At 38.6% G+C, this 144179-nt stretch overlaps 1 long non-coding RNA gene across 1 annotated transcript; it reads left to right on the forward strand.

Moving 5' to 3' along the window:
* The first annotated feature begins 27525 nt into the window (after positions 1-27525).
* Positions 27526-79091, forward strand: LOC145990248 (uncharacterized). The gene is made up of 3 exons (XR_014441953.1): positions 27526-28042; positions 49416-49489; positions 79017-79091. It is a non-coding gene; the product is annotated as an uncharacterized LOC145990248 (long non-coding RNA).
* Positions 79092-144179: the final 65088 nt, after the last annotated feature.

A 144179-nucleotide genomic window follows, 5' to 3' on the forward strand; every position in this document is an offset into this window, starting at 1 on the left:
CGTTGACGCATGGAAAATTAAATTTGAAATTAGGAGTGCTACTAGACGTTATTTGAGGACTTTTTTCGTCGAAATCTGCCAAATCATAAATACTTTATTTTTTGTTTCGCATCCTGAGAGGCATGAAAAAAATTGCAATTATCTTAATAGACTGGTCTCGTTTTGACATCATCTGATAGGAGTGAATTATTAAATAATTCATCTCTCTCTCTCTCTCTCTCACACACACTTTTGTACGAGATTTGCATTTTTCTAGATTGATGCATGTTTAGGTGAGTGGTTGGATGTACCAACATTAACAACAACAATATTCGATTCAAACAAAGTAATTGCAAAAAAGCGTCATGCTCTGTACTTTTTTATATTAAAAATCTGTTTGTATTGCTGGGGTTCAATGTAATAAAGTAAAATTGCATGAATTGCTATCAGTCGACTAATAGCACACACATATGCAACGTTAATCGATTTGAATGTGTAAGTAATGTAACTCATGCCACATAATGACAAAAAAATCGTATAGAAATGCAGAAGTAACATAATATTCACATAGCGTTATGATTATGAGAGACAAACATATTGTGATAAACTATTTCTTTACTTATTTACTTCAAACTATTAGCATAATAGTTATTACAGTTCAAGTTACACACAAATTCATATGTGTACAGATATGTTATGTGATCACACATAGAAAATCAAGATGATCTGAAATTTTTTGTTATTTTTCTTGCTTTACGTCATTTTGTGCAGCTTCTTCGGCTGATTGCAAGTATAAACATGAATAATGATTAGCTTAAATTAACGAAGAGACATTCTCAAGTCTCAAACCGGGGACCTTCGATGTGATGGAAAAATAATGAGTCAACCACTCAATGTGTTTGGACACCGAGACGGCTAAAATTTGGAGGTTTATGAAACAAATAATAAATGAATGAGAAACTATTGATTTCAATGTGAATTATTTGATTACCTTTCAATGTGAATAATTTGATTACCGTGTGTGTGTGCAACTATATCACCGTTTTGTTTATGCGTGTATGTTGTTTTGAAATAGCAACCATCTTGTCATACAAAGATCTGGAACGAACAAGGACGTGTTGATTATATTTCTTGCGATTAAAAGAATATTGACCCAATAATTAATTGTGAAATAAGAACTTCCCAGACCAAAAACACTATTCAGTGTTAGATAATAAAAAATAACCCGTGGCTCGACAGCCCATGAAGGGTCTGAACCGATCTCCCAACTGTCAGTTTCCCTCCCACAATTCTACTTACAGGTGTGGAGATCTTCAACCGGTAATGGGGTGACGTGGGGTCAGCACGTCGAACCCCCAGCCGTTATAGTAGATTTCGGAGACCGGGTTACGCCACTCACTCGTAGCTCCCCAATTTCCTCGTGATGGTGGATGGCCACCGGTCTTATACACAGGCCAAAAACCCCAGAGACTGAACCCAGGAGGACTCGAACCCATACCGTCCAGCAATCGGAGCCCAAAGCACGGCCACAGAGGAGGGCATTCAGTGTTAGACGCTATTTTAATCATTTGCACCAAGTACAAGATGTGAGAACAGGTGCGAACTGAGAGGGGGAGGAGCTTGGTAAAGGGCTACAGCTCCGGGCTCACCACTTGGGGGACAGTAACTTTGAAAAAGGGCCACGAAATGGGAGAAAATCCTATAATATGTGGTAAAAGTATAAAATATTTCCAACTATCCTACAAAACGTGGCCTTAAATGTAATATGTGAAACTGTACAGAGGGGAACCTCCACATATTTAAATTCGGGCTTGTGCGAGAAAGCAGCTTTACACACACACACACACACTATATATATATAGGGTAAGTCCGAGAGAGATGGACCCCCTATTTAAGAATCGCTATAATTTTATTTATGACAATACTGGTGAGAAAATTTAACCATGGTATTTTGGCGACATATTCTAACGATAAATAATGTTATAAATGTGAAAGGAACAGACACATACATATATTTTTTTTAAAAAAAATAAAGAAAATATATGCCATATCACACTGGGTTGGATGCTATACAGGAGTGGTGGACCTTAGAAAGTGAGAGCAGGATTGGAACAATACATTAGTATTAAACACTATTTTATCATCTATAGTATATTTGAGATATCTCTTAAAGTAGACCTTTGTGACAAATTAAAATATCTGATCACAATTTTCTTTAAATTTTAATTATTTTAGTTTGTAGGTTTTAGATTCCTTCTTTCCACATAAGTTGCATTTCTGAACATATTGTTTTGCAGTTCTCATGTAGCCAATAAGAAGAAACTTGTTCTATTCCTTCCAACACAAGTCACATTAATTTTCAAACTTTGTGCAGTTATCATGTAGCCAACTAAAACACATAGCAAATCAAATCCAGTCTTCATCGCTAGTAGTTGTGTAAATACACACACATTATACACAAAGACAGACACACAACACACGCACTTTATGCACAGAGAGACAAATACACACGCACGCGTACGTGCACGGGCATCTTACATAAACATATTACAGTACTCTTAATAAAAAAAAAAAAACACGCTTTAGATTGATTGGATTACCGAAGTACCATTTATAAAAATACCCAATTATCAATAATTTACCGGAAACTGACATATTACACATGTACCAAATGAATCCATCTCTCCCGTGACGACGTGGTCCAACTATCCAAATGCCCGGGAGAAATGGACCAGGCAGCCATACCGTTGGTGCCAGCACCACTACGACACAGAACAACGATAACTTATATAATTTTCCCCTTGTATGAGACGTTGGTTCAACGTGCATAATACCATTCCATGTAAATAGTGAAAAACTTTGACCCACCTGATTTCAATTTAGACGGTATATTGGATAAAATAATTGCTCAATGAACATAAAAACAATACAGTGTGTCAACAATTCCCGCCATTACCAGTCAACATTGCATTCTAGCAGCTAGTTTCAGAAATAAGTCCCGGAATTACCCTCTATATATGGGTCTGACACCTTTTTGATTTTCTTTCTTCTTTTTTGACAGTTTTAATCCTAATAACTTTAATGAACAACCTGCTAAAAATCTAAGATATTTTATTTGTATTTGCCTGTAGGCTGTAGTGAAAATTTACACATGGATATTTAATTAGTAGAGGAAGTACAATAGGATAAATGCTTAGGAGAAAATTATTATAATATTCACCGTTATGGAAATAGGGCTAGATGAAAGTTCAAGTAGGTAATATTTTACTGGGTATCGTTTTTTACAATATTTCTCTACTAGTTTTTGTACTTATTCGAACCACACATAAGCAAGAAGTGACTGGGCACTCTACATCGAGAGATCTTTTCTTTATAAATGCGAAGTGTTTCCTAGGTTATCCTTGTTGGGGATACTAGAAAATGCCCCTTTCTCTCCTCTGAAATGATCCTGAAGAAGTATTTTCGTTGCTTCTTGCAGACTAAATGGAGCACATTTCATGAACTTTGCTAATTGCTTTGCTGCATGCTTTTCACAAGATTCAAGTTGAGTTTGATTTATCACCTCTCTTTGATACGCATACGAAAAACATTAATAATTAGTAGCAAATACTGACAAATACACGTGACGGGAACAAAAATATTATTAGATGGATTTCATAATGATAAACGGCAAATGAGAGTGACGTGTGTAATAGCAAATTTCGAATGCCATTAATATATATATATATAAAGCAGATTTTTTTTTTGCCCACCTATTTTTTTATCAGATTCCACATTTAAGAACAAATTTCCTTCAATCGACGAACCATATCTTATTGTTAATTATTGATCATTGTTGCAGAAATATTTAGAACAGATAGACATTACTTTAAAAGTAATAAAAATAACAGCAAACTTCATTCAGGGAATTCATGTTACTGTTACATTCCTAAACCTGTACCATCTCGTCTAATGTAAAAGAATCTAAAGTTTAGAATAGAAATTATTTATTGCTCTACCACTTAACCTGCAAAATGTACAGGCTACAATCAATCAAAAAATAGCTAGTACTTCTATGATAGATACAAGTAGTTTTCAATTACTACTACTACTAAATATTTCAGTAAAGATAGAAACGCAGCAACATATACTCACATTTCCATCTTATTTGTAGTTAGCAAAATAGCCTTTCTCTAATGCCAGAATGAATAGAAATAGGTTAACAAAAAGGTTGTTGGTGCTAGCAGACGCTAGCATTATCATCATCATTATTATTATGCATAAATTTTCATACACACTGCCACCACAAAACTGGTTCATCCCAATTGAATACTATGTTTAAATATGGAAATTGCAAAATAACCCGCATACATGTATTTTGCTTCAGTAATATTAATACTTTGCAACTGTATCGTGGGGGGGGGGGGGGTACTCTAAACGCGTCCTCGTCCTAACTAAATTTTGCTTCTTAGCACCAGCATGTCACATACTAAGGGAAAAAGACTGTAAAATCACATATTTCATACAAAACGTTGTCCCTTACGCCAGCGTCCTCCTGTGCAAGGAGCATGCAGAATGCTATGACAAGGGTACTAATCTTGTACCTTTGGAAAGTTATTTCTTCAACACAAAAGGTGCAACATAGTGTATTTGTAAATAGACGACTGAGAAGAAGTTTTAGGCAATCACTCCAGAATTATGAATACAAATTTCCTACTTTGTGGAGACACTTCCTAATTTAGCGTGTACTCTAAACATGTTGTTACATTACTTGCATTCTCGACGTTTCTGAGATGACAACATGAAATTTGCGACAAAATTCAGAACAGCATGGTTTCATTTATGCTTTTTATTAGCGCAGTATGTTCTTAAATAAAAACAACTATTTGTACTGCCATTTTTGCAGTCTGTGAATTAGACTGGGGTAGGAATAAAATCCAGTTGTTCAAGGCTCCGTTCGTTCCGTGCTCACTTCAACTAGTTGTAAGGAATCTTGCGAGAGGGCAGCAGTAGCACCTGGGCAGATCTTCGAAAAGGGTGCAAAGAGGTGACCCCTAATGAAGTGTACCTCAAACGCCTTCCTCACAGTACACTGCTTGTACGTAGGCTAATCTCAGGTATTTTCAGTTCTTTGGCGTATACTTTTATCTCAGAATTGTGCATATTCTTTCGGTGTCGTTCGATATTTTAGTGTACTTGAAAAATATACCTACATATTTTTACTTCTTCAGATACCAAGCGGACACTCTTTTCTCAAGCGGTGGAACAACCCTAAGAAAGACATTTTTAAGAATTTACAAATTTTAAAATATCTATTTTTTATCTTTAGCCAGACGCTAAACTGCAATATTAATGCTTGAGCATAAATTGGCATTCAAAATCATTGAAGCGGTATTAGAACGTTTGTCATTACACAACATTTGGGGCAACTGATTTTTTCCAGGCTTGCCCCCGCTGGATACGTCCATAAGCGGATATCTACCTGCTTATTTGTAGATAAGTCACATGTTTTGTTGAAGGGATCGCAAAATCAGTGACAAATTGTAAGCATGTGTTGCATGATTGCATATATACAGGATAACATTCCGTTTTGTGAGGGTTCTTGGCAACAAAACGAAACACGATGTCAAGACATCCTGTTGGACTCTGAGAATATTTCTTAATATTCACTTTTTTTTCTGGAAAAATAAAATAAAAAAAAACTCATGGACGCGAGGAGCTTATTAACATATAGTACAACTCTTCAGTCTACGAAGATTGGATTAGAAATTCCGATCTTCTTTTAAATCAATAAATATAATATGTATGTTAATATGGTTTCGTTACGACAGTACGGTCTTTTTATGTTATGAAAGTAATATGTTATGAATGATAGATTTTTAAATTTTAGGCTTTTCAAATTATTCACACAATAGCCTATCAAAAGTTGATGTCTATAATAATAATTATTAGTTTATTACTTGCAGTGTGATCATATTGAAAGCCATAATTTCGTCGTTTACATATCTACATAATGTTATGGTCATTGGGTTGAAGCAGTGTGACTTTTATTTTTTTTCCCCCAGATTCTTAGTGCCCCTTTTAGATGCAATTTTTTTCTTCCACAGAAATTCGGACTCTAATGATAATACTTACATATGTTTCGTGATAGCTGTATCGGTACAGTTACAGCTAAATTTCCAAGGTTTGTGGACAAAATCAACCTAGAATCCACGTTCAATTCCAACTGACCAAAATTCCGGAATTAAAGGAATTCCCGGTCACCCTGAAAAATTACACACATAAACCAGACATCTTTCATGAAACTGTAGTGTAGGCAGTCGTCAGACATCATACAAATGATACTATTTAACAAAGACTGTTTCTGTAGTGGCCGAACTTCTTTATTTGCACCAAACATGCATATTTATTTCTAGATCTAAAAACATAATGAAATCAGTTGTCAGTTGCGCAAAAAAGAAAGAAAGAAATAGAAACCAAGTGAACAATTCGGAAGATATTAAAGGAGCACACGATTGACACATATTACCAACTGGTATACGTGATCATGCTCTGAAGAAGGTCGTTGAGAGGGATGGCAGAAAAAGGGATATCAAAGAATCAACTTTCTGGAAACATTACAAAAAATTATAAATGCTAACCATAATTGAACCCGGTCTTTAAGAAATTCGAAACTAACAAAAGAAGGGAAGGATTTTCGATGAGATTGATTGATTGATTTTACTTCGATTTTCTGCCACTTCTGGCTCATCGTGAAGATATGAAACGAATATACAAAGAACACCCATGCCCAGGCTGGGATTCGAACCCGGGATCCTTTGGATTTTCAATATGATTTTAACCTGCAGTATCACATACATGATATAAGGGTTATATGTGATATTCTTACAATATAAATAAATTGACGCAAATGTAACAGTTTTTCTAATTGTTACAATGCTGTTTCCCATGACCTTTAATAATTTACAATAGATTTCATAGAGTTCGTAGCTCTTAAGGAAGATGCATGTGGAGTGCATCGAAAGGTCAAGCAAATACAAAAGTTTAACCACAGCAGAGGCTATTCAGGTCCCCAAAGAATACAGGCAATTCCATATAATAAAATGTCTAATTGTAATATGTGTGGAATAAAATAATGTCACTGGTAAAAGTCTGTCTTATCACTCTTAGGTTAACAACAAACATTACTAATTAAAAAAAATAAAACAATGTAGGAAAAATATAAAGGGCTTTAATTCAAATCAGTGTATGTGCAATTTACATGTGGTGCAAGATTTAAATACACATGCGGTTTCGTTTGCAATGCTTTCGTTACGCAGAATATTTATTTACGAACAATACCGTTCCTGTTTATTTTAATATAGAGTGGCCATAAACTCTGGAACAAATGGCGGTATTGTTTTCTGATCACAGGACGACCCTGAATGCTGGAGTGGGAGAATGGGCCCAGCGGAATGGTCACCACGGTCACCTGACTTCAACCTCACGGACTTTTCAACGTGGGTAAATTTGAAATCTCAGGTGTATGCTGTGAAAATATTGGATTTGGATAATCTCCTGAAAAAGCTGCTGTGGATCCTCACATTTCGAAGAGAATTCAAGGAAATATGTTAAAACATTCGAGGAAGTGTGTTGAGACTGGTGGCGGACATGTGGGGTACGTTTTGCATTCGACTTTGTGATCATCCTGCATAGAAACAATCGTATAGCACTGAATTAGTTGTAACTGACATTGTATTGCATTCTTCATGTTACTGTTGAAATGACATGTGAAATTCTGTCCAAAAGTTGAAAGATAAAAAAAAAAAAAATCGGTCACTAAAAGTAAACAAGTATAATGTTAGTGCTGCTATTAATATAACAAGACGGCCAATGTGCAGCTTTGGTTTCTTCGGATATTCGCCTTGGTATCATGGTAAATATACACTTTATTGATTGAGTTGGTGCCTTAAGTTCACTTTATGCACTGTAACGCTAATCGGGTCTGGACCTACGTTACCACTGCACCATCGGGGAGGTCCAACTACGCGTATAAACTTTAATCTGGCCGAACAGTACGAGAGTATTGTGCGTATAATCTAATATAACACAATTTTCCTAAATAACAGATTTACACAAACACTACATAATATATCTTACACCTTCAAAGGTTATTGTTAATAGATGCTAACCATAATGTAGGCATTGATTTAGGCTACATAATAGGTGTTACATTAAAATTTTTAATAATTGCGAATTATAACAATAGCAAATATTAGTTTCTTGAAAAAATTGGTAAGCGTATGTAAAAAATGTCAGGAAGTACAAATGTCTTTCCTAAACCAATACTTCAGTATTACTAAGAGCAAGCACGTGCTCAAAACCGTGGGTTGAACCAAAATGCAGCTGATATGTAGCCAACAATAATTTAATCTTGATTATCTAAGAGTAGGGACATTGAATTTTCGCGATACGCGAAATCACGAAATGTGAAAAAAGATGCAATTTTGAACATTCTGCACGTAACTACACCCCCAATGATGAAATATGCATGAGTTTTATTTGCGAAGTAATGCGAAATGTGTGCTTTTACACGAAATGAACGCTTTTTCGCGAAATAACCGTGAAATATCATCAAATTGAGTAGAAAACAAGCAAAAACCGGCAATCGAGGTTGTGCGCGCAAACTGTCGATTTGTAACAATATGTTTGCCTAAAGTTTCCTACCACTTGCAGCTGAATAACGTTTTATCTTCGATCACATCAGGAAGACGCTGCAAATTTGGATTTCCCATGCACATATCTCAGTTCAAAAACTTCGCTCCCTGCAAGCTGAATTCCTTTCTTCCCCCGAATGTCTACTCAACTTCCAGTTTTATTGAACTTGCTAGCTGTAGCAGCGATAAGATTAGTCTGTTCCCACACATCAAGGGAAACAATGGTGTCACTTGTGTTCAATCACGAATGAATTTTGTTTATCATCATGTGATTTTCAACATGTGTTTGTGTATGTGCAGTAGTGATTATTTTATTTGTTGGACAGCAAGGATATCCTTTAAATACATACAATGAATAAATCGCTTGAGAAATGCAATTTAGAAATGAAGTGATTTTGTGTTGATGTTTTCTTTTTTGTACTAAGTACTTGTATATGTGTACAGTATATAAAAATGAAGTAGTTTATCAATTTATAGCTCTTTTGTATGTTGTTTTCTCTCATAATGAAAAAGTGTGTTCCAATTATTATTTTTTTCCACCGCTGGTATATATCGCTGATCTAACATTTTATTTACCGCTCTCCTCAGTTTTTATTTACCATAAATTTGTCTCCCTATCTAAGAGTAACAAGCAGTAGCGTGAACCAAGATGGTGAAGGCCACCGGCCCCCTCCTCTGGCACAGTATTCCTAAAAAATAATAAAGTCAAAGGCAGAAAAATAGGGCAAAATGAGAACGGACACTACTAAAAAATTATGTGTAAGCTCCCCCAATTTAAAAAAAAATCCTCGGCACGCCACTGGTAACAGCGATTTATCTTCAGTATGGAAGCAGTTATTTAAAATATAACATTTCTGAATGCCCAATAAACAACGAAATCGCATTTGTAACAGAATAGCAAACTACAAACAGTCGTGGTACTGAATTAGTCATCTGAATTGGCACGTGTCATTCTTGTACAGATTCACACACACATAAGCGACGACGCATTTATTGTCATATGCTAACCTATTGAAAAGATTACGTGCACAATATGGCGATGTCTGTAACTCCCCCTTTCAGAAGAGGAAAAATATATATAATTAAAATTCTCTAAATATGGTTTCTGAAATTACTCTTGTCCAGAAAATTGCAGGAGACAGGGATACGGTGCGTGGAATAATAACTCGCATGCTGAAAACCATCAATCTGCATCGTTTACAGACGACAGGGTCCAATATAATAACGGCCAGAGCTACTACCTTATTATTAGAGTTGATTCCTATCGAATTCTGAACCACGTCATTTTCTTCCCTTAGGCAGAAGGTGAACTTAAAAGCATAAACATCAGTCAGAATTGACGTTACGAGAAGTTGCTTTATTTTCTGCGCTCTCTGACAAACTATAGATCCATGGTCGTATATATAGAGAAATAAAGAGAGGGGTTCAACTTTGAGCAACCCAAAGGTAGTAACATTTTAATAGTTATAGACTGTTAATAATAATAGTAATAACTATTGATCATAACTATAAAATTTTATTAATTATTATTATTTTCATCATTAAACAGTTTACAATTGATCAATAATACCTATGTTTCCATTTAAATAATCTCATTGTACATATCAATGTGAACCTATTAGCAACATTATCATTCTTCATTGTGTTTACTGTAGGAGTGCATTCATAGTCTTATTTTAAACTTTGAAAAATCTATCAAAATATATATTTGAATATTTTTTTCAGGCTATAAGCAAGTAATTATTGCCAATGACGGTATATTTTTCCATAATAAATTCTGAAACATGCTTAGGTTATCAATAAAGTAAATTACTGTACTTGAAGAGACATAAATATTTTTTTAAAAAAAATATTCCAAGTATGTCATGAAATGATTAATTTTTTATTTGATTATGTAATTCATACAAAATGTTTATTAAACCAATGAGAGTGGTTTGGACTCTGAAACCCTCCCTTATATACGAACATGTAGAGATCTAACAATCAGCATACACTGGATAACAGCTGTTAGAACATTTCCAGGCTTGCGCTCCATGATGTAAATAGATGGACCAACAGCTACAGCTGAACCAGAATTCATGTAAAACTATAGCTCAAATCTGTGAAACTTCCCTTCTTCTCCAATGAGACAAATAACTGAACCAGAAATAAACAAACGAATATCAAGACTGTAGCCCGGTAATCAAAGGGTTCCCCGACTGCATGCCCGGTTGAGGCGCATTGCACAGTGGTTCGGGTCCCATTTTAAACTGTAGGTCCAGTCCCAATTATCCTATCTGAGCATAAAGTTGACTTAATTTATTTTTTAAAAAAATTATTATTCTAAACACAAAGAAAGCCTAGAACCCATCTTCAAAATAAGTAAGGAAAATAGTTAATATAATTATATGAATCATATTTTTAATTAACTGGTGGGAAACAATGCCACTGAAAGCAAGAAGTACCAGTGACCGTACATAGATTAGACCTGTTCAGGTATTTCTGTATCGTATATCATCTATAAATTGATATTATGCTAAAAGTTGTTCAATACGAAGCCGGTATTTAATTTGTTACCGCATTACATGCATACACATATATATGAGCGTATATTCTAGCTATATTCGAAGTCTGAAGCCCACAGACTAAAACACACGAAGAAAACCGATTCGAAATTGTGAATAAAAAGTTTAATTTCAAAAAGATGATGATGGTAATGGTGATTCCAGAGTTAGCAACCTGATTTCTAACGGTCATTCCATGCCAAATCAGGCAAAAGTTGACCCTCATTGCCACCGATTTTGATGACATTTGGTACACAGCTTTGTTTTGCTCCAAAACTGACACCTGTGAAAGGATTTTGCTGAAATATGATAATTACGTATTATATGAAGGTTGTTCAAAAACTCATTTTTCTTCGAAACAGTCAATTTTCAATTAGCTTACGTATATCTCGGGACCAAATAAAGATACAGAAGCGTTCTTGAGCTCGTTGTAAAGAGGAAAGACGGTAGCATATTATGAAATGATCAAATGATGAAACTCAGTAAAATTTGAAAACTCTGTTCAAATGTTCGAATTTCAAGTTTGAACAGATCAAAACACACCCTATCGACATTTCTCATTTTTGGATTTTTTTAACTACCATCCTTCCTCTTTCGACCGACAAAGAAACAAAGCATATATAAGAAACTACTTTTTTTAACTATTAATTACTTTTCACATCGCAAATTATTGTATAATATGTAAATATGTAAAAGAGTTATTTGAAACTGCTGAAACAAATTGTAAAAAAGCGTCTACAGAGAGAACAATCGAATGAAAATACATAGCTACTTTTGTATTTTTTGTACACATTGTGTAACTCGCTATGTACAGAAAAGTGGCTTTCTTGTCCACCAATGCCAAGTTTCTAGGTGCTTTGCCTAAACCTAAAAGCGAAACAAAAATATGTAACGGGGGGGGGGGGGGAAAGAAACTCCAGCATCTTTCGATAAATAACAGTTCCAGTTGTTTTTATTATTATTATTATTATTTTGGTCTTCATCCTGTCTTTCGGCTTGGAAGTCATTTTTAGGTGACCGTAAGCACCAAGCATCTCATTGGTTAGAAAATATGACATCACATGAGCTACAAATTTCCTTCATGTTTCAGAGATCAAAAATATAGGAAAAAGGATAAAGATAAGAAAAGTGTACCGGAATATATTGTTTTATGTAAAGTAAATTAGCAACAATAGGTAACATAAAGCTTATGCAAAATCACGTCAGTTATATAATTCGTTGACATTTTCCTCTTCAAAGTATGTATCTAGAAAGGAATAGAATATGTAATTACATACAAATCCGGGCTCTAGTTATTATATTAACGAACAAGGATAGAAATTTAGCAGAACTGCTGTTATTCAGAAGTAAGTAATAGAGAAAAAAAAAGTTATTTTACTTTACGGAAACATATTTCCACATTTTCCAATTCTATTATTTCAATCTTGGCCCTCGCATCCATCCACCCGCGGTCAACAAAAAGCAGAGAGTATGACAAACGATACGAAACTATTTCAGAGTTATACATTATATTTTAATGGATGAATAGCACAGCTAGAATTCTGAGAAGAAGCGTGGACATTATAGACGTTTGCAGTTGTTTGAAATTAGAACAACCGTTATGTTTATTTGAAAACAAACCACCATTATGTTATAGCTACATCACTTTTATATTCAGTTATATTCAACATTACCCTCACTTCTATTCGATTATGAAAATCATATTATCATCAATTATCATATATATATATATATATATATATATATATATATATATATATATATATATATATATATTTAAGCTCCGATTATTAATGTAGAGATATGAAGATTATTAAACCGAGAAAACCTCGTCATGGTAATATTCACGCTTGTTTATTTCCTGGAATTGTCCGACCAGCGGGTGATCCCAAGAATGCGCTAACTTGTAACTTCCGTTAAACAAGGAACTGAAAGGCAAACGCGTGGATCAAAACAAGATCTACCGCGTTCGAAAGGTTTAACAACCTTTCGAAGCCTAAGATTATAAAAGCAAGCTCACTCCCGGAGCTCGCTCTCTTTTGGATTTTGACTCTAATCGACGCTCACATGGATAATTAGTCTCTGATTACTTTACAACACATTAACACTACTGAACTACGAGACGGAATACGGAGTTACGGCTGCCTAGCATGCTACAAGGCGCAAGGGATTGCTCGGTTTGGTGAGGTAAGGGTCGAAGGATAGAACCTTGGCACCTGTCACAATTCGGTCTGCAAGAAGCATCAGGACAAGAACATCACACACCTACCAGGTATGAACAAGCGTAAATAACCTTTACATCAACTTTCCATATCTCTACCCTCCTAATCGGAGCAGGTTCAGTCAACAGATACAATTAAGCTCTACCTAAATGTATAATTGAAACTTCCCTGTGACCTCAGATCCCAGGTAAAACGGGATTACAACATATATATATATATATATATATATATATATATATATATATATATATATATGTATGTGTGTGTGTGTGTGTGTGTGTGTGTGTGTGTGAAATAGACCAAACTTCAGAAACATTTAGTTAGTTCTTAATATAATGTTTAATGTTCTGTCAAACACATTGCAGGATTTTACTCAATCCTGGGCTGCGGATATAAGGAATGCATGGGGATTTATAGATCCAAGGGTTACACTCACCAGTTCTTAACAATTGCGTGCGTGTATAAGAGCACGCAAAAAAAAAAAAAAAATACTAGTCAGTAATGATATACCAATTCTGCTTCTTCAGTTGTTTACAAAAATAACACGCCATGTATAATGATATTACGTAACATGATGTCGCAATGTATTTATTATTATTATTTGAATGTAGGAAGAATGTGAAGCAAACAAACCCGCACACAAGAAATTAAAACGCTACAATATTCAGAACTCAAATGAGAAATGCACTATGATCAAATATGAATCGCAGTATAGATTACCACAAAGCGTAACACGCAAAAATAATGCGAAGATAAAATTTTTGTTTTCAAATTTGTTGTAAAACGAGAGAATATACTGGTAGGCTATGTAATAACTTTTGAGTTTAGATTGTATGGAACAAGAGATTTCACGCAACTATTCACCAATTGCACAGCAAAAATATGAATTCTTGACATGTCCATATTATTTATAGATTTCTTATTCATTTATTTTTATATAAATTAGTTGGGTAGTTTTATTGACTAGTATAAGCAAACGGTTTTACAGTTACAATATCAACAGATTTTCTAACCGAAGCAAATCCAGAAATTCTATGTACTACAACTACTTTATTTTCTATATTTACTGTTCTGAAAGTTCATTTAAAAGATACAACGCAAGAACATGTCCGCACTGCAAATTGTCGCGCTTCTTCAGAATTAATGAACGCCAGAGAAATGTGTGTATTAGCTTCACCTGGAATCTGTTCAATATACTGTATAATAATAAAATCAACAAACTCAGTTACTTGTCAACGATAATAATAAAAGCTTATAATTGAATTTTTACGGATCATGCTAATGTAGAAAATATTTTGAGTTTTATTGAAACGCATTCATTGTTTAATGTGTATGTACATGCGCGTGTGTGTGTAAGGTAGTATATTTATAAAATTGGAACTTAAATCAAATGTCATGCATTACAAAATGGACGATTCTCGTTTTTTGATTGGTTGGAGTTATTCGAATGTGTGTTCATTTTATGTTCAGTGCAACAACATGTTTGTGTGTAGGTGCAGGTGCCCAAGGGCGACAATGAAAACAACTGATAAGTGCAATAAAATTCCCAGTGTTTATACCCAAAACTACTCTGATAAATTCAAGAGGTTTAGTTTTATCAGTTCAAAGCACCGTTGTCCCATATACTTATAAATAATTTATATTTACGAGCAAGCCTGGTAATTACATATTTGATGTGGAATACTAAACACATTTTGCACATTTTTTTCCCCGGGAATGAAATTATCAAACTAAGAACGAGCTGCGGGAACTTCGAAATTATTACTTCCATATTAGTTTCGTGACACTATATGTACTTAGTTACAAAATTAATATCAAATTTTGTGACAGTGGTCGTTTCTAATAAAATTCTACCACTATTTCTTTCATAATTCCCATGCACCTTTTTGATACTGAAATGCAATTACTGTCTCATGCATATCAATTGAATGTACATATCATAAGATCATTACAAATCAAAGAATAATAATGCTTACTATTTTATTTACTATTGAAATAATTTGAACGAGTCTTTATGGCGCACTACTTTGCTTCGACATAGGTTATCATTTCTATTCTGCATTTCTTAAAACGTATCTTCTCTTTTGAATTATCACAAACCTCTACTATCAATTGGGTTATAAATAAGCTTTCTATGTTTTTGGATATGAATGTTCTGGTGCGGAGGGTGGGGAGGGTGGGGTTCATTCATGCACCAAGCCTGGAGAGTGCCTTCTTCCTCAAAGGTATTTTCTTTTAAAAATTTACATTTTATTTGTTTAACGATTCTCACAATTTTGGTGCAACCATTTAATATAAATTTATACCTTTTCGAAATATTTTCCCATAGCCTTCAAATAGTAAATATTAACTATTATTTTGTGTCAATACCGATACCATTTATAAATAAGAAACGACACATCGATCCGAGAATACAAAAACAACCTGAAATTATTGAAGTGTGTTGGAACCATGGGAATCGCGAGGGGAAAGGGGGGGGGGGGTGTAAATTGTCATTGTTAATTTAAAATGATATTGCAAAAAAAAATAGTATCATCGTGATAATGAAAGAAATAAAGCTTAGTTGATTAGTATTGCAGCAGAATAACCAAAGGCAAAAAGAAAATAAAATTAGCTAGCTCAAAAAACATTTGCAAGAAATAAATGGTTCCTTGAGTTTCCAGAATCTCAAAAATGAGATTTTTTATGTGAGATGTCGCGGAACGTTAACTTCATGACTATAATATTTTCACCTAAGATTCAAAGATTATTCATGAACGCGGTAACAGTTTGTAAAAGTAGAATAACTACTTCAGTATATTAACAGTAAAAAATGTTAAAACAATGAAAAACGCTTGTGCCGGATATCCATTCGATTACAAATATCTCTCAAGTAAACAATAATACTGTCAATATTATTATAATAATTGCTTTACTACTATTATTATTTACAATCTTCAATTTTTATATCAACGGTCTGACCCTCCTACGAAAATTTCTGGATATGTCTACCGTTCCAACGCTACAGTACTCGATAAAACGACAAAGAATAGACGAAATAAATAAAAATACCCAATCACTATCCGAATTCGAAGCATTATGCACTGATAATAATCTACGAAGGAAAGAAAACAAACTACTCGAATGATGCAATATAGCCTGTTGTTATGACGGTAGAGTTTTCTACAATGAATAGTGCCAAGTAAAAGAATTGTGCATGCACTACAAGAGTAGTACTTTTTACGAAACTATGTCTCTATACTTACCTCTAAAAATAATCACTTGAACAGACAACCGAAAATTGTTAAATTTAGACATTAAAAAAAGTAGGGGGAAATTACTTTCTGTGAAAAGATAGTTAATTTGCAAACGATGTAGAATGCGTGGAAAAGTTAAGGCAAACCAAACTCTATCCTCAAAGAAAAGCAAATCGTGAGAATGAAATCACGTGATTGCCTAGCGTAGAGCAAAGTCTACGCTGCAACCACTGGGGCTGCATGGCTCGGCTATGAAACCAGAAGGAAAGGAAATCGATTTATTTAACCTACTTCTTCTTTCAACGGTCACCTAAAAATCAGATGAACGTCTGGGCGAGTGTAGCCAACTGCAAATGCAGAAATGAACCAAGGGACGAATATCGAGCACTAAAGTAAAACTGACAGACCGACCACCTGCATGATGTAAACAAATATACACTTCAGCAGACGTACATTTTACAGACAGGTTTAGGATAAAAACAAATAATTTTTCCTTATTTGTTTGATATATCTGAATGAAAACAGATGTGATCATGGGCGTCGGGAGGAGGTTGGGCCGGTTCGTCGAACTCCCCTTGGAAATGAGGATTGTTCAGATTACAAAAGAAGAAAAAAAACATAAAGCTTGTTATTTTTATTGCTAATAATCGAAATAAAGTTCAGTTTGTTCGAATACAAACTCGTAAAAACTGCGTCAGATCGAAAAAAATGTGTAAAATATAGGAACCGGGTTTATGTTTCCACATTGGCCCCATCGTAAAAAAAAAAAGTCATATGTGGGAGGTCACGCAACATAAACTTTATGACTAGAGCTAGGATTTTTATGACCTAAAAATCACCAAAATATGCAAAATAAAATATGCTTTTATGACCTAAAATTGTACAAAATATACACTATAATTTGAAAAATATGCCCTTATAACTGGACTGTTTTAAACATCAATATCTAAATGCTGAGATATTTTCACATACGTACTATTTTTAGTTTACTTTATGGGTCCTGAGTTACAATCGACAATGAATACCTTCTGTAAATTTTCAAATGAAAAATGATTTTGCTGCAGTTAAAAAAAAAGGTGAACCTTGGAGTATGAACGAATCTACTTCGAAAATGACTGTATATTTCTTGAAAAAAGCGAAAATATGCTGAATATGACCGAAAATCTATCAAAATATGCTCTATCACGCAGAAATGGCTAAATATGCCAAAATATGCCCTTAAGAAGCACCCTAATTTAATTACTTTCTTCATAATATGAATTCCTACATATTTAAGGATCACATCACCCTTACCAAAATAAATATACTATGTCATGAAAATCCTAGCCCTATATATGACTAAAATCTTTGTGTGTAAATAGAATAACTATGCATTTCAGCATACTAAATGTATTTGGAAACGTATAAAACGTCGTGCTGGATATTCAGTTATCTGTTGGATCGAGACGAAGAATTTTCGTAATGATATAATAATAATAATAATAAAATTTGGAATAAAATTGGTTTATTTCTACTAGTTTATAGTAGTTATTATTGTATAATAACAATCATAAACATAATAGTTTTAATTATTATTATTATTAATATTATTTCTACTATTCGCAGTTTTTATCAATGGCCTAACACCACTACAAGTATTTCTGGCGACGACCAAGGATGTGGTACTTTTTCATCAAATTTAGAACAGGTTTTTAGTGATGTTGTGTTTGGCATAAGTAGCTACGAATTTATTTCATTAATTATAAACGTCGTTATTCAAGCAAAAAGTAGAAAAAACGACGGTAAAATAGCTGTAGTACGATGCGATACATGAAATTATTTAGACAAGACCTTCCGGTGACAGTGTACTGATTAATACAAACATATCCAAGATTCTGAACACCACACTAATTTTCCCACAAAACACATTAAAATAAGTTTTAAACATCAAATTCACCATAATTTGAGAGAAATTTTATTTTTACACGTCCCTAAAAATTTCCTCACGCCGTTCGAAAATGCTTAAGTATACCGTGTCTGGAAGATAATTTTATTGCCTTCGCCACAACGTTATGAATAACAGCCTAATAAGATTGGAAAATATGACTTACGTTCGTAATGCCATTTTGAAGATCATTTTATTTTTAAATTTAACTTTTTACTTATTTTTGGTAAATATAATTAGCAGTTGTATATCCAAAATGAGACTTTTTAAGCATCGACGTGAGGATAATTGATTTTCACTCTATATAAAATTATATGGGCTTAATGCATTCTACCCGTATACGGGTCTAAAAAAAATTATAGAGCCTAAATATGAGGTCATGAAAGAATTTGCGTTACAGCCAGGGGCATGCCCAGTCAAAATTGTGATAAACTTGATAAATATACAGTATCAATGGTGTGCCCAGGATTTTTGAAAGAATGGAATACAGTTTTCAGTAGTCAGTCCTCATTTTGCCATCTCTTCCTGGATTTGACGTTATTTTCGTTAAAATACTGGGTTGAAGGGGGGGGGAGGGCTATGACCCCCACAAACTCCACTTGGGCACGCCACTGTAAGTATGCACTTCATTTGAATATATATGGAAGCACACAGCACAAGGTAGCAACTAACAAAATTGACTTATCTGTAAGCATCCGTTTGGTATTTCAGAAGCCGTCTATTACAATAAATTTCGTTTAAGTATTTTTTTTTATCAAAACAGTATTTTTATTTTTTTATATTTTTTTTGCATGCTGCTACCATTGTCAGTTAGAATCAGGACCAGGCACCAGTGTCCTAAACGAATGCTTGAACAAGACTTTGCACAGTTAAGTGGTGTTTAGCCAAGGTACATGGAATGGAGCTATTTGAACTCAAGCAAACAAGGAGAGTAGCTTCACTTACTATTATTGTATTAGACCATTCGCCCTACACCTTCTTCGTACACCGAACAGAAATTCATACATATTTTTAAATCAAATATTAATAACATACTTGTTATTATTTCAATCAAAACTTCTCTAACGTAAACTCTTTCCAAATAAAATGTCGTACCAAATATGAACTTAAAAAGCTAATTCATTCGACCTAGACCTGTGGTCCGCAGACTCCAGGGGGAACCGTGAAGGCTTGTAGTACTGTATCTTTATTTTATTTAAATCCCATGAGAATTAAAACCGTGTGGTTAACACACTTTTCCCAACACACCTGGCTTCGAAGTTCAACAATTTAACTTTGGAATGATCTTACGTAGGTCCTCACTGAAAAATGTGTTTATTTCAAACTAACTGGCCTGTCAAAAAATAGTTCCACACAAGGAACATTTTGTAAAATTCTACGTATTTTCGAGAGAAATGTGTATATTCTACATGCACAATGAATTTTGTTCGTTAAACTTAGAAGAAATTCAAAACTCTATATTCACGCATATAGATTAAATCAATGAAACGAACACATGTAAATATTATGAAACACAGTTTTTTTTAGAACATAACACTATTTTCGAATATCGGACATCGGTGTCCGGTGTAGTGAACTTTCCGTGTACAACTTTTGGAAAGAATGTTACTAAAAAAACTCCACAACAAATTCATTACAACACTTATGTACGACCAAAAAAAATAATTATTACAAGGTTCTGTTATTCCGTTATTTATATAGTTAATATTTCAAATTTATCTTACTCAGGCGGTGGCGATGAGAAAGACGGGTCAGGGTCCGAGTCCCCCCACCCCCACCTAATGTCTCTCCAAGTTTTTCTTCTCTTTTTAATATTTTCATTTTCAACATATAATGGCATTTTTATTACCATCTTAAATATTTTGTATTAACTTACGATAAACAAATGTGAACAAGACAAAGACAATGGTTATGGGCAGGAGTAGAAAAATTCAGTTCAATTTTTATTTTTTTGTTAATATATCCAGTTCGCTTACGGAATTTTCTATTACCTTTTCTTTAAAATAATAAACATGTCACTATACGAGGTGCGGCAATTAAATAACGAGACTGTGCACCTCCTGTCGCGTAGGATAGTGGGGGGGAGGTAGCTATTGATGTGTTGTTGATATTGAACCTTCATGCGCACCCACTGTTTGTTTCATGATTCTGAAAGCTTTTCTTTTCTTTGCAGGCTTGCTTGAAGAGGACAGTGTTCTGTAGTAGTGCCGGAATCATGGTGGACAATAAAGTTGAGCAGCGAATTAACATCAAATTTCTGGTGAAATTAAAAAAAACACCGACGGAATGTTGTGCAATGTTAAAAGAGGTGTATGGTGATACTGCTATGTCACGTGCGGGAGTGTTCGAATGGCACAAACTATTTTCAGAAGGGAGGGAGGAGGTTGAAGATGATGAACGTCCCGGCCGCCCTGTGAGTTTAAGAAAGGACGACAATGTTCAAAAAATTCATGAACTTGTGCGGAAAGACACGACGTCTGAGCATTCGGATGCTCGCAGGCATGATGAACATTAACAAAGATACAGTAAGACAAATTTTGCATGAGAATTTAAACATGACAAAAGTGTGGGCAAAAATTGTTCCAAAAAACCTCTCTCAGGACCAAAAAGACAATCGAAAGACCATTTGCTGTGACATCATGGAACGACTCAAAGCAGACCCAAAATTGCTAACACGTGTCATCACATGTGATGAAACATGGATTTTCCAATATGATCCCGAGACCAAGCGTCAATCCATGCACTGGAAGGCTCCCACATCGCCAAGAATGAAAAAAGCACGAATGAGCAAGTCGAAACTGAAGGCAATGCTCATCGTTTTTTTCGATATCAGGGGTATCATCATGACTGAATGGGTGCCTCAGGGTCAAACGGTGAATCAGACCTACTACAAAGAAGTCCTAAGCAAACTGAGGGAAAGAATAAGGAAGAAGAGACCAGATTTGTGGAAGAACGATGCATGGATCCTCCACCAGAACAATGCGCCTGCCCATAATGCCCTTTCTGTGAAGCAGTTTTTAGCCGCCAAGCGCATTCCTGTGCTCGACCATCCTCCGTATTCCCCAGACCTAGCCCCCTGTGACTTTTATCTCTTCCCAAAAGTGAAAAGTGCATTGAAGGGAACACATTTTCACTCCGTGGAAGAGGTGAAACAAAAAACGGCAGAGTTGTTGAACAGTGTGACATCTGATGACCTACAGCATTGCTTTGAACAATGGAAGACACGTATGCAGCGGTGTATTGATAGGGGAGGGGAGTATATTGAAGGGGATACCAGTCAATTGTAACTTTCTTGCAATACATCACAGTTATGACACTAGTCTCGTTATTTAATTGCCACACCTCGTATATATTTTTTTTGCACTGTTACTAGTTGAATTTTAAAATCTGTAGTGATATGGTAGAGGCGGCCATATATTAGAATGTATTGCTTAGTTATTCATGCTGTTACAAGTTGAGTCATCTTCAGAAAGCCCACTCCAGTGGAAGAATTAATTGTTTTTGAAATAATCTTGTATTAATTATTGAATTAAATGTTTTAATATCATAGTTTTAAGATCTTTGTTGGATTTATTCCTTTCTTAGACCATATTTGCCAAAAAAAAAAGGATGGCGCATGAATTAGTTTTAGTTTAGTTCCTAACCCTGGTTTCAACTAGTCGCAAATTGTTGTTTATGAAAGACACTCTTCCATTTCAATATTGATAAAATCTTGGTTTCTATTAAAGACATGAAGTAGCCAGAAAAAAAAATTGCGAAGGATTCACTCATAATTGATCCCATGGGCGTCACCAGAAATTTTAATAATAAAAATAATAACAATAATAATTATTATGTAATAATAATTAAAATGTCATGATAATAGAACACTTGATACCAAAATTTATTATTTATCACTGTTATTATATCCTTGAGGAGACTTTTCTACTTGATCCATCAGATCAGTGAAAATGCAGCACAACTTTTTTTTTTTTAATTTTCGTGAAGTGTGTACTGAAATGCATAGTTATTATGTTTTGTCATTACATTTTAGATACCTTCAAGAAAAAGCTTTAAAAGTTAGAGAGAAATTATAGTCATAGAGTTTATGTTGTTTGACCTGTCACATAAAACTGATTTTTTTTTAAAAAATTTTGAAAATTGTGGAACCAGTTGTTCTTGGGATTGAATAGCAGAATATTAAAAAAGAAAAAAAACATAACCTGGTGCTTGTACTATAGCCTCAGTTTTTCGATCTTGACGCAGTTTTTATATGATTATTCTGTTTTAATACCAACTAGATGAACCTTATTTCTGTTATTAACAATAAAAAATAACAAACGTTCTGTTACTTAGTAACTTGCAATAAACAATGCCAGTTCCAGGGATGGGGGGGGGAGGGTTTACTGGTTTTCGCTCAAGTTTCAGGAATTCCAAATGTCGGCAAATTCTAACTCGATCCTGCTAGCATTGTCTCCCTGATTTTTGTGAAGCTTCGAATAAATTTTTGAAAAGGAGTTACAAATTCTGGTTTCTGAACTTCCATTAATCCAACATACCAAAAATTTCGGGGGGAGGGGCTTTGAACCCTCATCTCTCTAAATACGGGCATGATTAAAGAGGAGAATTGTTCTGGATAATTAATTTGCACGTCATCATCCTCCGTGGTCAAACGGTTAGTGCATCGTCCTTCGAATTCAGGAATCATGGGTTCGATTGGTCTTTAGCTAATGAAGATAGAACTAAACAAAAATACAAAATTACAATACTTAATATTCATGGAAGGCCTGTGTTGCTGCAGCCATGAACCTTCGGGTTTAAGAAGGCTAGAGAGTTAGTTAGTTAGTTAATATTCATCAACACCTTACTTCCGAAATCAAAACCAGTTCGTTCTTTCCAAATGACACATCACAAGTTGTAAGAAAGTTTGATTCTTATCCCGAACCGCTACACAATCTTTATTCATATCAAGTCGTTGAAGACTTTATCTTTTCGGCCACCGTTTTCAGATGATCAGCCAATATGTATCTTTATTTGCAATGGATTCACCGGCCAATATGAGTGGGCAGGCTATGTATCATGTGTGCCTCCGTTGCTGGTTCATGGTGTTATCCATCATTTCCTGATATATCCTAAAAGAGCGCCTGAAGGCGTCACAAATCCGTCTTCACGAAAATCATCTGTATACTAACACGAATTTAGTCGTTTCTGTATTTTGACAATATTGCTTCGCTTTCGCTTCACATCTCCAAATTAATAGTGATGACAAACATATTTTATTCGCAAATGCTTATATTTCCGACATGTGGTTTCTTTTCGACACATATGATTTGCTCTTCGAAGAACAATAGTTTTCTGCATTTCTTAGAAACATTTTGCACTCTTTCATTCTTCACCCATTTTACTGGAAATGAATTTCTTAAGTGACCGTTGATAATTCAAACTTGAAGAATATTCATACTTGGTTTCCCAAGTAAACAACACTGCGTTTGTATTGGTGTTATTAATATAATAATATCGAATTTTATTCCACGAGTATTAACTGAAAGACGCATATTCAAAGCTACAGATTGCACAAAAATTGAAGTTTTACCAGCACCCGTTGAAAAACATCTGGCACCCTAAAACAAAGTTCTCTATTCACAAATTATCACAAGTAATCGAAAAAAAGGCCAAGACGAAGATGGAGGGATAATGTTGAGATCAACCTAAAGGCAATTGAGAAGAATGGAAAAGATTGGATTGATCTTGCCCAGGATAGGCGCACATGGAAGGCTTGTGTTGCTGCAGACATAAAACTTCGGGTTTAAGAATGCTAGATAGTTAGTTAGTTAATCGAAAACAAAGTGATATCAAATTCTATGTAAAAGCTAACATAATTTGAGGAAAAATCTGATTATTAAAGGAATGTTGTCCATTGTTATCAATTCCAACATTTTTAGGAGATGTCCCAGTGGTGGCAACAGGCTATCCGGTTCGGGTGGGACACAGCATGACTGTAAAAGTTTTGGGTAGGCCACATCTGTAAGTAAAAATACATTTGGATAATCACACGCTTACTGCGTGATCCAAACAATGATTTGCTCTGCAATAATAGGAAGTTGAAATATTTTAGTAGGCCTACACATAAATTATAGAAAATCGAATGTTGCATTGAAAATGTGTTAGATATCAGATTCACACTTTCATGATTCAATTCAATTCAATGGTCTTTATTCTTGGGCGAGGTTCAGCAAATGCTGATCTACCAGCAGTTAGTAGAGTGTGCCTTGAAATCTGAGGTCCTGGATTCAAATCGTGTAAGTTTCCCATCATACTCACACTATCATTTTATTTTCTATCACGAAATTTGCCAATTCCATTTTGACAGGGTGAGTCATGGCCCCTCTCTGACCCTCCCTTGGTTCTGCCCTGATGCCCATGCGTTTTCTTAGCTTTCGATTCAGGAAGTATTATTCTCATTCTGCCAGAGACAAATGTTTTCTTTACATATAACAACAAAAGAATCACTGAACCTCTCTTCATATGAAATAGAAGAAAAAAATCACCAAAGAAATTAGATGGAGTTGTTATATTAAAAAAAAAGTCTTGAAATGTAATCCAAATTTAGGAAAATATTTTCCACTTTGTAACATCTCACAATTTTAGCACTAGCTCATGTATCCAAATATGATATGCACTCATCTGTCTTCAAAATCGACGATAAATACATATATATTTATAGGTGAAAACTTGTAATGGAATTAAGATAATGGCCATACATATATTGATTTTTATCGATAGTCAACAAGTAGTAATATGCGGGAAAATTTTGTGCATGACTTCAGTGAACAACGGGTGAAGGAAGACTAATTTATTTGCTTCTTGTTTTGCGCCCCTCAGAAATCCAAAACTTTAGGCCTTGATACTGACTGTATTTTACCATTCTGCGGCACTACAAGCAAAAATGTTATGGTAAACATTAGTGTTGCCCACGAGACGAGACTTTGGCCTGTCTCGTGGAAATGCTGTGAAATGTTGTCTCGTCTCGAAAATATTCGTTTGTCTCGGGACACATGATCAATCTCGTCTCGTCTCGAATTTTTAAGCCCGACCCTGTGGCCGAGTGGTGTCGACCTCCGTGGCGAAGTGGTTAGCAGAGCGCGCTACAACGCCAGGGGTTCCGGGTTCGAGTCCCGGGTAAGGCATGGGTATTTGTGATTGTCTGTCCTGAAAAAGTCCTGAAATAGAAATGTGAATGAAATGATATGAGTGAATGAAGTGTGATGGGGGAGGTTTCCGCTTAGGGGGCTTTCCTTTAAAAAATTAAAAAATAAAAAGTGGTTAGCACATTGCGCTGCGACGCCAAGAGTCCCGGGTTCGAATCCCGGTCGGGCTTGGTTGTTTGTGAATGTCCATTCATCAATTTCATCATTTCATCACTCATCCCTATCTTCGCAAATTAGCCTAGAGGCACAAAACGCGAAGTAAAATAAACTAAATCAATCAATCAAATCAATCTATTTTTTGAAAGCCTGTCCCGTCTCGTCCATTGGGCAACACTAGTAAACATCCCACGTTCATTGTCAATAATGCTACTGCCACTCTGATTTCATACGATTTTTCTCAGGCAAAACTAAGATTTAGGCAGGGGCAACATCATCTGGACAAAGAAGTAAATGAATATATCTTTTTGGCGGTGCGAGATTACTTACTGACTCAACAAATACCATTACAAGAGTAAACTCCTGAGAAGTCAAACAATACACTCAATTCAATCATATACTGATTCTGAACGAAAAAGAGGACCTTGATTCCGTCACTTTTGGTGTATGACAAAGTTGAATCTGTATGTTGCCAAAATAATTTAGTTTAAAACAAAGATTCACGAGAAAATTTGGACCTCAAAAGTAAGGAAACAGACGAAGGGGGGAGAGCAAGATTTTATGAACTTTGCAGATTTGCACAGTTTGTTAAAAAATAGGACTATTATAATTTCACTCTATGCGATTCAACTTCGACAAGTATCAACTTTATGGCAGGAGAAAAGTGGGAGCAGAGCGATAATAGTTTTCAGGATTTGAAAGACAACGTTCGGTTGCTGCAAAATGAAGGATATGGAAGCCGAAAATGAAGGTTCTGAACACGGTTTGAGACCTGGTCCAGCCTCTGGTCATGTTCTTCACTCCATCTTCACTCTCGCCCAACACAGGTCCGTCCGTGTAGTAGCTGTGCTCTGCGGTAGAGAGGGATCAAACCGAACGAAATAAAGTCTTTTCAGTTCAATTAAATCACAGGTACAAAACGAAATCAAATAAATGTGCTGATAATCACGACAAACATGAGAAAGAGGAATAGAACAAGAATCTTATCTACTGTTAACGCCATACCTTGCTCGCGCGTGAGAAAATGCGTTCGGAACGTAGCTAAGAAAGATCACTTCTTTTAATCGCATTTCTGCCGTATTTTCCAAACACCTTGACCAGAATTAGGACTCTAAAGAAGTGGGGTGCAACACTGATGTCGGTGAAGGAAACCAAACTGTGCGACAAAAAAAAACATAAAGGGGGAGAGAACGATGTGGTTTCCCCCTTCAGACCTCCCCTTCCCCCAATCTAGGGACAAAAATAAAGCACTACAAGTCCAGACGAGGACCAGATGACTGGGAGGCCCCGTACGGAGCTTCCCAAAAGGAAAGTGCAGGACATCCTCATATCCCTACTTTATTATCTTCCTGCAGACCGTATCCCTATTGCGGGGCTGCCAATGTTTGAGAGGGGTGAATGTCTGGCTGGAGAGAAAAGGAACAAGATCCGAGAGAGGGGGAGATATGTAAGACATGTCTGCAGCGTTGCCAAACCTTTAGTCCCCAGACTAAACAGAATAGGATCCGAAGTAGAGGGGCGATAAGAAGCAGATCGCATCTGACCCGTTTCTTTGTCACGACGACGTCTGCGCTCCAATATTCTTTTTCGCTCATGTCGTTCCTCCAGACGGTTGTGGCGAACACGGTCAGGGGAAGGAGGGGGGAGGGGAGAGAAAGCTGGCAACGCAGAAAACCGAAGCCAGCGTCTGCATGTATAAATCAGACGAAAGATAAGAGGACCGAGGTGACCATCATACCATCGTGACTAAGGAAGACGCCGGCTAAAGACGACGTCCTTGGCGACCTTTTTGGACGCTCCGTCACTCCAGTGACAACGCACTCCTTCTGCATCGGGGGCATTGTTTTGCTTCGAGTACATCATTACCCCCCCCCCCAGTCTTTTCTTTCTCGCTTTTTTCCCCCTCGTCGCCTCCTCAGGAGATCCGAAGCCATCATCCATCACAGCTGACTTCGCGTGGTGCTGTCTGTGCGCGGGAGTGCATGCGTGCGCATTTTTTTGATTGTGCTGTTTCAAGGTGACGGTGCTCTGGGACGAAGAATACGTAGCGTTTTTCCCCCCTCTCCGGCGGGGCGATAATAACAGTAAACACAGTCTTTAAGTTCGACATACATAATCATGTAAGTACGTTGCCAATTTTCTTTTGGACACTAGTAATTATTGTACGTGTTTTTCTTTACATATACTCCTTTACTATTTTTTTTCTGCCCGTTGCCGGTAAGCATACCGTATCTCCCATCTCCGTAAGACACGTAAAAGCTTCATGTTGTATGGGGGGATGCAGGCTTAGCATGGCATGGACTGCGCACACTCACGGGGCCGCCATTTTGCTAATTCGGCATGCGAATCGATAGCCTTGCTCTGGTAGGTAAATTGGTTAAGTGAGTAATTTAGTACGATACAGCTTCCAATGTACGCCTCCAGATGTATATAAATTGATGTATTTCCTCGCAAATCCACTACTGACAACTCTAGTTCATGAATGCAGTCATTTCAGGAGGCGGGCACAATAGCCGACAAATATGTCTCGGTTAGCATATTAAATATAAATTCATGGTGATTGTCAGGCGTAATGCATATCGTGTTGCATCACCGTTATCTATCGTATCCATAGAGTAGGTTTAAAATAAATAAAATGAAATAACATTATGTGTTAAGACGAGTTTTAAAATGCTATTCCGCTCATAAGACCATTAAGACAGTGCCTAACTTAAAAGTCAAAATCAATGTGTTACGCAAACACACCTCAAATTATCTTGATTATGTTGTGCACTGTGTCCGTAGGCCATGGGAAATATGTGCGTCATTACGTGAACAAACACGTTTGGAACTTGCAATACAACCAGCGCCACCTGTATTAGAAAAACAAACTAACACTCATTCGTAGTTTTCGGGGCAAATATCAATTTCCAAGACTTGACACTTATTTAAACAACGGTCTATTGCTTCAAGATTACACTTTTAATTTTAATATTACATGAAACACGTACGAACGTGAAGTATTTCTACGTCGCAGGGTATGGCCGGGCATCTTCGAGCAGCTTCCTCGGCCAGGCCAGCGTCGATTCAACGGCAAGTTCCCGACCCGAGTACGGTGCAGGGAGCTGACCAAGCAGATACTGAACCTTCATGCGATTTTAAAAGATATAAACAATACATTACACAAGTCAAGTTAATTTTTCATTCATAACATGAGTAAATGCTTACCCTATCGCTGAAACGGAAGATGTGGAATTTTCCATGTACGCAACACTGCATCTCATTACACGAAATTGTAAAGTTGCCCGTTAATTTCTTCTTAGAACATTGACATATATACGAGTACATTTTCCACTGCATAAACAGGCAATAATCACTAATTTATTGATTGGACTACAACACAGATTTACACACACACTATAAAATTTTCAAACCTTACTCCACCAAACAAAAGAAGATCGTAAAACTGACATCGACTGTAATCCTCATTTTTACTCATTCTTGTCGGATAGTTGGTTGCAACTTTTTTTTTGTTGATTAGCTCTAGTGGCATGTTTCTGTAAGTTTTCGTTCAAATATTGTCTTTGTTTTTCTGGTTATTCAACCGCTAGAAGTTAATCCCAACAATCGTTTTTATTATAATTTAAGCGTCATTTATCTTCACAGTAACTTACCAGCGACAAACTGACGGACAGGGGGGGATGCATGCCCTAATAATACAGAAAAAAACACATGGTATTTGTATATGAAAATAATTTAATGTCATCATGCACTGTGTACTCCAGTAATTCACAGAGTACCACGCATACCGTGGCAATACTTAATGCAATAAAGTGAAAAAGGCAACAACATGTTTATTATGTGAAAATATAAAACAATCATGGAATAATTACGGATGGTTTATAATAAATCTTGTTTATAATATATATATATATATATATATATATATATATATATATATATATATATATATATACAGTTTGGATTACATGTAGCATTGTTGAGGCACTACTGAAATGACGCTGAAATTCCTACCCTTTATTATACCTTTCTATGGCATATTACACTGATTTTACTATTATTTTGATTCGTTATAACTTATAGCACATGTTTAATTATTCTATAACAACGACAATTTTTTTTCTGAATGTGAAAATGCAGTAATGGCAAAATGATCCAAATATAAATATCAGAATATCTTTCAAGAAAACCTCTCCTATGAAATTAACAATTTTAGTTGTTTCGATTGAGTTTAGAATATTAAAAATAATAAACTTTATTTTAGTATGTTAGGTCTTGTACTGCAAATGGTTTAGTTGTTTAGTGTAATCTTTGGTACGTACACCATGAAGCAATGTCAAGAAACATATATATATATATATATATTTTTATTATTTCACAATTTGCAATAGTAAGTAAGCAGCCAAACAAAATGCGCAACAAGCTGCTTTGTGAATTGTCATTTTTGTTTCTTACGAGATATTAAATGTATGCTGCCAAAATAACAAGTCTCTAAGTATAAGATATGCACTACTGCTATTAATTTGATGTAATTTTACTGTCATGGCTTGAATTGAAAGATGTAAAGACTTCTTGTGAATATACTTCAGCAGATATATTTATAAAAAAATAAAATAAAAGTTTTCTAGCATTATTTGTTGGTAAAGCAGGAACATAACTTTCAATAATCAGGAAATCGCAAATACATTTACCTTAAAAAACATTTTAAACACATTCTTTATATTTAAAATAACTCATTTAATGAGAGCTTGTGAAAAATTCAAGTATATTTTTGTATAATGAACATAAATTTATATTTCCTTGTATCATTATATTTAATATATATATTTTTAAAACCGATTGAAAGAAGAAAAAGAACATCATTTTTATATAAAACAATCATGGAATGATTACAAAAGGGTTTATGATAAATCCTATTTCTAATAATTATATGTACAGTTTAGATACATTTAGCAATGTTCAGACACTACTGAAATGCATGCATAGAAATTTCTACAATTTATTAAAACCTTCAAGGAAAGATAGCCTTGCATGCCATAGTATTGCACTTCGATTTTATCGTTAATGTGGTTGGTAAAAATTATAGCACATGTTTCCATTTTGACTGTGTATCTGGGGTAATGGCAAAATTATCCAAAAATAAATATCAAGACGTTGTTTGAATTTCCGTACTTTTTCTTTTCATGTGGATATTATTCAAAAGAATAATACTTTCTTTCTGTACCAATTATAATTTTATAATTATACACAAGTGATATGTGAATATAAAAACGTAACTTTCACATTGATGTATATAATGTCGTATGCAGCGTTCTTGACATCCGTAATTATTTTAGGAGTTTGAAACAACTGAATTTTCTATGAATAGAATGGTATAATAAACTATTGATGTAATATCGAGATTAAATATGACAGTAATCATAAATTACATTTTGTGATACTTTACAAAAATGTAAGCACTGTTGACAAAATATCAAAAGCAATATATTATAAAACACAAAAAGTTAATGAAATCATTAACAGGAAAAAATAAAATACCCATTAGTAAGATATTGTAATTTCGTTGTATGGGTATCATATATTTTTCAGAGTTGTTTGTTTGTTTAAAAATTTGTTGTGTTCTCTCTCTCCAAAATTATTTTCGGATTGTTTTTAAGTACCTTTGATCTTTCAACGAATTTATAATATTATGAAGTAAAATGCCTACCTAATGTATAGTTAGTGTTTTTCGGTCTTACTGTTGGAGTGTCAAAACCTCGTTGATATATTTTTTAATATCAACATGTATAAAATTACATAATTTAAAATCAAAATTAGTTTATGTTTAGTTTCTTTTGTAACCTCTATTTCTCTTTTTCATTAAAAAACTAATGTGAAAAAAGTTGAGCCGATGTACCACAAAATAGAATTCTGTATCATAATAATCTGAAATACAAACTATTCCTTAGCATTCTCATCAAATAACCAAAGAAGTCTAAAAAAAAAAAACAGAATTGTTTCCTGGATTATTTTTTGAATCATAGTAGTACACTGTAAAAAATATTTAAACTTGTTTCTTTACTGTTGAAGGATTTTAATTTTTTGTTTCTGTTAATTATTCATTAGAAACTATGAATTATTCTAATAATAAATGCAATAAGATAGCGTCAGAAGTTTTTGATTAGTATATTGAGTAGGTAATCATTATTTGGGAAAAAAGAAGAAATAGGATAGTATAGAACTTGAAACCCCATAAAAGCAGAGACTACGACCACTATGGAAGGAAAATAAAAAAAAAAAAAAAGTTTTAAACTAATTGTCGCTGTCTTATTGTAAAGAATTCTTGACATATTTTTGAACATGATGGGCAAATTACTAACACACACTAACAATTATTAATTACAGTTGTATTTTTGTACCAATGAAAAATAGCTGAAGTTTGTAAAGAAGAAATAAACATTACATTTCGCTTACCACAAAGATAAATCTTATTTTTTTGTCTACTGTACATATATATTACTAGTACCAAACTACATGAGTGTCTCGTATTGCATATTGCACAGCTCTATCTAATACAAGTGCTGATTAAAGCAAGCTCCTAATACAGTTGTAAACCTTTTATAGAATTGATTTACAAATATATATATATATATATATATATATCAAAATTGTAGAATATATTCTAATGTTTTATATTTAGAAATTCTGTAATATTGTATCTCTCTATTTCGACATAGTGTTGCACTTTAATAATTATTATGGATTCAATGGTTTATTCGATCAATTGCCGCTATTGTTTGAGTTAACAGTGAAATATGACGTTTGTTTAGTTCTCCAGAAGTATTGGCTTCTCGCAAAATATCATTTTGAATCTCGGATGATAACTTTTTATGTACATATTACTTTCTTTTGTCCCATTTCTTCCACCGTTTGTAATTAAGAAAAATGAACCATGCATTTGAAACACTTACTCTGACTTGTTATGCGCAATATGCCTATGAATAATAATAATAAACTTCTTCGCAGCAGCCTGCGTGATGTGGTTGGTGTGAAACGCATAGGAACGGGAAATTATGGATGCAACTTGGTTATTCATTTCTTCATGTTACTCTCTCGCCCCATCGACATGTTCACATACTCGTAGTTAATGTTCAGAAGTAAAACTGCGACGTAAAAAAACAATACAAAATAATTTCTGCTAGTATTTTTTATTATCGTCCCTTGCTTTTTTGTCTGATTAAGTTACTCGCGACTATGGGAATGTTGATGATAAGATGAAACTTATGACGGGACACTTGAAAACAAGGGCGGCTTAAGGGCCGGGCACCGCCATCGGAGGGGTCCAAACCGGAATGACCCCGTGAGTAACGCCGAAAACCTTTGCTATTTGTTTTAAAAAGAGTTGGATTTTTCTAGACAAGAATTAATTGAAGTTATTGCTGCATAACATAATACACATATTGCAAAATCATGTAGCAATTTAAGCCAAGAGATTACGTTATTTTGATGTCATGTAGGTATTAAATAAACACATAGTATTTACATAGTATTTTTAACAGTATCCACTTAAAGTATTTAAGAAAACAAAAATTAAAACCATAAATATATAACATGGTTATGTTTTAATTGGAGGAAGGTGAATTTTGGGGCGCCAAAATACACCTCGCCCGGGTGAAATTTTATTCTGAGCAGCTTCGGTTCCCAAAGAAACAGCCATGCCCAAGCTGGACATAGAAAACGGAAATCATTATTACTGTTTTCCAATACTGGTGGAAGCAGATACCTGATGCAAGAAATATTTTCCCCTCATACCTATTAATACAATAGAATCGGCTCAAAGATGTGTTCCCAGGGCCTGGCACAACAGATATATTTATTGTTGATTAATTCATACGGTTTATTATGGCAATTAATATGAACTGATGCTACAGAAAGAGACCAAGATTTCAATTTTTTCTTCAGACACGTTGAATGATTTCAAATGAATTTTGGTTGTCTTAAGCGGTTCTTCCTATCAATGCCCTACATTCCCAATAATATTTAAGCCCATAGGATAAAACGGGGAAATTTGGATACGTTAACAAAAAAAAATTGAAATGAACGAAAAAGTTGATGTTGTACATCATTCAAATGAGCACATAAATAGTAAACAGTGAATGATAGTTCTGACAACGAAATAAGTTATCTGATTCGCCAGCCAAACTGTAAAGGAAGAAATTCTGTAGGGTTATTTGGATACTACTGCAAGGCTATATTCATAGCAAGCAATAAATACAGTGGTTCTTTTTACAAATTCAAACGAATATAGCCTACGTGCTTATCATGGAGAGAAAACTCAGTAGGTTACCCAGCCTCTTGGTTGACACCAGCTGCTATGTCTCAGGCGTCCTCAGACCATTTTGTATGCAAACAGCAAAACCCTAGATACCAGTCTTTCCCACCCATTCTATACTTTGTCCAACAATACCCCCCTCCCCCCTGAAAGACTTGCCAAGTCCAAAATTAAATAAGCAAAATACTTTTCTACTGTTGTATACTATGAAATTGATTTATTTCCGCAGAACTTACATAAAGATAAGGATTAGATTGTGATTACACAGCTGACCGTGCCGCATAAAAATGATCAGCAGGAAATAACATCTCTTTTGGTATTAAATAACTAATCCATTACATTTCTTTACATTAATTTCTCTGCAATGACAGTTGCTTTTATACAAATTTTAATGACCTTAATTAGACACATGTCTACATAATGCATAAATGCCGTCTCTGTTCTTGTATCATCTTTTTACCTGTTCATCTAATAATTATTATAATAGTTTATTTATTTAAAGTACTGAGAACAGTTACAAAAACCTCATACAGCACTATGTCACAAAGAGTAATATAAAATGATTAACTCATAATGGTTTTTACATAAAATCACATGCTCTACCTAAAAATAATATTTTAAGGGAAGTCATAATCAAAATCATCGATTAATATTTTTATAAATTCACCACCATTTTTGAATTTTACTGATAATAATGGATTTTTTTTCTTGTTTTAAATTGTGGAACGTTATAAACTATTGCATTTCACTATCAGTCCTATTTGACAAGATGTTTTGTATAAATACTTTGATTTTATATTTCCTTCTTAAGCTCAAGGTTGTTAAATTAAAAATTTCCAACCACTCCATATATTTTAGTGACATGTAACTTTTCTTCATTTTCATACAAAGTAACCTAATGAATAATTTCTGAATTGATTCAATCTTTCTCGGTGTGACTATTTGCTGCTATGTTTCATAATTCATTTCCATATTCCAATAATGGACGAACCAAAACTATAAATAGAAATTTAAAAGTTTCCATTTTATTAAAAGAAGTCCAATTAAAAAATACAAAACCTAAAACCTTTTTAGCTTTTTACAAACTTTAATTATATGTATGTTCCTCAAATGTTCCTCAAATGCCTTATTGGATGTTCTTTGACCTATTTTTACTGTAAACATTCTATTCATTAAATAACTCTGAAACCATTTCTAAAATCTTGGTGAAATACCCAACACATCAAGTTTATGCAGTATCAATTTATGATTAACAGAATCAAAAGCTTTAGCCAGGTCAATAAATACAATATCAGTTTGAGATTTTTTTTAAAAAAAAGAGTTATTTTTATAGAGACAATTAATACTGAAAGGTTTGTAACGGTAGATCTATCTTTTATGAACCCATGTTGATTTACGTATATATTGTTTGAGCGAAAATCCAATATAGTCGGCCATTATGTGTTCAAAAATTTTAGCTATTGCATTTAGAATGGTTATTGGTCTATAATTATCAATATCACTTACATCTCCATCTTTGTTTTTAATGACTGGAACTACATAAACATCTTTCCAAATTTCAGGGAAATTTATTTATTATAAAAGATTGAGAGTAATGGTACCAAAACTTCATGATTACCCTTCAAAATAAAATTAAGAATTCTATCAGGACCAATTGCAGATCTACTTGATTACAGATTACCTTTCAGGTATCTTCATTAGAGATGAATAGTATATCAATATAATTAACATAATTATTGATCATAACACTACTCAAATCTGTTTGAGTTACTTTTGTAAAAGCTTTATGAAAAACTTCTTTAAAAGCATTTGCTATGTCATATTCTTTATGAAGTAACGTATCCAAATACAGTATTTTTGTGATTTTATTCTTACTCTTTTTCTTATTAAACTGTGACCAATTTTTTTTTTTATTTGTTTGAATACTCTCTTCTAAAGATAGAAAATATTGTTTCTTTTGATTCATAAACTGATTTTTTACCTCTCTTCTTAATAATAATAGTAATAATAATAATTATGTTAGACACTTAGTTCGGACCCCTCCCGAAATATAGTTCTAGTAGAGCGTGTCTGTTCATAGCAATTTCACATTTTGTATATATTGTAATTAAGGTGTTAATGTTGAGAAGCTTCCTTACTTTGTTTACTTATTATGGTTTATTGTGCATTGTAACATACCACAAAGACGCACATGGATTGTGGAAATAGAATCCCACACACTGAGTCCAAGTCTCTACATTGTATATAACGATATTACAATTTACATAAACATTATTTATAGTGATGTGTTAGTGTGGCACTCATCGGTTTGAATTGTAAGTATGTACAAATCCTATAACGGGAGAATGGATTTATATGTAAATACATATCTTCATATTATACAACAATCAGTGTTATTATATTATATTTGTGAATATGCGCTATGTAAGCTCCAAAAATGGTTATTTTTAATTTCCATATTTTACATATATCAGCTTTTAGCACACATTTTAGTTATTTACACATATAATTTTCATATTTACAAACATTTTCTGACATATATTCCATATTCATTCTACTATTATGTTCTCCATCTTGCTTTCGCAGTGAAATCTATTGCATACTTTAAATATACTCCCATTAGTTCATGAGATATTGAACCCAGTTTCAGTCAATATAAATCTGACTTTAGGGGCAAGAGGAAGAGATTCACGTTGCAACGATTAAAAGGAAGTTTGAAATCCATTATTCTGGTATCAAAAGTTAAAGCGCGTTTTGTATTTGAATTTTGCATTACAGTTTTGCTCATAATCATGTAAACCTAATGCATTTTATTTATTTATTTTGGAAATTGCCATATTTCACAATTTGAAGTCCATATTTAATTCCATAGTTTGATTAGAATGACTAAATATATATTTACATATCTTAACACTTTTTGTACATATAAATCCATTCTTTCACCATAACCGAGATTGAGTTCGACATGACAATAGTTTCAATTACAATTTTCCACTCCAGCCCGCACGAGGGAATAAATCTAAAAGTTTCACAGGAACCTTGACAGTGCAAATTTCGCAAGAATTTACCACATTCATATGTGGCAACTCAGAACTATAACCATTTGAACCATGGGAACACGCATGGCTCCTTCCTGCTTCTTTATCTTATCTCCAAGTGTATTCCATAACTGCAGCACAATAAACTTATCAAGATTACTTGAACGAGTTGACTTTGACGATCGAAGTTTAATAACAATAATAAGAAAAAAAGTTCCTCCTTACATCCATGGGCATCGCTAGGGTGAGGGGGTCGAACCAATCAGTCGATCGCTCTGGAAATTGGCATCGTTAAAGAGGGGGGGGGGGGGGCGCTTACATTATTTTGGCACTCGATAACAGAAATAATCAGTATTCCGGCAGAATAACCAAATGAAAAAGTGGGTTAGCTCAAAAACCTGTCAAAACCTTTCTACACTTAATTCGAAGAATAAATGGTTCACAAGAGTTTCTTAAAATTAAAAGTCGCGCAACGTAAACTTCATGAACAAAACTTTATCTTAATTTTCAAAGGTTTTTCTCGAACAAGGTGTGTAAAAGTTAACAACAAAATAGAGTAACCATGCAGTGAAGTATTAAGTATTGAAAAATATAAGGAAAACAAATGTTCTCTTATGCCTCTCAAGAATAAAGTAACAAATTGGGAATGGAATAATATCTACTGTTCCATAGGCGCCTACTTAGAGGGTCAACGCACTATCAGCCCTATAAAATTACCCAAGAGTAGCAGATATAAAATATTTACGTTAATCTTGCCCTTGTACTTTGTACTTTTTACGGCCAGACACCCACTGAGAAACTTTATGGTGGCGCAGATACTCATAGTTTGGAGAAACAACGCTCTAAGACCCGTCAGATTTATTTCCACTACCATAAAATCAAAATAAGCAGCACAGTTCTTAAAGTACTAACGACTATTACCTCATGGTTATTTTAAATTTTTATCTATTTTTATACACGATAAAATATTCAGATTTAAATTTTAGGTTTTTTTTCCCATTGTATGTTTCAGTTTTGAACTATAGACCCCATAAATACATGTAATATACAAGTTGTATATGAGTGTTTAATATTCGAAACCGTTACGAACGGCATGCTCACTTCTCTTTCTAGACACAGCGTAGAGAGTTGACTTCATTGCGCCAGCTCTCACGAAACAGTTAGGTCTTTTTATTGTAAACAGTTGAATATTCTAAATGTTACTATAACTTCTAACAATAATGTAAAATATCCTGAGCTCACAACTTCAACGTAAACTGACGAAATGAAACGTCAAGCTAGTGCTAGGTCATGAAGCCATTGCTTGTATTAATAATGAACTAAATGAAATATTGTACGGCTTAAAAGTAACCCTATTAAGATAATAAATAATAATAAAGATATGCTTGCTATTGCTATTTGAAGTCCCAAATTATATACTCTCACATACGATGTACATGATGAATCATTAGACCATCACTGTAAACACCAATATAATAACGGTACCAGTTTCGTTCACCTGCATTATATTTTGCACACGATAGTTTATATACGATGTCCAATATTTCTCCTCCACTATATATATGACTATATCTTTATTTTGCAACAACGGATATGGTGTGGGAAACTACAATTAATGTTCCTCTAATATGTAACCAAGGTATATTTTATGTTCTTTCAAAGGATTAAAAACCATCTGTTGATCTAGTGAGGCAGTGCTTTTCTTTCTGGAAATAAAGTTTCCAGTACTTTGTTCATTATACGAATTACTCAAAATATTGTGCTATATGCAATATATATAAATGATTGTGCATTTATGTACGTAGTTACACATGTTTCTTTCGTTACAATAAAATATAATTAATTTTATTTTCGCCTAAAAAAAGGTGTCGGTAGGGCGTACCGTTGCGAACCGCCAGGATAAAAAACACTGGTTACAAACATCTTTATAATTTTGCCCTCTTTTTTTTTTAAATTATCTTGTAACTTTTACAAAAAAAATCGCTTCATATGTTAACATTAAAAAAAAAACTCGCTAAGTGCTTCTGGAAAAGTGACGATTTGTCTAGAAAGGGAAAAAATGATTTCCACACTGGTAGCTTTAACACGCAAGGAAAGAGACAAGAAAACGTCCTTGGCCTTCATGCAAGTTGTCATTCCAGCATTCGCTTGAGGTGGAGAGAAAACTTTCAAGTTTGGCGACACGACAACAGGATTTGAATCTGTGCCCTCTTGAATTCAAGCCCATCCACCATCTAATTCGTTCACCTAAACACGTTCTGTTAATTTCTAAACCTTATAATAAGTCTATGCAAGGGCCCTGTGTATACGGTGGCTTTGCAAGTTTGAAAGAACTGCCGTCGAAATAATAATAATAATAATAATGAAACACGAATAATTAGATTTATTACCCTGTCAATACGGCGTCCTAAGAATGTCCTAAGAAATTTTCATATCGACAATGCCTGTTGAAAACTTACCTTGGAAAACGGTTCATACCACCGCTCTCCGAGCACCGTGTATTGGACTGGCCGAAAATGGCAGAAAGGCATCGCCAAATAAGAAAACATGCCTCGTATAAAACAGCGATAGACAGCAATGCACAAACACGTGAGCAATGATGATGATTAAAAAAGTTCGCAACTTACCACGGACTGAGCAAGGAAACGGCAACAGTACATACCTGTGAAAGAAGAGAAAAAGCAGTGAGATTATATATTTTATCGGTTGATAAGTATGAGTACATCCAACAAATGTTATGGTGGATGGTTGAACTATAGAGCATTCCCTGACATTCGCTACGAGAATCGCCGGCAAGCGGCCCGGCATCAGCGCTTGTGTTTCCCGGTGAACGGGTCCGCGACAGTCGCTAGAGTCAGCTATTAAAATTACAGTTTTCATATTGTGTACTAGCCTTGGCTACAGAAGATGTTGAAAATGCTGTCCCTCTGCTGCAACACATTCCTGGCATCTCCGAAGGAAATTGGCATTTACACGTGCAAGTTCGTCTACTGTAATTCTCCCGATTTCTCGTACAATACTCTCTTTTCAACTCACGGATGGTGTGCGGATTGTCTTTGTATACTTTATTTTTTAGATTTCCCCATTTTTCTTTCCACTTTTATTCAGAACTGACCCTGTTACTCTAAACTTTTTTACGAGGTTTAATATAGTGGTCCTATGTGGAACGGGACCACCAGGAAATTTCTTTGCAAAATGTCGTCGCACTTCTCCACAATTCCTCTTTCCGAAGTAACACTCGACAAGATAAATCCTTTGTTGTAATGCTTTTGTGATGCCATATTAAGCCACAATCTTCAACACACTGACACGACGCAACACAACTTCCGAGGGAGGATTATACTGGAATCAGTCTGCAACGTCAACAGAAAGGGAAAGAGAGCGAAGGCAGGGAGAGCGAAAAAAACAAAAACAGACTGTAGCGTGCGACTGGCGCGGACCCGTTCACCGGTAAAGACAATCGCTGACGCCGGGCCACTTGCCGTCGAGTCTCCTAGCGAATGTCAGGGAATGCTCAAATGAGAGTATTCTTATACATTAATAATGGTGCTGAAAAGGCCCTCTATTTTATTCTACGCCATTGAATGTGTGCGTGTGTGCCAATATTATTGCTTTTTATTGGAATACAGATATAATTTAATTCCAAAATTGGGCTAAGTCCAATGTTCTTAATACTGCAATACCACACCCGTAAGCATTTCCTTTGAAGTGGTATGTGTATTAAGTAATTTAAATCTTTTCTTTTTGTACGTTTCAATAAGTGCGACGTGTCTAACACCATATATTTTAAATCCATTTCTTTCTGTCGAGAGCAGATAGCGTCTTCGAACACTCCGAATCCGACCACACCAGATAATGGCGTTGAATAGTAGAAAAATAATAAGTATGATTACTACGGTTATAAATGTTATTATGCAATAATAAATATTATAAACTAATAAAATAAATTTTATTATGTAAATGTGGAGACTCGATCCACCAAACGAATGAATACCAGCACAACTATTTTCCATTATTTCTTTTGCATTTTATGCCGTTAGTATCTGAAATGCATTTTGATATTAACTTTTGCAGGTCTCGTTCAAGAAAAAGCTCTAAAAATGTTTGGGGGATTTTTTTCATAAAGTTTGTTGTGCGACCTCTCACCTATAACTGTAATTATTTGAATTTTGAAAACTGTGGAACCATTTCTTCTTTGGATGAAATGGTAGATTATAACATTGTTTCTGCCTTTTTCACTCAATGTTTTCGATTCAATGCATTTTTACTTAGATTGTTCTGTTCGAATACTAACTAATTGAACTTTATTTCTGTTCTTAACAATAAGATTTGATTTGATTTGATTTAGTTTATTTTACTTCGCGTTTTGTGCCTCTTGGCTAATTTGCGAAGATGGGTATGAGTGATGAAATGATGAAATTGATGAATGGACATTCACAAACAACCAAGCCCGACCGGGATTCGAACCCGGGACCTTTGGCGTCGCAGCGCGATGTGCTAACCACTTGGCCACAGGGTCGGGCTTAACAATAAGAGTAACAAGTTTTCGGTTTTCTTGTATCTTTAAATGAACGATGGCAATTTCCAGGGTCGTTCGACCCCTCCCGACGCCCATGCACCAGATGAATTCTGAAGAAAGACCTGATTCAGTAGCTTGCTTGTAGAAGATGGTTAATGAACGCCCCCCCACACCCTAATCGCCGCCACTGATAGCAACTCTTTCTGGCTTGAAATGGCTATATTTTACTTGTTATAAAACTACACTGACAGAAAATGAAACTCAGGAATTCTATTATTGTAACATAAATATAGAGTCATAGTTATGTAGGGTATTATGTGTAATTTTGACGACTGCTATATATTTGTATAAATATTAACATTATAATAAGTGTACTATATTTACTAACGATAAAGAAGATACTAACTAACATGCCCTGCCCTGGTTGAGATTAAAATGCGAGGCCCCCATCCGTCCTTTAAATTTGAAACTCAATTTCAATCGATAGAAAATCTTCAAGGATACGTCAGCAAATTATCATATTTAAATATTGATAGTAATAATAAATTACTGACGAAAATGATATTTAATAATATGCCACAGAGAAATTTACACTTGGCAGAGGTACGTACATTCTTGTAAAACACTAATGGAATTTGCTTTAACCAAAGTAGTAGTAATAGGATGTTCTTCAGGCACTAAGACATAACTGAAGTATCTTTAAGTATGCTATACTTTTTTTAAAAAAGAAATCAGAAATGCAAACTACAAATCCTTAAATATAACCTATATTATTTTCAATGAGTTTCCCTTCGTTTCCTCATTTCAAAATTTGTAGGATGTAAATATTACAAACCATGGCATAAGAAGAAAATATCGAAAGACGCACATAAATTTTGTGCGTAAATATTTCGCATGAGAAATACGACAATAATTTTTACTTTTTTCGGGCCCCCTTAGGATTAGGGCCCAAGACTGCCTGTATGTTACGCCTCTGATTTGACGTTTTCATTCAAATTATAACGTTAAACTAGAATTTAAAGCCAGATAAAAAACAATGTTTTAATTTTATTTCTCGCTTTTTCCATCTATTTTTCTCACTTGTATTATTACATTTTCGTATCAACTCCATGGGACGCGAGGGAACTTCGCCCACTCCATGCTACGTCACGCTCTTACCCATTGTAACAAAAAGTAAAGTGCTCTCCTCTGCTTTACTCACGCCATGATGGAGTATAGGGTGTGTGGTGTTAGGGCCCCACCACTTTCTTGATCACGGCCGATGGAGAGGGTGATGTGATCAGCACCACGCCCCTGGCTGTCTTTACCCCCCAGAGTGGTTCGAACAGGTGGACAATTAATTGCGAAGACCCTTATGGTAAAAACTGAACCTTATGGTGAAAACTGATCCTGATAGTGAAAACTGATCCTTATGGTGAAAACTGATCCTGCGTCAGTAAGGGGTGTCCTTCCACATTTTGGCTATTTTTTGACAATTTCAAAATGTTGTGTAGACCATATTTGTTAGTTTACAAAACAAAACTCATAGAGAACCACGGGCACAACAATTTGGCATCAATTTTGTGACCAGAATAACTGCTGTAAATTTGGGTGAAATAGTTTCTGCAGCTAGATAGAGATAAATGGAATAATTCAAATCCTATTGTAGAAGATGTACACCAATGAACCTCGGGGTTTTTACAATGACTGAACGCCTAAAAGCGTTTGGATAATTTTATTATGGAGATCAATTCGATTTTATCTATTTTATTTCTTTGGTGTCACAATTGCTCTTTCTTGTTTATTTTGTTCCAATTTCAATTTGTCGTTGTATTTTTCGTATTTCTCTTTGGTTTATTATTTCACTTGTCCGATGAACAGACGTCTACATTAAAATAAGAACATACTGGGTGATGTGTATCAAATAATCGTAATACTAAATCATCGAGAAACATATAGGCCTAATTAAGGTAAACCACATGTCTACATGTAAAAATGCAATGAATTTTGCAAATTTGATTTTACTTTTTAATCTGTAATAACACCATGCTTATTCAACTGCTAGCAAACAATTCCATACTGAAATTTTGTAGTCAAGTTTAAAATAAACTGTAAAATCTCTTAACTCAAGTCTCGCAACTGAATGTTCCATTCCCTGTAAAAATGTGAGCATATATAGCTGTTATTTTAGTAATATTCTTTCCAGAAAATTCAAGGTTATTCGGTTTTCGGTTGTTCAGCAGTTAACGAACTCAGGACTTACTAAATAATGAACAGTGGTTTAGTGGATGGGTGGGGAGATGGGTAAGGCTTCGACCTCGATCTACAGAGGCGAAAATGGCTTTGAAAAGGGCCACACAGTGAGATAATGAGACCATATATGAGAAAGAACCACTTAAACTACAAAACTGACGATTGTAAATATATACATGATACATTTGAGCATCATATTTCTTGTACAAGAGAAAACGTGCAAATTGCACATCTTTGTATATCTGTCATAGTGCCCATATACTACACAGTGATTGATAGATTCAATTTACTTATCTTTTCTGCCACTTTCGGCTAATCGCAAAGATGAGGTTGAATGGTGATAAGATGAAATAGATCACAAATCACAAACACATATGAACTACACAGTGAGCGCAAGAGTGAGGTTGCATGTATCAACATATATATATTTAATTCACTGAGAAAATAACGATTTTTAGTCATCTGGTGTTCCTAACAATCCTGTTTTTATTCATCTTCGAAATGTCAAAGGGTCTGTTGAAATTCTGTAGGCGACAATGAGTTTTTTTTTGTACCATTGTGATGTTATCTGAGCCCAGTTTTAATTGTTTGTGGCTATCTGCCGTCCGGTTTATTTAGCACCCTCAATCATCTGTCTTTTCTACTTGTTAAAAAAAATTACAAATGTTTTGATGTTATTATCTGATATGCGCCATTACTAATTGAGTTTATCTGGTTTGTTTGATTCTGTAGATATATATCTGATTGATGTGCAAGGACTACTTTAGGTAACTTCGAAAAAAATTTGGACGCTTACACTCCTATATGTTACATGTTGTATGCTGTCTGGAATAAGATTGTGAATTGTTACTATGTTGTATTCAAAGACTAAATCGCAGTACAATGCCACACCGTACACATTGTAGCCATGAAATTTGAATTTGAAACAAAATGTTACTAGTAATAAATAAAACACATTCTTTGAATGCACCAAGCATCAATTCACTCTCTTGGTTACAACATACAAAATACACCATGTAACATATGCGAGTGTAAGCTTTTATACAGTTCCCAAGTTACCTAAAGTCGTCATTGCACATCAAAATGAAAAATTCAGATGGTTTTCTTAACGTTATTTGTGTAATTTCTTGGTGTTTTTTTTAACGTTATTTGTGTAATTTCTTGGTACACTTCCATTGTTTACCTTGCTGTCTTTACCTTGCTGTCTTTCGTATGACCTCGTTAATGTGCTATATTTACTAATTCAAGGGCTCGGGTGTAAAACATGGTGACATTTTGGTCATTTCTGAGTTCATTAAGAAAAATGGTTATTAGAAGCTACACTGTACATAAAATGTTTTTGTGTTGTGTTTACCAACTTCAGAAGGCATCACTGAATCCAATGCAAATTGTATGACATGGCAATTTCATTCGAAAATTGAAGGATGGCACATTTTACTTTGTAACTCAAAAATGACCAAAATGTCACTTATATGTTTAACAACCGAGCCCTTCAATTGTAACATTTTTGTTCAGAACCAATTATGGCAACAGGTATCTCTGAACCTCAAGAATGAATAAATTATTTACGCAAATAACTTTTGGAAAATACAGGTATTTTTCAAATTTCCAGGCTAAAATGTGTACGATATATACAAAAGTTGTTCTTTACACTGAGATATTTTTTCTATACAAAAGTTTTTTTATATATTTCGGCCAGTAACGTGTAAGGCCCATTAACCTTTTTTTCTTATCCATTAGCCTAAGCAAATTGATAAAATATCTCAGTGTAAAGATCAACTTTTGTATAGAAAAAATATCTCAGTGTAAAGATCAACTTTTGTATAGAAAAAATATCTTAGTGTAAAGAACAACTTTTGTACAGAAAAAATATCTCAGTGTAAAGAACAACTTTTGTATAGAAAAAATATATCAGTGTAAAGAAATATATTTTTTCTATACAAAAGTTGATCTTTACACAGATTTTTTTTCTATACAAAAGTTGTTCTTTACACTGAGATATTTTTTCTCAGTTACATTTGTTATCCGACAGGCCTCAAGTATCAGAAAATACCGTATTTCTACAAAGATGTAAGCATTTTGCAGATGTACTTATATCAATTTGCTTAATGGATAAGAAAAAAAGGTTAATGGGCCTTACATGTTACTGGCCGAAATATATAAGAAAATCCTTTGATTCAAAATGCAGTTCTATGCACGGTAATAACAACTTCAATCCGATATCTGAGACTAATTACATCTCCATGATTGGGACTATGTTTTAGAGAACTGCTGCTGCTTCATTCAATCATTTCAAATTCCTTGAATCGTGAGACAAAATTAGAATCCAATGAAACATGTACCCACTATCAGAATAAGCACTCTATGGCGTTGTAATTTGTTAATAACAAAAATGGAAAATGATGTAGAAACTCAAAAGCAAAATCAGTGGGTAATGAAAACGCCAGTTTGAATCAAGCCGAACTTTTACTTTACTTCCTTCAAGTTGTTGAGAGATTTATATATATATATATATATATATATATATATATATATATATATATATATATATATATATATATATATATTGGTAATGTCTCTCAAACACGTATGATCCAGATTTCTTGCCTTCCAATAAGTTCGGTCGAAATAAATAACCATCAATTATAAACAAATGCTAAAAACAAAATAAATATATTAATTTTTGGAACTTGGGTAAGTCTTTCAGGGAGTCCGGACCACCCTGGACCCTTCAAATCCGTCCTTGTTCCTCTCTGATATATTGCTGTACGATGCAACAATAGAAGGGAGTGAAATTAATGATGGACAGTGCGTTTGTTGCATTTTGTCGTTTTTTTTACATGTACATAACATGTTAATTGTGGATCGTTATTTGTACATAATTGAGGAAGTCATTGTACATAATTATTATTCACAGTTTTTCGCCCTCTGAAAGATTTTTACATTATTTAGTTCTATTTGTACCTTCATAAAGAAACGCACATTTTTTCATGATCGTTAATTGCGTGTTGTCATTTTTCTTTCATGTCATTATTTGTAAGAAATTCAGCTGCAAACAAGAGTTACAGTTGTCAAGTAGTTAATTAATTCCTAGCTATGAGGGCCAGAAGTACATCTGGATAATAATATTTTAAATTCCCCGCATGTTATTGTTTGTAATTATGACCTCAAGGTATCGCAACAAAGTACCATGTTTCCATAAAATGCGGAGGGAGGGGGCAACAAGCCATTTAACCTCTGCCGCAATAAACCCGCATGGTAACCAGTGTTAAAACAGCTTGAACCTATTTGTTTTTCATTGTTGTTAAAACCTTACCTATTCCGTAAGGAGAGTCGAGAGAGAGAGTTATGGGGGCTACAGAATATAAATGTGTCTGCTGTATGTTTCTGTTTTCGTTTCACGTCCACTTTAAACGCAGATAGGCTAATGGACTGGACCTACAGTTCAAAGCGGGATCCGAACCACTATGTGCCTCCTACTTGGTATTGAACACGGGACTCCTTGATTACAAGCCGATGACGTTACCACTACGCCATCGGAGAGACCCCATCAAGACACATTGCGAATTCTCTAAAATTATTAAAAATAAAATATACATCCTCAAAATCAACACCATCAATCTGTATTGTCCAGTCTAAGGTGTTACCCCCCCCCCCCCCCCGCGTGAAAGAATTTCCAATTTACTAAAATTCAATAACCTCCTTTTGTTTAATGATATTAAAATGGACGTTTGAGCACTAAAATTAATGAAGCACAATGTTTGAATGGTGGGTAATGTTGTGTAATTTATTTTCGACGAATCAGGATTCCATAAGGATGAATACGTCTTGAATTGAGTATTATACATAAGAAAAAATGCACAATAATAATAATACTTTCAATAACAATAATCAAGAATTTTTCATTTCTTATCAGCTAAAATTACCTTTTTGTTGTCTTATAAATCCTGCTTTTTTGTATTTATTTTGACATTTTTCCTTCATAGAATAACCTTTTTAATACAAATTTTAGTGATCCTAACTAGGTATGTACAGTCATCGGCAATAAATATGGGATACCTAGATCCTGAAATATTCGCTTCCCTGCAAGGCGTTATGTGTGTTGCCTACCTCTACGGCGACAAGTGGATTTTAATAGCAAAATTTCAATGGCAAGTTCTAGCACCGCCGTGGAGTTAGACAACTCACGTAACTCTTTGCAGGGAAGCGAATATTTCAGGATCTAGGTGTCTCATTTTTATTGCTGGTGACTGTACATATTTAGTTAGGACCACTAAAATTTGTATTAAAAAAGTTAGTTATTCTACGAAGGAAAATGTCAAAATAAATGCAAAAAATGGATAGTTTATTATATTATGTTTTGAATAACACATCATTTAAGTGTCCACGTCGATTTCGTTCACACGAGTGAATTCGATGAACCCAATTTTCGATGACTTTGTGCAACAACTCGGGCCTAATGTCACGAATGCAGCGTTCGATGTTCATTCTTAAGGCATCAAGGGTTCGTGGTCTGTTTGCATAGACTATAGATTTCAAATAACTCCACAAAAAGCAATCTAAAGGAGTTAAATCACAACTTCTTGGAGGCTAACTAACAGTTGCATTTCTTGAAATTATCCTTTCACCAAACTGTTCTTGCAATACGTCGATAGTGGCATTAGCAGTGTGACATGTGGCACCGTCTTGTTGGAACCACATGTCCTCCAAATCAATTTCATCTAAATTTGGCCTCAAAAAATCTGTTAACATCAATCGGTACTGCTCACCAATCACTGTAACTGCATCTCTTACCTCGTTTTGGAAAAATAATGGTCCGATGATGCCACCATACAGTGACCTTTTGCGGGTGCAAGGGCTTCTCGTGAATCTCTTGTGGATTGTTTTCACACCAAAAACGACAATTTTGTTTGTAAACATCCACTTAACCAGAAATGCCCAAAATTCAAAAGAACGTCTATTTTCATAATTTTTTTGGATAATAACCAAACGTTCTTGAAGCGTGTATTTAGCCATGATGAATTGTTACAGTACGTATACTAAACACAAATGACAACTAGTGACAGTTCATTTCAAAATCATATCATTCTTATTGGAAAACCCTTTGTAATACTCAATTCAAAACGTATTCATTTTCAGGATCTAGGTTTCAAATTTTTTATTTCCTGTGACTGTACATAATGATTATATGTTGTTATATCTCAATTTATAAGCCATTTTTTTAAAAGTTTTATGGTATTAATAATAGTGGTAATAATGCCCATTATTTTTAACAATTTATTGTTTTTCTAGGTATTACACGTTAGACACTTGGTTTCCTGCATATGTTCAATCTATTGTGAAACGCAAAAATCACCATGTGTTACGATAATGCAATCTGATATTTTTTTCAGATTCCACCCGATGCTTATGATGATGACAGTCGAGATGAAATGATTTCTCCCAGAAGCGTCCTCTAATCCTTAAGGTTGATAGTAAATCTTATTAGAAATTGCTGTTTAATTTTATTTTCCCTGTCCTTTACGTTATTACAAGTCAATTTCGTAACCCGTTGTTGGATATTTTTTTTGCATGAAGTTTTTCTCGTATAGTATAATCATAGAATAGTTAATCACTGGTGCAGGAACATGGCACTTTCAGCTCTAAAATTTTTATGAGGGGGGGTACAGTATCCCTACATCCTTCTATCTATTATTATACCTTCAAATAATTTGAGAAACACAAGAGGCTACCGTTGAAATGCTCATTGTAGCAAGGAAAAAAAAATATTTTCTCTCCATTATATTCCTATTCACACAAACTTACTTAGAGTACTTACTATACATTGTGGTGTTGGATAGCTTACTTGATCAGTGTTCTTGTTAAAATGAAATAGTTGAAATGGGGAAAAAATATTGAAAACGAGTGAAAGACAAGGTTTTAGATCGGGAGGTACAAATCTCTAAACTTTATTTTGTAACTTTGGTGTTTTTCATTGTAGGTTCAAAGATTTTGTAATTTAGTTAAAAACCAGGGTGTATGCTTAAGGTGAAATTTGTACTTCCCTCCAAATCAGTTCCTGCGTCACTGAGCTTAGTAGTGTATGTATGTATGTATGTATGTATGGTGTGTATGTGTATGTAGGGGAGGGGGAACTTTGGCAAGTCAATTAATTTGCGATTTATAAATGTGAGTGCCAGGCTGTATTAAAATGCTTCAAGAAACTGGTCATTAAAGAATAAAACCGGAAAATTATTCATGGATAATTATAGTTGAAAAGGCTGGTAACAAACTAAAAGAAAACTAATTATAATTCAAGTTTTCATTTGAGGAATGGTGATCAATTACTTGAAAATGTTCGAGAGTCAGATTTTATTATTGTGTAAACACGGCGACAAATGAAGTTTGTTCTACGCATAGTATCTCCCATGTGTGCAATTTAATGTGCAATTTTAAAAATTAATTTGTTAACGAGATTTATAATAAAAAGTACCTGAGAAAGGTTCACGTAGCTCTCAAAAGAGCTGTGAAATGTTTTACAAGATAATCATCTTATTGCCTGAAAAATAATGTAAATTACGAGATAGAATACTTTTCCGTCATAGTACAAAGTAATCAAATGCTATTTTTATTTTATTTTAAGAAAGCATACTTCCCGCGAAAACCTTTCTTTAATCGCAGAAAACTGTTATGACCATTCAATATCTTTACTCGAAAGCATAAATGTAAACCATTGTCAGCCTTTACCAAAATGGTGGGAAAAAAATTCTAGACCCTGTAACGATTGTGAGTGCATTTTGTTCCAAAGATACATGTATTATAAAAGGGCTTTTTTTAATATTAGCTTTTCCGCTTGAATTAGGTTCTACGAGTTTGTGTCGATGTGTGCTGGTGGTGAATAAATACTTTGTGTTCAAGAAATTGAATTGCAGCTATACAAAACATATGATACATCTAAATATTTTCTCGTTCCCAGTGCAAATATTTTAAAGTGAATCACATTAATTGAAATTAAATTAACAAAATTAATATGTGAGGTACCGAGTATGTGCAGGAGCGTTTTGAAGGTCAAACACTGTCACAATTGTAAAATGTGTTTTGGTGCTTGAATGAAAATATACATTACAACTGTATTAAGATACATCAAAATGCGCTCGGTAATGATTAATGTCAGTTATAAAATAATACTTTGTCTTAGTGTTCTGTACAATGTTTAAAGCAGATGTGCATGATTTTTACAATGTCGTGTAATATTAGCAGTACTTGTATTAACGATTCTTTATGTATTGTAATAATTCTACTCAATTTACTGGGTGTAGTAACGCAAATTACCCAACAGAACATAGAAGCAAACATTGCCACAAAATGCGCATTTCAAATCTTTTGTCAAAGATATTTTTGCTAAAATAACATTTGTTTCGAGCAAAGAGGCGGTGGAGGGAACCCTGTGCACAGAAATCTCTGATTTGGTAACATTAAGGAATTACACAAAACATCAGAGGGTAATTGAAGAACATCGAGAACCATAGATATGTAAATTATTATTATTACTTTGAATGGTGCAAAAAAAAAAAAAAACATTCATAAGGTACGCTTGAAGCTAAGGGATGCTATTAGAGAGGTAGTACATAATCAGATTATCACCTCTTCATTTGATATAAGATTTATTTTGTAAATACAGTCAGTTGAACTGTGCCGAATGTTCAGGTATTATGGTGCAATTTATAACATATCTGTGTTATTTGAGTGTGTAGTCTGCATGTGTGTGTGTATGTGTGTGCCCAATAATAATATAGATATTTCAGAGAGCAGAAGCATGGGGATGGGTTGTAGCCTTTCCGTGTCTCTGTGCACAAGCTCCCATAATCCCTTCTCTGCAAGGCGTTGTGTGTTGCCTAACCCTACGGCGATAGGTGGATTTTAATAGCAAATTTTCAATGGCAACTTCTACCACCGGCGTCGAGTAAGGTAACATAACATACATAACCCCTTACAGGAAAGCGAGTATTTCAGGACCTAGGTGCCCCATTTTAATTGCCGGTGACCGTACAATGTTAAGAAATGCTTATCCCTTGGGCCTTAAATGCCAGCAGCCCCGTAGGGAAATATTTTTTGCAACGACTGTACATCTTCTCTTGTTGCAGCGTTTCTTTTTGTAAGATGGAAATGGATAATTAGAAGCTGCCGAACTCCGTAGCGGAGTTATTAGCACACCACGCTACGCCGTCGTGAGTTTCGGGTTCGAATCTCGGCCTGGGCATATGTATGTGTTCTTTGTGAGTGTTCCTTCATTATATCATCACTCATCATCGTCGACATTAGCCAAAAACTGGCAGAAAAGCGACGCTAAATAACAAATCAAACAAATATAATTAGAAGCTAAGACGTGTAGATATGTGATTTTTGAAGTCGCTGCCCCTTTCCTCTTCTACAGCAACCACTGTTCCAAAAACGTAGTTTAGGCTAATGGTCTGGGTACATGAATGTCTAAGATAGCACGTGAACAACTTTGAACAACTCTTATAACACAGGTTAGTACTCGTTATGCAATATAAATATAATTGTCTACATGCTAAAGATATGTGCGTAAATAAGCGAGACATTACGGGACAAAAATGCCGGCATCTGCGCCATGTCACGCGCTATCTCGGCCAAGAGCCAAAACGAACGCACGGTGTTTACAATTGAAACAACTAAAATATCCTCCCATACGTGCACTGTATACGTTATAAAGTATGTATTTAAACAGCGCCTGTATTATTAGCTATATGGATGCGAAACTTGGTCCTTTACATTGAAAGAGGAACATAAATTTAGAGTATTTGAAAATAAGATCCTTAGGAAAAAATTTGGACCTAAAAGGGATGAGGAGACAGGTGAGTGGAGAAGGTTACATAATTTAGAAGTACATAACTTGTATTCATGTCCAGATATTAATAGAATGATTAAATGAAGAAGAGTTAGGTGGGCAGGCCACGTAGTACGAATGGGAGAGGAAAGAAGAGTTTGCAGGATTGTTGTTGGGAAATCTGATGGTAAGAGACCTGTAGGAAGGCCAAGACGAATTTGATTTGATTTGAATTTAAAATTTTGGGTGCGTCAGCACTAAGGTTATTTTGCACCCGTCACATTATACGTTGTCCAGCCCCTTATCGTTACACATAACAACTCTAACGTTGCAGAACTAAAATCATAAAATATTAAAATCTTCTGACTTTCTTTAAAAGCTGAGGCTGTAAAGGAGCACTCAGCACAAATAAGGACAAAACACAGGACAACACAAACATGGGGCCAGTCGCCAGAGCCTCGTTAGGCCAAGACGAAGATGGAGGGATAACGTTGAGATGGACCTAAAGGAAATCGGTAGGGATGGAAAATAGTGTATAGATCTTGCTCAGGATAGGGACAGATGGAAGGCCTGTGTTGCTGCAGCCATGAACCTTCGGGTTTAAGAAGGCTAGAGAGTTAGTTTTGTACCTAATAACGTTATTCCTCTCAGTTGAATAGTTATCGTATTTTAAAAATTTGACGTGATACACTTCTGATTGGTTATGCTTAGGGCCGATCCTATCCTTGAAGATTTTTACTTTACACGGTAGCATTTTGGTCATGGCGTACCTAAATGTTAAGGAATATGCTAAATAGTGCTAACAGGAACTCAAATATGATGAAGTGAAGTGATTTTTAAGTGTTCGCGATACTATTTAGATTTAAGTACAACATTTGTTGCAGTGGACATTCCACTGAAGAAAATAAACCGGTTCTGAAAAACTTTCTGTCGAAATACATACAATTTGATGAATCTACGTTACGTAAACACTACTTCTCACGGTGTTACGAAAAGCTGGGTAAAGTATTAGATCTGTGTGTAAACATGAAAAACTGTGAGTCAGTCAGCGTAAGAGGTGCTTCCACGTAGTGCACCCACTAGTCAACCCCACTTCCACGTAGTACACCCTGGACTGCAGACTAACGAGGCTCTGGCGACTGGCCCCATGGCCAGTATAATTTTGTTTGTGTTGTCCTGTGTTTTGTCCTTATTAGTGCTGAGTTCTCCTTTACAGACTCAGCTTTTAACGAAAGTCAGATTTTATGATTTTAGTTATGCAACGTTATAGTTGTTATGTGTAACGATAAGGGGCTGGACCCCGTATAATGTGACGGGTGAAAAATAGCCTTAGTGCTGACGCACACAAAATTTTAAATTCAAATTCAAATTCAAACTGAGTCAGTCCTTCATTTTGAATGGAAATATTTTGGACTTTTAGTGGCATGCTTCCGCTTGTTTTAGAATATTAAAAAATAATATATTTTCAAGTTTTTTATCACCTTAAAATCCGCCAGGAGGTACAGTTTCAGTGAAAAGTCCCTAAAACGCTCCTCCCCCACCGAACATTCTCCGCGAGAAGCTGGAGAGATAGGTTTGTGCGCTGGTTGGTTGTAGGAGGAAGAGAAAATTTAGTATTATGCTTTTGGGAGTATTATTGTACTTGTTCTCTTGGAAATATTAAACTTCCGATGGCGTAGAAAAACACTTGAACGGAAAGAGGACACGTTGAAGATTTTATTTGTCGTCGGAAAAGTCGAAGACTTCCATTTGATTAGCCGTAACTTGAAGTTGAAGTTGCTGCTTTTCTTTTCTCCACAAGGAATTTATGGGAGTCTGAAAATACTTATTCATCATATTTTTCAAACATCGCGTCTAGCTTGGCCTAATAATCAACTTGAAAAACCGCAACATGGGGAGAAATGCATACTCTCTTGTATAGTCGGGGTTATTTTTAGTAGCAGTGCTAATTCCGACAATATTGAAATAAATACACATCTGTCACTCGTAAGAGAGTAGAAAAACAACGTCTTTAATGGTGCATAACAGCGTTTCCCTAGTCAGGGCAAATTTGAAATTCACGAGCCGACATGGAGTATAACGAAGACAATTGAGTGAGTTCTTCACCCGTAAAATCTTTATTTTCATCTTCCAAGTCGCATCGTTGGACAAGCTCCTTCGTTAATGTCTGTTAGCTCTGCCGGTATCAAAGAAGTCTCGGAATCGAAATGGATTTAAGAGCCCTTGCCTCGGAACGAAGTATCTTGTCATGAACGGTTTTCTTTGTTGAAGCCAAGACGCAATTCTTTCGTGATGGCGGAATTTCGGATACTGATTAAAATCCATTGATCACTGCAGCGTTGTCAGTCATTCCCAAACTTCAGACTCAGTGTGATACAGAGAGAGCAAAAATGGACCCCCTCCCAAAACCCCTTGCTTTCAGTTTTAAGAAAACTCCAAAATAAATTTCCTTGCTTCGTATCTAAACGAAGGTAGCACAAAGTTGGATGGAAATTCGATAACGCTTATCCTTTTTGTTATTTCTTGGAAGGGAAATTCGGCAGACTCAGGAGCGTCATCTTTGTGAGGAAGACACAAGAATTATCTTGGCTGAGTGAGACATTATCAATAACATGCATACATACCCACATCAACATGCACACTTACAAATACAGTGTGTATGTAGGGAACATTCGGCTAGAGTGAACCCAGGGTTAGAATTCTTAGTAGGAGGAGGGGGGGAGACGAAAGAAAATCCTACCGGGGGTAAGTTTTTAACACAAGGTGTAGCTGATAGTTACAGTAGTGTTCCAAGAAAGTCTACACTTATATCGAATTCAGAGTGGCCACTCTAGAACCATGATAAAATTCAAGTATAATTTCCGGTTTCCAAGGCAAATTTTCCAAAAATTCAAGCGTACAAGCTGATGTTTTCATTATTTCAACCTTACATACAAATTACCACCTCTCACCCCCTTCCCCTCCAACAGACACAAATATATTAACAATATAAAATATATGTGGGATTCCAATGTAACCAAAAATTCTAATTCAATTCACTTAAACGGTATTATCTAAAATGTTTAATTTAAGGTGCGGTGTTTACATTTGCCATTTCACATATCCACACTCGAAATACATCTACAAATACAAATCACAAATGTAATCTACGAAAAATTGTTAATTATATAAGAATTTGAAACTCAAATTTACCTAATTAACTTCAAGATATCTTGCAATAATCTTCCGTCTGGCAGGTAGATTGTTCTGCAAAGGACACTAGCAAAGTAAACGGATTGAGAGAATTATGTTTCATTTTCCACGCAGCTTTCTTCTCCTTCCTCGATAAAAATAAAAGATAAACTGAGAGAAACTTGCCTCAGGGCATTTATAAATATGTTTAAATTCATTGGGATTTGGATTAATAAAAGTTGCAATTTTTCACGTCTATGGAGAGAAATTCATGCAGAATGCACGCATAATTCCTGCAGCCTACCAATTCAGGCAGAATTCCCGGAATTCAAGGAATTGCCAGGTGAGTAGCCACCCGGGAACTGTATCACTCACTGAGTGAAATGTATTGACAATTTTTACCATTAATTATATTTATCTTTTGACAGATGATAGCGAACTATTTATTATTTCATTACAATGTATAGTGAGGCACTTGTTATATGCAGTAACGACTTGTGCAGGAAATGTATGTGAATGGACTGCCATGGAGTGACTTTATTTCATATTTTCAACCGCTAGCGTACCCAAAATACCTGTATTCAAGGGTCGGGGTTCCATATGTGCTTGTGTGTGTGTGTGCGGGCGCAGGGTAAAATCCTAGAGAGAAAAGCGACCTCTATGAGAATTGTTGTATTTTCGTTATTTTCAGCAACAATGATCATGACATATACTAACGGTGTGAAAAATAAAGGAACAATTTCCTTACTAATGGAAGAAAACAATACAAGAGTGGTCCATCTCTACCGAACGGCTTCCGGTGAGACCGACAATGCTATACAGTAAGGAAAAGCCTGCGTTAGAGCCTTGTTCACTGAGATGCATCCTGACTTTCGTAGTGACAAGGATTCCGAGCTAAGAAAGATGTTAGTCAATTAAAACTTGCCTCTTTTTATTTCATTCAAAACTATGTTTTATGTGTTCATCTAGTTGAAAAGGCATCGATCGAACACAATTTCATAATGAAATAAAGCCATAATTTTTTTTATCACAACTGAATACTCTGAAAACCATATAAGTGCTTAAGACATAGTAGAATTGAATTATGCGATGCCAATCCTGACCCCCTCCCCCTCCCAGCAATTGCAGAATCGGCAAAGTAGGTTTACAAGTCTCACACAAAGTACAGATTTGTTCTTGTTACAAGTCTAAAATTTCATACATTTAGAGTTGACCTATGTGGCGGAGTGATTTGCACAGCGCGATACGACTTCATAGGTCCCGGATTCGAATCCCGGCCTGGGCATGGGTGTTCTTTGTGAGCGTCCCATCATCAGTTTCATCACTCATCCTCATCTTCGCGATGAAGATGCTAAGTAAGATAAACCAAATCAACCAATTAATCATGCATTTAGAAAGTTAAGAAGAAAAAAAAATTCATGGAGTGTTTGGAAGACGGCACAGCAAGCTGGGATTATCACAGATATATTTCCATATCACCATACCCATATTTGATCTTTTTAACTGGGAGGAAAAATGATAACTATAGCAAGAGCAGTTGACACGGGAGAAAGTCAAGTTGCCTCAGGCAATACTCCCTATCCTTCAGGGATCATTGGCCTCCTCTTACAATGCTTTCCCAGTGATTTTTTTTTTCTATTAATGCTATTGCGAATAAAATTATCTGCAAAAGAACCAGAACCGGTTTACTGAGGTGTTATGTTCCGTTTCGAAGCTCGCCGGTGACAGGTGTGTCTGCTTGTGATATGTGTTATGTATACGGATGCAACAGCGCCTTCTTCCTGCATGAGAATGAATGATTTTGCTCTCTGAACGTCTGGACATCTGCTTCGTGTAATCTGCATTGCAACTAAGATAATGTCCGATCGTTTCACTCGGTAGCTGATAAACATGTGTCCCGGAACAACTCAAAAATTAAATGTGTCACAATTCCGGTTACTTTTGCTGATAAAGTAACTGAATTACATTTAATGTAAAGTAACTTTTTGTTACGTTACAGTGACGATTATTTTGTTCACTAAGTAGTAATAGTAGGGAAAATACTTAAGAGCTGACAATAGACCCTTTAACTGACATTAATGGTTTTCCATTAGTGCACAAAAGATACTGAATTAAAAACCCATTAATGTCAATTAAAGGGTCTATTGTCAGCTCTTAAGTATTTTCCCTACTACTCTAAGTAACTGTAATACAGTAACGGTCACTTTCCTCTTTACACAATTTTTGAAAAAATTAAAGGTAAGGTTTTAGACAGGGCTGTTAAAGGTCCAGGAATTGTAAAATCAATTCAATTCTGGTCAAGGAGAGAAAATCAGCAATCGTAAATGGGGTTTGGACCGTAAAAAACTTCTTTATGATAGTAATTCTATTCGGTCTATTCCTCATGAATTTAAAGACGGTCCCGGAACCTTTATTTCAGGATCAATTTAAATACCGTCCAGGATTTTTTTTCAATGAAACAATAACATGGACCGAATTTAAATTGTGCGAGAAAAAAGGTTCCTGTCCTGTTGGGGAACCCATTAGAATTCATGTGTTCCTGGACCTCTAACAACCCTGGTTTTATATGAGAGGAATTTTCCTCGCACACTTATAAGGCTCAAAATGGTCATGTGGGCCTACGCACAATTATTTTTAACTCATGCATGTATTAATTCACTTTGTTCATAAAATAACTACCACTTGGCACAAAACGTAACTTTTACTACAGTTGCGGTCATTGCCCAAAAAGTAACTGTTACCGTGGAAATCACTATGTTCAGAAAGCAATTGTCATACAGTGAAGGTCACCGTGATCACTGTGTTAGGAAGAACTCACACTGAAGCGACTGTCGCCTGAGGATTTCACCAATCAAATGCAGGCTTGTGCGGCCTGTCGTGCTGTGTGAAACGTTGTTGCTGACTGGCTCGTTACCAAGCGGCACGTGTCGCGTGTAGGAAGATTTCGCACCAAAGCAACAAGCTAAACGCCATTAATCAATTGAACCTTTCGAACCGAAGCGACACTACAGGATGCAAGACGCTTGGACTGGGCCGTTTTCTCAATACCGTGCAACGGGTCGCTTCAGTTTGTTGTGAATGCTTCACCCCCCAACGAGCTATATTTATACTCTAGAAGAGAACCCAACCGACGGCCTTACAATATTTTTGAACCTCTAATTTGTTGATATTATAAAATATCAATATTTTAATGTTTCAAGATTTAAACACAACGTTCTTTTGGCTTTTTCAAGATTGTTTTTTGCATTATCGGCTGTAATATGCCTTCACATCATGTAAAGAGCCTGTGTTTTGGCCATTTAGTACGTAACTGCTTTGGTTGAAACTGCCAGCGCATGGATGCACGTTAGTCCAAACTGGACCAGTTACCGTGGCAAGGTATCGTACTCTAGTGCAATGTTTCTCAACAGCCGATCCGCGGCCCGGTACCGGACACTTGTATCAACTATACTGGGCTGCGAAAGCTTCTGCTGAAAGTTGTTTGCAAATAACATAATCCTAATTTGAAATTTGAGTTGTGAGTTTTTGTTTTTAAGCCAATTTTATGATAGACTAATCAAGACTGGATATACAGTTTAAAGTTTGAAGTAAGGGCGTATGCCCAGTTTCAATAACATGCACAAATTTTACATGATTTACACGGTAGCCGGACAATTCGATGACGGACAATTGCGATGAACACAGTCAGAAGTGAAAGGACGGGTGGACAATTGCGATGACATTTTAAATCTTCTATCAAATTGAAGGGTGAATTAACACCCAGTACAATACCTCTCACAAGAGAATTATGTGAAATATTGATATTTTCGTCTGGAAATTTGGTTCAATCAAGTTTTTGAACATGGGCTAGAGCCAACAGACACCTTTGGAAGTGACCTGTTTCCTCATATGTGCAAACACACTTTCCAACTCTCTCGTCGATTTTAATGTCACACTCTCTCGTCGATTTTAATGTCACGCTTCTTTATTTTTGGTCTTCTAGATTAAGTCCCATCCGCATGTACTTGATGTTGGTGTCTTCTGCTTGGCTCTTGAAGCAGGACAGAACATATGACTTTTTGGATGCGGTCTTCCAAGCCACCTATTTCTCTTGTTGTTCCAACCTTCTACAGCATTATTAGTTCTGTGGCGCCTTTGGTTAGGTTAGGTTAGGTCCTAATCATGGCAATCGTCTTACCATTAATTTGTAAAATGACCTTCACCGTCAAAATCATCACAATTGTCCGTGATTTTGGCTTCATCGCAATTGTCCGTCATAGCAATTGTCCTAGATTCGATTTACACATAGCAATGTCTCCTTTTACGTTTCTCTAGAGTGACTAATAAACTAATTAGTGCAATTATATAGGTATCATCATGCGAACAGAGCAGATAAAAAAAGTGTCGCTACCCAAAAAGTAACTGCGTTACACAGTTATGAGTGTGCAAGGAAGATAACAATTCTCGGTTGTAGGTAAATATTGTGCTACTCAAAATAGCGACGCTAAATAATCATAACAGAACTCGAGTATGATTTCCTGGTAGACAAAATAAAAACAAATATTAAAAAGGCGTGCATAAATAGCCTGTTGAATGCATATGATTTTCTCACGTTCAAGAGCTTCCAGCGCATCCTCTAGAAACGCCAAAGGGTATTCCCACCAGGGATGGCACCACTGGGCAAATCTTTCAACAGCATGATGTAATTAATATTTGCAATGGTGCATTTGGCAATCATAAAGTTATCCAAATATAGGTAATTTTTTGCAGTTGTAATATAGAGGAGTGCAATAGCGACATTCTCCAAAGACTGAACTTTTCATCATCGTTACACTCTGAAAACGGCATTGGTGCAGGGCTGAAGCGGTGGCGAATTAACGCACTCTGCGTTCGGGCGAATGATTGTCTTTATCTGTGTGTCGATGGTAGAATGGAATTTTAGCGTTAGACTCACGTCTCTGAGGGTGATCGCTTAGTTTTAGACGTCAAGGGTCGGCCGATCGCCCGTTTAGACTTTCCGGAGAAGAGGACGGCTTAGTTTCAGACAAGGGGCCTTTGTCATGTAATTTGACACTCTGGTAAAGCTGTAGCCTTCAAATAAACGAGTCCCGGGTTCGATCCCCGGTGAAGTCACATTTTACATTGGTTCGGATCCCACTTTAAACTGTAGGTTCAACCCCAGAGCAGACAGAATTGACTAAAAACAAACACGTTTCCATTAGTTAAAGTTCTAAACAATGTTTAGCAAAATTAATGTGCAAATACAGTCACCTATTGCGAATGCGAATAATACTATCCGCCAATCTCATTCAGATTTTCCCGATCTCCAGGGCAGAGTGGTTAGACAGCGGACTAAATCGACTTGGGTATGTGCGTTCTTTATGAATGTCCTTTCATCATATCATCACTTATCCTCATCGTCGCGATTAACCAAAAGAGGGGGTTAAAGTTTTGCTTTAGACTGAACGGGCCCGTGTCGCTTGCCGCTTCCGTGTTAAATCCTAAGGCGAATTTTCGAAAAGCATTTGGAATTGCAGTGAAAAACTTTCCCAATGATCAGAGAAATATCAATGAAAGAACTACCCAGTCCGACTCTCAAGTAATGAGACTGATTATATGTTGTCCCACGTGTGCATTCTATCTGTATAGTAACGTGTTCATGGTGTAGTTGGTTCATAATCTACAACCTGGCAATGCGTCATTAACTTGCGATAGGTACGTTGGGAATTGTGTCGCCATATCGTAATGGAGGTGTAAGGGTGTCGTCACGTATAAGCTATGAAGATTAGAATGAACATCAAAGACATTTCATGAAAGACATTCTGAAAACTGCAGTAATAAACGTTTCTTGAATTCCATTGCTGAGGAGGACGAAACAGAGATTTTCGTTACGGTCCTACTAAGAAACGACAAATCGCAAAATGGTTGATTGATTGATTTGCTTTATTTTACTTCGCTTTTTGTGCCACTTTTGGCTAATTTGTGAAGATGGAGATGACTGATGATATGATGAAACTAATGAATCAACACTCACAAACATCCATGCCCATGCCAGGATTCGAATCCGGGACCCTTGGCGTCGTAGCGCGATGTGCTAACCACTCCGCCACGGAGGCCGGCAAATCGCAGAATGGAGGCCTCTCAATGCAGCTCCAAAAATCAAAGGTGAAGACAATGTTTTTTCCTTTGTTTTTTATTTCGACAGCAAAGGCATTTATTGATCATGTATTTGTTCAAGAGGATGAAACTGTAATTGGTTGTGATGCTATCGTAGTGCTCTGAATGATTATGAAAGAGAACTGACTGTGTCCGACCTCAGTATCCTGCTCCACGATAATGCACGGTCCCACAGAACAGTGGTTGTCTATGTATTCCTAATCCAAAAACAAGTGAGCGTGTTCAATCATCCTCTCTACTCGCCAGATGTATTCCCTTGTGATTATTTCCTGTTCCCGAAAACGACGTTGCTGCTGAAATTACGCACTTTTGATGAACACAGGAACATCCAACAGGTTGTGACATCCAATCTTCAAGTTATAATACGACATGCAGACTTGCAGATGGCTAACGGTGCCAATTGTTTAATTGATGCAACATGCCTTTTAATTTGATAACAACTGTTCCATTACTTAATTCTCGGACTCTGTATATACAGTGTCGTCTTGTATACCATACGTACTCATTGATCAAGAAAATATGTTTGAATTATGTTTTTAAATTCTGTTCGGGGCATCGTACGGAATCATACCGGGACCCCTTTTTACTTTTGGACCGTTCACCCATTTATGATAAAGCCATACAAGTTGAATTCCCGAGTTCAGTTTAACAAAATCTACAGTGAAAATTATATACTTTGCTTGCTTCAGTGATTTTAAAATTATGGGCACGTCAGCATGTAGGCTATTTGTACATGTCATGCAATATGACCCCTTAACTGAAACAAAACGGAGGACAGAAAACAAGAACAAAAAGTCTCCTAACAGCTTCCTCAATCAGTTGACTCAGCACAAATAAGGACACACAGGGTAGCAGAACTCCACAGAGAATTATAGAGAACTAGCTGATTACCCGGCGTTGCCCGGGTATTTATTTATCCCTATCTTGCATTAGACAGGAAAATAATAAATTATAACTATAGTGTAAAATGTAACTAATTTTAAATGTGATCGTGAATGTCACCAATTAGCTTAGCGACTCCGAAAACTATAGATTCGACACTAATCTAGGTCATTTGTGGCATTTATTTTTGGAGTTGAACCGCATTAGGAGTATCACGAAATCTATGGATTCTAGTCGCAACAGAGACTGAATATTAGACAACCCGAGAAACACTATCGTTGTGCGGATTGCATAGAGTCACGGATGTCAGTTTGTGCGGAATTTAATATCGGTGGTTCTCGATTACCCCAAAATATTAATTCCAGATTGCAAGTGATACGCGTACCAAGTTTGGTTGAAATTGCTCCAGGCGTTCGAGAGTTATGCCGGAACAAACAAAAATACATACCCACACACACGCACACATCCATTTATATATATACAGTGTGTCCGTAAAGTCATGGTGCACTTTTTACCGGTCACAGGAAAGCAACAAAACAAGATAGAAATGTGAAATCTTCACCAAATAAAAGGAAAACTCTCCAAGTTTCCGTACTATGATGCGCAAGCGTGTGCGCACACAGGTGATGACGCAACACCACGAACTGCACAGCGGCGGATCAGCCCTCGCCCACACCAGTCGAGATGTGGACAGTACAGAGGAAAGTCCAGTGTGTTCTGTGGCTTGCGAAGTTCGAATCCGTGAGCAAAGTGCAACGTGAATATCGTCGCGTGTACAACGAAGCGCCTCTGTACAGTCCACATCTAGACTGGTGTGGGCGAGGGCTGATCCGCTGCTGCGCAGTTCGTGGTGTTGCGTCATCACCTGTGTGCGCACACGCTTGCGCATCATAGTACGGAAACTTGGAGAGTTTTCCTTTTATTTGGTGAAGATTTCACATTTCTATCTTGTTTTGTTGCTTTCCTGTGACCGGTCAAAAGTGCACCATGACTTTACGGACACACTGTATATACAGGGTGTCATTTTAATGGCGCCCACGGACCACAGATTCGTATAGAGGACATCAAAACAAACAACTTTTCCCAGTAAAATTTTTCTCGTTGGTGCGTCGATTCGACGCTACAGCCGTTCAAAAAAGACCGTTTTGCCGCCTGGATGCTGGCAACCCAACACAACATTTGATCGTGCCTGTGACGTCATATCCTGCGGCGAAACAGCGCACGGCAGGGTTGCAAGGAACACACAAATTTTGTGAAAATGACAAACTACCAACCACATTATTGGCTGTAAAACGGAGCGAGAAACGCGTTCAGCAGACCGAACATCATAGCCTACCAGCCAGAAGATCAGCAGTCATCTCAGGGGAAGGGGGAAGTGAACCAACGATATGAGGAATGGTAAAGAACGTATTCAAAATGAAATGTCAATGTCGGATTTTGTCTCAGCCTACATCTAAAATATCAACAACAATAAATTTTATTGGACTTACAGCTTACACGTGGCTGTTTACGCCCAACTACATGTCAAATATTTGCAAATCTCGTTGCAAGGTTGATATCTACAGGTTTGTGTCCAGATGTCTTGTGGTACTTTTATGCTGATAAGGGAAATATCCGAGGTTTACGTTGTTACATTACGGCTAACACGTACAGTGGGATCCATGAGTATTACCGTGCAAATTGTCCATCACCATGTTCATGCACTTTATTTGACCCAGTAAGAGCTTTAAGAATTAAAAGAAAACTCAAAACAAGCTGTTGACAATTTCTGCACCAGCATACATACAAATCCATTGCTTAAAAACGCATCGCATGTAAGAGAAAAATTAATGAAAATAGTCATGGACAATTTGCACGGTAATACTCAAGGATCCCACTGTACAACCACAGTAACAATCTAATTATGAATCAGTAGCGAATATACTATCCTGTTCACAGTTGCAAACTATTACATGTGTATCTGGTGCATAGATAAACACACAGTCGTCTTAGAGCTTGTATTACTACTACTTATATCTCTGTATTTTCAATCATTCTTGCCACTTGCCTCATAATGCTCTGAATATACATTATATTATCTGTTGCTTACCTTTGAAATCTTGAGTTCTTTAATTTCTATTTTGTCATCTGTTCAGTGTGTCACAGACAACTAGTATCAGAAGGACGAAGTGGATAGACTAAATTGTAGATGCCAACTTGGTAACTAGATTTGCAAATATTTGACATGTAAGATGAGACAAAATTCGATATGAGTACTTCCACTTGAATTCCATTTTCTTTCTACCATTTTTCGTATCGTTTGTTTACTTCCTGTTAGGTTACAGAACGTGTTTTCTCGTTTTCTGTTACGGTACATAATGTGGCTGATTGTAGCTATGTCACTTTTCACAGAGTATGTGTGTTCCTGGCAACCCTGGAACGCATCGTTTCACGACGGGATATGACGTCACAAATGCAATCAAATGTTGTGTGTGGTTGCCAGCATTCAGGCGGCAAAACGGGCTTTTTTGAACGACTGTAGCACCGAAACGACGCACCAACGAGAAAAATGTTACTGAAAAAAGTTGTTTGTTTTGATGTCCTCTACACGTTTCCGTGGTCCGTGGGCGCCATTAAAATGACACCCTGTATATATATATATATATATATATATATATATATATATATATATATATATATATATATATATATATATATATATATATATAAGATTATACTGGAGGGCGGTGCAGGCGCCAGAGCCTCGTTAGCCTGTAAGAACCAGTTACCGGGTGTACTATGAGGAAGCGAAGTTGACTTTTGAGCACCTTCTCAGCAACTCATTCCTATATACCTTGGGTTTGCTTAATTCATATGGTGTGTAATATCATTACTAAGTATATAAGGACAGTTACAAAAAAAATATGCTTGTGCTGAATAGTCAGCCATTTGTGTACAGTCACTGGTAATAAAAATGGGGCACTTAGATCCTGAGATAGCGTTTTGCACGTAATCGTTGTGTGTGTTGCCTAACTCTCAAGGCGATGAGCCGACATCAACGGCAACTTTTCGATAGGAAATTCTGCTATCGCCTAAGAGTTAGGCAACACACATAACGCATTGCGGGGAAGGCAGTATTTCAGGATCTACGTGTCACATTTTTATTGCTTGTGACTTAAACCACGGCAAAGTTGATATTTGACTGTACTACGGATGGCCAAATCCCGATATCTGATAACTTTATATCGGGATTTCAAATATAATATCCATATTATACGGATATTTTATGTATGCATTATCTGGACAGTTTTATCGTTTGTCCGTTTTACGGGCTATCCACATATTCTTTTAAAGGGTGTCTACCAAAAAACTGTCCCTATCCTGATCAAGATCTCTATATTTTTTCCCATCCCTACCGACTTCCTTTAGGTCCATCTCAACGTTGACCCTCCATCTTCGTCTTGGCCTTCCTATAGGTCTCTTACCATCAGGTTTCCCAACAAGAATCCTGTAAACTCTTCTTTCCTCTCCCATTCGTACCACATGGCCTGCCCACCTAAGTCTTTTTGATTTAATCATTCTAATTATCTGGACATGAATACAAATTATGTAACCTTCTCCACTCACCTGTCTCCTCATCCCTTTTAGGTCCAAATATTTTCCTAAGGATTTTATTTTCAAATGTTCCTCTTTCAATGTAAGGGACCAAGTTTCGCATCCATATAATAATACAGGCAAAATTACTGTTTTGTATATTTTAACTTTTAGTTTCTTAGATATTAAACGAGAAGACAAACGTTTATGAAGAGAAAAGTAACATGCATTTCCTTAATTAAGCCTGCTTTTTATTTCCTCTTTCATATCATATTCATTTGTTAGTACTACCAACATAACAAATCCAAAATTCTTGACTTTATCATGACCTTTCTTTCCTTTTTCATAACATTTATTTAATAGCTCCCTACTTATGTACAATTGGAAATGAAGAAAGTAGATACTTTTATTCAATGAAAAACCCCTACCACAAGGACGGATTATATCGCGTTTGTTACAACCTGTCCCGGTTCCCGCGCTAGCTGGTCGCTGGCTTTTCTCCGTGCTGGGAAAGTCAAAGCCAGGCAGCCAATTAAAATACGCAACGTCTCAACAGCGTCTACGTAAGCGCCTCTCTTCTGGTTTCCATTCGCTCCTCGCTGCCCAGCAGACGATTTTTTCCTCGTTTCTCATTGGCACCGAAACTGTCGAGCGATCGCTAACGCGGGAAACAGGACAGGTTCTAACAAACGCGGTATAGATGAAAACAAGTGCACAAATCTTAACCACAACGCAATAATACAATTTTAGATTTCCAAATATTCAATTTTATCAAATCCTAGTACAGGTATGTTATAACGGTCAAATATTGAGTGACAAGTAATTAATCTAACTGCCCGTTATAAGGAATTAATTGCAATTGGTAATATTAATATCCGTCGCGAATACACGTGTCTAGCGAACTGTCTTAGCCAGCACTAGCTTGCTCAACCACCGTTTTCCGCCCGAATTCGGATTTACATGCATTCTTATGGGAATAGCAAGAAAAATGCAACTTCTAAACCAATGGACCGAATTGGATGAGATTTTAACCAGCGGAAGACCACATCATGAAAGTACTGATTCCAAGGTTTGAGCCTAATCAGAACAGAAATACGGGAGTTATGAATTATTAAAGATTCATCGCTGGATTGAAAGGGAGAAGCTACCCTACTGAGTTGTCCTTGCTTTTCGTGACTGAATACAATAGCGGAAGATTTAGCCTAATCTCTGAGCGAGGGGCTGCTACCAGAGGTTAAGGACCGGAGTGAGCATTGGCCAGGATAGGAGGACAACGGTCAAAGCACCAGAAACAATAAACAAGCACCTGATCATAGAGGGTTGAGCGTCACTACGTTCAAATCTGGAATAAAAGGGATGATTTGGAATAGCGAGACACAGTTTTGCACAGTTTTGCCTACAATCGCCACCGGACTGCGAGCTACGCGCGACCTAGCTGCAAGGTCTGGATTTGTTTTCCTCGAGTGAGTGTTTCAGAGCCATGGAGTAGAGCAAAGTAGAACCAGGGGGTCCTTCTCCCCCTCGCCGTCAACGCATCCGTGCACATACGTGTGGTTATGTGAGAATAACGCCAGACACGTCCACCTGTGTCAATCGTCCGAAACAACGTCTAAAGTAGTGAAAGTTGATAACATTTGATATCCCTGTGAAACCGCGAATGGCTAATCGCGTATGTTCGTCTCGTCGCCCAAGTCACGTATCTGTACTTACGAGTGACCGCGAAGAACTGACCTATTATTGCGCAAGTTGTCGTATGGAGTCGACAGTGTACGGGTACCGTCCTGGACGTCCCTGCGAAGTGAACGAGTGAAGCCAGGATCCGATGATGCCAGATGGAGCTGCCGACTGATCCACTTTCGCCAACCAGGATAACCGCGAAGTGCAACCCTGGAGTGCGGATGTCTTCCAGAACTGTAGGACCACTTTCACCCAACCCAGGTCAGAGGGAATGCAGCGAAGGTAAGATCCTACCATGCGCGTGTGTGAGAGAGATGACGACTATCTACCGCGAATCTGCGTGAATCAAATCATTGCATAACTTAAATCAGTGCTATGGCAACCCTAGACATATGTTTTCCGGCGGAATAATCAATTTAAAGATGAGAGTTTATGTTAACAGCAAACAATAGTTCATTGAATATATTTATACCTTCAGAAAAGATAGAAGGGGTTCGCACAAGGAACAATTATTCACTTTATACTTAAAATCCTAAACGATAAATTGTAAAAGGCAATGTAGCCAAGACATAGCAAGAGTATGGTCAAAGTAGTAAGTAATCTAACCTTTGTATTTGTCATATTGTCGCAATATGCCATAGAATGAGAGAATGAATGTGAGATCGAGTGAAAGAGGGCAAGATGTAATGTCTATTTATCTGTGCTTTAATATATGTGTATATTCAGAAACACCGTAGTATTATGTAACGTCATTTCAGGTATTTAAAATCATATCCTCCTAGGTTTATTCTCGGTAACTCCGACTGTTAGGCACTTATCCTGACCGTATTATATTTCATGTAATGTTTAATTCGCCCAGCAGGTGAGGCGAGCGATTCTTCGTTGTTGCGTTGCTAAGCTCAGTTCAGTTGAGTTAATTGAGTTAATTAGTTAGTTATTAAATTAGCAGCCCGTAACAATGTAACAAAGTAAATTAGGTCTACCATAAAAAATAGCAAAAAATCTTGACCACAAGCATAATTTCTTGACTTTCTTCACGGGTAGACACCCTGCTTTATTCGGCATGTTCGTATTTCACTGTACGGATTTTCTTCATCAAATAAGTACCGTACTATCAGGATATCCGAATTATCCGTTGCATAAACTGAAATCTTGATATCCATTGTCCGTATTTTGTGGCCTAGCCTAGATCGTGCCAGTAGCAAGGGTTTTCTTAAGGGGAGGAGATAAAGTTACGCACCAATTGTGCATTTATTTCAATATCGCCCGAATGGGCACTGCTTCTCTCCATGTTGCAAGGGGAAGCGTTTTTTTTATGTTGATTATTAAGCTGTACATGATGTTTGAAAAATATGATGAATAAGAATTTTCGGAATCCCATGTATTCCTTATGGGGAATCAACTTCAACATCAAGTTACGGCTAATCAAATTGAAGTTTCGACATTTCCGCTGGCGAAATACATCTTCAAACTGCCCTCTTCCCCTTGACATCTTTTTCTATTCCATCGGAAGTTTTATATTCCCAAGAGAACGAATCAAGTCATACTCCCATATGATCAATGCTTTTCTCCTTGCCACCTGGCAGTGTTGCCAAACCTGATGCGCATAAAATAACTAAATTTCACCTTAAATGGAGTTAAAACTGACTTTCATGGAGCTAGATTTACGAAGGCTGGATAAAGTGCCTTATAGGGTAATGTTAGTTGTCAAAGGGGTGGGGCCACTGCTATTATCGTTAACATATAAATTGATGACAATTTATTCTTAGTTTTCAACATCTAGGTGGTCGTATGAAATCTAAAATAAAGAATTCCCTGATAACAATATTATGTCAATTTCACGTAAACACGGCACTATAAAGAAGTAGCTGGGGATGTAAGAGGGGATGGGGCGACGCAGCCAATATAACAATATCACGTCACGTGCAAAATATATAATTATGACAAAAGTTGGTCCATGTGGGCCGGAACCAGTGATGGCATCATAGTGGGGCACGGGGGTGGGCGTCCCAGTTCACAGCCGAACACGAGTGCACGAAAAAGCCAGATCTGGTTCCAAGAGAGCTAAGTTGGCACACTGCCACGGGCGGAAGAGCTTGGGAAGAGCCCCGTGGAGACTGTATCGCACGCCCTTAAACAGTGATGCTCTTACAACGTACACAAATTCTCAACATCGGCATGTACTGCGCTTAGTTTTGGTAAGTTTGCAACTTCAACCCTGTACAGGTCTGTCTGCATATTGACTCGAAAGTATGCTATATTTTGGCTCAAGAGACTTTTTTGTCAATGTCATACTCAAGGGATGAGCCGGGACCCCATAGGCCCACTCCCTAAATCTGTACTTGTCACACTAGATAAAATGAAATCAGCGAATCCAAGTAAATCACGAGTTATTGAACACAAGTCTAGCGCACCAGATTGTCATATCAACATAGGCTATTGATGCGATCACCGTACCATATCAATCCAGTGATAAAAATATATTAAAAAATACGACAACGGTTACCATGTACTGTTTTTACAATGATATTGAAAATGGTAATGGGTAGATGTCAGCTGTTCAATGCATGGAATTAGCACGTACACCACAAATCAATTTGTACTGATTGGCGTGCTCGAATTACTGAGGCCGTTACGCTGAGATAAGGCCTGCAAGCACAATGAACGTATCATTTGGAAGATCTGGACGATAGAATGCTGATACGATTCTCTGGGAGGAAAGGAAGAAGTGGAAAAGTGGGACAGAAATTGATTTCTCTAGGAAAACACTGGCACAAGGTCTTTCTAGTGTCACTTTTATGCCACTTTTGGTTAATCGCGATGAGTGATGAAGAAAGAAAAGGGGAGGAACTTCCGGAAGATGCCCGCCTCCACCTGCAAACATTCGAGGGTAATGCGCTTATGTTCTGGTGCCTAAAAAGACCAGAACGTCTTTTCCACGGAATATCGGTTCCCGGCTTTCTTTTACTCGTGACTTTGTTTGTTTTTTTTTAAAAAATACATACTGATCCAGTCCTGGATGTAAGAATGCAATCCGCAGAATTTGGTACCGGGGTTCTTCGGTAGTCCAGAACAAGCCCGATTTACAAAGTTTCTTAAGATTATACTTGATTTGTGGTTATGGTTAGGTTCGTTTGGCATGTTTCTTTTCCTTACTAGGTTCAAATCCTAGGAGTCCCGGGTTCGAATCCTTTGGATGTAATCTTTATGTAATTCTCCCGGAGGCCTTGGTGGTGTGATATGTCTTCTCGCAGCTTCCTCCTGGCGTCCAGTTGAGATGGTATGAGCAGTGACGGCGCCAGCCTGAAATAAGTCGGGGGGGTTACAGATTTCGGAGTCAAATTCTTCGGGGGCTAACTACGTAATACCGACTAAAATGTACTTACTTCATACTTTTAGGGTATAATTTTACTGCTTGCATATTTTACAATCAGAACTCACGATAAATCAATGAGATGTTGGATTTTGTTCCATCATTGTTACAAAAGTAGTTTTAGGCACGAATCTTTTATGTCAAATAAAATGCAATAATTATATTGTTTCTTTTCCTAAGCCATTATTGAGTCAATAATATCAGTCTTACTATTCATGTGAAGAGTACAAAATACACCATAGAAACTAGCCGGCACCGGTGGCGGAGTGGTTAGCACATCGCGCTACGACGCCAGTGGTCCCGGGTTCGAATCCTGGCGTGGACATGGATGTTTGTGAGTGTCCCTTCATCAATGTCATAATTTCATCACCCATCCCCATCTTCGCAAATTAGCCAAAAAGTGGCACAAGAATCGAAGTAAATTAAAGCAAGTCAAAACCATAGAAACTACACTCATTACTAGAGACCGGATGTTTAGGCACTAAAAACATATAAAATAGGCAGGCAAATAAGCACTTATAATTTTCAAAATAGGCAGTAAAATAGGCATTAAAATACAAATAGGCAATAAAAAAGGCAATGAAATTTAACTCAAAGTAATGAAGATAGACATACAAAAAGAAATAGTTGTTTAAATGATATAGAAACATACATTCTTTATAGTTGCTTAAAATAAACCAGGAGCTCATCATTAGATACAGCAGTCCAATATTGTACTTAATAAATCACTGCAAACAGGAGTCACGTCAGCCCAAAATTTTCCATTGTATAATGGCTACACACAATTGTCTGACAAAAGAAATTGTTGGCTACTTCCAACCAGTACGCAAATTATTTAAATATACACTTTATCACTGCAGACAGGGTTATTTCAGTTAAAAAATTTACACTTTATATTCCACACAGCAGTTCGAACTAAGAAACTGTTTAAATGCATTTGAAGTTTGTACTGTACGGTACGGCAGTGTCTGAATAAGAAGCACTAATTGTGGTTGCACATCACAACACGGTATTTTTTCAGGTGATCAACCGACAAGTTATGTCTGCAATCCGACAACACATTTTTTAGAATTGAAAGAGATCTTTCGACCTCCACAGATGTTACCGGAGCATACTTAAAGCACGCGAGAACATGTGGATCTAACTCAGTTTGTATATTTTCACCTTTCAGAACTTGTTGAATTGCCCTTAATTTGTCCAAGTCCTCATTAGCTGCAATAACTCGCTAACTGTTATTTTTAAATTTCTTGGAAGCATCGGAAACTAATCCTGGGAACAGGAAATTGTATGCACAGAGTTTAGTCTGTCCCAATTTTAAAGAAAATGACTAGAATAGGCAATATCTGGTATTTATGAAATAATATAGGCAATATCGTATGAAATAGGCACAATAGGCAAAATTAAATTGCCTTTAAATAAAGCTAATCCCTCCCCCCTGGCCTTGGCAACATTCGTTTTCATCATATCTCTAATAAGAAAGAATAGGCATTTTGCCTAACATCCGGTCTCTACTCATTACATTATCAACTCGCTGGATATTCGTATAAATACTACACGTAACACTATTTATATGCAAACAGTGTGACTAACTTGTTGCTAAAATGAGGAAATGAGCCACAGCAAGAAACTACGATAAGATACGTCTGTTTTTATGAGCAGCCACAACCTTTTTTAAATCCAAAGATTTTGCAAGCTCTTCAAAGGACAGAACAGATAGAGCACTCAACCTCTCGTCACCAATTAGATTTCGAAGATTTGTCGCAAGCAACCGTTGATGGGAATATGAAAATTTCAATAACACAAAGCTTATAAAGTTCGTAAAATGGATTTTTGAATGTTTCAATCATTGCAAGCAGCTGCTGAAGGTCTTTATTTTGGCTTCCATTCTGCCTCATAGCGTGCCATGACTCTAAACTGTCCAAATCACAACAGTAGGGAGAATATAAAGATTGTAGCTTTCCATGCTTCAGAAAAGTGGCACTAACTTAATAAAGTAGGCATCAAATAAGCGAAAACACCCTTCAATAGAAACTGTATTAATGATACCATTTTCTCTTCCATGATGAAATATCTTACTTTTCTTGTTCAACGACTAGAATTCAGAACGTATGGCTAAGAATGGGGAGGATGTGAGAAATATCGTCCACTTAGGACGTGCCACTCTCAAGGAACAAAAATATTTTCATTACAAATCCACCTCCACTTCGAGACAAATATATTGACATAAAATCAATGAATATATGGAGTTGCAACTTTTGCACTGGGCATTTTGGTTAGAGAAGTCTGCTGAAGATTATAATTTTATTTCAGAATATATTATGCTCTGAATATTGATCAGAACTGGATCAATAGTTATATGAGATGTGCTTCAAAGATTCTTCTGCACGGAATCAAATTTGACCACTTTGACGGTACTGCAGAAATTATTTTCTAACATCACAAATAATAATTAATGAGCATGTAGGCCTAGGCCTGCGAAGAATGAAATTTGCCCAAGCGTGCTGATTTTTGCATCGTGTGCAAAAATGTTTACTTGATTGCATTTGTATTAAGATCCACTATATAGACAGAAGCTAATTGGGACGATACCTACAGCTTATAGTGGAATCCGAGGCACTTAAAGATATGTGCCTCCACCGGCGATCCAACCCGGGACCCCTTAATTTCAAGGCAGGAATATTGCTGCTAGATAATCAGGGCGGGGAGGTCCAATTTTAATATTTCCAATTCTTAACATTTAAGAATTAGTTGCTTTGTGTAATCTTTGATTTCTTAACGTCCTATTTCTCCCTCTTGAATATTTGCAACTATAAGGATAGATATAACGATGAAAACAATGAGAGAATCAATAACACTCATACAATTGTTGGTACTCGAATGAGAAACTAACAAACAGAAAAGAACGTTGACGGCTCTTTAGATGTTGAACGTTGTCCTACTTAAAAAAATCATTTTACACATCTGTTAGATTTATTCAGAAATATAGCAAATACGATTTATGGAGCCTAATAATGTACACGTTTAGCTGCATATGCCAACAATTAAAGAACAATCTCACAGCCACTGAATACGTCGTCCACCTACGGGTAAGTTAACAGATTTCGTAGCAAGTTTGGCAGGCACTCATGATTGACCCATTACGTAGTATCAAATGGTAGCCACTGCTGTCCAGGCATATCTGCATATACCCTCTCCCCTTGATATTAGAACACATCGTATGAAAAGTAACTTTGCGATCTAACTGAACTAGAAAAGGTACTTGAACATTGTACTTGTCTCAATGAAATTTTAATAATGGAAAATGTAAACTTAATCTTTTTAAGTTTTCGGTCAAAATGCGTCTACCGTACTACGAAAATCTTGGCGGGCTACAGGGGGCTTCAGCACTCCCTAGCTCCCAGTAGCACCGTCCCTGGGTTTGAGACCCTCCTCCAGAAACACCGGAGGTGACGAAGTGACGTTCAAAAAGAATGAATGCGCATGTCCAGTCCGAGATTCGAACGCAGAACCCCTGACATTGTAGCGTGCTATGCTAATCACTCCGCCAAGAAGGAGATCAGCTGAAAATATGATGAAAGTCATGAAGGGACACTCAGAAAGAATACATGTCCAGGCCCGGATTCGAACACGGAACTCCTGGCGTCGCAGCGCGCCGTGCTAACCACCCCGTCACTGAGTTTGGCTCATTCGTGCACCGTTAGGATCTACCGCAAAATTTGCGTATCCGAATGGTTAGAGCTCTAGCGGTCCCAGGTTCGATTCACGGTGAGAGCCTCCAAAATTTCGGCGTCGACCCAGCGTTGTGAGGACAATTAGGGAGCCAATTAGCGTGCCATAAGAGGGATGTTTGCCCATGGAGTTTTCTACCGCGAAAATTCAACAGTCTGCCTGTTCATTTACAGACACAGGACGCAAACATTTTCTAATTAGATTTGAATATTCTGTCATGCATAATAAAGATAGATGACGATTCTAAACCGCAGATGCATACACCATTTGATCCTTTCAAAACTGCATCATTAAAAGTACGCTGATGTAATGGTCATTAATACTTGAAAAAACGGTCCGCACTTACTGTTTTGATGTAGGTCCCCAATTGTTCTCAAGATGCTGGGTGAATATCGAAAATTTAATGCTTCCGATGGGAATCGAGCCCAACGCAGGAGCTCAATTGACATACTGTTCCATTAATTTTATATGTGACGTCATAATTTACAATAAGCTGTCGGTGGAATGATGCGACAAAAAACATAAACATACTGTTTTTGTATTGGTTGTTGTTTTTTATGTCACTTTTCTGCCTCCTTGGGTAAATTTCTTCGATGAGGATGAATGATTATTTAAATTGATGACGGAAACCTGGTAGTGTTCTTGCTTAGCTGAATGGGTGTCGTCCTAATTGCGAACACTTGCTGTCTGAACAGGATCAACCTCGAAGGGCAGTGTCCTAATTGCGAACACAATTTCTGCCCTTGGAACTATAACTTTCTCTCCCACTTCCTGTGCCATTTTAACGAATTTTGTTAGGGACTTTGATACTGGCCAGTGCCTTGTTGGAACATAGAAAATTCAACATGATTAAAGTCGTTGCCGAAGTATAAATAATTTAATAATTAATTTCCAGAAATGAAAACACGAATAAAAGTTCGATAGACTGAAAGGGTGAATTGACTATGAAGGGCTTTATAAAGTAGAAGACCATGATAAGTCAATCAGGTTGGCTATTGTTTCTAGCCAAACCAGCTGTCTCTCTGGGTCACTAGGTACTACCCATATTCGTTTTTGAAAACAGGTTTATCAGTTACATGTGTTCGCAATTAGGACATGGAAGTATACTCTCACTATCATGTGTTCGCAATTAGGATATTTTAGGCACTGCTCGCAATTAGGACATAACCGCTGAATGGCCACCACTCTCGCCTTTGCGGCAAAGACTATAAAATTATATAATATCCACGTTGGAATAGCATCGCGAGGTTGTTGATAAAACAAAATTTCTTTATATAAAATCCACACTTTCAGTTCGTCAAAGAAATGTCCCCTCCAAATTTCTGGCTTCACATACTTTCTGGATGATTAATGCCATTGATAACGGCATTCGTGAAAAATCGTTTTCTGCTTAGCTTTATCTAAAAAATAAGTGAAGAACACCTTGGCAGAACTCAGATAAGATTTGAAGCCGAGTTGAAGTACCGACATTCATTAAAGAAGTTTCAGATCAACATTTGATTTGGTTTTTGTTATTTAGATTCGTTCTGCCACTTTTGGCTAATTGCGACGATAAGGATGAGTAATGATTTGATGTAATTGATGAAGGGACACTACAAATAACCCTGTCGAAGCCGGGATTAAAACTCAGGACCTCACACGTCGTAGCGGGCTGTGATAACCACTCCACCACGGAAGTCGGCTACGTCAACATTCATTGGCTTCTGCATCCTTTCATTGATATTGTACGACATTAATAATAATTATAATTGTAAAGATATCAGAGGCGTCAACAATGAGAAATAATAAAAGTGGGTCAGTGGTAAATAAAACGTTAGGATCCGCTGCTCTGAAAAATTTATGAACTTTTCAGAATTTACAAAATCGGTTCAGTCCCTCGTTACCCAGACAGACTCCAAGAACCATTTTACGTCTTGTAATCAAGGCGTTGAGGGTTCGAATCGCGACGCACGACGAAAGTTCGGTGGATTTCGCGAAACCCGTTGCGAAACAAACGAGAGAAGAACACCGACCGTCCAACTTGACCACCAGGTCAGCACTGCCGGTCCAAAATACTCCATTAACAAAAATACACATACCATCATCCTCCCTCCCTCCTCACTTCGCGGGCGCGTGGCTTTCGGACGGCCCCTCCCACTTTTGCGTTTTCACCGGCCTTTTTGTTTTTACTTCATCCCCCTCCTCGCCCTCGATTTTTTTCCCCTTTTTTTACTCTCCGGGAGTAAAATATGCACGCATGCGCTCTCTTTTTCGATGCCTGTTCCGCGGGGGTGAACTCCCATGTTCCATACGAATTATATGGTTTCCATGGCAACGGGTTTCACGCGTAATTTCAATCCTTCGTTCACTTTTTGGAGGGGCAAAAAGTGGGCGGAGACATGCGGAACGCGGTACTTTTAATAAGCGTCCCATGCTCTTCGTGTTAAGTCCGGATATTCGCGATGTATAAAAAAGAGAAAGGAATGCGACGTGGAAGGTTGTCTTATCACACGGAAGTGTCGAGTTGCGCATGATCACGTGACATCTTAAGGATGAAATTTGTATTTCGAACAGATGCCATATTTGTCGTGATAAAATATGCCAAGCATAGCACAGAAAACTATGGGAACGCAGAGAGAAAAAAAGGTTGGAATAACCAAAAATAGTTTCTCGTAAAGAAATATGTGTTTAAATGGGCGACAAACAAATGATTGTTTACTCGAAATAAATTATATTAATAATCGTGTACATTTGGTTATCTTTTGGTCACATCGGATCCGGTTTCTGACTATTTCTACTGACGGACGTTCTGGCATTGTGGTGGTCACATTGCAGGAGAATCGTCGGTCCCCCGGTAGAATTTGAAATGCAAAATGTATGTAATGGAAATCCTTGATAACACTTTATTGCAAATAAAGGGCTGGAGAGGAGGAACGAATTTTTTTAATGCGATTCTGAAAAACTGCCATTAAAATAACCCCTGGCGCAATAGCCCTTGAGGTCCAGGGTCTACCTACCTACCGACAATCCCACATGCTTCAGCAGAGGTGGGAGATCCTCCAACCATTTACGGGATGACGTGTGATCAACACGACCTTGTTGTAGGTTTACATGACCGGGTACGCTACTCACTCGTAGCTAGGGTTACCAGACGTCCGGTTTTTCCCGGACATGTCCTACATTTTAGCCTTATGTCCGGCGTCCGGGAGGAATTTGAAAAATATCATAAATGTCCTACATTTTGAGCGTCACATAATATTAATGTTTCAATTGATCAAAGAGAAATTATGCAAGTTACAAGTCTATGGACTGCGTGTACTCAATAGTGAAATTTATTTTGTTTCAGCCATTGACCAAAAAAGAACAAAAAAGTTTCTGGTAGAACAAAAACGGAAGCAATTAAGCAATTAATGAACAAAGTTTTGGGGCCACATTCTGATGATGTCACTGCTCGGTGTCTAAGTGGAATTTCTTGCCTTGGGATTTATACTGATGGAGCAAGATGTTTCCTATTCTTACAGCAGGGGATATAGAGAACAAAACTATTCAATTAAAAACTACCCTAGATGAAACTTCTGGAACCATTTCAAGTTATGGTAATTACCGAATATTTGTTTCCCATTCCAGGTCATAATAGTACTATTATTACCAGCAGCATGACGCCCCCCTGGAGGCCCGCGTGGGAGGGAGGCCAACAGTCGGTAGGTAAGCCAGGGCCCAATATTGGGCTGTAGCGCTATAGGGTTCTCATGAGAGAATTATTTTTTTTTCCAAAAAGTCTGTAGAACGTTTGGTACTGGGGTTCAGTATAACTTCACAGAGTTTGACTGTTCAGTGTCTCATATATATATTTTTACTAAACCTGAAACTTTAATAAAAATTGGCTTCTCTGAGAAGTATCAGTTAAAACAAGTACTATGAAGTATATTGTGTAGAATTAAATACAATTTTGGATATTTTGCATTTAAGGATTTATTTTTTAAAAAAATCTGAAAAATGTAATTTTTAAATTACTTTCTAACATGTTCTGGAAGTGTGTATTATGTATTGTGAATGTTTTGTGTCCTACATTTTGGGACATTATGTCCTACATTTCCCTTATAGCGATCTGGTAACCCTACTCAAAGCTCCCCAATTTACTCACGATGGTGGATGGCCAGATTTATACTACACTGAACTACACTGAGGATGTCTCGATTCAGGATCTGTGGAAATTCCATTGAAAATTGTCTCGATTGGGGATGTGTTCTGTGAACCGGTTTGCTAAAGATTTGAGGTTGTCCTAATTCAGGATGTCTTCTTGACTGGAGCCCTAGAATGGGAGTGACTCATAGGGTAGACATTCCACCGCTTCAACATGCACGTGCACGTAGCAATGGAACGATATGATTCCTAACCTAACCTAACCTAATTTTGTCTCTTCAAGGTGATTTGGACTATGATCTCCCCTTGTTCCTAAAGGTCGAAATTCTCAAGAAACCGGTCTTATCCCCTCCGTTCCCTTAGGCAATTAAAGGACATCCTCAATCCGGACAAATTCCACTGAGACATCAAATCTGTGATAAACACATCCCGAATCGAGACACTTTTCAAAGGGATTCTGAATCAGGACATCCTGAATGTAGACGTCACCGATGGCCACCGGTCGCATACACAGGCCGAAATCTCAGGAGAAAATTTGCTACGCTTTCCCAGGAGACTCGAACATGCGAATGTCCCGTAGGCGGAGCCAAAGCATGACGCCTAAAGCTTAACGCCCACTGGGCAATATAACTTATCTTGTCTGCATCTATTGAAAAGAAATGGTGTAACGCACACTACAGGGAAACGCGCGGAACCGAAGCGGGAATTTCCATGCCACAAGTCTGCAGGTTATCTTCTCACTGAGACGCCGGAAAGGCATCTATTGCCTTCTGTTGCCGCGTCTCGGTGGGCGTTAAGCTTTAGACCGCACAAGTGTCGAGAATTTCTTTCCAGAAATGGAAAACAATCACTTGAAGGGGAATTCGAGATCTTCACGTAGATGGGTAATTTCGAACATTTCCCGACTCGGTCTGGAAGTGGAGAATTATCCCCCCTTCCGAACGTCGGTATTTACGAGGTGTGATTAAAAAGTTCTTAGACTGGACTTGTAATTTCCAAATGACAGTACTTACAGGTTATTGTGATGTATCAACTTGAAAGTAGTCCCCTCCTGATTGAACACACCAAATCCAACTGTGTTTCCACTTTTGGAAGCATTCCTGGAAGTACCCCTTCTTGAGGGTGTTAAGATACGTTGCCGTTTTTGCCTGGCACTCTTCAATTGACTCAAACCGCCTCCCTTTGAGCAGCAATTTCAATTTGGAAATAGGCAGAAGTCTGCTGGGGCTAGATCTGAAGAATAGGGTGTTGGAGAAGCACAGGAATTTGGAATTTGGCCAGAAATTTAGTGATTTGGAATGCACGATGAGCAGGTGCGTTATCGTGGTGCAGGATCCATTTCTTCTGTCGCCAGAGTGCTGGTCTTTTCTTCTGCACTTTTTCACGTAACCGCTCAAGAACACTTTTGTAGTATTCCTTGTTGACTGTCCTGAGGGGTATATTCCTGGGTGCACCGGTACTATTGAAAAAACGAGTAACGCTGCCGACATTGCCGCGCTTTTGTCGGCCATCTTTAAATTTACTATATCAGCCAAAAACACTTGCCCTACATACACACATATCCCCGAAATCTATTTTCAACATTTCATAAGTCTCGGAAGCTGATTTTCCGATTTTAAAGCAACATTTTGCGCACATCCATTGTTCTCCACACACAATAATCCGCCGAAAACACTACACACGTCCAAACTCAGGCCTTAGCTCGCAACTAAACAAATATGGAACCGTGATATTTTCAGGATCCTTCAAGGGCAAAACAAGCTTTCCTTTCCTCACACGCAACCCCTAGAAAACCTAACCAGTTAACAGTGGCCGGCTCCAATCTAAGAACTTTTCAATCACACACAAAAAATTTCACGTTCCGATCCCGTCCTGACCAAAAATTTTCCGGCCCGCACACCCCTAGTATTTTTAATAACAAAAAAATAATTTTAAGCCAGTTTGCCGACTGTGATGCTCTTGATTAATGTAGGATCTACCTAATGGTTTACGTTCGTAAACCAAGTCAAAAAACGTATTATTGTTCTCTATTGTCAGACAAACAATGCAAAAAGTCAAGTGTAAATTCGAGCGGCATTACGCTTTCTAACATATTCGGCGTAAAAAGCAAAATGATTTGGTGCACGCCAGAGTAGATTGGTTCCAATGTGAGTGCCCACACTTATTTACATTCTGTTGTTTGTTCTATCGTTTTCTGCCGTGTACGTCACTATAAAAGTTCGACCGAAACCATATCCAATGTTTCCATACCCTTAATATAAGCCAGCTTTAGAAGAAACCATTTCCTTAGCATTTTTCTTATCATTTATGCCATGACAAAAATTCTACCGTTTAAAGTAAAAAAAAACGTATGGCATTTTAGATGCAATAGCATATTTCATGGCATTTCTAAAGATAGAATCAATACTCTCTCAGTAGCATTTTTTCATAGCATAACCAATCAGAAGCGCCCTCTAGGTCACGAGTGCAGGTGTAATGGCGGCCGAGTGAGATGTAAACAACGCATCACTTCACATTTTTAAAATACGATAACTATTCAACCGAGAGGAATAACGTTTCGTGTAAAACGTTATTAGGTACAAAACAATGGTGCTGCTTAAATACATACTTTATAACGTATACAGTGCACTTATGGGAGAATATTTTAGTTATTTCAATTGTAAACACCGTGCACTTACCACGCATGGTGCAACTCGACGTACCTTTCGTGCTGTATATATTATACATTGTAACTGCAAAAGCTACATGTTACATGAAATGCTTCCATGTTATAAAATTTTTGTAGCTAAGCATTTATGCTTACAAAAATGTTAAAGGAAATGCTTGTCTAAAACGGGCCTTAGATTTACTAAAAAAATTCGTCAATTTAGTAAAGACAATCAAACTATTTGTTTGCGGTTACCCAATAGCTTAACAAAACGTCATTTTTTAATATTGAAACAAATCAATTTTTTCGTGGTGTCGGGGTTTGGCAATTGGGGCAACAGCCCTCCTAAATTTATGTGCCAGAACAAACGAAAAGGTATGAAATTGGTTTCCTTTGAAGCGAGTGGCAACTCAGTACATAATTAGTTTAGTTGTTTCGCCTCAGAGGCCGAACGCGTTGGATGATCGACTCACGATGCCGACAACGAAACTTGCGGGTTCGAATCTCGGCCTTTGATCAATTGTGAGCGTCGATAATTTCATGACTCATGCTGATCGTCGAAAGAGATAGAATTCATATTTTTTTCCCTTATCGAAAAAAGGAATCAGAAACCTTACGGTTAAACGATGGACATAAAGTTGGGGCTAGTTGAAAAAAAGTACTTGACTGTGGATAGAAGGGACTTAAGTTCATTCCAGAGTATGACGTACTTACATTTGGTAATGATTTGATTTTTCTTGTTTAGCGTCGCGTTTCTTCAACTTTTGGATGGTCGCGACGGTGAGGACGAGTGATTATATGACGAAAGTGATGAAGGGACATTCGCAAAGAACAGCCATTCTCAGGCCGGGATTCGAACCCGGGACCCCTGGTGCCGTATCGCGCTGTGCTAACCACAGGAGGTCGCAACATTCAATTTTGACGTCACTAGACTATTTGCTTGCTTCTAGAGGGCACATTGATCAATCGCGCAAAATTTGATCACTGTAAATCCCAAAGACCAAATACTGGTATCGCTCAACTCCAAATCTGAATGAGTACCCATCTGATTTTCTATCAGTTTTACAGAAATTGGTACGCAGGGAAATTCGAATACATATAAACTCACCTAGCGCACACAGATGTTTCTAGGGGGCGATTCAAGTGCCGGAAAAAAAACATTTTGTTTCGTGGAAGTAGAAATAGCAACATGGAGCAGAAATAGTTACAGGTATTGTCTAATTTTCTTAAGGCTCGGATTGCCGTTTTCGAAATTGTCCTCTCCTTTTGATAAACGCTTGAGATATTCCACATTCTGAAAAATTACATCTAAAAGCACGGCCATGAAAATAGGCAGCTGGACAGAATTGCGCTGGTGTCACATGTGGGAAAAGCAAAGCGAGAGCGGGACAGAAGTAGCTGGTTCCAGCGCACTGTGTGGCAACGTCAACCGGGCTGCGTTGCTACTTCGAGCGTCGGACCGACCTCTCTCCGGGGCACTTTTGTGTCATCCCTGACCTATAGAGCAAATACCATCAGTTTGTATCACATGGACTACAAAGACCAACTCTACAATGAGATCTTTCATTCTTAAACCTCCGAACACCCAGGGTTGTGCTCCGACGTGGCAACAGCGCTAACTTCTACCACCCGCCTAATTTCATGGACGTGTGTTTAGTTAAAAATTCTTCTAGAGCATTCTAGCAAGGTTTGCTTTCGCTCATACTTGTGATGGAAAACAGGCTTACGTAGCCACGATACAATTGCGAATATGTAGACAATATATTTTACTTATAACAATTTCAAAGCCAATTCATTACTGGCATTTGTGAACCTGTGCTGTAAGGTTGCATATATATTCAGGATACGTTTTTCGAGGGTTCTTAGCGTCGAAACTCAACCCTTCGAGACACGGACGAGAACGTGTCGAATGTTTACAAATGTAGACGAGACCAACTCAGTCATTGGCGGAGTTAGCGGAGGGGCACTGTGGGCCCAATTTAGTATAAAAGTATTAATATCAATATATTACAAAGAACAAAAAATGTTCGAGAAATCATTTTTTTTTCAAACAATAACATCTAAGCTGAGCACAAATACGTTAATCAGGACTATATAAATAAGTCGACATCGGAAATTGAATCGGGAACTTGTTGCTGATAAGGCAATAACAAAGCGAGACCATTCTAAATCCAATATTTCCCATGTTAGTGACAGCTTAGCCTGAAGAAATGAATTCTCAAGCTTATCCCTTTCAATGATCATTGTTAATATAAATAACGTAGAAATCCGGATCCAGGGAGTCCGGACCCCCCCCCCCCCCGAAAGGCTTGCCAAGTTGTAAAAGTAAATAATCAAAATTGTTTATTGCTTATATAATTGTTTAGCATTTGTTATATAATCGATGGTTATTTCCGCTGAACTTATTGGAAGGCAAGGAATTTGGCTCATACGGCTTTGAAGTGTTCCAAAGATATATTTACACTACTAATAATAATATCCGAGAACTTTACTTTTCATTAATTGGATCTAACTCCTTTTTTGGTATTCAATAAATATTCCATTGTTTTTCTATTTGACATTAAATTCCTTGCTAGGGCAGTTGTTTTTATGCAAATCTTGGCGATCTTAACTACACGTAAGCTAGATAATGAATACGCGCTGTTATACGAGAATCTCTATTCTTTTACTATATTTTACCTATTCATCTAATAATAACAATAGCCTACAATATTAATTAAATATAATTATTCTAATTACTTATTATTATTATTATTATTCCGACACTTGGTTGGACCCCCGAAATGTATTTCTAGATACGTGCCTGGTTCGGATCCCATTTTAAACTGTGGGTCCAGTCCCGATCAGCCTATCTGTGCATAAAGTGGACTTTAAAAAATCCAATTCAATGGTAATGTAGAAAAATCTGCACATTATATTTCAGTCATATGCTGGCCTCTATGACGGAATGGTATCACAGCGCGCTACGACGTCAGGGGTCCCGGGTTCGAAACCCAGCCAGGGCATGGGCGGTCCTTACTTGTGAGTGTCTCATATCATCACTCATCCTCATCTTTGCGATTAGCCAAAGGTGGCAGAAATGCAAAGTAAAATAAGCCAATTCAATCAATCAAACAACATCCTATCATAGGCTTACATCATATTCTGTGCCTCCCCCAAAAGGAAAACAAATCTAGATATGCCTGTTCCTTGCTATGTCAATCGTAACAGTGTCCTTCCAATGGAAGTCCGGAAGAAACCAAGAGCATTCACTGCCCCACACCAACCTGATGAACGATCTATACGTTATGATTCATATTAATTTTTCTGATTCGGCTGGTAAAAAAGAGAGAGAGAGAGAAGAAACAAGGGGAAAATAGGAAAACATGTGTCGGCTTCGGCGCTATTTGCATTTGCAGGTGAAATCCCGCTCGGAATATTGGAACTGAAAATGTGAAAGTGAGATCGCGCATCAGTTGGGGTCCTTCCTGAAATTAGTTGGGACCGCTTCATTAAAATGACGGAAAGGGGACGATCGCTAGGCAAATCGTTTTTACAAACAAACTGGCAAGCAGAGCAAACACTATTTACTGTCCGGAAATTATAATTGCAATTTTATCCATTTCCGATATATATATATATATATATATATATATATATATATATATATATATATATATTCAGCTCTGTACCGTCAAAAGTCTAAGAGGGGGATCGTAGATAGGCTAAGCCCGCCTTTGGCCACTCGCTTGCTAAGCGAGAGCAACGTTGTAAGAGAAAGGTTGTAGCCCTGAGAAGCTACGTCTACACTCAAACTGCAAGGGGACTAGCCCCGTGAAATAAGAACACATGGACATCTATTTAAAAACGCTACCCTTGACTGAACAGGCAGGGAGAGGAAAGACATAAGGAATGTTCGTTTACCTGTAGCGTCTGATCACTGAAATAAATTAAGGAATGACTCCCACCATCCCTTTTTTAAGTTTTGGCCTCAGTGTTCGGAATCTCGTAAAAGCCCATGAATTCCTTAAAAATATTAAAATTTTCATTCACAGTTCGAATGCAGAATGTCGATTGTTCACGGATGGATATGTCACAAGTTTCGTCAACCATTATAGCAAAATATTCCCGACTTTTAATATCTGCTACCACGGAGCGCAAAACAGATCTCCCTAATATATCAACTATCTCGTTCTGAATATCACGTGAGAGCCATTTGTAGCCCGAACGTCCCATCCACTCCACTAGATCATGCACATCGTCTTTTGAAACTCTTTTTAGTAAAAATGTTAACAATACACTTAATTATATACTTAGTATATAGTAATAAGTTGTGTGTTTTGCTGTCTCTGGTCATAGCCCCTCCAAAGTTGGTGGTTTAGCGGTCTCAGCCCCCCCCCCCCCCTCAAGTTGATGGTCTAGAACATTTCAAATGTGTATTTAAAGTTAAGTTCATGTGGCACAATTCAAAGTAAACTTTACAAGAGAAGCAAAATAATACATTCGATCCTCTTAAGCAAAATTATTTGGGGGCTCTGCTCCCACATCATTAACATTGGAGGGGGGAAGAGGGTCGAGCCCCCCAAGCCCCATAGAGTCGGCGCCTATGTCCTACCCTGTAACAAATCGCAACTAGGGAGCGTAACTCGGTTTCTCCCAAAACTTCCCTAACGTAAACGCGATTTCTAAACGATCACTTACTGGACCTCACCTTTTCCTTCTAAACGATCACTTACTGGACGTAATTCTCTCCTTTTCCTTCAACTTCGATTATTTAAGAGCTCAATTATTACGACTTAACTTCGATGTGAAACAGAAAGCAAGTCAAGAGCTTATTAGCAAATAAGGCAACTAAGTAAGAGATTTTCTCACGCGACCTATTAAATGAAATTCGAACTATTGGCCGTTAAGACAGTTGACTCGATCGCGTCCTTCGGCAACGGCGATTCTGAGGAAAAACGCTGATTTCCTGATTTTCATATTGTGTCGGCTTAATGCCATGTCAGCGGGTTTTCTCAACTTCGCTGAAGGTCGCTGATGTGATTAGCTTTTAAGAAGCTCTTTACCAATGCTTCAGCGGGACCCTTTTTATAACATGATTAGCTTATTTATTTATGCTGCCCGGGTCCTAGGTTCGACTAAAGCCTACGGCGTGATTCGTCAACGTATGTCGGAGTGACCTTCTGAGTAGGGCTAAACGGATACCCATCGATATCATACCGATGGTTGAAAATTGTTAACAATTAAAAGTTGTTCAAAATTTTGAATAACATTATTGTGTAAGTATTCCACTACAATTATATGAATCAATTTGCTTTATTATTATTAGTTATTATTACATCGGAATTTTAAAATAACGGTAATGTAAACACAAAATCTACTCCCATAATACTGGTGCAAAATGAATGAAAACTTCATATTTTGCATAATTTCTAGGACAATTAGACTCTGTGAAAATGTCTCAGAGCTATTTTGCGGACCCCACAAAAGACAGAAACGCCAGAAAAGTATCGGCACGGATCGGGAAATAAATCCCAACCGATCGGTATCGGCTTAGTCTTACTTCTGAGTATATATCTGGAGTACACCTCCGCAACTGCTCCTTGCAGGTCAACGAGGCTCTGGCGCCTCGATCCACGGCCAGTATAATCCTATGTGTTTTTTTTTGTCCTTTGTTTGTCCCTATAAAAGTGCCCCTTTCCAGCCTTATACTCGGGCAGCAGATACAAAACAACTACTACACACATGGGCGTCGCCAGATCTTTTCCTAGGGGGGGGGGGTCGAATCGAAGCTATCGAGGACACCCCCCTCAAAAATATTATGACACAGACCAGTGGCATATGCAAAAGACTGTCAAGGGGAGGGTTCATTTGAAAAATTATTGCATTATCGGAATTTTAAATTATGTTATTATTATTATTACTAGTAGTAGCAGCAGCAGCAGCAACAGTAGTAGTAGCAGTATCAGTTTTAGTTTAGTTTATTTTAGCATTTAATAAATTTATCATATGAATAATAAGTAGCCTACTTGTTACAACCAAGATTACATAATAGTTATTTCTAACATTAGAAGCAGTTGCATAAGAAGCGCAGTAGTATAAGAAGCTTCAGAACATAGTTTCCTAGTTTTTCTTTTGCAGCCATACAATTAAAAAAATTCTCTTTAATTCTGTATTTTGAAAAATACGTACCTCGCCATTATTACATAATAATCAAATTATACATATTTAGACAACAATTTGTATAAAATGGGTAAGTTACTTTAAAATAAGTAAGTATTTTATTTTGTAGGAAAACCAGATTTATTAAAGAGAAGTAGATGACAATTAGATGCATATTTTCCAGGGGGGTCAACCGACCTGTTCGACCCCCCCCTTGCCGACGCCCATGACTACACATAATGTATTCATTTCCAACAGTGACGGCGATAAGGGGGGCGTGGGAGGGCAGTAGCCCCCCAACTTTGTGCAACTGTACTATCTTAATGCTAAGCCTTGTCTGCAAAGAAAAAGCAAACTGTCCTTGACCTCCCCCCCCCCCGAATTTCCAATGTATTGGCAATTTATTCTGCAAACACATAGAGGCAACACAACAAGTTAATAACAAGATATTTGCTAGAGACCGAAGGTGGCTATTTCAATTTCATATGAAATAATACACCTTCCTCCCCCTCCGTAGTTACTTGCTTTCGTCGGCTTGAAAATACTTATTTTTTCAAGACCATAATATTGTTTGATAACGCTGATAAGATTCCTCTACTCTAAATTTCCATGTGAGAGTTTTACGGCGACACGCAACTAGCCCCTCTTGCCCCCACGTGCGCACGCCTACTGTTCATGCAGTGTTACGTGGTGATTCTAAAGTCAAGATAAACTTGGTCTACCCTTGTCTACCCCTGCCTGGTTTTAGAAATGCATTGAGGAAGTCTTTAACAATCAATTTTAAACTTAATCAATCAGTCAATAAAAAAAAAAGTATGTCTTACGTATTTGCAACACATTCTACAGACTTCACGAGCGGGTACCCGGATAAGTTGCTGTCCCTCGCGTTTCTCAACCAAAACTTTTTAAAGCATTAATGGAACTGGTCGCTTAAAAATTGTATCTTATATTGATCTCATAGTAATAGTGACGGATATCTTGCAAGCCCTTGTTTTTGGTACAAGCGGTCTTAGGTTCGGTCCACAGCTTGAGCCTCAAACGTCTGGTGTTGACCCAGCACTGTGAGGACAATAGTGGAGCTGCTTGGAAAAGAACTGGCGGACTCCGGTCTAGAATGTTAGACAACATCGGTAATTGGAATCGATGCACTTACAGCTCGTTAGCACTGGCGTACGCAGAGGGGGGAACTGATCGGGCTACAGCCACCTCCGAAACTTTGAGAAAATTACAATTTTCAAATAAAAGCAGTGGAGATCTCGGGAAAAATCAGAGTGAAAAAAAATCTTTAAAAATGGCCCTTTATTGCCGTTTTTCAGAGTATAAAGTTTTAAATATACGAAATATCTTATTATGTATGCATACTATAGTGCTGCAGTGAGAGGATTTCGCTCAAGCGCCAAATAGTTCGCACGGACGACGGTAGATAGCATACGGAATTGAGAGCTTCTTCTCTCGAGTGAATAACGCTCGAAGGGGCAAAACGAGCGGTATACACTCGAAGCCCAGTAGTACACGTATAATCAGGCCCGGGTTTCCCAACAGGCCTCATAGGCCCAGGCCAAGAGCGGCACTTTGGTAGGGACGGCACGATTGCTTGCTTTAAATTTATAAGGAATACCTAAGTCACGGATTGCCTCTTCTTTCTCCGGGAACACGAATGGAATGACTTAATGTAGTTGTAAATATAAGTTAGCGAAGAATATTTCTTAAGAGAGAGATAGGCTAGCAGGGCTCGGAACTAGTTTACTAATTTGTTGTTTTAATACCGACGTTGTTGTTTCGAATGTACAGTATTGTGCTGAGCCGGATCGGCGATTGCGGCAAGAACGTGGAGCCTGCCGCTTGCTTTTGAAAGACAACACCGGCTTGGTTGCGTTCTAGGAATACCGTTCCTTGTTACTGCATTGTACTATTTATTCTACTGTTAGTTGCTCGAGAATATTATTCAAGAAGCAGGTGGTTGGTTGGTTGATTTGTTGTTTTAAGTCCACTTTATGCACAGTAAGGTTAATTGGGACTGGACCTACAGTTTAAAGTGGGATCCGAACCACTTGAGCCTCCATCGGGTATCGAACCCGGGACCCCTTGATTACAAGGAGAATACGCTACCACTGCACCATCGGGGAGGCCCTAAGAAGCAGGTGGGTGGTGCGTTGCGTCTCGCGTGTGTCAGTGTCCGACGTGCGTTTGTTGGGACAAGTTTAAAACGTCATTTCGCTCATTATGAGTGATCAAAGAGTAAGACTCAGTGGGTCACAATACAAAAAGAGAAAAGCAGGAAGCATTTCTGAAGAAGGTTCCGAAAATCAGTTGTTTTTTTTATGCAGAAATGTAATCAGGAAGAAAGTGAGGCAAGTTCCGTTGAAGAGCCCAGTGTGTGTTCTGTCAATTCTACAGATGTTCCTCATTCATCCAATGAATTTCAGGCATCGGCATCAGTCATCAGTGACGGATAACCCAATCATTCTTCAGTTGCAATGGCGAACTCTCGTAAACTTGAAACTAGTGGCAGTGTTAGCGTAAGTGTTACTGAAGAACACAATTTAGTGCCAAGTACAGACCCAGCATTGTGGAAAAATAATGAACAAATTCGTGACTACGTAACTGTCCATGGCGTCAAACTGAACTTGGAAATGGATTTCAGTAAATCTAAGAGGACATACGCTGTGTGTAACTATCATTTAATTAATACTGCATGCCGTTAATAGTAAAAATAGTCATACAGAAAATAATGATTTTTTTTCATTCTTGACAAACGGTATGGGGGCGGCAAGGAGGTAAATCCGGCCCTGCGTATAATCGTAATTTGTCTGTGGTCTCTCAAATATGGATCGTGAAAGACGAAGTGAAATTCAAACTTAAGTGAACATAGGCATCGTCTCCATGTTAAAACATAGTTTAGTCTTACCTTGATAAAGTGATATATGAAAATGAAATAAAAAATTGTGAGCTGAAACTAAGAATGCGAATATTTTAGATATGGGGTATTCCATGTAAAATTCCCCCTGAACCTCAATTTTTTAAATTAAATGCAATGCTGTAACTTTATCATTTCTTGTGAGTGAACAAAATCTAAAACTGTCATTTGTATAAAAATTCAAGTATTATGCATAATTAAGTTAGAAAGTAGAAGGGATTTTACATATTGTTAGTTTATTTTAACTTTTTGATTTACTTATGTTTTGCGTTGCGTCCCACCCGTGACACCAAAAAACTATATTTACATTTCCCCTTCAACTACACTAGAATATCCAAGGGTCAATTACCTTGTCTCTTTGTCTTAAATAATTTATTTTCCATAATTTGAAAGTTCCCAGAAATTAAAATAAATTTCTTATTAAGTGAAAAGGTAGTGTTTCCTCTGTCCCATCTCCGACACAAAATTGTTCACTTATAGTTACAAATCTGGGAAAGTATTTTAAGTGTAATGTTTTTATATTTCATTGCACAGAAACTGTAAGAAAAATGTTCCTTAACTATCAGTAGAATAGTTAGTTTTAATATACGTGGGTCGTTCAATATATAAGTTTCCGTATGCTGTAAAAAAATTGTTTTTAAGATACATTAGAAAACTATACATACATGTGTAGGAGGATCCTTCCTCACTTCTCCACATAATCCCCATAGAGATTCAGGCATTTGTCCCACCATTGCACCAATTTGTCCATACCCTTTGCAAGAAAATCAGGTCTCTGGCTATTGAGCACTATTCTCACATTCCTTTTCACTTCTTCATCTGTCTCGAAACGGTAACCTTGCAATTCAGACTTTAACACCGGAAAAAGATGGAAATCACTCTGCGCTAAATCGGGGCTGTATGGAGGGTGGGGCAGCCGTTCCCACCCCAATTCTTCAATTTTGTGTTGTGTTTGCACTGCTGAGTGGGGGCGAGCGTTATCGTCAAGAAGAATGACACCACCTGACAGGAGACCTAGTCGCTTATTTCGAATTGCGTTTTTTAATTTATCCAATGTTTGACAATAACGGTCAGCATTAATTATTCTTTCTTGTTTGCTTCTGAACTCCTTATGACGCGAGCCCGAACAAGCATTTACTTTTCGCCCTTGAGCGCATGCGCCTTCACGTCTGATAACGAATCGATTGTTGTTCCTTGTAGACGAAGAATGGCGCTTGTCAAACATGTGCTTCTTTTTAATGGCATTGCTTTATACAATATTTTATAGCACAGGGAAACTTATTTATTGAACGTCCCTAGTAAAAAATGTATTCCGCGTGATTATAGAATGCTATATAATTATTATCAGATTGAAATTGTTTGATTGTATACGCTCGAGCATAGAACGGTCGAGACTCCAACGAGTACGAGCGAGCGAAAGTGATCCTATGCAGTACTCCAATGTATACCGTCCCCCTAGAAAGCAACTATGAACTATCTTTACAATTCTATTCCCTCCCGAAAAAAAAATCCTGCGTACGCCAGTGCTCGTCACCCAATGTAGATGCTCTTGACAGGCCTTGGCCCTTCGAAGGGCTGTTGCACAGTCACGAAGTTTCGTTTAGGCACGTAGAAGGTAAACGTGAAGCTTGTGCAGGCTTTTATCCCGATATCGTGTTGATGATCCAATTCATCCTCAATCTGAAACTAGCCAATATAAGTTGACAGGTAGAGATGGAAACAATCTGAAATTGAGTGTCCACAACAGGACATACAGCAGTATCGGTTGATTGGTTGACAAATGAACTCACCACCGAAGGATAGGGTTCGAGTCCTAGCCTAGACACTCACAAAGGAAAGTTCATACCCATGGCAGGCCTTGAATCTGGAACCTTTGGTGGTGAGTTCGTTAGTCAACCAATCAATCGATAATGCTGTATGTCCTGTTGTGGACACTCAAGAGAAACACACAGAATCCTGTGTTTGCATCAGGTTCAGATTACGTGAGTCACACGAAAGTTTAACTTTTTCTGAGGAGATCGCTAGCACTTGGTGAACAACTATCATTTCCACATCAGTAAAGCAACGGCAGCCCATGTTCTAGTAATTGTGGGTCTATGAGCGCATTGTATACAGTAGGAGATACGGCAGTTCCAGAATTCCAACTAATTATGTTACAAGAACGAAGCAAGAATAAAGTTCCGGACAAGTTAAAAAACTGGGACCTAATTTTCCTCACAATCGTAACTTTCCTTATCTACGGACACTACTCTGTAATACCCTCATCACACAACAAGTTACATTAATGAGGCAATCTACGTGCCATCTAACTTGTGTGCACCTTGTAAAATAGTATTTCCGCTGCAGAAATAGCGAGACCTTTTGTTGCCAGCTCACACCTCCATCAGAACTTCCTTGGGGCAGCAGTTCCTAACATTTCCACCAGATGTCACCCTTTACCCGAGCCCAAATCGTAGTGTTCCACATTACCCGACCTACCCGCACTTCCTCTATAAGCATACACATTGTGCTAAATTGTATCTCATTCCCTTAAGTATCGATAAGCATAAACTCCATTGCATTTGCTTAAGCAAAGATGCATTACGTAAACACTGCACACAGACTTTCCACAAATGCGCAACATATGCGTCCTCCGCACTGATTGATAAAGAGGTGAAGGTGGAAAGGCGGGGGGGGGGGGGGCGGATAAAAATTAAGAGCCGTAAAGAGAGAGTGTGTGAGTATGTGTGTGTGTTAGAGGAAGACTGACATTTTTCATTCCTTGCTACCAGATTTTTTTTTGGGGGGGAGGGAGGTGGTGGGGGGGGGGTGAAACCTCTCCCGCCTATATCCGGCATAACATCATAAAAGAGGACGCGGCGTCGGCAGCTTTTGATGGTATTTTCACTTTAAATACCGTTGTTGCGACACAAAATGGAAATCGGTAACATCGCACTCTGCCCCTGTGTACAGATGAAAGTGTTCAGGGGGTGCTCCCAATCTGGAAAATAGGCCTATGAGATGGATCGGAGTAAGTGTGCGTGTGGAGCGGGGGGAGGGAGGGGGTGAAAGTGGGGGCAGGGGGTAAAAATGGCAAAGGGTGGGTAAAGCAGCTCGGACCACGGGATAGTAAAGTGGAGAGGGGGCAAAAAAAAAGCAGGAATTCTATTAGATAATCACAGATAATTTCATATACCGTGTCTTTTATGAAGAGTGCACAGGTTTCAATGGAGACAGGTGGAGTATGCCGGACATCAAAGCCCCGCATTATAATTGGTGTTGAAGGCTGATTGGTGGATGTATATATAGGTGGACATATCTGACGCAAAAAATGGCGCGCACTGATCTGTGTCGGAATCTTTCATTCCTTGGTGTCCGGTGACTCTTCTCTAACCAAATCCGGCTTCCTCCTGCAGGGAAGAATTTGAAGCCAGAGCCGAAAGAAGGCGCTCAAGTTTGAGAATAATTGAGGCTAGGAAGTTGATGACCTGTACAATGTCATTAAAAATTATTAAAAACTGGCCTAAAATAATTTTCTCTCTTGAAAAGCAAGCTTGATTTTTTAATAAATTACAAGAGATTAGTTCCATATTTCAATAAAACTCGTTATTTGGTGGAGCAAATTAAGTGCTAATATGGTTTTCTCTCATTTTATTTCAGTGTTACATAAAACACACAGCAAGGTTTTCTCTGTAGAAGTCATTCACCTCCTTTCAGAGTGGGTCTTGCACGATACAGTAGTCGGTCAGCATCTGCAAATGCAGTTGTGTTTAAACTGCACTGCACCAGATTACATATTTTTTTAGTATTGTGACTAATTTTACTTTAATACCACAGATTAAAGCGATAATAGTGGCCGGCAAGAGCTAGGCTTTACCCAAAGTATTTTAAATTTACTGGAGGAAAAATAAATTTACCACAATCTATATACATAAAAATGGATTACGTAGAAATTTTTCGCTGAAAAATTTCTACGTAGTACATCTCCTTTGTGTGCCTAATCTTCAATAAAAATGGATGTAAGTGAGTATGCATAGAATAAAAGTAGATAACAATATTACTTCTACAATAAATTTTGTTGTTCAGTTCAATGTACCCCAGTAAAAAATTAAAATAACTTGTAATACATATGTATGTTTGTTCCGGCATAACTCTCGAACGCCTGGAGCAATTTCAGCCAAAATTGGTACACATATGACTTACAATCTGGAAAGAAATACTGTGGGGGTAAGACACCCCAGGCACCCCTAGGGGAAGGGGTGAAAAGGGGTGACATGTAAAACGACCGATATTAGTGTGGAATCCATAGTTTTCGGGGTCGCTAACATGAATAGTGACACTCCAAATGCTGTTCAACTCCAAGACACCCCTGGCACCCCTAGGGGTGGGGGTGACATGTAAAACGATCGATATTAGTGTGGAATCCAAAGTTTTCGGGGCGCTAAGATGAATAGTGACACTCCCACTTGCACCTGGAGGTGACATTAAAATTGTTGTTTATAATCACAAGTTTTGAGTTAAATGAATAGTATAGTGAATTTGTAAAATATTTTACTTTATAATCTGTATACTGTACTTATGCTTTTAAATACCTGTAAATAAGATTAGTTACGTTTTACACTATACTTAGTTATAATTCCTGTCTAATAGAATATTGGGATAAATAAATACCCGGGCAACGCCGGCTAATCAGCTACTTAATTATATTTAATCCATTGCCAAAGATTTCATATTTTCGATGAATAACCTACTAGCCATGTCAGGAAATTTAAATATTTAAGTTATGCTACCAAATGCATTTACAATTCACGAAGCAACAGGGAAGGAGCAAAAATGAAACCTCGAAAATGATTTCAAAAATGCAACAAAAGCGGCAAAAAATTTAGAAAAAAAAATACTGAACTAAAAGCCAAAAAGGCCGGAAAATACAGAACACAAACAATGATTTTTGGTTCCTAACTGAAGAGGACCGGGCATAGATATTTTTTGTAAGTGAACTCTTCATGAATTGAAGACTAAAATTGGTAAACGCTGTAAGTGCGAAAATAATTCAAACACCGCTTTCAACGTTAAACTGTGAAATGTGCCATGCTTTATAATGTGGTAAACGTGAAAAGTGGCTGGTAGCCCTCTAAGTAGTTCAAAGGGCGTGTAAAGAGGTCACTAGTGTGCACGTTCTTACGGGCTGATGTGCGGAACGATGCGATTTCCCAACACTTTCGCTTTTGGCACTTACAACGTTTACCACTTTTAGTCCTCAATTTCATCTGATCGCTTATCTTCTTCTTCGCCAAAAGTGGCCGAAAGCGACGCAAAAAAATAATATAATAGATAAAAGAAAACAAGTTTCTCCGCAAATTACCCAGGAATAGGTAAAAAAAAATGACAACTCACACATTTAGTATAATTCTCTCTTTATGTAGGAAACTTGTCTGCTTGCAGTTTTCCAACAGCACACTATCTCTGTATGTGCTGTATTATCGTTCGTATCGGTTCGTAGGTACAGTTTGATATAGGAAGAACGACAGCCCCTTATTTTTATGCAACATGTACAACAATTCTGTTCAACTCCTTCGATGAACAACGTAGGAACCAGTGTAACAAATTACCTGGAAAAGTTATCAAATGTTGTACTGGTAATCTTGTATTTGTGGTATTCATTGTCGCTTTTCTTAACCGCTACTACTTACCGAAGGGACACTCAGGCGGGATTCGAACTCGGAAACCTCGGTGACGAGATCGAAAGTTGACCGCTTAGGGGCGACACGTGTCGCCTCGGTCTGTTGTTTACGCATGAGCGGTGAATATTTTGCTTTAGAGTCAAGGGGCCCTTGATTCCGAAAGATTCCAAAAGCAAAACATTCACTGCGTGTGCGCGAACAACAGACTGAAGTGGCGACACGTGTACCTTGTCGTGTCGCGTCATTTATTTCTGAAGGTTGGTACCAAGAGGCCACGCGCAGGTTTGAGTCTCCTGGGGGAAGCGTAACAACTTTTCTCTGAAATTTCGACCTATGTATGGGACCGGTGGCCATCCACCATCGTGAGGAAATTGGGGATACGAATGAGTAGCGTAACCCGGTCATGAAAACCTACAACAACGACTGGGGGCTCGTCGCGCTGACCACACGTCAACCTGTAATGGTGACCTCTGGAGGGAGTGAGGCCGGCAGTCGGTAGATAGGCCCTGGCCTTCACGATCTGTTGCGCCATTTTTTAATTATTCTTTTATACTAACAGACACGTGTCTTTATCGATTCTGTCTGAGAGCTCCCTAACAGCACTTTGCCATCTATTATTTCTGGTAATGTCAGAGTTAGGGGATAGAATTCGAACATCAAAATGATACATATCGTATGAATAGTCTGGTTTACTATACGTTTGCTTCACGTGCTCAAGCGAACAATATGAGGCCACTTGGTTTTCAACATCCTCTGTTGAACTTAACTTCCGACGGCTTTCCTCTCCAAATTCACAGCACACGTACGTAGAACACTCCGCTTTACTAGCAAACACACTCAAGCCAACGCGAAAACTGTCACCGCCCGACATTATGTCGCCCGGTTCGTCCGACACCACAAGATAAAGACGCTTGTAATTAACTTAATGCCGACAGACGCTCCCGAAAGATCTCCCGTTTCAAACTACGTAAGTGCATCCTCTGTTAAGCTTACCTTGACTTGCACAGCTTCCTCCCCGGGGAGGTATTTTGCTGGAGGAAATTCCTTCTCTGGCCGCGATTTGAGATTAGAATCCGCACTAAAGGGAAGCGTCTTGTTTCTTGAGGCATGAGCCCCCCTTCAGCCCTTATGGAAGAGCACGTGCTTCTCTGTCCAGGGTGAAACATGCAGAATAGTACTGAATTCTACGTACAGCTTCACTTGCAGAAACATGAGCACGTTGCTCGTCGCCTTGCGTGAACAGAACGTGCAAACATAGAGAAATCGGTGCAAGAATTTCAAGATGGCGTCATATTTCAATATGGCGGCGGGCCAAGTTGGGTACTTACGCATAGAGGGAAGTGGACTTAGAGTGCTGCTGAATGGGTGTGCATAACATTGATGCTTTACGGAGCTTTCAGACCGAAGCTACACGCGGCAAGAAACAAGAGGCACGTAGAGCTTGGAAGCGAACACTCACTAATCAATGCAATCCTTCGAATGGAAGCGACACAAGTTGCACGTGTCGCCGGATTGGGCCGTTTTCTCAACGGCGTGCAATGTGTTGCTTTGGTCTGCTGTCCGCGCGGTAAATGACTTGCTCTTAGGAATATTTCAGATCAAAGTGACACGCGCCGCTTGGGAACGAACCAGTCACCAGCAACGTTTCACACAGTAGCGGCATAACAGGCTGCACATGCCTGCGTTCGATTGGTGAAATCCTCAAGCGACACGTGTCGTGTTTTACTTTGGTGTGAGATCTCCCTTAATCCGGCATATGTCGAAGAGTAGTAGTTTCCTCCACGACAGTATACTTGCTAAGCTAGCTGTTCTTCAACCTTTTGTGGGTTCTGCCAACAGGGTCTATGACATTTTGGTGCCAGGACTTTTTGGTCCTAGGTAAAAAAAAATGTGCCATACATTTTGGGGCTTAACATTTTTTTTATGTCTTTCTCCCATCTCTTTTGAACAGCCCTTCACCTCTGATCTCTGGCCCACAATGTAAATGATAAACTTGTGAAACATGTGAAAGAGCATATTCGTGCACCAGACATTTGTGGATTAAACGCCGGATTACTGACTGTACAGTGAAATGAAGACCATTGTCAGCAAAACGCAAGAGACTTTTGGAGTCATCTGAAGCTAAGGTGGTATCTGCAAGCTATTGATTGAAACAATAAAAACAATACCCATTCTTGGATCTTTGGTGCCTTCCTTAAGGTTCGTTCCAAATACGTTATTATTTTTCTTTTTGCGATACTAAACTTAAGAGTTTCCTAATATAGGGTAACTTGGGGTGCATCGGGTCACTTTTGAAATTCCCTTTCCCTACACAAAACTAAGCGAAATGAAGCAAGTGCTCCTATCTGCCTGTGAAGTTTGGAACTTGTAGTATCTAATGAGAGTAGAAACTACCAAGAAGTAGTGTATTTTGAGTTGCTGAAAATTATAGAAAATCCTCGTGTTAAAGAGTGTTTTACTGTAGTAAATTATATGCGATATTTTAAAGACCATTTGTGCGTAAGATGGTATTTGGCTGTCGTAGAAGAAATGAGATTTCCCACCATTTGTGTCGTCGTCAGTAGTGTTGCCCACGAGACGAGACTTTGGCCTGTCTCGTCTCGTGGAGCCTCGTGGAAATGCTGTCTCGTCTCGAAAATATTAGTTTGTCTTATGACGCATGGTCAATCTCGTCTCGTCTCGAATTTTTAAAAGCCTGTCCCGTCTCGTCCCGTGGGCAACACTAGTCGTCAGAGTGTTTCCAAGTGATGAACAGAAAAATGTTGAACTTTGGGGTCAATAGGGTCACGAAAATCGGGCGAACAGGAGGTACGAGGATTATGCCAATGGCTATTCTTAAAGGAAATAAATACCATCAAGAAATGGTTCGTTGATTCCTGCTTTCCTCTCTTGGCTTCGCCACTTTCAGACCCATCGCGTTCCTGGATGCTGTTTGCTTCTTTGGATGGCCATCCGTCACGCAAGAGCCTGAACACATCGAAGGTTTGTGAGAAGAACAAGCATTTGGAGATATTTTCAAGGCAGCAACTCCGGCGATTGCAGAAAGTGGTTTCCGTTGCACAGGTGTTTATACTCTGGGTGAACAAAGTCTGTCGGAGCATAATGTTATACCTTGCACTGCACAACCACTGGTGGCCAAACACCCACAATGCTGCCAGAAGAGGTAGAAGGGAATACTGCTTCGTGGCTCAGGCGTAGTTGTGCCGACATCAAAGACGTTCCATGATCTGCTACCGTCTCCAGTAAAGAAGGCACCACCACAATACCACCACCGAGAGAAGCAGAAAGCACCCTCTAAAAACATCCAAGACGTCCAACGGAGTTGAAGAGAAAGTTCGAACAAGAGAACACTTCTAGCTACAAAAAGATGTGTGACAAGGGCCAGTACTCTCATCATCATCGTCACGTTCTGAGTCGGAAGAAGTCAGTGATGAAGGAAACGATAGCGTTTGTGCGTACTGTAATGCGACATACGTACAACGATACTGTTTCTGTGAAACAGGGTGATTGGGTACAGTGCCAAGAGAAATCTAAAGAGTGGTATATGGGTGCACAAGGAAGAAAAAGTTATTTGTGGAAGATAAGGTCCCGCACTCTGAACATAAGGTTTGTATTTCGAATTAAAGACTAATAAAGTACATTTCAATGTTAGGTAACTGACCCATTTCACCCTCAGATGTGACCCAATTCGCCCAAAACTCTTAAGGGTGAATAGGGTCATGTACAGTTGAACTTGAAATGCTGTGGGCAAAAAATAAGAGAACTAAAAAAAAATATTAGTTATTGCCAATTGTAGTTTAAGGATCCCTTTGTTACTATGTTCTCGACAATTATAAATTTTAATGAAATTATAGGAAATATTTACATTGTTTGAACTTTTGACCCGATTCACCCTAAGTTACTTATGAGGGCTTAGTATATTTAGTACGAGGGCTATTTTTTTTTTTTTTGAACCTCCGATAGGGCATGAAATCATAACCACGGTGAATAGCAAAATGGGTTTATTGACAAAAGTTACGTACACGTATAATCTACTTTTCAACGTAATCACCAAGAAGATTCAGACATTTATCGTACCGATGAACCAGCTTTCCAATACCCTCTGCAAAAAAATGTGCCGCCTGTCAGTTGAGCCAGGTCTGCACGGTGTCCCGAAACTCCGCATTGGTGCGGAAGCGCCGTCCTCCCAATCACTTCTTCATCGCCAGGAAAAGGTGGACGTCAGTCGGCGGCAGGTCTGGGGTGTAGGGAGGGTGATCAAACACTTCCCAGTGGAATCGTCGAAGAAGGTCTTGGGTTGACGCAGCAACATGCGGTCGGGCATTATCATGAAGCAAGACAATGCCTGAAGACAGCATGCCTCTCCGGTACACAGCTCATTCGACGGTGAATTTCCGCTGCATTGTGCCCCTCTGCCTGTAGAAATTGTATCACACTACGCGCCTCGCACTTGGCGGGAGAGTCGATTGTAGCGGACATCCGTACGCGCCCGTCGTTCAGCTTCAACTGAAGCATTGGCAGGGGGGACGCTAATCACGCTGCGTGACGCCAAGCTTCCTAGCGTTTCACGGGCCACCTGGCGGCACCATCGGAGGTTGAAAAAAAATAGCCCTCGTATTTGACTTATGTAGTACAATAGTCTCTAAAGAAATGAGGGTGTAATGCAGTTAAATGGGCCAAGGCTCAGTCCACGACTGGTGCACCTTCACAAAATTTCAAAACTTCATAATTTACAGTGTGAACGCCGTCCTTGCATTGCTTCAGAGGGCACTGCCAGTACACTTTATCATTGTTGGACTTTTCTCTTAAAGTACAAAAAACAATCAAGGATTAGTATTTTTTCCCACCGTGAGAGGTATTCACTAACAAAGCCATTTTCTATGTGTGATGAATAGAGCTCGGAATTGCATGTAATTATATATTCTATTCCTTTCTAGATACATACCTTGAACAGGAACATGTCCATACATTATATAACTGACATGATTTTGCATAAGTTTAATGTAACATGTTTGCTAAGTTACTTTACATAAAAAAAACATATTTTTCTCCTATCTTGATATATAGGTATATTTTCGATCTCTGAAACTTGATGAAGAAAATTTGTAGCTCATGTGATGTCATATTTTGTAATCAATGAGATGCATAGTGCTTACGGTCACTTAAAATTGACTGCCAAGTCGAAAGATAGACAAAAAAAAAAGAAAGAAAAAGGAACTGGTATCGAAAGATACTGAAGTTTACCCTCCCCCTTTTCCGGCTATATATTTTCGTTTCGCTTTTAGGTTTAGGCAAAGCACCTAGAAACTTGGCATAAATGGACAAAGAAACTACTTACTTACCTGTATGTAGCGAGATACACATTGTGTTCCCTTGTACAAAAAGTACAAAAGTAGAACATTCGATTGTTCTTTCTGTAGATGCTACTTTTTACAATTTGCAATTTGTTTCGGAAGTTACAAAGAGCTCTTTTACATATTTACATATTGTGCAATAATTTGCGATGTGAAAAGTAATTAATTGTTGACAATATGTCCTTAAAATTATGTTGAATATGTTTAAATAAAATTAATATCTAGCAGAATTCTTGAAATTACTTGGATACGAGAGTGTTATTAATATTACATATTCTTTGATACTACATATTTTATCAATTATTGTTACATATTCATGTACAGTCATGGAAAAAAGTTCTTCCCCATAAGGCTTTAATAGGAGCAAGTAATGCAGGAGGGTAGGCAACACATATTGCACCATTCGATGATCGGGTGATTTTGCCTGTCTTAACACCGAGAAATGTGTTCCACGCGAAGGTCAACATGACAGGAAAGCAAAGAGGGTCACGTGACTATTGGTTACGTGGAGTGTTGTGCTTCTCCACGTCCCCAGTTCTTGATCCACATTGCAGAAAAAGTAGAGCTGCATGCAATATATGAAAATAGGTTGTTTTCAACTACACGCTTAATTATGATTTTCCCAATTGTAAATCTATCAGACGTGTCTCCCGATTTAGTCGGGACAGTCTTTTACTTTGAATTCCTGTTTGTCATAGGCGTAACTTGACGGGAGCAGAAAGGGCATTTGTAACCCCCCCAAAAAAATCAGGTTCCTTAAAGCTGCTAAAACAGGAATTAAATACTATGATTTGACGCGTCCAAAAAAAGTATTATATTGAAAGATTTTTCCCAAATACGTAGATAGCAATTTAATACTTTGAAAGTGTCTCAGATTTGTTTATTGTCACAACTTAGTGTGGCACAGGTCTACTACAAAAGTGGAATTTCGTAACAGAAATATGAACCCACTCCTTTTATTTCGTAGCCGATTTCATCTTGAAACTGAAATTAAGAATATTAGTTAATAATGTCATTGGTAAACAATAAAGAAATGTGTTAGACCCAATTCTTTAATACCTTATCATAATCTTTATCGCAAGTTGAAATTTTGTTGTAAGTCCACTTTATGCAAAAAAAAAAAAAAGGTAAAGTTCTCACCTGTGCTTGGCGCTACGGCATGAAGGCGTATAGGGGGTGTGGGGGTTACGCCCCACACTTTCTTGATTCGTTCGTGAGTGGGGGTGATGTGATCAGCATCACGCCGCCCCACACTTTCTTGATTCGTTCGTGAGTGGGGGTGATGTGATCAGCATTACGCCCCTGACCGCCTTTACCCCCAGGGTTTCCCCCAGGTACCCATGTCATTCGACGCTGGGTGGGCGCTGGGGCCGCTTCCAACGTTAGAAAAGTTCCCGGGCTTGAACCGGCCGGGAATCGAACCCGGGACCTATAGCATGGTAGTCAGACGCGTTACCGACTGATTCACCGGCACAGATAGACTAATCTGAAGTGCATACAGTTTAAAGTGGGATCCGAACCACTATGTGCGATCACCTGGTATCGTACCCCAGACCCTTGATTACAAGGCCTTACCACTACGCCATCAGTGAGGCGCACACAATCTTTGTATTTCGACCTTTTTAAACCTATATGTATCATATAATAGGTTGTTTAACGTTGCTATTCCTCTATGGATTATATTTAGCCAGTATTCGAGCACATAGCGTCAGATTTCATAGAATATAAGCTTCTCTTCCATGTTTATGGTTTCCTGTCTGCAGTAGAAAAACTGGCAGGTTCCCATAGCTTTTCTTTCAATAGTCTTCCAATGGTTGCATATCATATCACTCAAATTTGATTCATTCGTTTCGAACACAATCCCCGATGGCTAACAGGACATAAAGTGGACTTAAGACACCAAATCAAGCAACTAACACAATCCCGTTATTGTTATCGAATCCAGAACCTTCGTCGCGAATAACATAAGCAGGAAGACAACGTGAAATAACCGAACAGAAACAGAACCTAAAACCTACATCGGATAGATTGGATTAAGTCGACGATACAGCACGGGTTCTGAAATGAAAAAGAATACGAAAGTTGAAGGACCTCTATACGCACCCACTTTTCCTTCACTCAATGGGGAAGATATCCTTCTAGCTGAGAAGCCTTTATGTAGGAGTGCCCTGAGGGAACTTCAAGGCCACGACGATAAAGTGTTCTACGTGCAATGACGGGACCAAAACATACGGCAGATAGCTGTGTTCCTCCTTATTTCGTACGCCATTGATAACTGGAACACGTGACCTCGTCTTTGGTAGAGCAGAAGCCTGCTTGCTTGCCACCACCCTTTAGTTCAGTGACCTTCGCCCGTAGTCAGCAAGAGTGAATGACTCACCATATACTTGTTGTCTGTGAGGCTACACAAGAATAGATATTTCGTTAGTGGCTTTAAGTATTGTTTCATATGCAGTTATATCAGTTACCATTTCAATAGTTTCCTTCCTAATGGTTACGTTAGTGATAAACATGTAAATTAGTTCTCGAGAGTGAACGTTTTATCTATTTGAACGGGGGATTTTTATACAGCCTGCATGTATTATTTTTTCCTGAAACAAGAAGAAATTCGAAGACGCAAAAAGAGTTGATTAAGAGTAGTTAAGAAAAGGAAAAAAGAAGAAGAAATCGAAAATGTAAATGCTGAAATAAATTATGGTAGAGATCGAGTGAATAACATTTTGTCATGGGGCCTCCTCGATGGCGTAGTGATAACGTCGTCGCCTTGTAATCAGTGGATCCCGGGTTTGATACACGGTGGATGCACATAGTGGTTAGTATCCCACTTTAAACTGAAGGTCGAGTCCAGATTAGCATATCTGTGCACCAAACCAAAACTAAGAAAGAAATTGTCACAGTGTAAGAAAATTTCATGTTCAACCACATATGAAACACAAGGGAATAATATATTGCAGTTTGGAGTTCACATCTGTAGCATCTAACCAGCACAATTATGAATCGCAACATATCGTATCAGATCCATTTTGATTATACATGTATGATAATATAAGAGAAGTAGAGAAAAGAGAAAACAAAGCTAAACACGGGCGCCTTCTCCAGAATTTCAAATCTTGTTACATAAGGTTCTGGGTTGGAGTCCCGAACAGGCATGACTTTCTTGTTCTTGCCCTTTTATCTGCTTCATTTCATCATAATTCATCGTTATGGTTTACCTGCAGGGGAAGAATAATGACAATAATTGCCAATACAAAGCCAATGACAAACAGAACAACTCGATTACGGAGGTGCCAAGAAGAAACGAGACTTGACAGTTTCTCCGTCTCTCGGTTTGTCGAATTGAAAATTGCTCTCCCATTTTCGGTCTCGATTAGTTAAATATAGAAATCGAAAATGTATGTGAATGAATATACATGTATTTTATATATTCCGGTTTTGTAGGAGATTTCGTGAGAGATGAAATAAGTACTCTTCCATCGTATTTATTTTTATAATTTTTATTCCCTGTTCGATGATCGCGACGATAAGGACGAGTGACCATTACATGAAATTGATGACGAAATAGTCAAACACCCCCGACAAGGACGGTACTCAAACCCGAGAACTTTGGCGACGATATAGAATGTCAATCACTTAATGAGCTTGACCACCGAGCCTGCTTAATGTTGTTTCTGTCAGGTAATTCGTAATAATATCCCACATTCACTATCATTTGCTTCATAATTTATTTTATTGTTGTGATTAACCTGAATTCAAAGAATTAGTTGAAAGGCAAAAATGCAAGATTGAATGTCTCTGATGTTACTTCGTGCCGAATAATATGACGTGGTATTATGATATGAATTTATTAATCATATAATATGCCTATTCATTCCATTGATTGATCCCAATTGAGCACACAAAATATGCTATAATGTCCACTCCATGGAGGAGTGGTTAGCACAGCGCGCTACGATGCCATGGGTCCCTGGTTAGAATCTCGACTTGGGCGTGGGTGTCCTTGGTAAGTGTCCCTTCATCAATTTCATCATAGCATCACTCATCTTCATCGTCGCTATTTGCCAAAAGTGAAAGAATAGCAAATCTAAATAACAAACATCCAATCAAATCGAACATCTCTACCGATTTAATTCTATACGGTACCGAATTCCCACTTTATTACTGCATCTTAAGTCATTTTACAGCACCTCAATTGTTTTCCGATTCGAAAACATTTGGAATGTTGTTTTGTGCAGTTGATTGTGCATTGTTTCGTTGTTTGGATTGTTTAATTAACGTCGCATTAATTAGTTTTAGACCAATCGTGACGGGGGAAGCAAGAGCACAAAGAAAGCGAAAAAGACAAGGAAGAGACCACGGCTTTCTTTAAAGATAGCACCCGTGAATACAACTCAAGTGACTGCAGAATATTATGAATAAAATTTATTTCGCTTTTTCCTTTTATTTCTGTTTCAGTTATTTTACTTCGCTTTTCTTCTACCACTCGCGTTACTCGTATCGGTGAGGAAGAATTATAAACTCGTGAAATGGACGATGGTACAAAAAAATATATGCCTCTCCCACGGTTCGAAACTGTCTGTACAAAATATTGTCTTATTTTTAAAATTTACGGTCAAATATGGTTTGTCACGTAGCAATTTTCGCTTATCTCTTTCTCAAGGGGTTCCATTGCCTCCCTGATGTCGTAGTGGTAACGTCTTCGCCATGTAATGAAAGGCTTCCGAATTCAATACCAAATAGAGAGGCATTTGGTTCGGATCCCATTTTAATCTGTAGGTCCAGTGCATGAACTGGACTTAAACAATTAACGTGTGGCATGTGGTCTGTGATGAGAACCATCATTTCAGCGAACCTCTTGACAATGACTCTAATATCACTTGAAAGAATAGTATTTCTTTACGAGTAGCTCTTGTCAAGAAACCAGTTCCTGAAATTTTCTTCTGGAGGCCTCGTAGCACCCAACTGTTTGTTGTGGCTGGGGCACGAGTCATGTGACTCATGCTATCAAAGCTCAATCCTTCCCGAGAACTCAGAATCACCAGGCAAACTTAAGCGAATATTTTGTTATTTGGGTTGCATAAACAACAGGCTTTAAGACGTTACGAAATTCTACGTCCCGTGGCCCAGGTATTTTTTTCTAAGACTGTACATATTTTGTACTTTGATATTACATAAAAATCCGGGGTCTAGTAACGAGAAAGGTATTCAGCATATACTGTCACTGAAAGGGAATCAGAGGTCAGAGGTGAAAGTGCATGCGAGAGAAAAGTGCTAGAAAAATGTCTAGTACCGAAATGCTCAAACACCGAAACGTCTGGCACCAAAACGTCCTGGCACAAATATGTCCGACTTCTCTGTCAACGGTCACCTTGCAATCGAGGGGTCTCAGATTCTATTCCCAGCGGAGGCGCAGTGCTGCTGTGGTTTCCGGTGTTCTGTCTTGCATGTTTGGATCCCCTTAAATACCTACAGGAAAGGTTTCTGCTCCACCTTAGAAGGCGCAAGGGATGCATGCAATGAGTCATTACGAATACCTCACCAACACTAAACCTCCAGAAGAGTTCTTTAGATGTGGCAAACGGCTTTCACAAGTAATCAACAGGAATATCGTGGCGAAGGTATTTGCTTTGCACGTTTATAGGTAACCGCTGATTGGCCATGGCGGTACGAGTTTATGGCCCGTACTTAAACCTCATTAATTTGCAGCTCTTTTGCACACCCCTTACCGGCAGTTTCTTACGCTTGGCAATCAGTGTTCATAATGCATGCGTCCTTGCACTCATCGTAGCTCTAAGGTCATGTTTATTAATGTAAGGCTCCTCAGTCGTTGTGTCGATTTGGTATTGTCTTTGCTCGTTAATCACGAAAATGTTGATAAACCTTAAGATTGCGTGCAAGTCCTCCTGTTCCTTGTTATCGTCATTAAGGCATTTGCAGGAATGATATATCGTTTAGAGAAAAACGCTGCAAACAAAAGGCCGAATGCATGCTGCTTCGTTTCCTAATGATCACTGGCGTTTGTTGAGCTCGATGCATTTTTCATACGTTTCCATTGGCACAATTCCTGAGGGGACATTAGCTCCTACCGTAACGACTGTTCGTAATGTCTCTGAAAGAAGGCTTGGAAAATTGGCTTCCTTCAAAAACGAGGCTACAGAATCACTCCGATCCTTCCAGCCTCGGCACTCGACCAGTTTGCATGTTATTCCAAGAACTTACAATTTCTGCCGCTACCCACCTAATGGCGCTGATGGCCGACTGATCTGCTTCTACCAATACGCTTTTTCTAAAGCAGGTTAACTTTATGATTGAGAGGCTTGTGGTTTAAGTATTTAGGTCTTTCAAACATTTGTGTCGGCAACACAATTGAAATGAAGAATCTGCAAATAAGTTCACTTACGTCTTCAGAATGTTCATATTCCGTGGAACAGAACAACATATTTCACTGTCTCAAAGCCAGTAGTAGGCTCTATATGTTTTTGTGGGTTTCTCTTCAAACACACTCTGGCACAGCATTTTGGATATATTTTTTATTTAATTGTTCGCGAAACACCAATAAATCTTGGCGATGGATAGTGCATTATTCTATATATGTCACTTTTATAAATTAACTTCATACAAATGCCGACTACAGCATGAGGTAGATACGTCTTTGTGCTTATATTTACGGCTGTTCTTGTCTTAATTTGTATTAATAGAGGTTCGACTTTGTCACTTTGAAACAATAGTAATCATAAATTGGAACTTACACAACATACTAAATAAAACATCCTGGTAACGTCGCCGCCTTGTAATCAAGGGGCCCCGGGTTCGATACCTGGTGGAGGCAAATGGTGGTTCGGATCTCGCTTTAAAACTGTAGGTCTAGTCCCGATTAGCCTTATCGTGCATAAAGTGGACTTAAAACACCAAACCATGCAATCATTCAATTAAACATCCACTCAGTACCAACGTAAATGCACACAGTTGCACATGAAAAGTCCGCTCAGCACAAGTCGGTGTCGAAAGCCTCTAGCGGACAAATGTGGAGTTTCAGCTAGCACACAAAATCGTATTTGCGACGGCAAAGCGCCGAGGGTGGAAGGATCATCGGGCTATGGGTAAACAAAATCGTTCGACTTTTGAGACATACTTCCTTTCTTGTTTGTTAGTTCTGGCGTTATATTCGGTCCAGCTCATACCACAAGGACACACTATAGCCCACACAGGATTTTTTCCCCGAGTCTGTGTCGCTTGCGCCGAGTCATTTGCGCCGACGGTTCTTATCGGTTCATTTCCGCCGCGAGATATGTCAAGACCTTCCTTCGTGGGTTTTCCCACAATCCGGAGTGTCATTACCGCCGCGCGCACGTGTGTCTATGCGTTGCCCAGCTGGAGCTGTGTTTATCTTCGATTGAAAAGGAAGGTGATTGATAAATGAATGTAAGATGAAAGTAGGGCTCTACATTGGGAAATTAGTATTTATGTAAAACTGAGACTTGTAAGAGACGACAAGATGGCTGAGAATATGAAAATATCAATACATCGAAATGGACAAATGTGTTGATTGTGTTCTTTCGAAGTACAGAAGCTGAGGTGATCTTCGAGGATGCCTTCGAGCATTTGCATACCTACAAGAATTCAAATAACGTTTGTACTGTTCTTGTGCAAGTGTATCGAAATATTGTGTTTATATATACGTAGCTATTACTTATATAATGTTTGCAAAAAATAACACTGTATTTACAATGCTTTTTTGACTATTAACGACAAATGATTAATAGTTAATAGGCTGATGCTGATTTATGTATTTCGTGTTGTGGAATAAAATTGATACAAGCAATCCTGTGTAACGTCTTTTGAAATAAGTAAAGAAAAGTCATATTTGACTCTGTGGATAGGTTTAACATTTCAGTATAAACACAGCTGTGCAACGTCATAAACATACGTTTGATTTTATGTTTTAAGTTCACTTTATGCACTATGCACCATGTGGCCATAAACACACGTGCGCGCGGCGGTGATGACACTCTGGATTGTGGGAAAACCAGCCGAGGAAGGTCTTGACATATGTCTCGGCGGAAATGAACCGATAAGAAGACTCGGCGCAAACGACACGACACCTTTTTTCCCGGCGGGGATTTAATTGTGAAGGTGAACATTACATAGTTGTGGAATGCACAATAAAATATTTAGAGATTACCATTTTAGCCATCGTTTTAAAAGTACATGAAATACAAAATTGGTAACAGGAGGTCACATTAAGAGCGTTTGCATTTGGTTTAGTTTAGTAGTGTCCTTACTACTCACATTTGAAAATATCAGAATATATTTCCTTAGTGATTCATTTACTTTAGCTGGTTCGAAATCTGTTTCTTACTAGATGCATCAATTTCAATCCCTTAGATGAAGTAAAGGAAGAAGTTAAAGAAGGACAGATGAAGTAAAATATTCAGTAAGCCTCTCAGTAATAGGCAGGGTTGCTAAAGGTACAGGAACCCATGAATTCTATTGGGTTCCGTAACAGGACCGGAACCCTCTTTCTCGTACAATTTGAATTCGGTCCAAGTTGCGTATTGGGTCTATTTAAATTGAACTGGACCGAATTGAAATATTTTAAAGATAAAAAGCTTCTTTACGGTCCACAACACAATTACGCTTTCTGATTTTCTCTCCCGGACCGGAATTGAATCTATTTACAATTCCTAGACATTTAACAACCTTTGTAAAAGGATTGTAGAATACACGCTATCGTAATTAAATACATTATGGTGATTATGGTATATCTGTGTAGGGGATACGCCATTTTCCTTGCGGGGAAAATCCCAGCATGAGCCACAGTGGAGCAAGGAGCAGACCATTCTTGATAACGGACAATGGCCATTTTTCGGAACCAGGTCCACTGTTCACGCAAACAGCTAATTACCTGGCTAACCAAACATAAACATAACTGTACCTCTTTTACCGGGCTGTTTTGTTTCGCATATGCCATTGCACAATCAACATTCGCTCACAGCCAGCGACTCCGCATTAGCTGCAGGAGCGAAAGGGGAGGGGGGGGGGGTCCGAAGATAGCCACGCCGAAGGGGACGAATTCTTAAAAGTGTAATGGGTTTAGCTCGCTCGGTGCAGCGGCAGAGCTGTGATTGCTGCACAAACACGCACACATGCGACGCTCCGGCAAACATAAACAAACCCCAGGATAACAACGGGTGGGAAATGGATATTTTTTCGTACATGCACCAGTTGTTGCTGGCCAATGGCGCACTTAACATGATGCGACCTTGCTTGCACTCTACGAAACCGATGGCAAGCAATGCTATGGAAAAATTTACAGTTCAAACGATCTCCGTGGCGTAGCGGTTAGCGTAACGTGCTGCGACGTCATGGGTCCGATATCCAAATCCAGAATCTTAATCCGATATCATAAACTTGGGTTTGATATCCGAATTCTGGGTCCAATATCCAAATCCTGATCCGATATCCAAATCCCGAATTGAAGACCCTATATCCGAATCTTAGGTCGGATATCCGAATTCTGGGCCCAATATTTGAATCCACTGCGATTCGGATACCCTCATCCTCAAGTTTTCGGATCCGCCCATCCCTGGTTCGAATCCCGTCATTTTTCTTTGTCCTTATTCCCCTGTTCCCTTACATAATTTTATCATTCATCCTCATTTATTCGAGATGTCATAGGTTCAAATCTCGCCGTGGGAATAGGGATAGCCTAACTTTTCCCTCCGCGACTCCAGGCAAATGCAGGGATGGTACCTCTGTAAAGGCCACTGCCCACTCTCTCTCACTTCCTTACCTCTGCGGTTTGAACAGAATTTTCCATCGGGAGGCGGAGGTTGCAAATTTGTGTTTAGGGGGTGTAAGGGTAAATTTAGAGCCAAAATTGCCTTAAATTGGGTCTTTGTGAAAAATATAAGTGGCGTGCTGAGGACGTTTTGCGGGTGTTCTCTGAACTTGTCGTCGCGGTTAATCCAAGGATAGAGACAAGTAACATTAATAAAAGCAGGCAAACCCACAAACATTCGCCCCCACCGTACCCATTATCCTAAAAGACTTTAAAAACAAAACAACCTTAAAAAAATAAAACCTAATGGAATTCTAGATCTAAGAAGTCATGGTAAGGTTATTGATCAATATCGTACAAATGGCATTCCGCATATCACAAATTTTAGACGTTAAAGGGGGCCGACATACTTCTACGTTCAGGCACGTAGGCAGGGGGAGGGCTAAAGGGGCTGAAGCCCCCTCGAAATGCCACAAATATATAATTTAAATAGTGTATACTGGTAATTAATTTTACTTCCTTATCAGGATTAAGCATCTTGCATAATAATATGTAATATACTGAGAAATTCATCTTCAAAGATTCAAGGCCCTCTTTTCTTCACCTTTAGATGGCGGCTGCTGATATGGGATACGCCCCTCCCGAAATAAAATACTGGTTACGGGCCTGACTACGTTCAATGAAGATTTATTGCTGATTTTAAAGGTGTCGTGAAGGGGGTGTCATTCCCCTTTTCCTGTGTGTGGGGGGGAGGGACTATCAGCTATCCCTGTATTGAATTGTTGTCCACTTTATGCACAGGAAGGCTAATCGGGACTGGACCTACAGTTTAAAGTGAGACCGAACCACTATGTGCCTACACCGGGTATCGAACCCGGGACCCCTTAATTACAATTCGACGACGCTATCACTGCCCCATCGGGGAGGCCCAGCTATCCCTGAAAGAAACAGCAACTATCCTTTGATGTTTACAATTTATCCACACCAATTTAAACATATTACATTGTGTTTAGAATCAAACCAAATGTACAACTGTTTTCAGACACAGCGATCTGTAGGTCTTCTCTGTACAGGGCAACGGACTTGTGTGTGTGAAGTTGATGGGCAACCAAATCGACTTTCGTCACTTCCGCTTGTTCTTCAACCTTCCTACCCAGTCCTAGACCTTTCGTTGATTCAAGGTTGATTCTCACCACAGATTACATTTCTTCTGCCTAAAGAAAGTGCCTTGCAGCACACTATCCTTCAATGGTGCAGTCCCAGGTAAAATAAGGCGTCCATGTGGCTCGTGGCTCTCACTTGACTAACAGGTAGAAGGGCATGGTAGAACTGCTAATAAGCCAATTTCCAACGTGTAGCTTTACATCAGGTTACCCGCAATTTAAAAACTTGCTTTATTTTTTCATCAAAATAGTAAAGGGTTCCACGATAGGGATTTCAAAAGTCTAAAAATAATATAATATCAGAGGTCAAACAATATAACGCTGGAGTCCAAAAATTCCCTCCTAACATTCACAGATTTCCCTCGACTGAGATTGATAAAAGTTTCTTCTGCCTAAAGAAAGTGCCTTGCAGCACACTATCCTTCAATGGTGCAGTCCCAGGTAAAATAAGGCGTCCATGTGGCTCGTGGCTCTCACTTGACTAACAGGTAGAAGGGCATGGTAGAACTGCTAATAAGCCAATTTCCAACGTGTAGCTTTACATCAGGTTACCCGCAATTTAAAAACTTGCTTTATTTTTTCATCAAAATAGTAAAGGGTTCCACGATAGGGATTTCAAAAGTCTAAAAATAATATAATATCAGAGGTCAAACAATATAACGCTGGAGTCCAAAAATTCCCTCCTAACATTCACAGATTTCCCTCGACTGAGATTGATAAAAGTTTTAACCAGATATGGGAACGAATATCACCATCAGTGTATTAATCGTTTAAAATATGAAAAACTGAACAAATGAATTTGCTTAGGATATTTACCTGTGTGGGGTTTTCGAGTAAAAGAGTTTCCACAAGGGTATACTAATAGTAACATTATTTGTTAATTATACTATTAATATTACGTAATCAGTTTTGTATCAACGATGTGACGCGCCCCTCCGAACATTTCTGGCGATGTCCCCGACCCCCTCACCTCATTGGCTGTATCAATGCTCAAGGACATGGGGGGGGGAGGGGTTCTGCTCCGATCCAAGAACGTCAAGGGGTACAGACTACCTTCTTGCCTCGACCCATCAATGTTGTCTCTCAGTTATTGTATTCTAAATACAATAGAGATAGGGAAGGAGTGAATAAAGGCAACCCCGCCGCTACAATGCAAAAGGGGAAAGAGGAAGAACAAGAAGAGGAAGAAGAAGATGAGAGAAAATACAATATGTATCAAAATCTTTCGGTAAGCTTTAGCTATCTACTAAAATCATTTATGGGTTTAGTAGATGAAGTCAGTGTGGTTCCTTACCCCCCCCCCCCCAGGCCAATGGCACGTCCTCCCATATCACGCCATATTTACCACAGCGTATCTAGAGGCCTCCCCGATGGCGTAGTAGTAATGCAGTCGACTTGTAATCAAGGGATCCAGGATTCGATACACGGTGGAGGCACATGATGGTTCGGATCCCACTTTAAACTGTACAGTCCCAATTAGCCTATCTGTGCATAAAGTGGATTTAAAACAAATATTCGAACAAAAACAGGGTGTCTACTTTTATCCTATTACTGAAAGTCGTCTTTTTTATCTTTACCAAACACTTTACTTGATATCTTCCCTCCAAATTCTTCCTTTTCTTTATGTAACGAATTGAATATGTTGCACCTAATATCAAAAGTGGCTTCAATCCAGCTAATGTGAAATAATTAAAAAGGAAATAGATTCTCAACCCCCTCCCTCCGCCCAATGTGCGTTTGGTGTTTTTAAGTGTACTTTATGTACAGTAAGGCTAATTGGGACTGAACCAGGGGCGCCGACTTGTCAAAATTATTGGGGGGGGCCTCTGATCACTGAAACAAATTAATGAATGACTCACTCCCTCCCCTTTTTAAGTTTTGGCCTCAGTGTTCGAAATCTCGTAAAAGCCCATGAATTCCTCAAAAATATTAAATTAAAACTTTCATTTACAGTTCGAATGCAAAATGTCAATTGTTCACGGATGGATATGTCACAAGTTTCGTCAACCATAATAGCAAAATATTCCCGACTTTTAATATCTGCTACCACGGAGCGCAAGACACATCTCCCTAATATCAATGATCTCGTTCTGAAAGTCATGCGAGAGCCATTTGCAGCCCGAACGTCCCATCCACTCCCCTAGTTCATGCACATCGTCTTTTGAAACTCTTTTTAGTAAAAATGTTAACAATACTCATAATTACATACTTAGTATATAGTAATAAGTAGAGCTCGGAAGTTGAAGACCTATAAAAAGACCTAAAAATATCAGAAAAAAGACCTAAAAACGGAAAAAAGAACGTATAAATGTGATCCAAATTAATTAATAACTTCAGTTTTAATTACATATTTAATGAATAAAAAAAATACAAAATTCTGGTGGTATGGAATACACAGTGCGAAAAAACTATATGAATGAAATGCATCTTCTTTCAGACATAATATATTTTTTTAGATTAACATAATTTGAAAATTCATATTTGAAGAATCATATTTGGCATAACCACACTAGGGTTACAGAAATAGGACTTCGGATCCTATTTCAGTCGTCCAAAAATGTTTTTATCTCGTTTCAGGGATGGTTCAAATATATATATATATATATTTTATTTCTTTACTACAGAAAGGATGTTTAAGAGGTGATGAACTGATGATGATTCGAATTGAGAATGGGCAGTAAAACGTAGTCGAAAGAAAATGAGGTTGCAAAAATAAGCCGTTAAGACCTAAAAAAAGGCTAAAAAAGGACCAATAAGCCAAAAAACGCCGAAAAAGGCAAAAAGGACCAAAAAACCCACCTTTTTCTGGCCTACAATGACCCAAAATGAACATATATTATGTTGGGCCTCGTCTTCAGACACTAGGGAAAAAAAGGATTTTTCCTCAACTTCCGATCCCTAGTTATAAGTCATGTGTTTTGCTGTCTCTGGTCATAGACCCCCAATGTTGATGGTTTAGCGGTCTCAGCCTCCAAAGTTGATGGTCTAGAACATTTCAAATGTGTATTTAAAGTTAAGTTCATGTGTCACAATTCAGAGTAAACTTTACAAGAGAAGCAAAATAATACATTAGATCCTCTTAAGCAAAATTATTTGGGGGGCTCTGCTCCCACATCGATAACATTGGGGGGCTCAAGCCCCCCAAGCCCCATGGAGTCGGAGCCTATGGACTGGACGTACAGTTTAAAGTGGGATCCGAACCACTATGTGCCTCCAACCGTCCTATGTTCATATTGCAACATGGTGCCAAGATGTGAACTTTCCTTGTTACATATATTTTACGAAAGTACGTATATAAATGTTGAATTTTATATTACTTTAAGGGGAAAACTCTACCCAGTATTACACTACGTGGAAGAAAGTCATTGGACTCCCCGGTTTCAACTCTGAAACGAACTCATCAAGGAAAAGAGAGTACAGACGGGTATATATACGGCAGCAGGAGGCTTCTCAGATCATTCGTTGATAAAATGACCGACAGGAAAGAGCTCAGCATGTTTCAAAGAGGGATCATAGTAGGCTGCTCCATAGGAGGCATGAGTATACGTAGCATAGCTGGTGCCCGACAGGTCCCTAAATCAACTGTAACCTTTGTCATCAAGAAGTGGAAGGAAAAGGGACACTGCAGCAATGCACCACGAAGTGGAAGACCCACGAAATTGGACGACCGGGACAGGAGAGTGCTGAAGAGGGAGATTCGGAAAAACAGGACCCGTCCGATGCATTCGATTGCAGAAGAGTTTCAAAGTGCGACCATTTGACTGTTTCGACCAAGACACTTCGCAAGGAGGCCCATGCGCTCGGTTATCATGGTCGATCCGCTGCCCACAAACCCCTGATAACAAAAAACAATAAACGGCAGAGACTATGCTGGTGTAAAGAGCGGAGAAACTGTACGGTGGAGCAATGGCGGAAGGTCCTATGGAGCGATGAATCACGCTTCACACTGTTTCGATCAGATGGGAGAATGTGGGTATGGCGATTACCCGGAGAACGTCTGTTACCCGAGTGTGTAGTGCCCACAGTGAAGTATGATGCTGGCGACATCATGTTCTGGGGTTGTTTCAGCTGGCATGGCGTGGGTCCACTATTACCGGTGTATGGTCACATGACGTCTGCGTTCTACCGATTTAATCCCGACAACTCCATGCTCCCCACGTTGTGGCGTTTCTATGGAAACGAAGAATGTGTGTTCCAGGACGATAATGCGACTTGTCATGTTTCCAGGGCTACCATGGAGTGATATGCAGAAAATAATGTCACCCGACTGGATTGGCCTGCTCAGAGCCCTGACCTCAACCCTATCGAATATCTATGGGACGAACTGGAGCGCCGATTGAGGTCGCGATCGCCTCGCCCTTCTACACTTCCAGGGTTGGTGACTGTACTGCAGGACGAATGGCGGAATATCTCACTCGGTGTACTACACGACCTTGTGGACAGTTTACCACGACGAGTGGCTGCTGTTATCGCTGCCAAAGACGGACCGACCTCCTACTGATTGCAAGAAAACTGATGGTATCTGCTGACATGTGGTGTCCAATGACTTTCTTCCACATAGTGTATGATCGTGTGGACACACCTGTTCCACACCTTCATTAGAATAGACGAGTGCAGAAGGTAAGCCATAGTAACTAAAGAAGAAAGGAAACAAAGTGGATTAAACTAATTTTATAAGCAGTTTTTCCTTGCACCCGCATTTATATTATTAATATACAATTTTTTTTAATCCGTAGTAATGCTCTAATGATATTTTGTTATATGTGTGTGTGTCTTAAGGGCATGCGGAACAGTCTCCACGAAGATCTTCCCTCCGTGGCAGTGTTGCCAACTTAGCTCTCTTGGAGCCAGATCTAGCTGTCTCGTAAACTCGTTTGGCTGTGAACTGAGACTCTCACCCTCCGTGCCCCACTATGATGCCATCACTGGTTCCGGCCCACATAGACCAACTTTTGCCATGATTACACATTTTGCACGTGACATGATATTGTTATATTGGATGCGTTGCCCCCTCTTATCTCGCCAGCTACTTTCTTATAGTGTTTGACGTGAAATTGACATAATATTGTTATCAGGGAATCTTTTATTTACGATTTCATACGACCATCGGTGGATTATTGAGATGGGTTATGCCGCCGCATCTAGATGGTGAAAACTAAGAATAAATTGTCATCAATTTAGAGTTAACGTTAAAGCAGCGCCCCCACCCCTTTGACAACTAACATTACCGTAGGAGGCACTTTATCCAACCTTCGTAAATATAACTCTTTGAAAGTCAGTTTTAACTCCATTTAAGGTGAAATTTAGCTCTTTTATGCGCATCTGGGTTGGTAACACTACCAGAATGGTCGTAGAAAGCAAGGAGAACTGCATTGCGCTTATGGGAGTATTATTTAATTTGTTATATTGGGAATATCAAACTTCTGATGGCATTGAAAAGATGTCAACGGAAAGAGGGCTGTTTGAAGTTGCATTTATCCAGCGGAAAAGTCGAAGCTTCCATTTGAATAGCCGTAACTTGATGTTGAAGTTGATTCCCCATAAGGAATACATGGGATTCCGAATATTCTTATTCATCATATTTTTCAAACACAGTGTCCAGCTTAAAAATCAGCATAAAAAAAACGCTTCCACTTGAAACATGGGGAGAAATTTATACTCTTACATATACCCAGTTTCTTTTTTTCTTTTTAGTAGAAGTGCCCATTCAGGCGATATTGAAATAAATGCACAACTGGTGCGTAACTTTAACTGCTCACTTTAACATACACCGTTCTACTCCTCTCGTAAGTCAAGAAGTCACTGCTCTAAGCTGCCCAATTACGCGAGAAAATGTGGAGGAATTTGTGAACTTCTTTGCAAGAAGTTAATGATTAAGTTTCTTAATCATACTTTGTTCAATGAAATACATTTTAGCGAATTTTGTTGAAGGTTTCAGTACTGTTAGAGAGAGAAAAAAATTACGAAGCGGTGCATGCACAAAGCCGTCTACAAAAAAACAACAATTGAATCACACCACAACAATGTTATCAGACTTGCTCTTACAACAAAAGCATCGAATTCAGACATTGTTTTGGCGCTGTTGTCTCGTCATAAAGAAAGCGCCCAAAAATTATTCGTCGCTGAGTGTTCGTGTGAGATTTAACTTTCATAATAGGGACAGTGGGGTGAAAAAAAAAATATTACTCACGGGTAAAATAAATATGGCTACGAACATCAACAAATTTGGTCAAGTACTGATCCGGTTCAAGCGAGGGACAATGTTATGCGTCCATTAATAAGGGGACTTTTATGCGTGTGCTTTATCCATTATGAACACTGTAATCACATAACGCCCTCCTGTACACAGCAGTGAAAGGTAATCGATGCATATACGCGGGCAATAACTTTATATCTGAACCGCTGCCTTTGCTCGCTTTTATGACGCCGACAACAATACCTACAGACACAACAGCTATATGGATGGCCTATTTAGCCAGTTTGGGTGTACATTAAGCTAGGTAAACCGTACGCAAAAGGAGATAACATGGGGCAACAATACTGCTTAAACAATGTGTGCCATCCCGTGGAAAAAAAATCCCTTCGATGAGTTGGTTGGTAGTCACCACGTTCTGATAGAGAAGTTGGAGAATGATCGCAAGAACATCATGAGCTTTTTTTTTTATCCCTCTAAACGATTCCACCCCCGCAAGGAGAGAACGGACAGGAAAAAAAATGTGTCTAGAGGTCCGGTTGCATGTGTAAATGTTATGTAGCCCCCTCCCCCTTCGTGCCCTCTTGGTACATTGTTGTGACGGTATCCAGGCAACACAATCGAATGATGATAATGAGGTGAGAGACCACAACGTTGTAATTCAGTCCGTTATGCCCGCTGCCAGGCCGATGAAACATCTGACAGGATATTAATGACAGGGCTTCGATTCCAGTAATTGCCCATTGCAGTTCGGTCGTTCGAATTCAACCTCGACCGTTTCGTCGCGCACCTAAATAGATGGATGGGCTGTACGTCGATCATTTCGTGTTACCATCCCCTGCCCCCCTCCATCCCAGCTTTCAATTCCGACCCATCCCCCAAGGCTCACAGTTGTCGAAACCCCTGGAGACAACAACCACCTCCCCCACCCCCAGCCTCCCAGTTTACACATACAAACATGCGCCGGAACACAGACGCGTGAGACCTGCGGACCGAGCATGCGCCGACAGCGCCGCGCCGTCTTGTGTGTCGCACGGCGAAGAAAGAAAACTCCGCACAAACACACACGTGGTCCCGCGTAGGTGCGCACAGCACATGCGCGCAGGTAAATACACGTGCACAGGTATGCCCATCGTCCCACGCTTGTTTTTTTCAGTCTGTGAACATAATTGCGCCCGTGTGCGTGTGTATGTTAGATACACAGGCCCCCCGTGCCCTAGGCGTTTTAACCCTACAACAATGACATATTAATCACATTAATTTTGCCTTCTTCCGCAATATTGATTGATTGCTTTGGTGATTGACAACTGACAGACATACAAACAGACGAACTGATTGCCGGTGTCCACGGTGGGGAGGTCCTCTGCTAATCGTTCAACTGATGATGATGTGGAACATTATTCCGGATTCAGTTGGTTATTAGCACAATGAAAAGATTCAATGAAAAGTTGCAAGCTACCATGCAATTTGCAATCAATGAGTCCCTCCTTCACCAATATTCTGAGCCGCGCTTGAAAAGCACATTCTTCATTAAGAATGGAGAAGTTGTGGAGCGTTTAAAGTTGACCCAGAAATATCCATCACACGCCATGTTAAAGGAATTTCTGTATCACGGAACATTGTGACGACAAGGCTAGCAACACAGTAAACTCTTAATTCTGCAAGTTTTACCACTCTATAATTATTTCTTTTTGCAGATAATATACAGAGTGTTACTAACTATGTTCTACATTAAGGGTACCTTTCTATTTCGGAAATGGCTCCCTTCTCTCTTTTCTTCGTAGCACCCGTCCCATGATAATTGATTTCCTACTAGCTCATTCACCACCTCAGAGGTACCCAGGAAATACTGATATTCAGAGATGGTATTTGTAGATGAGATTGAGGAGTATTCCATCATTCTCCTGTTGCAAATGTTAGCTCATGGAGGAATGTTGTTAATACTACACACACATACACGTATGGTACAAAATTAGAAGGGGGGAATCAGGGGCAATTCCCACCTCCCTGTCTGGTTGCTAATTTTTGACACTTGGTAGGAACTAGGGATGTGACGAAGCTGAAAATTTACCGATGCCGATGTACTCACCGATAATTTTTGGAACCGATACCGATGCCGATATTTAACCGATTTCGATACATAAGATTATTAAACAGAAATGGAATGTTATTTTCAGCATGACAAAAATAAATTTGCTATGTACATTTCTATTGCATATCATATCTATATACATATATATTCTCAAGAGTGCGAATGTACATTAGCATCTACAAAATGTTATGTGAACCTTTAAGAAGAACATGGATTCTCAAGAGATTATTAAACATTAGTACACAAGCAGTGCACAAGCAAAATGAATTCCTGTTCTGCCAGATTCAACTTCAGAAACACGAGATTTGGAAGCACTTCAGGAAGTAACCTACTTCTTCTCTTATCTCAAATCTGATCAACAACACTGAACACTCAATCACTGAATACTGATGCAGCAGGTATGCCCAAGTATTTTCTCTGGATTTGCTTCAGGTTTGAATATTCATTTTTGAATTTCCAATACAACAGCAGATCCTGGTTCAGCAATGTACTGTTTTATTTCCGATTTATAGTTAGGTTGATCCTCTGAATGAGTTTGCAATAATTTTATTACAAAAACTCTACAATAATAACGAATCATAACCAAATTTTCAATAAATCTTACAAAACTAGAATATAAAACTTATTAGAAGGTAAAAACTCTAGTATAATCTGTACTGGTTTAAATATAGGATTTTTTCCGATTCCGATACCGATGCCGATATGTCAATATCGGCCGATTTTCATACATCTGTAATCGGCTTCGGCACATCCCTAGTAGGAACTAAATGCATAATATGTATAGTTATTGTAATATCCCGATTATAATTGAAGTGTGGTTACCAGAATTTCTTCCAATGGATATTTTTCAAATACCCAGTTGCACACACACACACACACACACACACACACACACACACTAGCGATCCGCCCGTGTTTCATTATGTTGTTGGACGTTAGACTTGTTTGTTACGATCTCCGCAAAAAAAAAAAAAATATATCGACACACACACAGACATTTGTTGAGGACTTTTGCTTACAACACAAGTATATTCAAATATCTAAGTCCAAGCTTTTGGGTTGATTGATTTTGCTCATTTTCCTTCAGTCTTCCGCCGCTTTTGGCTAATCGCGAAGATAAGGATGAGTGATGATGTGACGAAATTGATGAAGAGAGACTCAGACCGAGATTCTAACCCGAACCTCTGGCGGCGTAGCGCGCTATGCTAACTACTCTGCAACGGAGGTCGGCTCCGTTGCAGATAGATAATGAATACAAATTTAACACCCCTACCTCCTTCTCCTTCCCGTAGTGGTTGAATTTCGAAAAAAAAACCTTTTCAGAGTGTTGTTACGTCATAAGAGGAAGACACTGGAATATCCGTGGAAGCCACGACAAGTCTGGACTAACCATGAAACGGATCATTTATACTAGAGCAAGAATCACACGCGCATAAAGAGAAGAAAGAATACACAGAAACACAGGCAGAACGAAACAGATAGAGAAAGACGGGAAGTAAGAGAGAAACAGAGGAAGAAAGAAAAACAAAATAATACACATGGAGAAACAGAAGAATAAAGAAAGAATGAGGCAGGCAGAGAGAAAGAGGAAGAAAAGAGGGAAAAGCAGACATGGGGAAACAGGGAAACAAAGAAAGGACAGGGAGTGAGAGAAAAGAAAGAAAGAAAAAGAGTAGACATGGAGAAACAGGGAAGCAAAAAGAAAGAGAGGACGTGAGATAAAAACGGAGAAAGAGTAGACATGGAGAAACAGGGGAGCAAATAAAGAAAGAGAGGTGGTGAGAGAAAAAGAGTAAACAAGGAGAAACAGGGGAGCAAAAAAGAAAGAGAGGATGTGAGAGAAAACAGAGTAGACATGGAGTAAGTAACAGGGGAGCAAGGGAACGAGAGGAGGTGAGAGAAAAACAGAAAGAGTAGACATGGAGAAAGAGGGGAGCAAATAAAGAAAGTGAGGACAGGAAGTGCGAGAACAGAGAAAGTGTAGACATGGAGAAAAAGTGTAAGTAAGAAAGAAAGCCAGAGAGAAAAACAGAAAGAAAAAGAGTAGACACGGAAATACAGGGAACAACGGAAGGACAGAAAGTGAGAGAAAAGCAGAAAGAAAAGGGTAGATATGGACGAACAGGGGAACAAAGAAAAAGATAGGAAGGGAGAGAGAAAGAGGAAGAAAACAGTAGCACAGAACGGTTAATCGTGACTGGAACTACAGTCGGATCCGAACAGCTATGTCCCTCAATACGGTATCGAACAATTTGATTACAAGTCGACAACATTACCACTACGCCATCGGGGAGGCATTATTATTCCACTCTGGACCTACGGTTTGAAGTTAACGAGAATCGTTTCCACAAAACTTTCGTTATAATTCTTAGACCACTTGTGTGTGTGTGTTCATGTTTGTCTTATGTACACACACACATAAAGGTTTTCTCTTTACAGCTTAATACTATACCTTGGGGATGTATGGGGATGGGTACGACCAAATCACCAGCAACATTTTTTTCTTCCACCAGCCCAATTTAACCACGAGCCCTTACCTCTGAGGCTATTAACTAGAGATGTCAAATTCGGATATCAGATAATTTTCAATCCGGATTTTATATATCGGATCAGATATCGGAAATACATCCCTGCATTACTCAGTTCAGTTTTCCGTCGCACCAGAAAAACGTAATTGTGGTAAAATCTTTTGGTGTACAATTTAATGAAATATTCTCAGTTTTGTGCCCTGGTGGTGTTGGTACGTCGAGGAAAGAATTGTATAGGTTGCAACCGTTTTGTCACCTTTCCCACATCACTTCTCAGCATGTCGGAGGGACGGGACAGATCGTCGTGGTTTGGTGTGTCCCAGGGAGGAATCATAGGAGTTTACATCAGAGCATGCGAACAAGAAAGTTTATGTGTGTTGATCATGTTTGCTTATTTTTCAATGCGGATCATATGTGCAAGGAAGGATATTGACTTGAAACTATACTTACCACAATAACTAACTGAACTTGAAAAAGTCAATTGCATTATGCGCATTCCCTGGTGATACCAACCCTGCCACACGTCCCTGGAAGTTACGTCAGAGCGATCGGTTGCTGTGTTTGGTAGCATACATACAGGTTAGATTTTAAAACACTCATCGCGCGGACACTAAGCGCCATCTAGGTAATGTTTAGGAGGGAAAGATACTTGTTTTTATGATATCCACCAGCACCCAAGCGTTTTTGAAGTTGTTTTGTGACACCCTCTATGTACAACCTTCCTCAGTCAAGAAAATCTGCTCACAAACTGGAACTACCCCCCCTTCTCTTCTAATATTGAACATATCTTCACAATGCTTCTCATATGTACACTCACCGGCAATAAAATTGGGACACCTAGATCCTGAAATACTCGCTTCCCTGCACTGCGTTAAGTGTGTTGCCTAACTCTACGGCGATGAACTAACCTCAATCGCAAATTTTCAATGGTAAATTCGGCCAACGCCGTAGTATTAGGCAATACACACAGCGCCATGCAGGAAAGCGAGCGTTTCAGGATATACGTGTCACATTTTTATTGCTGGTGACCGTACCTGACGACAATTCAGGGAAATACGACTTTTGCCTGTTAAAAAAATAAACAATAAAAATATAACAATACCGTATATATACACATACAAACAATCTGAAAGGAATTGTCCCCGAAAATATGCCGTTTACCTCACGACCCCATCTAACTTTTAATCTCCGCGGGAGTAAAAAATAAAAAAAAAAAGCTTGCGACTTTCCCCTCCTCGCGCGAACGGCGCTGATGTCTCAAACCGCAAAACAATAAGCCATAATGAAAGAACAATGACGGGCAGAAAAATGGGGCGTGGTCGCAAACGACCCCGCCCTATTTTTCTCCCCCCCCCCCTTCCTGCTTCCTCCCCGCAGCTTATAGTATTTGGGAAGTACGTCCGCCTCGCCACACAAACATTAACAGCACATAACAGCCTCATTATTCTGGTCCCATTAAAACGGTCGTCCATTTACATTACGACAATAGCATTGATTATAACTGACTTGGGTTGTCAGTGGGGTGGGGGCGGCGGGGAGGGGGTCTCGGAGGGAGAAAAAAACAGTTGAATTGGCAAGAGCTTTGGAATCTCTGTATCGCCGCAGCTTTCGAGACGTAAAGGGGAGGGGGTGTCCTCGGAATGATCCCCCCGCCCTCCTGGTGATATCTCACGTGTAATTTTGTCCAGCGACCTTCACACGGCAGATCTATTCTAGTAGATACAAAGGGTTCTCGCAGATTTCAATGTAATTCGAAGTCACTGTGGATTGTCCAGGCGGTATCCAAGATTTTGGATGGCAGAAGACAACAGACAAAACTTGGAGTGTAAGAGGTAGTACGCCCAATTGTCAACCTCACGTCCACGTAGTACACCCTGAACTGTACTTTGCAGACTAACGAGGCTCTGCCGTCTGGATCTACGGCCAGTACAATCTTCGTAGGACTGTGTGTGTGTTGTCCTGTGTTTTGTCCTTATGTGTCCTGAGTGCCCCTTTACAGCCTCAGCTTTTATCTAAGTAAGAATATTTTAGTCCTCCGACATTCCAGCTATGTTATGTTAGTTATGGTAAGGGGCTGGACCCAGTATAATGAGATGGGTGCAAAATAGCACTCAAAAATTTCAAGTTCAATCAATTAATTAACAGACAAAACTCGAAAATTTGAAAAAGGATGGAATCGAAACGAGACTCGGTCTCGATTTATAACAACACGTCTCATTCTAGTCTCGATCGACACGATATTACCCGCAAGGAAAATTACTTCTTAAATCCGAATTAGAATTCACTTAAGGAATGTATATAACATTATATTTGTTGATTAAATTGACTGTGTTAAGTTTGAACATTTTAATAGTACAGAGCGATCCATTGAAGTGTAGACCGCCGCGTCAGTGTTTGCGCTATCGGCAAGAGAGGCACTCGCGGCCGTTTGTCGGCATCGTAGAGTGTCGATGAAGCAAGCGCACAACAGTTTCCGTAATTATTTTAAAAAGTGATTTACTCACCAGATTTATAAAAGGAGGCGTTCGAACTAGTCGCCTTCGATGCGCACACATTTTTTGATACATCTTTAGTAAGACACCCACTAACGTAAGCTTGCGAGCGTAGGCTACAAACCGTTTTCTCGGAGGTCCTCAAAGTAGACACAAGATGTGAAGTGATAAGGATCCTTCTCTTGTGTTGTGTGGCCTGTTTTTTTGTCTGGCGACTATGAAGTGATAGGATGCTTGTTACCAGGAGCGTACATTCTAGGCTAGTAAGGCAACCTGCAAAGTCTGGACTTTAGAGAATAAAATACACGAGAGAAATTAATCAGAAATTATCAATACATTCACATCAGTGACTAGATGATGGTGATTCTGAAATTGGCAACCTTGTTTCCTATGAGTTGGCAACGTCATTTCTTATGAGTTGGAAACCTCATTTCCTATGAGTTGGCAACCTCATTTCCTATGAGTTGGCAACCTGATTTCTTAGGAGTTTGTAAACTTAATTATACTCATAGCCTAGGACCACGTGACAGTGAGATAGGTCAGATCTTGGACTCGGTATACGCCACTGCTTGTTATGTATTGTGTTCTTTCTAGTGTATTCAACCTCAAAGTGTGTTATGGCTCAGCAAATATTTTCTACTGCACCGCGTGTATTTATTTATGATTCATATGTTGTAACTCAATCGGCACGTAATGTTCCAAGGTGATTTGTAACACGATTCACAGGTGAAAAAGTTCCATGCGATTTTTATCTCTGGGGTAGATTGAAAAATGCTGCATACAATTCAAATCCACACAGTCTGGAAGAACTGAATCCTAATATCCGAAGTAAATTACCAACATTAATCAACGGGAACTGCAGCGAGTTATGGGTAACTTCATCAAGAGGTATCAAAAATGTGTGGACAACGAGGCGGCCAGTTTCAGCACCTTCTTTTAAAAACTGGTAAGTAAATAAATCGCTCTTTACACTAGTTACGGAAACTTGCGTGCTTGATTCACGGACAGTCTACAGTGCCAACATACGGCAGCGAGCGCCTCGCTTGCCGATAGCGCAAACACTGACGTGGCGGTCTACACTTCACTGGATCGCTCTGTATTATCCAATTTACAAAAACGTGAAAAGAAGAAGATGTTGAAGTACCAAAATGAATAGCATGAGCGTGCGTGTGGATGAAATTTACCCATGCAGTGTTGCTAAGGCCCTGCGAGCGGAACTAAGGAAGCCTGTCAGACGATTCAAGGTCGAAAGGGTTCATCGAAAAGGTACGTCAGACACTCATTGCGGATGTTCCAAAAATCGACGGTAAGTTTTACCCATACGCGCTACCTTACGGATTAACTCTGAGGAATTTGCTTTTCCTTACTTTCGTGTTGCGAGACTCATATCTGCACCGACAGACATGGTCAAGGGTGGCCACTCTAGAACCATGATCAAATTCAAGTACAATTCCCGGTTTTTTCAAGGTGAACTTTAAAAAAATTCAAGGGTATACAAGCACTATTTTAACCTTACGTATTACCGCCTCTCACCACTTACACACACACAGACGTAATATAAAGGGTCTGTGCGATTCGAATGTATCCAAAAATTCTAATTCAATTCAACTGAACGGTATATAGGCTATATTTAATTTAAGTGTGAAGTTTACATTTGCCATTTCGCATACTCAGACTAAAAATACATCTACAAACACAAGCCATGAATGTTTTCATAATTTTTCACGTCTACGGAGAAAACTTCAAGCAGAATTCACGCATAATTCCGGAGCCAATAATTCAAGCATAATTCCCGTTGAGTAGCCACCCTGGTATGATATAAGCAACATGTATATAGACTGTAAGTTCAATATTTTTTCTGCTCGAGACCTCGTTCCGACGCTACTAACCCTTGAAAAACTCAATTTTATCCTGAATAGTATATGAAACCGATGAGCACAGACCCACAATTGGGTTCTTTTGGATTCGCTTTGTAACAACTATAAGCAAAAAACTGGGAGCTCCAATTAAAAGTAGCCCAGCTTAAAGACATTTGTCTATGAGGCAAATGACGGAACTGTTGATCCGAGCCGGGCTACTTTTAACTGGGACACCCTAACCTGTACATGGTATATACAGGGTGATTATAAAGACCCATGACATTTTTGGGGAATCGGCGACTAATAACAAAATAAATGGTACTACAGTACAGAAGAGACACCAAAACACAAAATTAACGCTTTTCCGCATGACCTTCATCAATTTCAAAACAAGTGTCCCAACGTTTGTCGACATGTGAACTGTCATAATTATCGAATATGGGGCAATGAGCCGCCCAATGATACCATCGAATGGCACAGGGACACTCCGAAAGTGAATGTCTGGCTCGACATGACCAAACAAAGGGTAATGTTTGTGGAACCAATGGAGACACTTACCTCGACATGTTACAACTGTTCCTAGAGCCGTAGTTGTTGGATGATGGTATCCTTGGTGCAGTGATCTTCCAAAAAGACGGTGCACCGCCTCACTTCGCAACCACTGTTCGAGAGTATCTGAACACCACCTATCCCAACAGGTGGATAGGAAGAGGATCTCTTCGTACGTGGGCATCCCGTTCACCTGACCTTATCCCACTGGATTTCTTTGCTTAGGGATTTTATCAAAGAGCAGGTCTACAAAACTAAGATTGCCAACCTCACAGTGCTGAAAGAACGCATACGAAATGCATGCGAGGTGATCACTCCGGCTATGTTGGAGAAGGTGTTTAATGCTACATGGTCCCGTTGGGACACTTGTTTTGAAATTTATGGATTTTGTGTTTTGGTGTCCCTTCTGTACTGTAGTACAATTTATTTTGATATTAGTCGCCGATTTCCCAAAAATTTCATTGGACTTTATAAGCACCCTGTATACAGGGTGTTTCTAAAGGTCGTTTACAACGCTTGGGAGGTGATTCCTCACACGAAAACAAGCAAAAAGTCTAAGTTCCATTTTTACGACAGAGGCTTCGTTTCCGAGATAGGAGCCTCGCAAAAGGTGACAAAGTGAACGTCACACTTAACTGGGACGAATACTATCACAGATAGAGAGGCGGTTCCAAGGGAATCATAAAGGAATCGTATGTGCTCAGTCCGGAAGTCACTATGAAAAGTTCACTGCACGCATGCGCAATGGAGTCCTCAAAGGAATTGGGGATTTCCAGCAACAACAATGCATGGAAAAGGTACGTAACGCAGCAAGAAGGACCGTGACAATGAGAAACGCGTTCAAGACAACACATCCCGACCTCAAACATCAAAACATGACCACCGAACACAAAATCCGAAAAGTTGAGCACGGTTGCATACCCCAGTTACACGCGAGGAATGAACGAATCATGTCATGTGGCATACGAGAGACAGGAGGAGGGAAAGAAAAACACAATATCAGATGATTGCGACAACGTGTATTTTTACACGCGACAACTGCGTAATATCCCCCCCACACACACAACAAACAACAAATGCTACAATATCTTACGCACAGACAGTCCGTGTCACTGTACACCAACTGATGATGTCACTTTCACCACACAAAGGGTGTGGGGAGCAATACCAATAGTGTTCTCACTGGTATTTGCCGAGGGCAATAATCACAGACGGTTTTCAAAATGTCTGCCGTTTACTTCTACGCAGAGATGACAGCGACGAATCAAGGATTGTCGAGTACGAGCAAACAAGCCAGGTGTATCTGCTACCGTCGCGGCGGCGACGTTGATGCGAGCAACGAGGTCCTCAGCTGATGTGACAGGTGTGTCGTATACGAGGGTTTTCATTTCTCCCCGGAAGAAAAAATCGAGAGGGTTGAGATCTGGCGACCTCGGTGGCCAAGGCACAGGCTCATCCCTACCAATGAACCTATTGCGAAACACGTCATGCAGGAAATGTCGTACATTACGATCGAAATGAGCTGGTGCACCATCGTGTTGGTACCACATTTCTTGCCGCAGTGCCAAAGGTACGGTCTCCAACAGTTCAGGCAGAACCTCACTAAGAAATTCATGATACGTGCGACCATTCAGGCGAACAGGGAGAATGTATGGTCCAATTAAATGATCATGTACTATCCCGCACCACACATTCACTGAAAACCTGTGCTGGTGATGGGCCACAAAAAGTGCATGTGGGTTGTCAAAGTCCCATACATGACTGTTTCTACTATTGAAGACATCCATCCTGGTGAAAATGGCTTCATCTGTCCACGATACGTTTGCCCCGAAGTGAGGGTTTGTGTCCAGCTGATGCAACAACCATTGGCAAAACTCCATACGAGGGCGAAAGTCACGAGGTAACAGTTCTTGTACTTTCTGCAGTTTAAAAGGGTGCATTCCTTCATCTGACAACACTCGCCAAACATTCACATGAGACGTGTTTCGTGCCCGAGCGAGCACTCGCGTACTGGTGCCAGGATGTTCAGCGACCGCTGTTAACACATCTTCTGCAAACTGATGTGTGCGTACACTTCGGGGTCTTCCAACTTCTTGTCGCGGTGGTAACACTGACCCTGTTTCACGCAGTCGACTGTCCACTACCTGAAAGAAGGTGTGAGACGGTAAACGTCTATGTGGAAAGCGTTCTCCATAAAGACGCCTCGCCTCACGGCTATTACCACGTGCCTCCCCATACATGAGATGCATGTCTGCTAGCTGCTGGGTCGTATACGCAGCCATCTGTGTAATAGGGAGCTGGAACTGCAAAGTATTGTTTTTGTTTAACACTGGCACACTGCACAAATTGGCCGTATCACCGTACGAACACCACAGACCAATTGTTGCGATACTTGACTTGCCCACTCCACCACGTCAACTTCTTTCAATGCAACATACTAGTACTCTTCAATGCGTATGACAACCTAGAGCGAACTGCTGATCATATCCCAGCACCTGCAACACGATTGGGACGACTGCCGGAGAGAACCAACCCTTCGAGCTCCTCTCGCGGGAACAGCAGTCATGAAGGTCAAACGTAGACTACGAGAGCCAGACTTGCCTGTGCAGCGCTTCCAAAACTGGTCTCTTTTACGTCACAATGATCGCGTGCGAACACTTTTGGTATTGCTCCCCACCCCCTTTGTGTGGTGAAAGTAACATCTTCAGTTGGTGTACAGTGACACGGACTGTCTGTGCGTAAGATATTGTAGCATTTGTTGTTTGTTGTGTGTGTGTGTGGGGGGGATATTACGTAGTTGTCGCGTGTAAAAATACACGTTGTCGCAATCATCTGATATTGTGTTTTTCTTTCCCTCCTCCTGTCTCTCGTATGCCACATGACATGATTCGTTCATTCCTCGCGTGTAACTGGGGTATGCAACCGTGCTCAACTTTTCGGATTTTGTGTTCGGTGGTCATGTTTTGATGTTTGAGGTCGGGATGTGTTGTCTTGAACGCATTTCTCATTGTCACGGTCCTTCTTGCTGCGTTACATACCTTTTCCATGCATTGTTGTTGCTGGAAATCCCCAATTCCTTTGAGGACTCCATTGCGCATGCGTGCAGTGAACTTTTCATAGTGACTTCCGGACTGAGCACATACGATTCCTTTATGATTCCCTTGGAACCGCCTCTCTATCTGTGATAGTATTCGTCCCAGTTAGGTGTGACGTTCACTTTGTCACCTTTTGCGAGGCTTCTATCTCGGAAACGAAGCCTCAGTCGTAAAAATGGAACTTAGACTTTTTGCTTGTTTTCGTGTGAGGAATCACCTCCCAAGCGTTGTAAACGACCTTTAGAAACACCCTGTATATATATATATATATATATATATATATATATATATATATATATATATATATATATATATATAATTAGGTAGATATATCCTCTTTGTGTGCCTGAAGAAGTCACAAAGTAAAGTAAACATGCATGAAACATGTTTAACGAGTTCAATGTTCTTTAGAAAAATGTAACGGAGGGTGAATTATGATTAGATTAAATTGATGAAGGTACACTGAACATGCCTTTCCAGGCCGGGAGTCTAACCCAAAAACTTTTGGTATCAAGATAATGAACTGATCATTCGACATACCACACAGTAAATACTTATGAACACAAGCTCAACATCTGACTTTTGATATCGGGATTGGCCAGTGCATAAAAATAGCATTGCGTATCCAAGGTAAGCTTAAAATAACACGATACATTTCAGCTACAACAACAATACAGAAATAAAAAGCATGCAAAAATAAAGAATGGCAGTAATAAACTAATCTAAACTCCATGACGCAACAACACTCGAAGGGCCAGGGCCTGCCAGGGCGGCTTTTCATTGGGTGACGCGTGGTCAGCGCATCGGATCCCATCGCCGCTGTTTTCTGGCTTTCCTGACCGGAACCCGCTACTGCTTCTCTTCAAGTAGCTTCCCAATTGTCTTCAACACGCTGGGCCAAAGCCGAAATTTCGGGGGCACCCACCGGGAATCGTACCAGGGACTGCTACCACCAAAGGTGAGAACACAAACAATTTTTTTCTAAAATACCCCTATACGGTGGTATACCCCGTCATTCACCCTTTTTCTCAATATTCATACATATCAAATTTTCTCCAATTCTCGGTTCTCTCATTACGGACAACACAAACATCCATGTCCTAGCCGGGATTCGAATCCGGGACCTCCTGGCGTCGACCGCCACAGAGGTCGACTACCAGTTGGCTACGCGAGAGATGATGTAGGGCTAGGTTTTTATGACGCAAAAATAACCAAAATATGCAAAATAAAATATGCTCTTACGACCTAAAATTGTACAAAATATGCACTATAATTTGAAAAATACGCCCTTATAACTGGGTTGTTTCGAACATCAATATCCAAATGATGAGATATTTTCACATACGTGGGGTGTAAGGGGTGCTCCTTCCACGTAGTGCACCCAATGGTCAACCTCCCTTCCACGTAGTACACCCTGGACTGCAGACTAACGAGGCTCTGGCGACTGGCCCCATGGCCAGTATAATTCTGTGTCGTCCTGTGTTTTGTCCTTATTTGTGCTGAGCGCCCTTTTTTGTCTCAGCTTTTAACCAAGGTAAGGAAATTTTAGTTTTCAGATACGCTTTTATTTTTGTTATGATCAGCCTCAGTGCTGACGCACCCAAAATATTTTAATTCAAATTCAATTTTCACATACTTACTATTTTTTGGTTCAATTTATGGGCCCTGAGTTGGAATAAAAAAGGTAAAGTGTTTCCCTGTGCATAGCACCACGCCATGAAGGAGTATAGGGGGTGTGGGGGTAACGCCCCACACTTTCTTGATCCGGTCGTGAGTGGGGGTGATGTGATCAGCATCACGCCCCTGACCGCCTTTACCCCCAGGGTTTCCCCCAGGTACCCATGTTATTCGACGCTGGGTAGGCGCCGGGGCCGCTTCCACCGTTAGAAAAGTTCCCGGATTTGAACCGGCCGGGGATCGAACCCGGGACCTTGAGCATGGTAGTCAGACGCGTTGGAATACACAATGAATATTTTCTGTAAATTTTAAAATGAAAATGAAATAGATTTTGCTGCAGTAAAAAAAAAAAATGTCGAGTGAATATGGAAATAGGAACAAATTCACTTCGAAAATGACTGCATATTTCTTGAAAAGGCGAAAATATGTTGAATATGACCGAAAGTACATATAAATATGCTCTATCATGCAGAAATGACCAAATATGCCAAAATATGACCTTAAAAAGCGCCTTAAATTAATTAGTTTCTTCATAATATGAATTTCCATATGTTTATGAAACACGTCACCCTTACCAAAAAAAATATATGATAAGTCAGGAAAATCCTAGCCCAATAATAATAATAACAATTTCTGGGACTCACCAAGATACGGACAAGAGAGTTGCAACAGTACGTACCTGTGAAAAAACGAAAAACAAGAAAAAAAATAGATTGTCTATCGCCTGATGACAACATGAGAATGCATAAAAGATAAAACTCAATGGCGACGCTGAAAAGGGGAGGGGGTCTGTGGTCACCAAGTTTTTAGAAAAAAAAAATCAACTATCAACAAGTGGCATTATTATCTAGAAACCATAGAGCACATCTCTATTAATTTACCAACTGCTGAGAATTTTTGTATGCCCTCATCTGCAACCCTGCCAAGTTCCAATTTATTTTCTGTCGTCGCTACTGTTCTGGAGCGATAAGCGACACGCGTCATGTGAAAGCGAACCTCAGTAATCAATTGAAACTTTAGAACCAAAGCGACACGAGAAACTGCACATGTCCCTTGTCGCTTGCGTGTCGGTCGGACTGGGCTGTTTTCTCAATAAAGTGCATCGTGTCGCCTCAGTTTGTTGTTCTGAATGTCTCACCCCAACCGGCTATATTTAAACTCTAGAAGAAAACCGAACCGACGGCCTTACAACATTTTTGAACTTCTAAGTTGTTGATAAAATAAAGTATCAACATGTACAATATTTCAAGATTTAAACACAACGTTCTTTTGGCTTTATCAAGTTTGTTGGTGCAGTTACCGGCTGTAAAGAGGCTGTGGTTTGGCCATTTAGAACGTGAGGAAAGTCAGTCCAAAGTAGATTAGTCAACGTGGTAGAGTACTCTAGTATCTAGTGTTTATATCTTTGCTTTATCCAAACTGGAAAGGAAAGTGAATCGTCTAGCTTATACAGTTTGAGGTTGGTGGACATGATTCCTTCATTTTGTCGTGGCATCTCCCGAGTTTCTCGCACCAATTTTGCAACACGATTGACACATAACAATGTATTATCTTCATACGTTTACTTCTGGTGACTAATAAACTGACTACTACATTTTTGTCTCAACAGAAAACAGATAGAGTTAAAATCACTTTGTCTTTCTTTTGTCTAAAAGCACACACTTGTAGCTTTCCAATGAGGTATATTTGACTACGGAGTACATTTTTACAAGCGCGTAAACCGAGGACTCGATATTTTTTGTCACGGATAATAGTGCAATTATATCGTTATCATCACTCGATTTTGACATCATGCGAACTGAGCAGAGAAACAAGCGTCGCTTGCCATTTGTAGCTTCTCGCTTGCAGCTTCGGTGTGAAATCTCCCTTCAAGTAGCCGAGAAGCAGGAAGCGACACGATCTGTAGAAAAGCACTGCAATACCAACAGACCGAGGCAACACGATGCACAATATTGAATAAAAAAGGCCCAGTCGAGCGACACGTACAGCTTGTCGTGTCATTTCGGTGCAATAGGTTGAATTTATTTCTGATAGTTAGTTTCTAAGAGACATGTGGGCCTCCCCAATGGCGCTGTGGTAGCATCGTGGCCTTGTAATCAAGGTGTCTCAGTTTCGATACCCGGTGGAGGCACATATTGGTTCGGATCCCACTTTCAACTGTAGGTCCAGTCCCGATTAGCCTTACTGTGCATAAAGTGGACTTAAAACACCAACTCAACTCTAAGAGACATGCATCGCTTGTCGCCGTGTTCGGTAAGCTCTCGAAGGTACACGACAAGCTGTACTTATCGCTTGCAGCTCCGAATGGATCGTTTTATGAATATCATGCATCGTGTTACCTTGGCGAATGTTTTCCTACAGAATGGAGTTGCCCCTGTTGCTTGTCACTTCAGTCTGACAACTGCCTGTCGCGTGTGGCTGGTACTGGGATGTTCTCTCAATTGGAGAACTTACACCGAAGCGACAGGTGACACCTGTCGCCTGAGAATTTCACCAATCGAACGCAGGATTGTACGGCCTGCCATGCCGCTGCGGTGCGAAATGTTGCTGCTGATTGGTTCGTACCCAAGTGGCATGTGTCGTGTGTCGCTTCGGTCTGAAATCGCACAATATCGTGCTACGCGTCCCCTCGGTCTGATTACATCGCATGCGTAGTAAACTCATTTCTACTGACTGGATGAGACTCATGTTGTTTGTCACTTCGGTGTGAAAACTGCCTACTTCGTTCATACAGCTTGATAAACAATATTAATCATTTTGGCAATATCTGAGTAAATATTCCTGCATATCGTAGCGTCCATATACCCACATGGTCTTCACAACTATTGCAGAGACATTCGTGGCGAAATCGCATTTTGTGATCTCCAGGTTTAGTACATAAACATGCTCACCGTTGAAAATATCCACAATAACAATGTATACCTATATATAAAAACTCACGACCGGATCAAGAAAGTGTGGGGCGTTACCCCCACACCCCCTATACGCCTTCATGGCGTGGTGCTACGCACAGGGGAGCACTTTACTTTTCTTTTATATAAAAACTCACACATCACACTAGATCAGTCCAACTCTCTGGTACTACAGCCAATTGAGGACCAAGTAGCTAACTTTCGATTGGGTGGGAAGTGGTCAGCGCTTCGAATTGCGGACGTATTTTCTTCTGGCTTTGTAAACTGGTGTACGCCACTGTTGCTTTTCAGTAGCTTCCCAATTGTTCTCAAATGCAAACAACAAAATTTGGAGCTCCTAACAGGGATCGAACTCGGGATCGCTTGCACCAATGAAAAGTGCGCCAATCCTTCCCGCTTCGCAAGAGTTCTCTCTCTATCTGTATGTATTCTGAGTTGAAGATTTCTTTTATCTCGCCATACTGTCGTGTTACAATTGAAAAAAAGTAAACGTGAGGGGGAGAGGTGATCTGCGTTCACGTTATGGGATTTTTGAAGTGGCATGTTACTGCGTTCAAATTTACAGCTGTAATCAAATAAAACAACAACAATTATTATTACTATTTCCGTGTTCATCGACATGGAACCTTCAATCAAACGCAGAAACGAAATATATTTTAATTCGAAATACTATGTATCTTTTGAAATATATGAACTCTGTCATTAATGTATGATTTATTTTCAAACACCCTATAATATTGCATCTGCGTCAGAACATACCTGGTGCACACCTATCCCGTGCTTGCATTTCCTAAACATTTAGGCAACCACCTCCATAAGTGCATTGGATATATTTCTAGGGACCAGCAGTATGTGCGGCACATGCGATTCCCCCCACCTCACCAGTTCGACATGGCTCTGCGCTACTGGATGTCGCACGAACTGACGCGCACATCAAAATCGTGTCAAAGGGTGAGTGTATGCCTGCCGGATGATATATTTTGTGCTGTTGTCGCATGCTGTTGCAGGGTAAAACTCCATGTTCATTATCCTGCGAAATCCTCCGAAAAATATGTAAACTTTTTTTTTCGGTCTCTCTTTTGCTTTCTTTCCCCTCCCCCACGCCCAACCCGTGTCACGTGACTCCTCATGTACATTGCGTATATTCGGTGAGTGCCTCCTTTTTGTTTCCCATGTAATGGTGAAGCAAAAACATTTGGTATCAATTAGCGTTAGAGTTAATTAAATTTCCACGCGTGTTTATTTATTTCGGAATCTCAGATGCTTTTCTTTCGATTCCAATAAAATTCCCGTAAGTCATAGGCTGTCGGTGTAACGTTCTGCTATCTGCACTTCATTCCCGATGTAAATTCAAGATATACAGATAATATGTAGCCAGTGCCGGCGATTAGGGGGGGACAATTGCCCCCCCCCCAACTTTTCGCCACTTTTGCCCTCACACTGTGCTAAACCTTATTTACAAAGAAAAATATACTGCCTTTGCCCCCCGTTTTGTCACCTAGCCCCCCTCCCCGGTTTTGGAACCCAATCGCCGCCACTGTAATGTACCCAGAAATAAAATTATATAAGGTAATTTTTCTTCTTTCGCACTAATAGAGTCAGTAATGTATATAGGAATATATTTCGGGAAACGTCCTGACACACTAGGATTTTAATCCACAATAAAATACTAGAAAATTCTATAGAAAAAAACGGTAGTATTCCATGAGAAAATGTCGTCCTCCGTGGCCGTGCGGTCTAAGGCGCTGTTGTTTGGGCTCTGACTGCGGGACGGCATGGGTTCGAGTCCGCCTTGGTTCTCGGCCTGTGTATAGGACCGGTGGCAACCCACCATTGTGAGGAAATTGGGGCGACGAGTGAGTAGCGTAAGAAGGTCTCGGAAATCTATATATATATAAATGGATGTATGTGTGTGTATATATAGTATGTATGTATGTTTGTTACGGCATAACTCTCGATCGCCTGGAGCAATTTCAACCAAACTTGGTACACATATGACTTACAATCTGCAAAGAAATACTGTGGGAGTAAGACACCCATGGCACCCCTAGGGGTGGGGATGGGAAGGGGGTGACATGTAAAAATAATCGAAAACGGCCGATGTTAGTGTGCAATCGATAGCTTTCGGGGTCGCTAAGATAAATAGTGACACTCCCAATGCCGTTCAATTTATTTATTCTTGCTCCTGGAGGTGAAACTAGAAATGTTGTTTATAATCAAGTTTTGAGTTAAATGAATATTATAGTGAATTTGTAAAATATTTTACTTTATAATTTGTATACTGTACTTATACTTTTAAATACCTGTAAATAAAATTAGTTACATTTTACACTATAGTTAGAATTCATTATTTTCCTGTCTAATAGATGATTGGGATAAATAAATACCCGGGCAACGCTTGGTAATCAGCTAGTCTCCTATAACGGCTGAGGGTTCGACGTCACCCCAATACCGGTTGAAGATCTCTACACCTCTAGGTAAAATTGTGAGATCGGCCTAGGCCCTTCAAGGGCTGTCGAGTATGGACCGTAGTGCGCGCGGAGCCGTCATTTTGTTTATTTGTGTGCCAGATGGATGGAATCTTCTTAATTTTGCCACCAGAGGGCAATAGCATCGGTTACGCAATGACGTAACAAGGAAACCTTGGTGCGAAGTCGCAGCCCTTCAGGCAGCGCATTTTGGATTCTGACCCATGGAGAGGAAGTAGTTTTTCCTCTAGACAGACACCTTAGGAAGAGATTGTGAGATCGGCCTAGGCCCTTCAAGGGCTGTCGAGCAACGGGTTATTCCATTACAAAGTACCTACTCCTGAATTTCTATTTTTAAATATTAAATGCAATGTTGTAATTTTATTCTAGCTTGTCAATAATCTAAAATTGTCAGTTGGATAGAAATATTACACTTTATTTAGTTAATAGTAGAAGATATTTCAAGCATTTCGAACACCTGAGCATGGGTGTTCCTTGTGAGGGTGCCTTCATCAGTTTCATCAAATCATTACTCATCCTCATCTTCGCGATTCGCCAAATGTGGCAGGAAAGTGAAGTAAAATAAACTAAATCAATCGGTACACACAAAACCAAAAACCTGTCAATTGTCATATATATGTTGACTCCAATGACACATGAACGTGCATAAACTGCAAATTGTGAACTTTTTTGATGTGTCAAAATACCGGGTGGTCCGTTTGAGATGTCAGAAAAGTAAACCGTTGTGTACAATAGGTTAATGTACGTATCTCTGAGCAGTTTGTTGTAATATATGCAGAAAGGATGTAAGTTTCGAGTGAGTGGAGGTTTACAGAATTCAGTCATGTGGCTGTACTAGTGTGCATACAACACTCGAAAATTTCACATTCCATACGATACATTGTGAGCTTTTGTGACGTGACCACTATCTTTATCTACCATGAACGCTAGCGCCAGGCGTAGTGTTGCCCACGGGACGAGACGGGACAGGCTTTTAAAAATTCGAGACGAGACGAGATTGACCATGTGTCATAAGACAAACTAATATTTTCGAGACGAGACAGCGTTTCTACGAGACCTCCACGAGACGAGACAGGCCAAAGTCTCGTCTCGTGGGCAACACTAGCCAGGCGGTAGTTTTGTAAGTTTTGAGTGAGTGCAGGTTTACAGACTTCAGCCGCGTGGCGCTAGCGTTCATTGTAGATAAAGGTAGTGGTCACGCCACAAAAGCGCACAATGTATCATATGGGATGTGAAATTTTCGAGTATTATATGCACACTAGTACAGCCACGCGGCTGAAGTCTGTAAACCTCCACTCACTCGAAACTTACATCCTTTCTGCATATTACAACAAACTGCTCAGAGATACGTACTATTGTACACAACGGTTTACTTTTCTGACATCTCAAACGGATCACCCGGTACATACAGAAATGCATAAAAGGGCACTTTTATCAGCTTGTGTTCCGTGTGATGCACTAAACATGCATCGTTTGAGAACAGACAACACCATTTCAAAGAAATTTTGCTGTGTCAATTGATGCAATAAAAGTGACATTTTGTTACCTATGAAATGATCTTGTCTGATCATCCCAACTGAGGCATTTTTAGTGCATCAAAAAGTGCATCATTTGCAGTTCATGCACGTTAATGTGTTATTGGAGTCAATTGACACGTTTTCTGTTGTGTGTGTAGCATCTACAGTCAAGAGATGCGTCTAAAGGTTATTGTCAGCGTGTAAATGTGAAGCCGATGCCCAATTGCTAACGTATGGATGCGGTAAACATTCATGATACTGAATTAAAGTCCCGACATATTTACAGGCGTTTTGGTTCCCAAAGACCATCGCTTTCAATATGTCTTAATATTCACCATTTTTTTCAACGTTTCAATCTCCCAAAATTCTCGTTTCCGTAGTAAAATAATTGCATATATGTCAAGTTATCTCGCTTGAGAGAATTAAGGGGATGACACGTGCTGTCCTTATCAGACTAAATGAGAGCCGTATTTTCATACAACTGTGCCTTAGCGGCCTTTGGACCTCAATTCTCGGTCACAGCCCCATATTTTGACACGTGACAATGAGTCTGCTTTGACAACACGCATGGCATGTACCGCGGGGGGTATACAGACCAAGAGAATTTTTCTTTTCTTTTTACAAACTGAATATAGCTAATTTCGACATCATCACAATGTTTTTATTTTATTCTTGTTATTTCGCGTCGTTTTGTGCCATATTTGGCTAACCGCGACAATGAGGATAAGTAATGATATGATGAAGTGACACTCACAAAGAGCACAAATGGCCAGGCCGGGATTCATCGTGGCGATGAGGATGTGGGGTGATATAATGAAATATGTGACGGAAGGAATTAACACCTTAACTCAGGATTTTAAACCAGAAGGCCAGGGTGCGAAATCATTGACGACTGGTGGAAGGGAAGAAGATCTAAATTTACACGCTCATATACACAAATATATGTATGAATTATTACATGACATACCTATTTATTACGTTATTATATATAACAGTAAATTACTAAATATTTAAATACAGTAGAGTCTCGCTTATCCGACATAAACGGGCCGGCAGAACGTCGGATAAGCGAAGGTTATATATATATATAAGTGAATTAATTTGTTACTTTCTATATATATATATCAAGATATATATACAGTAGTAAACAAATTCCTGAACTAAATGGTTCTAGCCTATTGTGTAAAATTTTTCATTTAGTTTTTGTTTTTATTAATATAAATCAATTAGATTTCGTACTTAATATTTGTCTTGCATTCTTCATTTACTTTTATTGGTTATTGGTGTGGATCTCTTAATAAATGTATTGAGAGAGAAAGCATGGAACACTCACAAACGCACACAGAGACAGACAATATCCTTCGTTCTTTTGTTTGTTTTCAATATTATCCTTGGTAAAGTATAGGCCTATCTCAAGTCCAAACTAATTGCTAATCTTTAATTGTTGCAACAAAAATTCTCCCCCCCCCCCCCGGCCGGAAATTTTTGGTGAGATTTCTTTTGGGACAAGACTGTTATGGGAGAAAATCCTCCCCGGATTTCGCACCCTCCCCTGGCTATGACGCGCTGACCACCTCGCTCACTGTGTCTCAGTCTCGAGTTGGAAATGCCTCTTTTATTCTCGGTCTCGTTCTCGAAGGGCAAGTCTCTGAGTCTCGTTTGTTTGAGTTCTAAGTCCACTTTATTCACAGGTAGGCTCATGGACGTTTGCAGGATTTTTTCCTGGGAGGGGCAAGCAAGGTAATTTTTTTCAGGGGGGCAAAGGAGGCATATTTTTCTCTCATAATAGTAACTCCCCCTCAAAAATACCGTTTCAGTCTGAAATTATCATGTTCCTTCAACGCACGTATAATAATTAACATAAATTTAAGATTGAACTGAAATTATGTGTGAAATATATAATTTCTAGGTGGACATCCGTTTTCCAGAGGGAGGCCGTGGCCAGTGATGTGCCGTAGACTATAAGTTTACGTCTACATGCGTTGTCTACGCTTAATCTACACGAAAATTACATTATAGTTTACATAGTCTACTGTAGACAATGCAAACAACAGGGAAGAAAGAAATCCCGGTGCTGTTAAAAGAGAAAGTATTTTTTCTTCAAATATGTCGATCTGGGTCTATAACCAACTTAAGACCATCCGACGTAATCAAAATTATCGAATTCTCACTAACGAGGGGAAAAGGGACTACCGGAAGAAAAACAAATGACAGCCACAGTGAAAACTTACATTATTTTTTACACTGACAGAAGCGAAGGCTAAAAATATTTTTTTGCCTTATTACTGCATAGGAAAGTGCATGTGTCTTTAAAGCAGATTTTTCCACGTGTAAAATGGTGGAAATAGAACTGAAACAAATCTTGTCATTCTACAGACATCGCATTTTTTTGGGGTATGTCGCGACAAGTTTATTTTGAAGTTTAATTAATACCTAGTGAATTGGTTGAACGTAAATAAATACTTAAAAACACTTATTTCTGAACAGTGGAATACTTTACGCTCTCTATGTTTACCTGCTGATGCTTGTTGTGCTTCTACAGAGCATTCCCTGGCATTCGCTACGAGACTCGGCGGCAAGCTGCCCGGCATCAGCGCTTGTCTTTCCCGGTGAACGGGTCAGCGACAGTCGCAAGAGTCGGCTATTAAAATTACAGTTTTCATATTGTGTACTAACCTTGACTACAGAAGGTCTTGAAAATGATGTCCCTCTGCTGCAACACATTCCTGGCATCTCCGAAGGAAATTGGCATTTACAAGTGCAAGTTCGTCTACTGTAATTCTCCCGATTTTTCGTACAATACTCTCTTTTAACTCACGGATGGTGTGCGGATTGTCTTTGTATACTTTAGTTTTTAGATTTCCCCATTTTTCTTTCCACTTTTATTCAGAACTGACAATGTTACTCTAAACTTTTTTACGAGTTTTAATATAAGAGACTGCCGCGGACCCGTTCACCGGGAAAGACAAGTTCTGATGCCTGGCCGCTTGCCGCCGAGTCTCGTAGCGAATGTCAGGGAATGCTCTGTAGAAAGATGCGATTGCCTTGCACGGAAAACGCCGAGCGCCATGTTGTCTACGTTGATTACACAGTTTACATAGTCTACATTGTCTACACGTAGAATGTAGACAATCGTTTACACGTAGACGCACATCACTGGCCGTGTTCCGGACGTTCACGTAGGCTAATCGGGACTGTACCTACAGTTACCCCTTACGAAGGGCAAGTCACGGTCTCGTCTATAAAATCGAACAGTATAGCATAAACAACATACACAGCGTATTTCCGCACACATTTATACAACGTATAAAGCTGACTAGAGCATCTGTTGATGCCTCGTTTCGATGCTACAGTCTATTCAGGGAATCTCTGGACAGAGCGAACGAAAGCAAGTCTCTGCGCGAGTAGAAACTCGAGAGGGCTTCACCAACGATCTCGTGAGAGGGAACTGGATTGCGTGGAGGTGGAAAAGCGACTGCAGCTACAGTCCCGCCGCTCTTTCAGCAGCCTTTAGGGCAGTGGCCCTCCGTTGCCGCGTTTACCTACGAAGGAACTCGCAGTTAAACACTACTGCTTCGGCAAGA

Source organism: Lepisma saccharinum, chromosome 7, assembly GCF_977018435.1.
Source record: "Lepisma saccharinum chromosome 7, izLepSacc3.1, whole genome shotgun sequence".
Classification (NCBI taxonomy): domain Eukaryota; kingdom Metazoa; phylum Arthropoda; class Insecta; order Zygentoma; family Lepismatidae; genus Lepisma; species Lepisma saccharinum.